The 128,540-nt window shown below is 34.8% G+C and overlaps 16 protein-coding genes and 1 pseudogene across 19 annotated transcripts; 10 read left to right on the plus strand and 7 right to left on the minus strand.

Annotated features, from left to right (window-relative positions):
* The first annotated feature begins 13,373 nt into the window (after positions 1 to 13,373).
* Positions 13,374 to 15,694, plus strand: LOC103844748 (putative pentatricopeptide repeat-containing protein At5g52630). Its single transcript, XM_009121556.2, has one exon. It carries the CDS (start codon positions 13,773 to 13,775, stop codon positions 15,546 to 15,548), a length of 1,776 nt encoding a protein of 591 aa, XP_009119804.1. The 5' UTR covers positions 13,374 to 13,772; the 3' UTR covers positions 15,549 to 15,694.
* A 1,299-nt stretch (positions 15,695 to 16,993) lies between these two features.
* Positions 16,994 to 19,995, plus strand: LOC103844749 (heat shock protein 90-1). The gene is given in 7 exon segments (XM_009121557.3): positions 16,994 to 17,358; positions 17,361 to 17,438; positions 17,632 to 17,747; positions 17,749 to 17,771; positions 17,866 to 18,146; positions 18,216 to 18,315; positions 18,318 to 19,995. Coding segments are annotated over 7 exon segments (2,127 nt in total). The 5' UTR covers positions 16,994 to 17,298; the 3' UTR covers positions 19,787 to 19,995.
* Positions 19,996 to 20,373: 378 nt separating this feature from the next.
* LOC103844750 (40S ribosomal protein S10-3) lies at positions 20,374 to 22,528 on the minus strand. Of its 2 annotated transcripts, XM_009121558.3 has the most exons (5): positions 22,046 to 22,524; positions 21,912 to 21,960; positions 21,206 to 21,488; positions 20,997 to 21,120; positions 20,374 to 20,571 (listed from the first exon to the last, which is right to left on the minus strand). In XM_009121558.3, the coding sequence occupies exons 1-5, from the start codon at positions 22,046 to 22,048 to the stop codon at positions 20,491 to 20,493; spliced, it is 540 nt and encodes a 179-aa protein (XP_009119806.1). In that variant the 5' UTR covers positions 22,049 to 22,524; the 3' UTR covers positions 20,374 to 20,490. The 2 variants fall into 2 exon arrangements, with proteins under 2 accessions (XP_009119806.1, XP_033138042.1); XM_033282151.1 differs by having other exon boundaries at positions 21,912 to 22,528.
* An 825-nt stretch (positions 22,529 to 23,353) lies between these two features.
* Positions 23,354 to 26,573, minus strand: LOC103844751 (protein REVEILLE 6). Of its 2 annotated transcripts, none has more exons than XM_009121561.3 (8): positions 25,546 to 26,573; positions 25,128 to 25,185; positions 24,741 to 24,864; positions 24,487 to 24,660; positions 24,276 to 24,383; positions 24,082 to 24,191; positions 23,907 to 23,966; positions 23,354 to 23,800 (listed from the first exon to the last, which is right to left on the minus strand). In XM_009121561.3, the coding sequence occupies exons 1-8, from the start codon at positions 25,722 to 25,724 to the stop codon at positions 23,699 to 23,701; spliced, it is 915 nt and encodes a 304-aa protein (XP_009119809.1). In that variant the 5' UTR covers positions 25,725 to 26,573; the 3' UTR covers positions 23,354 to 23,698. The 2 variants fall into 2 exon arrangements, with proteins under 2 accessions (XP_009119809.1, XP_009119808.1); XM_009121560.3 differs by having other exon boundaries at positions 24,276 to 24,389; positions 25,546 to 26,242.
* A 4,832-nt stretch (positions 26,574 to 31,405) lies between these two features.
* Positions 31,406 to 35,565, plus strand: LOC103846077 (annotated as a pseudogene).
* Positions 33,468 to 34,442, minus strand: LOC117129011 (protein POLLENLESS 3-like). Its single transcript, XM_033282291.1, has 2 exons — positions 34,310 to 34,442; positions 33,468 to 33,870 (listed from the first exon to the last, which is right to left on the minus strand). Exons 1-2 carry the CDS (start codon positions 34,336 to 34,338, stop codon positions 33,528 to 33,530), a joined length of 372 nt encoding a protein of 123 aa, XP_033138182.1. The 5' UTR covers positions 34,339 to 34,442; the 3' UTR covers positions 33,468 to 33,527.
* A 2,858-nt stretch (positions 35,566 to 38,423) lies between the features above and the next one.
* On the plus strand, positions 38,424 to 40,013 carry LOC103846078. Its single transcript, XM_018655357.1, has 2 exons — positions 38,424 to 38,501; positions 39,555 to 40,013. The coding sequence occupies exons 1-2, from the start codon at positions 38,424 to 38,426 to the stop codon at positions 40,011 to 40,013; spliced, it is 537 nt and encodes a 178-aa protein (XP_018510873.1).
* A 4,739-nt stretch (positions 40,014 to 44,752) lies between these two features.
* On the plus strand, positions 44,753 to 48,929 carry LOC103844752 (heavy metal-associated isoprenylated plant protein 13). 2 transcript variants are annotated; one of them, XM_009121562.3, is made up of 3 exons: positions 44,753 to 45,307; positions 48,069 to 48,179; positions 48,331 to 48,929. In XM_009121562.3, the coding sequence occupies exons 2-3, from the start codon at positions 48,168 to 48,170 to the stop codon at positions 48,736 to 48,738; spliced, it is 420 nt and encodes a 139-aa protein (XP_009119810.2). In that variant the 5' UTR covers positions 44,753 to 45,307; positions 48,069 to 48,167; the 3' UTR covers positions 48,739 to 48,929. The 2 variants fall into 2 exon arrangements, with proteins under 2 accessions (XP_009119810.2, XP_009119811.2); XM_009121563.3 differs by having other exon boundaries at positions 48,072 to 48,179.
* Positions 48,930 to 50,026: 1,097 nt separating this feature from the next.
* On the plus strand, positions 50,027 to 57,232 carry LOC103844753 (heavy metal-associated isoprenylated plant protein 13). The gene is made up of 3 exons (XM_033281906.1): positions 50,027 to 50,534; positions 56,380 to 56,487; positions 56,639 to 57,232. Exons 2-3 carry the CDS (start codon positions 56,476 to 56,478, stop codon positions 57,044 to 57,046), a joined length of 420 nt encoding a protein of 139 aa, XP_033137797.1. The 5' UTR covers positions 50,027 to 50,534; positions 56,380 to 56,475; the 3' UTR covers positions 57,047 to 57,232.
* Positions 57,233 to 57,480: 248 nt separating this feature from the next.
* LOC117125773 (heavy metal-associated isoprenylated plant protein 13) lies at positions 57,481 to 65,611 on the plus strand. The gene is made up of 3 exons (XM_033281907.1): positions 57,481 to 58,843; positions 64,751 to 64,858; positions 65,010 to 65,611. The coding sequence occupies exons 2-3, from the start codon at positions 64,847 to 64,849 to the stop codon at positions 65,415 to 65,417; spliced, it is 420 nt and encodes a 139-aa protein (XP_033137798.1). The 5' UTR covers positions 57,481 to 58,843; positions 64,751 to 64,846; the 3' UTR covers positions 65,418 to 65,611.
* Positions 65,612 to 67,853: 2,242 nt separating this feature from the next.
* LOC117129314 lies at positions 67,854 to 68,435 on the minus strand. The gene has a single exon (XM_033282887.1). The coding sequence runs from the start codon at positions 68,433 to 68,435 to the stop codon at positions 67,854 to 67,856; it is 582 nt and encodes a 193-aa protein (XP_033138778.1).
* A 1,443-nt stretch (positions 68,436 to 69,878) lies between these two features.
* Positions 69,879 to 70,754, minus strand: LOC103846079 (glutathione S-transferase T2-like). Its single transcript, XM_009122999.2, has one exon. The coding sequence runs from the start codon at positions 70,752 to 70,754 to the stop codon at positions 69,879 to 69,881; it is 876 nt and encodes a 291-aa protein (XP_009121247.2).
* Positions 70,755 to 72,255: 1,501 nt separating this feature from the next.
* Positions 72,256 to 73,130, plus strand: LOC103846081 (glutathione S-transferase T3-like). The gene is made up of 2 exons (XM_033282888.1): positions 72,256 to 72,289; positions 72,376 to 73,130. Exons 1-2 carry the CDS (start codon positions 72,256 to 72,258, stop codon positions 73,128 to 73,130), a joined length of 789 nt encoding a protein of 262 aa, XP_033138779.1.
* Positions 73,131 to 74,573: 1,443 nt separating this feature from the next.
* LOC103846082 lies at positions 74,574 to 75,578 on the plus strand. The gene has a single exon (XM_009123001.2). The coding sequence runs from the start codon at positions 74,574 to 74,576 to the stop codon at positions 75,576 to 75,578; it is 1,005 nt and encodes a 334-aa protein (XP_009121249.2).
* Positions 75,579 to 83,606: 8,028 nt separating this feature from the next.
* Positions 83,607 to 93,362, minus strand: LOC103844754 (DUF21 domain-containing protein At5g52790). Its single transcript, XM_009121565.3, has 13 exons — positions 86,420 to 93,362; positions 86,245 to 86,321; positions 86,057 to 86,140; positions 85,690 to 85,803; positions 85,493 to 85,579; positions 85,250 to 85,389; positions 85,080 to 85,167; positions 84,927 to 85,000; positions 84,713 to 84,843; positions 84,459 to 84,622; positions 84,334 to 84,380; positions 83,964 to 84,240; positions 83,607 to 83,816 (listed from the first exon to the last, which is right to left on the minus strand). The coding sequence occupies exons 1-13, from the start codon at positions 86,598 to 86,600 to the stop codon at positions 83,772 to 83,774; spliced, it is 1,509 nt and encodes a 502-aa protein (XP_009119813.1). The 5' UTR covers positions 86,601 to 93,362; the 3' UTR covers positions 83,607 to 83,771.
* A 1,066-nt stretch (positions 93,363 to 94,428) lies between these two features.
* On the minus strand, positions 94,429 to 96,750 carry LOC103846083. The gene has a single exon (XM_009123002.1). The coding sequence runs from the start codon at positions 96,748 to 96,750 to the stop codon at positions 94,429 to 94,431; it is 2,322 nt and encodes a 773-aa protein (XP_009121250.1).
* Positions 96,751 to 112,235: 15,485 nt separating this feature from the next.
* LOC103846084 (notchless protein homolog) lies at positions 112,236 to 114,161 on the plus strand. Its single transcript, XM_033282889.1, has 6 exons — positions 112,236 to 112,331; positions 113,223 to 113,280; positions 113,389 to 113,514; positions 113,592 to 113,719; positions 113,805 to 114,004; positions 114,125 to 114,161. The coding sequence occupies exons 1-6, from the start codon at positions 112,236 to 112,238 to the stop codon at positions 114,159 to 114,161; spliced, it is 645 nt and encodes a 214-aa protein (XP_033138780.1).
* The last annotated feature ends 14,379 nt before the right edge of the window (positions 114,162 to 128,540 follow it).

Raw genomic sequence — 128,540 nt, forward strand, 5'->3', positions numbered from 1 at the left:
ACATTATAAACCCACCTTATGTTTTAATATTCTTACTAGTATTTGACCCGCAGGGTAACTTATAATTTTATAAATGTATTAATTTTGATATTATCGTAAATATTTTAAATACATGATTTACATTTTAGTGCTATATAACTATATAATCTTATTGGTTAGGTTTTTTATTCCACACTATCAATATATAATAATTTATTTTGTATACTTCATGGAATTTAATGGCTCGGATATTTAGAATATGCTGGATTTAAATAAATAGGATGGATGTATTTATCAGTATCTTACGATTAAAATTAGGAGTATTTTTAATTACAACATAAAGACAATAACGAAAATATAAATTTATCTAAAATTGATTGCATAAAGTATCAAAATATGGTAAATTTTCTTGATTACCTAGATCATAGGAAGTAGTAGTTTTTATTTTAATTAAATAATGAAATACAATAAATATTATAAATTGAGCTTATTAATTACTTTAGTGGTATACGATTGTAAATAAGTAGAAAGTTTAATTAGTAATTCTTATTTGTATTTATATTTTAATAGTATAGATGTCTATTATATTGACATGTTGAAACTAATAATTTTCATTGCTATAAAGCAATAGTTTAATTCATTATAGCATTTTTATCCAAAAAGATACTATATTTGTTGAAGTCTAAAAACGGTAACGGTCAACAAATATGATAAATGGTCAAATAAAAATTAGAATACCCAATGTAAGATGTGGAGCTTCGAGAATTTTGTTGTTAATGAAGTTGTGCATAGACGATGACAAAGAGATAAAAAGTGGTTTTGTGTTTATACCTTCACTTTGTGAGAAGGCTGCCTATGTCCTCTCCTAAGAGAGATCAAACTATTTGTAGTTCATCATGTGGGTTATTTGAGTTTACCTCCAAATGATGAAGTTGAGATCATGAATGATATCAGACTGCAACAGGATTCAGACTTATCATAGGCCTTGGACATGTCCGACTTAGTCGCCGTTCCTCCCTCATAGTTACTTGGATGGGTGCGTAAATCATGAACAACCTCATGAGCTATCATTATGTTTTCCGAGATCAATATTTCACTCACAAAGGCTGGCTGAACAACTGAGATCAGACTGGGAAGGAACAGTTGTAGTCTCTAACCAACGCCTGGAAATGATCTTATATAATACCGCCATAAACTGATTGGACGAATGTTTGTCCTTAGCTATGGGTTTTTCACTTTTGGTAACATGCATAGATGGGAAAGTCCCATTTTTCGGCATAATGCAAGTGTCAAAGAATCCCTGGACTTTCTTTGTAACTTGATTTCCAACCACTTCTCAACATTGCTGGAAGAAGGGCCCAGTCGTACCATCTGGTTCTAGAGCGCTAGATGGCTTAATGGTAAAGTCATGTTCTCGAATTTCCTTATTAAAAATCATATGATTCATGTCCTTATTCACTCTAGGTTACATCCCATGAAAAAATGTTCAGAATTTATTGGATTTGAAGATTTAAAAAGTTTTGAAAGTATTCAACAACCAATTCCCTTTTTGCAGCATCAGAGCATTGCTTCACACCATTGGGATCAAAAAGTTTTGAAAGCCTGATCCTTATTATATTAGCCTTCACCGATTCATGAAAGAACTTTGAATTAATTTCTCCTTTCCTTGTCATCTCTGTAAACCTTAGTGAGCTCTTTCTTGATCTGATCCTCAGTAAACTTACACGAGTAACTTTGGGATTGAAAACACTCCAAACTTTTCTCCAACACTTGAATCATATATTTGGCATTGAATAGCCTTTTTTTTCCAGAAACTTAAAGCTCTCCTACATGCTCTGAGTTTACAAGATAAATTTAACTCACCATTTGCACTAATATCTCTCCGCTTGGCAATAATTTCATCGTTGACAATAGGCGGAATTAAGAATCTCTTATCAGATTTGATTGACATCTATAAAATTCATGATCGTACATAGCTTGAGTAGAACAATCCGGTGATCAGACCTTCTTGTCCAATAACAGTTGATTAGAACCCGAAAATTGTTTATGCTATTATTTATTACCAAAACATTTGTCTAAACAGCTGTGGATCCATTTATTCCACCTCATCCCACTCCAAGTTAATCTATTCCCATTGCTACTGAGTTCTTTCATACCCCCCTCCCCCACACTTCCAACATTTCATTAAAGGGAACAAACAAAGCTTCTGAACATCTAAATCCCCAAAGTTTTTCATAATTGTTTCTGATTTCATTGAAATCTCCAACATAACACCAACTCCCGTATAGAGAGCAACCAATCAAAGCTAGCCTTTCCCACACTACTTCTTTAGATTCATGACCAGATACCCGGGTCTAACTGGTATCCATCACATGAACATTGAGCACAAATAGGAAAAGAGCAGACATGAATAAAATTATAGGAAAGAAAAGGAAAAAAATATTCCTTATGAATGGTAATTGTTTTTAAGAATATTAAGGAATGCATTGTTCATCTTCATTCTTTGGTCACCATTCATCGCTTTCATATATACACAACAAGAAAAAAATGAGATTTCCCCAAACTGCACATGACAATCCAAAATATTCTTGAATGTATACTTCAAATAAATCTTGACATTATGTTTACAAAAAAGAGCAAGACCACCCCTCAGCCCTCTTGGCTCTACCGAATACACTATTTCATATCCTAAACATTCTTTCAAATTAATCAAAACACCACTGCTATTTTATTCTCCATCAGAAACAGTATATTCAGAATTTTTTTAATGTATTTCCTGAAATGTTGAATTATTAGCTCCAACCGGTTTCTTTAGTTCATGAAAATTTTCACAAAGTTGCTACCCAATTTCTTCAGTTCATTTGTGAATACGTGAGGATAGGTATCGATGTTGGATACCGGTTAAGATTCAGCTTAAATTTATCTGTGCTTCAGGTTTTGGAAATATAGATTTGAACATATTTATACATAAAAGATCATGTTTGATTTTGATTTGAAAACTTTATCTCAGAATATTTCAATATCCAACTGTTTAAAAATTCAAAAATTAATTTATTATACTATATACATTTTAAAAATTCATAACCAAATACAAAACACATATATTAAACTGAGTCTTTATGTTACTTATTCATGTTTTAGAATCTTTAATTATGAGATGTATAATTTCTTGTATTTTTTGTTTTCAGAGTATGAAGATGTTAGAAAAGAGGATGATGTAGAACCAATAAGACGTGTTGGTCTAATCTTCCCCTGCATGCATGTGTCAAATATATAAATAGTATATTTTTAATAAAATTTGATTTGGATATTAATATGTTTACAAGTTGTACTAGTTATACTAGTTGTACTATTTTCAGAAAAAAATCATCTTCATCTTTTTGTTCTCGAGGCCAAAAAGCTAGATATAGAGTCAGAAAAGTATTCAACCATAACTCAAAAAACACAAGTCATCTGAAAGAAGAAGAATGAGGGAGCGCCAGCGACGAGTAAGAGAGACGAAAAAGAAGAAAAATAATAAATGAGGGTCCTTGTCGAATCCAACAAAGCAGGCTCGGAACCACGAGAGATAAACCACATCTCCACCGGACCCTCAAAGTGGTCTTTCCCTGGAACCATCAAAGGCTTCGCCATCTCAGCTCGCTAGTGAGCCCCATAAATCACCAAGTCAATTCAAAAATCATCTTCCTTATGAAAAAATTGGGTTTGCTTTAAATTTACAGGTATTTTGGTATAACTAATACAACATGTTCAACTACACAATAATATATAAGAATGGTACAACTACTCGGCATTAGTGTTTTACCCAAAATGTTTAAAACATCATACATATTTAAAACGTGATGCACATTTAAAACAATACTAAATAAAATAGCAAGTAGTTGTATATGTTTTCTAATTGTACCGGCGGTACACAGTAGTACTAGTTTTTTAGTTGTATCAGTTTGTACATAGTTGTACTTTAGTAGTAAAATAAAAAAATATTAGTTGTACCACATGATAAATACATTTACATCAGTTGTACCACTTATTTAGGATTACAATCATTTGCTCGGTTACAATGAAATCATCAATTTCCTAAAAGTACATTTCATGTATATTTTCTAAAAATTATGAGGAAAAACAATTTAACAAACTTTAAAAGTATAAGGTAGATCATGTAAACTTATGTGATGGTGTAAGAATTGCCAAAAAAGACAATAAAAAATTATTAAAAATAATAAGGAACATATCTAAACACTTAACAATTTGGCCATTTGATTGTTTTTATATAGAATATATAAATTTCAGAAACTGAACAGTTGTATTAGTTATACTAGTATTACTTGTCTGGTAAGTAAAATAGTTGTACCGGTTATACTAGTAATACTACATCAATTGTACCAATAAAACTGATTGTTAACGAGTTTTGTGTAATTAGTTGTACCAGTTGTACCTTCGTGAAAATGATTTATTATACTATTTCATGCTTCATACTTTAATAACTTTATATTAAACCTTAGAATCTTACTCATTATGTTTACATAACTTTTACATGACTAAACCGCAACAAACAACAATAAGAGAGAGAGAGAGAGAGAGAGAGAGAGAGAGAGAGAGAGAGAGAGAGAGAGAGAGAGAGAGTATACACTTAATTACAAGTGATTACATAACCAAAAGATGGATCACATATGCTGTTTCTCAGTGTTTTAAGCTGTAGAAAAGTTCTAAGAAACAGAGAGAAAAGTTTGTGGTTGAAAAGTTGAAGAAGAGAGATTTGGTTGTTGAAGTTAATGATTTTTCGTGGTGGTTTATTTTGGTTTAAAGTGATAAAAAGAACAATAAGAAGAGTGACTAAAGAAGATGTGGGACCCATGCATGAGAGAGAAGGAGACATGAGTGAAATTGATGGCCAAGATTAAAACATGATGGAAAGATTCGATGGTTGGGGTTAAAGTTATATTAATGGCAATCTTGTAAATATTTCACCATTTTCTTTCCTCTCATGATCCAACGGCTCTAATTAAAACAAAGATGATTTGATCGAATGGTTCTAATTGACTCATCATTAATAGCAAAAATATCATTTACCCACCCTTTGGTCCATGTAGAATGATTTGATCCACGATTGAATTTGGTCATTTGGCCCATTTCAGAATTTTATCCAATGACACCTAATTTACCTTTGTAATTTATTAGTTTAGTAAGAAAATTCCTTGCCAATAGATATCGCTCTAAGAAAAGTGACATTTTTCTGATATTCTTCTTCAACACACTCTTGGTTTGGCCAGTTATGTAATATAAAACTCATAGATGCATATACCTCCACTTATAATAGAAGGGTTAGAACGGTAGGTCGCATGTAACTGGATCCTCCTCCATGACAATTTTTCAGTTCCTAATGTCAGAATATAACTATCCTTTTGATATTCTGCTCCACGAAGCGAATTGAATATCGTCAGTGTAGTACTTTGGGTTTGTGGTCGTATTGGAAAGGGCTTATAGGAATTGATTTGACTACTTATGACACAAAATGCACTTACCTTTTCGGTTAAAGTTCAGGGTGCTTGAGATGGAACAATCAAAGAATGGGTGACCTATCAGGAAGCTGGTGCAAGCTGGTCAATCCCGGTACTATGTAAATGAGGACAAAGCACGGGGAATGGTCACGCCATATTTGTAGGATCAATATATTAGATATACCGAGCCTTTTTGATAATGAACTAGATGTTGAATGAGGGTGAGGCTCACTTTCTGAAAGTGAACGTTAGGGATGGGGCTCACAAACATTGGCGGGTCGGCACGTTACAATTGGTACCAGAGCCGAAACCTGATGAGAGTTGAGTGGACTCACACCTTCAGGGGTGACCATCCAGATGTGCAACGAGGACGTTGCACTCTGTTAATGGGGGTGAATGTAGTTCCCTTGATTTGTGATAGTAGATTAGGTAAACATGGTTTATAAGAATTGATTTGGCTATGACGTAAAAAGTGCACTTAGTCTTTCGGTTAACCATCCGGAGAGAAATCGAGAGTTAAGAGTGTTTAAGCTGGAACAATCAAATGATGGATGACCTATCGGGAAGCTGGTGCAAGCTAGTCATTCCCAGTACCGTGTGAGTGAGAAAAAAAGCACAGGAAACGGTTACGTCGTGTTTGCAGGGTCAGTATATCAAGTCTACAGAGCCTTTCCGATAACGTACTGGACGTCGAACGAGGGTGAGGCCTCACTTGCCAAGAGTGGATGTTGGGTCTCACAGACATTGGCGGGCCGGAGTGTTACAGTCAATACTTTGTATTGCTTACAAATGTCCTAGGAAGCTTCTCGAATTGTATTCCTTCTCAGTCGAGGTTACCTTAGATCGTTTCGAGATATGAGGATGCTAGACCAAACCTAGCGACTGTCTTAGAAGACAATCTTGAAAGTATCTTTACTCTCAAGGATGATATCAGTAGGGAGGTTCATCGAGTTGTAACTTGGATAGTGTGTCGGCTCCAAACTTACCCGTAGAGACTCTGGTGTAAAGTTGTAAAGATGATCTATCTAAAATACTCACTTGGAAATAGTTAAAGTTCGGATAGAGTTAAGAAATTTGGTAAGAACTTCTATTTATATCCTTGTTTTGAAGATGTATGGCCTTAGGCTTTGATAGTCTTTCACATATAACTGTTTTCAAAAAATTTAGTATTACTACGATTAAAACATGATCCTTTTTAAATGTTTTTTTGGTTAATTTGTCTTAGTATTTACAACTGTGACATTCTTATATTTATGACTAACAATGTTAATTATTTTCACACAAAATATTTTGTATTCCAAAAGCTTTCATGGTTTAATTTCATTTTAAGCATTTAATTTCTAACGTTTTAGTTATCTAATGTCAATAATAAAATTTAATTTTAAATAAAAAAAAAAAATTTAAAACACTAAGATTTAATAGATTGTCGATGATAAAAATAAATTAATACTGAATCTCGTTAACTAATTTTAGTTTCTTTTCTATCATATTTCATTATATTTTCTTGGGTTTTTTGCAGAATTGACCTACAACTTAAAATCAAACACAAAACTAACCTCTTTTTTTTTGAAAATTGGTTTTGCCCTATTCACCCTACAAGTTCATATAATTTACGAAAATACCATCAAATATTTTTTTTTTCGAAAATGACATTTTTACTCTCCCACCCTCATCATCTTCAAGTAATTACAAGATTGTCATTGTCATCAATACCACAACCACCATGAACAACCAATTTGAAGCTCTTAATGCTCCCAAAATTGATTTACCCTTCTTCTTTTTCCATTCTTGTGAACTAAACACAACATATCTCTCACTTTCTCTCGACAATGAGCTAAAAAAACCCAAGATTTTGATTTTAAAATTTTTATGGTTCATAGAGTCATAGAAGCTAACGATAATGGGTCGGTCATTTTCGTTTGTGATTCTGTGTGCTTGGAGACGCCTTATGTATGCTAAGGAACTTATCTCACCAATTTAAGGTATAACATCGAGTTTTTTTCCAGATCTGTTCGTCAGACGACTTACTTGGGAAGTCGTCTGGCTGTAGACGACTTACATGGAAGTCGTCTGGTCAACGCAGAGGTTATTTTTGCAATTGATTTTGAAATCTGTAACCTGAGACGACTGAAAGTTAAGTCATCTGTTTTTGTTTGGTTTCAAAAAAATCTCCAAAGAACTTAGACTACTTACATTTCAGTCGTCATAGGTTAGTTTTGCATTTGACTGGATAATTTCAGAAGTGTGACTTCCCGAGACGACTTACATTTCAGTCGTCTGGCGAAAATTAAAATAATAATGATTTTTTAAAAGTAAACGACTTACAATTAAGTAGTCATAGGTTAGTTTTGCAATTGAAAAAAAAACTTCAAGATTTAATTATACACAGACGACTTATAATTCAGTCGTCCACGAGACGACTTACTTGTAAGTCGTCCAGGATTTTTTTTCCGAGATTCTGGTCAAACCTCGTAAATCCTGGACGACTTACAAGTAAGTCGTCTCGTGGACGACTGAATTATAAGTCGTCTGTGTATAATTAAATCTTAAAGTTTTTTTTTCAATTGAAAAACTAACCTATGACGACTTAACTGTAAGTCGTCTACTTTTAAAAAAATATTATTATTTTAATTTTCACTAGACGACTGAAATGTAAGTCGTCCAGGAAAGTCAAACTTCTGAAATAATCCAGTCAAATGCAAAACTAACCTATGACGACTGAAATGTAAGTCGTCTAGCTGTTTTGGAGTTTTTTTTTAACCAAACAATAGTAGACGACTTATTTTTCAGTCGTCCGAAATAACAGATTTCAAAGTCAATTGCAAAAATAACCTCTGCGTTGACCAGACGACTTATATTTTAGACATCTGGAATACTTAGATTGAAGTCGTCCGCGTCGTCCTAAATGAACAACTTCTCTGGAAGTCTACTAGATGACCTCCGTGGATGTCGTCTGCGTCAATGTTTAATAAACTTGCATTTTCTCTAAAACTATAAAGACTTTTTAATATTTTCTTGTTAATTCATGTTTATTAATGAATATTTGGGCTACTGAATGAAATTTATAACTTAATTGGTGATATTTATGAGGTTACCAACATTCACGTTAGTTAAAGTTTCTAACTGATCCGAGAAGACTTCCATGGAAGTCTTCTCCGCTAGTTTTTAAGTCTTCTACGTTAGTTTTTGAATAAGTTGTATTTTTAAGAGTGATAAGTAACTTCAAGATATGTAAAACTCATATTTACAAAATATGTTCTCTCCCTTAGTTTTACTAAATTTGACTAAGTTTTTCAACGCAAACTTATAAAAAATATGATATGCTTTGACTAGTTACTATTGTTTGTTTCCATCTCTTAAGTATTATTGTTATAGACAATAATGATGACTATTGTTATGAGTTGGAAGAAAGGTTAAAATGCTTCTTAAAATGTTGTATCAATATGAAGCTACCAACATTCTTGTTTATTAAGATGAGAAAAAGGCCATTGGAGTTTATTATTGCATATGAGAGATCCAAAGATAAGAAAAAGGCTACTGAAGTCTATTATTTCATTGATTTGTAAATGTGTAAACACATTGTTAGCACATTTAATACATCTTGGAAAACATTATTACTGATTTTACAAAAAATTCACAACTAAAAGAGTAGACATGCAATTCACAAAACATACCACAAACAAAACTATTATAGATCATTCCTCTACAAAGACAAGCTTGGACTCCACTTGATATGGAAGAAAACTTTGTCAGAAGACTTCCAGGAAGTCCAGACGACTTTTAAGAAGTCCAGATGACTTCCAGGAAGTTCAGACGACTTTGTCAGAAGACTTTTAGGAAGTCCAGACGACTTCCAGACGACTTTACAGGAAGTCCAGACGACTTTACATGAAGTCCAGACGACTTTACAGGAAATCCAGACGACTTTTAGGAAGTCCAGACGACTTCCAAGAAGTCCAGACGACTTTGTCAAAAGACTTCCAAGAAGTCCAGACGACTTCCAGACGACTTCCAGACGACTAACAGGTAAGTCGTCCCAGATCTAAAAAACCTGCATATTAATTCCAGATCTGAAAAACCTGCATATCCAAAAACGTTCAAATGGCTTAAAAACAGAAAAAATGAGTAGAAGATTAGATAAATATACCTTTACAAAACACACAAAAATACATATCTAAAAATAATAGATATACCTTTAAATTAGTGGAAGATGAGTACCATCTAATTAAAAACCTGCAAAAAAGATAGATTAGTAAGAAAGACATGAGACAAAACTAAAAAATTCATATAAAGTTTGGTGTTTTCAAGTCAAAGAGATTAAAGTGGGTTTGGAGAGTTTTAGTTTGGGAAAAAAGTAAGAACTTTATACAACAAGAAGTTACCAAATGAAGAAAAATCAGACATAAAAACTTACCAAAACGCTCAGATCTATTATGAAGGGGAGACTTCGTCAGAAGACTTCCATGAAGTCCAGATGACTTCCAGGAAGTCCAGACGACTTCCTGGAAGTCCAGACGACTTCCTGGAAGTCCAGACGACTTTGTCAGAAGACTTCCAAGAAGTCCAGACGACTTCGAGACGACTAACAGGTAAGTCGTCCCAGAAGTCTTCCAGATCTGAAAAACCTGCATATCAAATCCAGATCTGAAAAACCTGCATATCCAAAAACGTTCAAATGACTTAAAAATAGAGAAAATGAGTGGAAGATTAGATAAATCTACATTTATAGAACACACAAAAATACATATCTAAAATTAATAGATCTACCTTTAAATTAGTGGAAGATGAGTACCATTTGATTAAAAACCTGCAAAATAGATAGATTAGTAAGAAATACATGAGACAAAACTGAAAAATTCATATAAAGTTTGGTGTTTTCAAGTCAAAGAGATTAGAGAAAGGTTGAAGAGTTTTAGAATGATGAACATTACATTTTTGTTGCAGCCATTTGAGAGGAGGAGAGAGAATGTGTAAATTTTTCTTTATATAAGGAGACAAAAAATCTAATTAGGTTAAATATTTTTGACTCAGACGACTTCCTGTACGACATACATTTCAGTCGTCTGGTGAAGAAATTAAAACAGACGACTTATATGTAAGTCGTCCCGAAGAGTTTAATATTTTTAGCGGGAAATTAAATATTTTTAGCGGGAAACTAAAATAGAAGACTTTCCAGACGACTTACAAGTAAGTCGTCTGGTTTAAATTATTTAAGCGGGAAAATAATTTTTTTTAAAAATTTTAGGCGGGAATATTTGGACGACTTACATGTAAGTCGTCTGTTTTAATTTCTTCACCAGACGACTGAAATGTAAGTCGTCTAGACCCTAAACATAACCCATAAATTAGCTTTTATATGTCCGGTAAATGATCCGGTTAGGTTAAAACGTACATTGGTAAAATTAAAGGTTCGGTACGATGTGGACGACTGAAATATACGTCGTCCGAGTAAATTATTCAACAGACGACTGAAATATAAGTCGTCCGCACCCTAAACATAACACCTAAACTTAATTATCTAATTAAACACTTCATAAAATCAAATCAAACTTGAAAAGTGTTTACTATACACAGAAATAAACACATATAGGTGAAAACTAATTTTTGAAAAAAAAAATTTAGTTTTCCAAAATCTAACCCTAACAATACATACAATACTACAACATATGTTTGTCAAACTCCTAAACCAAAGAATATCATGAGTCACTTCTTCCACTCATCTATCTTCAAAACAAATCAATTTTATCATATTTTAATTTATATCACTTAAAACTGTTTATAATTACTTGATTTTTATTTTTCACGCATCAAAATATTTTTTTACAAGATTTATAAATTATTTTTAAAATAAACTGGTACCAGACGACTTATACTTCAGTCGTCCAGACGACTTCCAACATCTCAGGCGACTCAGACGATTTACTGGGGCTATATTCGTAAAAATGGCTTCTGTTTTTTTGTTTGGTCACAAAGGGTTGAGCTGTAATTTCACTAGGCTTTTAGGTTAGTTTTGCATTTGATTCAAGTTTGGATATAGGTTTGGGGTTAAAATCAAGTTGTGGGTTAGTTTTGGCAAAAATCTCTATCTTCTTGAGGTGGCATAATAAATGTTCATCAAAATCTAAATATCACAATAATAATTTAGTCAATATTATATATGTTTTTTTAAATGAATAAGATCAATAAATTTGATTCATGATAAAATATTATTTATTTAGACACATGTAAAAAAAATGAAAGCATGTGATTCACGAAAAAGAAGAAAACACATTCTATATGATAGAAGTTAGAACCTAGAATGCAATAATAAATGCTATTCATAATGAACAAAATACTATAAAAAAATTTAAAAAAAAGTTGAAGGATATATAAAGTATATGCGGCAGTAAGGAAAACGATAAGTTCATGAGAAAACTAAAATCCTAACTTATTATTTGTAGTACAACATTTTTAATAAAATAATTAAACAGTTATATAAAAATATTACTCATTGATTCATTTGGTGGTTCAACCAGTTGCCGGGTTGTCGAGTTTAAGAGTTTTTTATTGGATTTTTAATTAACGGATATTTTTAAGAACCCAAATTGAATTACTCGGTGGAAGAAACCTCTCATGTCCTTTGTTAAATCTAAAATGTGGGAGCTTCATGGTCTGCAGTCACTCAAACTTGTGGTGCTGCATGGGTTGTAAGTGACTCAGCTGGGACTACTCTGGTCCATAGTAGAAGAAGCTTTAGTGGTGTCCTATCAGGTGTACAAGCTGATCTTATCCCTCTGTCATGGTCTGCTGAAGCAATGGTTGATTTGAAATTCAGAAACGTTATATTTGAGTGTTGCTCAGGGAAGGTTGCTGAAATCTTTAGTAATCCTCTCAGTCATCCTCCAAATTACCATGCTATTCACTCCATTATCAGACACATTCACTCAATGCCTGGAAGCAACCTGCAGTTCGTCGCTAATTCCAGTAACACGCAGCCTCTATGATTGCGCAGAGTTTCACAAGCGACCAACGCCTTCGCCTCCAATCCTATGTGGCATGGAATGGCCCTAGATGGTTGACCGCAGTGTTATCGGAGGAAGCAACTGCTGCCTAAGCTCTTATTCTTATTCCTCTTTAAAGGAACTATTATTGTTCCCAAATGTTTGGGGGGTTTTTATGGGGTCTATTGGTTTCCAATTTGTTGTTTTGATATATTCCTCAATGACAAAAAAAAAAAAGGAAAAACTGTTTTTTTAGAGCAAAAAAATGGTAACTATGTCCCTTTAGATTAATCTATATTTTGTGTCATATTTTCCTATAACACCCTTTAATATTTTTGAAAATAAATTTAATAAATAGTTTTACAAACAAAAAAAATTTGGAAAAATAGTAACTTTTGATAAAATACCTATATGAACTTAGTGATATTTTTTCGAGTTATCAAAAAGTTAAAATTATAAATTTCAGATTATGTTCTAAATAAAGTAGAAATGACATTCTACGAAGTAGAAAACGAAATCTATTTTTTTCATTGAATCTACAATGTTTAGAATACGTGATCTACGTAAATAGGAGTATTCTAAAAATATTTAGAATACACATTCTGCGCTTAACCTATCGTTCTAAAATCTTTATAAATCAAAATCTACACATTAATATAAATCTAAAACACGTAGAAACCGACTTCTACAGATTTACTATAAATCTAAAACATGTAGAAATCAAAATCTAAACATTACTATAATTCTAAAAAACTATAGAAGCCGATTTCTACATATTAGTTGTATTCTACGGATAAGAAATCAGTTCCTAAAAATATGGAAACAAAATATTTGGGAATATTCACTTTTATATTTTGAAAAAAAAACCAATTTAAAAAAAAAAAATAAAAAAACGAAAAAAGGAACAAAAAAATAAAAAAACGAAAAAAGAATAAAAAATTACAATTTTAAGGGCATTATTGCCATTTTGAAAAAAATTAGTCTAATGGAACATAAAATAGTATAGATTAGTATAAAGGGACATAGTTACCATTTTTTTGCTCTAAAAAAACAATTTTCCCAAAAAAGAATTACTCAGTGGTTCAGTGGGTTTACCGGTCCGACCGGCGGATATAAAAACACTGGTAGGAAATCTACTCAAATTGTTGCGGTCATATGTGTTTGTCAACCACGTGACCATGAAAGATCCTACGCCAAATAAGTGAACAACTTAAGTAAATGGGCCTAACTGGCAGAGACAATTCATGACAAAATCTACCCAACAAAGGGACAACTAAACCCACTGAGGTTTTGGTTTCTCGTCGGGATCGTCCAAATGCTCGACAACGTTTCTTCAGCTTTCTTCGCCGTTCCATGCCACAACTACCATCTCATTAACGATCTCCTTCTTTCTTCAGCTCGCTCCAAATCCACTGCTAAAGGACTTCAGCTTCATGGTTATATCGTCAAATCAGGCCTCTTTCTCATCCCTCTCATCGCTAACAATCTCATCAACTTCTATTCCAAATCCCAGCTCCCACTCGATTCTCTCCGAGCTTTCGACGAAACCCAGCAAAAGAGCGCCACGACTTGGAGCTCCATCATCTCCTGCTTCGCCCAGAACGAGCTTCCATGGAAGTCCCTCGACTTCCTCAGGAAAATGATGGCCGGGAACCTCCGCCCTGATGATCGTGTTCTCCCGTCGGCTACTAAGTCCTGTGCCATTCTCAGTCGTTCTGATGTGGGAAGATCGGTTCACTGTCTCTCGATGAAGAGTGGGTACGAGTCCGATGTCTTCGTGGGGACTTCTCTTGTCGACATGTATGGGAAATGTGGAGAGGTTGCTGATGCGAGGAAGGTGTTCGACGAAATGCCTCACAGAAATGTTGTTACTTGGAGTGCGATGATTTATGGGTATGCACAGATGGGTGAGAACGAGGAAGCTTTGTTGATGTTTAAAGAAGCTTTGTTTGATAATCTTGAAGTCAATGATCACTCATTTTCAAGTGTCATCAGTGTCTGCGCTAACTCGACCCTTCTTGAGTTAGGCAGACAGGTTCAAGGTTTGTGTATTAAGTCAAGCTTCGACTCGTCTAGCTTCGTGGGAAGCTCTTTAGTCTCGTTGTATTCAAAATGTGGTGTTCTAGAAGGAGCTTATCAAGCCTTCCGCGAGACCCCCGTGAAGAATCTTGGGATTTGGAACGCGATGCTCAAGGCCTGTGCGCAACACTCGCACGTTCAACAAGTTATAGAGTTGTTTAAGAAGATGAAACGGTCTGGGTTGAAACCAAATTTTATAACTTTTCTGAACGTGCTCAATGCTTGTAGCCATGCGGGTTTGGTGGACGAAGGGAGGTACTACTTTGATATAATGAAGGAAGAATATAGAATCGAGCCGACGGATAAGCATTACGCTTCCTTGGTGGATATGTTGGCACGAGCTGGTAAGCTACAAGAAGCCCTCCAAGTCATCACGAATATGCCTATCGATCCCACGGAATCAGTGTGGGGAGCTTTACTCACGGGGTGTACACTCCACAAGAACACAGAGCTTGCAGCGTTTGCAGCAGACAAGGTCTTTGAACTAGGACCAGTGAGTTCCGGTATGCACATTTCGCTATCCAATGCTTATGCAGCCGATGGTAGATTCGAAGACGCAGCCAAAGCTAGAAAGTTGCTTCGAGACAGAGGGGAGAAGAAGGAAACAGGACTAAGTTGGGTTGAAGAAAGGAACAGAGTTCATACATTTGCAGCTGGAGAGAGACGACACGAGAGGAGCAAGGAGATCTACGAGAAGCTGGCTGAGTTAGGGGAAGAGATGGAGAAAGTGGGTTACGTTGCAGACACGAGCTTTGTTCTGAGAGAAGTGGATGGAGACGAGAAGAATCAGACCATAAGGTATCATAGCGAGAGGTTAGCTATTGCTTTTGGGCTGATCACGTTTCCGGCGGATAGGCCGATCAGGGTGATTAAGAACCTGCGAGTGTGCGGGGATTGTCATAATGCGATCAAGTTCATGTCGGTATGTACGGGGCGAGTGATCATTGTGAGAGATAACAATCGGTTTCATCGGTTCGAAGGTGGCAAGTGTTCTTGTAATGACTATTGGTGAAGGACAAATGAGAATTGGTTTATATTTTTAAACATAACGGCTAGCGGGCGGCTTCTTCTTGTTCTTGATCAGATTTGTAGGACAAAATCATAATGATTTCGAAATACCATCATAATTGTTTTATTATATATCACTAGTTACGTTAATCAAGCATATATCTGGTAGAGTACTCAAGCAAGGAGGAACTGAGCTGATTTGTATTAAACCGAATATGTTGAAAACTGAACCGTATAGGCTCTGTACGTTTGCATTGTCGCAGCGAACTAAAATGTTGTTAATTTCGCTGGTCGTAGGTTTCTATGACCTTTAACCAAATGTTGCGACTTACGACTTGATTGCACAATTGGTCGCACAATAACTTTCGACATGAGCCATGTCGTAGGTCGCAACTTAAACGAACATGGCCATATTAATATTGTTTGTTTCACTAAACTCGAATTAGACATATTTATATTTGAACTAAAATTGAATCCAAGCCAAATGATTCATGCGACATTAGACATGACCGGCTCAACATTGTTAGGGACCTTAAGACAAAAAAAAAAAATTCACTCTCTAAAATTTATATGCAGATAATATTTAAAATATTTTTAAAATTTAATCAGTAATATCTGTATATTTTGTAATGAAAATAAGACTATATACAGATCAAATAATTATGGATCTTTTTCAATTTTATTTATTATATTTATAATTTCTTTTATATATAACAATATAGATTTAAAAAAAATGGTCCCCTTAGTTATTATTATACGGGAGGACACGAGCTTGAATCCGGGGAAGTCGCACCGTTTGTCCCCCTAGTAAGCTGGCCCTGACTGTAGAGTTGAAGAAAATCGAACTGAAATATGAATTGAAACTATTTATCTAAATATGTTTAGTTTAAAATTGAGAATTTTCATATGATAACCTCATTTTAGTTTATCTTCACAAAAAAATCTATCAATGAAGAAAATTACCAAAATAAATTTTATTAAAGTATAAAAATACAAAATAAGTTTTATGTTAGGGTTAACAAATCTAGACTTAGAGTTTAGAGTTAAGGGGTGGAATTTTGGGATAGGATTTTTAAATTTTAAAAATTAAAAATTAAAATTAAATTTTTAAAAATAAAAAAAAAGTTATTTTGGTCATTTTTTCGAATGTTGTTTGTGTGACAAAAACTTAAAAATATCTATTTGAGAGAATTTTATTTTAAAATTTACCGAAGATATGTGGATGAATATAAGAAAACATGTAAGAACTACTTTGTCCATGAATGAATTCAAAAAGAGAAATTGGGTTTTTATAATTACAAACCAAAAAACTTGTAGAAGGCAAATAAATTTAAAAAAAAAATGAAATTTCTCAAACCGAAACTAATTTCTTTTCCGGCTATAAGGTTTGAAAAACCGGAAACAAACAAAAGAAGAATCTACTAGAATTTGTTGCTCACAAAGACACCTTTGGTGGGTCCCTCGAGGAAACGGTTGCTTTCATCGAAAGAGGAGGATGTGGATACTTAGCAAGAAGCTGTGACAAAAAAAAAGGATACTTAGCAAGAACGACGTCGTTTCATGGAACAATCGAGAATCCACTGGTTTCCTCGCATTCAAAAGAAGAGACTAGAACTTTTATCTCCCCTCATATAAATATATATTGTGCTTCGTTTCTCCTTGCCTGCTTAAGATAGAATCATCAAAATCTCTCGAAGCGCTCACTTAAGTTTTCTACAGCAATCTCTTCGATCTTCGTTTCCGAATCGTTGGCGATGGCGGAAGTTCAGATGGCTGACGCAGAGACCTTCGCCTTCCAGGCTGAAATCAACCAGCAATTCTCAGCTTGATCATCAACACTTTCTACAGCAACAAGGAGATCTTACTACGTGACCTCATCAGTAACTCTTCTGATGTACGTCCTCCTTAAACCTCTCCTCTGCTTATTATTCTCCTGCTTGTTCTTCCTGCTTACGATGTTCGATTAGGTTTAGTTTTAGATATCAACCTGTGCGTATTAGTTTAGGAATCGATCTCTCGATCTTGCTTGCTAATCATGGTTGAATGTAGATCATGACATTAAATAACTTGATTGTGAATATTATTAGGCTCTTGACAAGATTCGATTTGAGAGCTTGACGGATAAGAGCAAGCTCGATGGACAGCCTGAGCTCTTCATTAGGTTGGTCCCAGACAAGGCCAACAAGACGCTCTCTATCATCGACTGGCATTGGCATGACCAAAGCTGGTAACGCATTCTCATCCCTGATTTTCTTTTTATTCTCATTGAGGTTTTAGTGTTTCTTGTGCCGCTTGTTTTTGACTCCTTTGTTACTTGGCAGATCTGGTGAACAACTTGGGGACCATTGCGAGATCTGGTACCAAGGAGTTCATGGAAGCGCTCCAAGCTGGTGCTGATGTCAGCATGATTGGTCATTTTGGTGTTGGTTTCTACTCTTCTTACCTTGTTGCTGAGAAGGTTATTGTCACCACCAAGCACAATGATGATGAGCAGTACGTATGGGAGTCTCAAGCTGGTGGTTCCTTCACTGTTACAAGGGATGTGGACGGGGAACCGCTTGGTAGAGGAACTAAGATCACTCTCTTCCTCAAAGAGGATCAGGTAATGAAGTCACAGTCGAAAATTTCAGGATTGTTCTTTTGCTTATTGTGTGTTGTGTCCTTATGAGAGTGTCTGTTTGTTTAACTTGAATATCTGGAGGAGAGGAGACTCAAGGACTTGGTGAAGAAGCATTCTGAGTTCATCAGTTACCCGATTTACCTCTGGACTGAGAAACAACTGAGAAGGAGATCAGTGATGATGAGGATGAGGACGAAGCAAAGAAAGAAACTGAAGGCGAAGTTGAAGAAGTTGATGAAGAGAAGGAGAAGGACGGTAAAAAGAAGAAGAAGATCAAGGAAGTGTCTCACGAGTGGGAACTCATCAACAAGCAGAAACCAATCTGGTTGAGGAAGCCAGAAGAAATTAGCAAGGACGAGTATGCCTCGTTCTACAAGAGCCTGACCAACAACTGGGAGGATCATCTTGCCGTGAAGCACTTCGCAGTGGAGGGGCAGCTTGAATTCAAAGTGCTTCTCTTTGTTCCAAAGAGAGCTCCGTTCAATCTCTTTGACACCAGAAAGAAGCTGAACAACATCAAGTTGTATGTCAGGAGAGTGTTCATTATGGACAACTGTGAAGAGTTAATCCCAGAGTACCTCAGTTTCGTGAAAGGTGTTGTTGATTCTGATGACTTACCACTCAACATCTCCCGTGAGACTCTCCAGCAGAACAAGATCCTTAAGGTGATCAGGAAGAACCTAGTGAAGAAGTGCCTGGAGATGTTCAACGAGATTGCCGAGAAAAAAGAGGACTACAACAAGTTCTACGACACTTTCTCCAAAAATCTCAAATTGGGTATCCACGAGGACAGTCAGAACAGGTCAAAGATTGCTGATCTTCTTCGCTACCACTCGACAAAAAGCGCTGATGAGATGACGAGCTTGAAAGACTACGTGACAAGGATGAAGGAAGGGCAAAAGGACATCTTCTACATAACTGGTGAAAGCAAAAAGGCGGTAGAGAACTCTCCATTCCTGGAGAAGCTGAAGAAAAGAGGGTACGAAGTGCTCTACATGGTCGATGCTATTGATGAATACGCTGTAGGCAAGTTGAAGAAATACGATGGAAAAAAACTCGTCTCTGCAACGAAGGAAGGGTTAAAGCTTGAAGATGAGACAGAAGAAGAGAAGAAAAAGAAGGAAGAGAAGAAGAAGTCCTTCGAGAACCTCTGCAAGACAATTAAGGACATTCTCGGTGACAAGGTTGAGAAGGTCGTCGTCTCAGACAGAATTGTTTATTCTCCCTGCTGTCTTGTGACTGGGGAGTATGGATGGACTGCGAACATGGAGAACATTATGAAGGCGAAGGCTCTGAGGGATAGCAGCATGAGTGGCTACATGTCAAGCAAGAAAACCATGGAGATCAACCCAGACAATGGGATAATGGAGGAGTTGAGGAAGAGAGCTGAGGTGGACAAGAACGACAACTCTGTAAAAGATCTTGTGATGTTGCTGTTCGAGACAGCTCTATTGACATCTGGATTCAGTCTCGATGAGCCGAACACGTTTGCAGCTAGGATTCACAGGATGTTGAAGCTGGGTCTGAGCATCGATGAGGACGAGAATGTTGAGGAAGATGGTGACATGCCTGCCTTGGAGGAGGATGCTGCTGAAGAGAGCAAAATGGAGAAAGTTGACTAAGAGAACCAAATCTCGCCTTATGTTTGGTCGTTTTGAGTATTAAGAGTTCTAGTGTCTTTTGTCTTGGTGTCTTCCATGGTCGTCTGAACTTTTGTTGGTTTGTAAGCGTCTTTCCTTTTTTTTCGTGTCTGGTGCGTATGTTTGTATTATTGTCCTTTTCAAGTTAATAGTCAGCTAAGAGCTAAGTGAGTTTGTTTGTTCACTAGCAATCGCTTTTATCTAAACTGAAAACAACTGATACTAAAAAACCAACACAACTACACAAGCAAAGGAGGGAACAATTGCCGTAGAGCTATTACCTTAGCATGTTTATCTTGCTGCAACTAAAATTTTGGCAACGAAGACCTCAAGTACAGTGAACCATCAATAACAAACCAAAGTTAGATTCACTTTCAGCAAGACCGCCGCTGAACCAACAAGTTCAGCGCAAAATAAAATCACTGTTCATTCGAAGAATAACGCTAATGAACATAGACAATTTGATTTGTTAAATTGGTAAATGGTATTTTCTCATTTTATGCTCACGGGGAGTGAGAAGACAGGGGGAGAAACGCAACTTTTTCGAAATTTTCATTTTTGCTAGGCACAATTAAACTGAATTCAAATAGATTATGAAGAATTGTGGAATTTGGATTACAAAAACAAAATTTAAAAGGTGAAACAAGTCCTCCATCCTCTTACTGTCAACTAAAAACATTTCTTCTTCAAGGGAGACCTGAACCAGATGGTGCAGCTACACCATAACCTCCAGTACCACGGCCAAAACCAGGCCTGCCGCCACTTCCCTGTACAAGACAAACCACAAAAGTGTCAAAACAGTGGCAAACAATCCAAGATACGGAAAAATCACAACATAAGCTATGTACATGATATAACTAAAAGACTTTGAAATGGTTAATAGGTTAAGAAGTATCAGATATCAAGACGTTATTACTACAAATTATCAAGATCGGATGAGAGCCGAAAAGGTTAACCAGTATAGCAGGAGGTTCAGAGCACCTCCAATGGGGGGGGGGGAGGGGGGGTTCTACCCATTAGAGTTCTAAAGATTCATATGTGTATAAGTATATGTTGTATATGTGTATGTAGGTGTGGAGTCTATTATTTTGTGGAGAACCCCACCCTTAAGGTTCTTAAAACGAAAATCATCTAAGAACTAATACATTTTGAGCAAATAAAGGCAAAAGGGGAATGAATGAAGATATTTTACTTGGAAAAATAGCTGGTAATCAGCTGGAGCTCCACCCTTTTCGCCTTCACCACCACAAGGACCTGCACGATACCCATCACGGTCACCATATCTGGGACGGTCTCCTCCTTCAAAGCGAGGTCCTCTGAAATACCAACAAGAAACCACAAACTAAGTCATCATCAAAGCTCATTTAGGTAGGTAATGAGGTAAGAAAATAGTGAAATCACCTTGGGCGGTCACCAGGTGGGCCACCAAAAGGACGACCAATAGGCTTGGCAGACTTCTTCAAGGTAGCAAGAACAACATCAGAAGGAAGGTTAAGGTGAGTTCTCAAGAACTCAATCCCTTCGTTGGTGAGAAACCAGTAATAATGCATCCAAGCAAATGTCTCCCTAACATACTCCTTGGATTTGAAAGACTGCATGAGCTTGATCACTTGCAGGTTGGGTACTGACTCAATCAACGGATGCTTTGCGAGATTGAAATCTTTCTTCGCAAAGTAAACTCCTTCTACAAAACCCACATTCAAATATGATCCATCAACACAGCCTCATCTTCTAATAAGCAACGACGCAAGACAAACATTGAAACTTCTAGCAAAACAAGTTATGAAAAAATGCATTACACAAACTCAGACATTCAGACATTAACCTATAATTTGAACATTGTGCAATGTAGTTTCAGCAGTGGATTTGTCTAAACTCTAAAATGTATTAGAAGTTGAACTTGAATTTCAGAGTTCTAAACTATAACAAGAGTTTGGAACTTAACTAGATATAAGTTCGTTCTTAGATCACACTAAAAATGTTGAAATGACACTAAGAATGGTCTAATTCGTAACACCGTTTAATCCTCCAATAGCATAAGCTAAAGTAGTCACGAGTAAATATTGATACAGACATCTAGACAATAGAGAGATACGAAGGAGCGAACCTTCGAAAAGGTACTTGCAGATCTCTCTGCGGTTTTCCTCTGAGATAATCTGAAACATACAAGGAAGACGATAATTGTTAGAATTCATCCATAAAAACATGACGCGATAGATCGAAAGGAGAGCTCAAATGTACCATTGTATCGGTGGGAGAGCTTTCTCGAGAAGAGACGCAGGGAGTGGAGAGATTTAAGAGTGTAAAGAAGATAGGATTCCTCTTTCCGAAAAAGATGAATTTATATGCTTGTTTGGACTTTTAATGGACTCTGAAATTATAAAATATGGGCCTTTAAGATAGGAAAGTAGTTATCTATCATCTATATACAATTCACCAACACACAAATGGTTAAAACAAGCAAGGAGACAACCGACTGTCACCGCTAAAAGAGACTTCGTATATCGAAATCCCCTAGACTATATTTGCGAAGTGATTTTGCCACATGTCCTTTGTATAATCAGTTTCACAAAACAAATATGACATGGCTAATGAAATTGATGACATGTCTTACAGTTTAATATGACATGGACAATTGCATTTAATGTTAACTTATATTTTTGGTAATTTTTTTTAAAATATGGTAATAACTCATATATTACATTTAATGTCAATTTATATTTTTGGAAATTTTTTTAGAATATGAGAATAACTCATAAATCATCATTAAAATAAATATACCTAGACTATATTTGCGAAGTGATTTTGCCACATGTCCTTTGTATAATCATTTACACAAAACAAATATGACATGGCTAATGAAATTGATGACATGTCTTATAGTTTAATATGACATGGATAATTGCATTTAATGTTAACTTATATTTTTGGTAAATTTTTTAAAATAAGGTAATAACTCATATATTACATTTAATGTCAATTTATATTTTTGGAATTTTTTTTAGAATATGGGAATAACTCATAAATCATCATTAAAATAAATATATTCAAATGGCATAATAAATTTCGAAATATAATTTAATTATACAATTTTATTACTAAAATTTTCAAAAATGTATACAATTTTTTAAGAAAACTATAAAAATTTAATCATAAAATCATTATTTTCTTATATATCTACAAATTTTATAAATATTGTTTAATTTTGATTTTTGGTAATTGTGTAACTTTCACAAATTTATTTAATATATTTAATTAAAATAAATAAAAAAATCTATCTAAGATTATAATTTCAAATATATACATACATATTCTTAAATATAGTTTTATGTTTAATTAAATCAGATTTATATTAAAATATTGATACGAAAAAGAAAATTTGCAATATTAATAAAATTTTATTTTATTTTAAAATATAATTAATATTTATTTATTAAAAATATTTTAAATTTTTTTACTGCACATAGTGCAGGAAGACAAGTAGTTTCTTTGGAAATGGGCAGTATTAAAATAAATCATGTACACCTGATTTATTTTAAAAAGGTTATGTTGTTTCTTCGGTCTAATATTAGACTAAAATATAATGCAAGAGAACACGTCAACAGTTCTGGTCTCCATCACAGAAGACTGTTACATGCTTCAACAAAAGCTCCAAAACAAGTAGACAGAAGACGAACACTACTTTTTTTTTAAACTCAAAGATGCTACACTATACATATAACATAGATAATCCAAAAGACGTATATATATATAACAGCTCAACGCCAGCTTCATCTTCTTCATATTTACAACAAAACCCACAACAGAATCACTCTGTATTCTGTTAACCAATATGGGTTTTGCTCACATGAGACATTTCATCATAACCTTCCCCCCCCCCTTTTTTAATGAACTTCAAGTAGAGATTTCTGGTGGTTCTTTGTTTAAGGTTTTAAACACTCCACCATGATCAGCTGCTGTCTCAGAGCCGATATCATACGACGAAAGAAGCCGTCTCTGTTGTTTCGAAATCATTTAAGAGTTTTGAGGTTAGTTCTGAAATAGGGGAGGGTTTTCTAGTAAAAATTGTCTAACAGGAGTTTGCGAAGGAAGATATACTTACATGATCCTCAAAATCAGGGCTAGACAAGTTGATTGATAGATTTCTCATCAACAGTAGCACCTGTAGTGTGGGGGAACCAAATAAAACAACGATTAGGTTTTATCATTAGGTTCCATTTGAGCCGACGTGGTTTCCATTAAGATTAATGTAAAACTGGAGAGACAATGAATCATACTGTTTCAACATCTATGGGGTCCATCTTCTTCAGCTTCTGTAGATGATTACTTGCATATGGGTCAAAAACACTTCCAATGAAGCTGTATACTTGGCCAAAGTCCGGCAAAACTGAAACAAAGAAGGAGGAGCAGTTTAGTACAAAAACGGTAAGCAAGATACGGAAAAAAAAAAAGCGTGTGTAACAACGCTTACCTCTTAATGAATGGCCAGGATTTGCTTGCACATTTGTGTCCTTGTTGGATCGTGGTCTTGGAGTATTTTCAGAGCTACTAGAACAGTTGTTATTAGCTCCTGCTCCTGCTGTTTCTATCACAGAGTATTGAAGAACAATATGCTTCATTTAGCAAAAACTTTGAAAAAGGAAATGATATTAACAGTGATTGCTTGCAGATAATAATAAAACCTTTTGGGAGGGGTGTGAAGCTAATTGTTTGCACATTATTAATCCAGGGAGCCGCGGCAGCAGCAGTGGGTGGCGGAGAAGTCATCAGCATCGAAGAAGACTCGGGCCTAAACATATAACTTGGGTCATTTGGTTCAGCTGTTGATTTGAAGGATCCTGGTACTTGAGGTTGAACTGCACATGCCGGATAAAAAAATTACATAAAAATAAGCAAACAACAATGCACTTACGTTACGAGAAGCTAAATTACTCACCGTTCTTTTGAGCCTTCTGAGGATACGGATGAGCGGCTTTCCTTTTAGGCCGAGGGGGAGGGAGATGTTCAGCAGTCCCACTCTTTTGTACCTTAAGAAAATACTTCTGAGCATGACTTCTTATCTGCGATATATTAAAGAAAACCACACAATGGAGTTAAACAAGCTCACTTGTGCAATGCCAGAAAATCTACAGATGAAATCTCAGCGCGATGAGGAACAAAAGCATGTACAACTCTTGTTCCTAATAGTTCAGACAATAAAGCAGTTTTGAAAAGAATACTCTGTGAAGATATCAAACGGGAGGAAAGAACCCTATTCCAAGGTAAATCACAGATGGGCCCAAGAGAAAGACGACAGAGAGAGAGATCAAACAAGAAACTGCACCTGAATCACAGTCTTTGAGCCAATGAAAGCTTCAATCTTTTTCCAGTCTCTGTCAAACCTAAAACAAAAAAAAAAGACAAAATCATATGCATAAGGGATATATCAGAAATCAGATAATCAAGTATCAAAAAACCTAAATACATAATGTGCCCAATCCTCATGAATGCATCACACAAATACACAGTTGGAATAAGCAATGAACAGTAAGTAAGTATCATTCATAGTCTCTCAAGAAGATCCTTCCCACTATATGTATATACAAACCTTACTAGTTACAACTTCAATTACTTTCTAAACCCTCAATTCCAGTTCTACTAATCATAAAGAATAATTCCACCGCCTGCAAAGCGCAGTCGCAAATCTATTTGAAACGTTCTGAAACCAACGAGGCTGCCTGAAATGAAAGGATAAGACTCACAGCTGAAGAGCTTCGAGGAATTTGTCGTGCTCGGGCTCGGTCCAGCTCTCTCTGGACTTGGAAATGGTATAAGGCTTCCTTATCTTCTTGCTCAGATCCTCCGAAGAAGTCAAGGGTCCGATTGCAGGTACGGTCATTGTACCGTTTGGATCCAACAAAGATCCGTCTGCAGGGTTCATATTTGTAGACCAATTTTAGGGGTTTTTTTCTGCTTTTGTTCGTTCGTTGACAGTTGCGTAAAGCGAGAAATGTGGAGGAGGATGACGGCCCAGATTTATATAAAATCTATATATACATATGTGTGCGCGTTTTGTTTATCGTGTGATCCTCTGAGGTCGGTCACTTTGCTGACACTGCTGTCGCCTAATTATATTGTGCCACGTGTAAAGGTGTCAAAAATGGGTCAAACGGATCTAACCCAACCCATAACCCAAATGGATTTACTGTTAATGGATCATGGGTCAACCTAACTCATTTAATAAATAGGTTGAGTTGTCCATGACCCATTAAATTAAATAGGTTAGAAGGGTTAATGGTTGACCCATCAACCCAACATCTTTATAATGAATTATTTTTAAGTTAAGACCAAGTTGATCGTAATGAGAAAACGTTTTTTTGTGGTTTTGGCGGAAAAACGCATTTTTGCGGGAAAATGAGTTTTTGCAGTTTCGGCGGAAAAACGTGTTTTGCAGTTTTGGCGGAAAAGCGCGTTTTGTGGTTTTAGCGGAAAATGTGTTTTTGCGGTTTTGGAGAGAAAACACTTTTTGGGTTTTGGCGTAAAAACGCGTTTTTAAGAGAAAATGCGTTTTTGCGGGAAAACGCGTTTTTGAAGGAAAACGTGTTTTTGCAGGAAATTGCGTTTTTTGTGGAAAATTGCGTTTTTGCGGTTTTGGAGGGAAAACACATTTTTAGGATTTGGCGGGAAACGCGTTTTTACGGAAAACGCGATTTTGCGGGAAAACGCGATTTTGCGGGAAAAGGCGATTTTGCGGGAAAGCGTGTTTTTGCGGGAAAACACGTTTTTGCGGGAAAACATGTTTTGGCGGAAATTGCGTTTTTGCGGGAAAACGCGTTTTTGCGGGAAAACGCATTTTTGCGGGAAAACGCGTTTTGGCGGAAAATTGCGTTTTTGCGGTTTTGGCGGAAAAATGCATTTTTGCGGTTTTGGCGGTAAAACGCGTTTTTGCGGTTTTGCGGGAAAACGAGTTTTTGCGGTTTTGCGGAAAAATGAGCTTTTGCGGTTTTTGCGAAAAAATGCGTTTTTTTGCGGTTTTGACAGGAAAACTTGTTTTTGCGGTTTTGGCGGAAAAACGCGTTTTTGCGGTTTTAGCTGAAAAACGTATTTTCGTGGTTTTAGTGGAAAAACTTATTTTTGCGGTTTTGCCGGGAAACGCATTTTACCACCGAATAAATGATTGAACTTTTGAGAAAAAGAAAAAGACTAGAATAGCACCAAACCAAGTTTTTGTTCCCAAAGTAGCACTTAAGGCTCAAAGTCACAAAAATAGGTTTCATTAAAGAGGTAAATATACACTTATACCCCTTGGGTTAATTAATCCAAATCTTAGGGTTTAGAGTTACGGGGTGGGGTTTTGGAATTAGGGTTTAAAATTTTATAAAAAAATAAATACTAAAATAAAAAATAAAAATTTAAAAAACAGTTTCAAAAAGTATTTTTAAATTATAAAAAGAAAATTTGAAAAAAAATAAAAAAAAATTCAAAAATTTTTTTAAAAAATTTCGAATCTGAAAACATATAATCTGAAACTATAAAAAAAATTATTTTTTTTCATTTATTTATATTTTTATTTTATTTATTTTTATTTATTTTTGTTTGTTTTTTTAATTTTAAACCAAGGGTATTAGAGATATTTTACCCTTTAATGAATGTCATTTTTGTGACTTTCTCCTTCTATTGCTATTTTTGAGACATAAACTTCAAAAGGTGTTATTATTGACAATTGCCCTTTGAGAAACTCATGATTTTCCAATTCTATCAAACCTTAGAATTGGGTGGTTTACTCATGGTTTTTTTAATTGAAAACAAAATGGGTCAGAGTTGACTCAACCCAATAAACTCATTAACTTGTTAACCCATTAACCTATTAATCCATTAACCTATTAACCCATTAATCCATTGGATCAAAAATAAACAGTTCATTTGGGTTAATGAATCAACTTGGATTGGGTCAACCCATGGGTCATGACCCATTTTGACACCCATAGCCACGTGCTTGGCAAATATTTAGTTTCCTTTTTAATAAAGTTTTCTTTACTCCATTTTTGGCCCTATCATTTCAGAAAAAGAAATACATTTAAACTCTCGTCACCCGTGGATTTAATATTATAGCACCACAAACAAAGACTAAAGCAAGTGTTGGATTCAAAGCTGGTGTTAAAGAGTATAAATTGAATTGTTGTTGTGGAATAATAAGCTTTTTTATTTTAATGCTTGTATTTAATTTATTCGGGGCTATTAGAGCAGGATCCACTTTTTTGGGAATATGAGTCGAAGCAGATCAGTAAGAGTATTGTTCCGATAGATAACTCTTCTATAGAGTTCATTAATATCTGAACTCATCTGTTTACCCCCTTCTATCTGAATGATGGGTTATAGCAATTGCAGCCGCTGAAGCAGCTATTGGATTAGCTATAGTCTCGAGATTATGCAGGATTATACACAAAAGATCCTTTTTTGGCTCTCTCTTTAGCTCTATGGAATTAACATATCAAATGGTTCAACTGCGGTTCTAAGTATTTTGCAGAATAAATACAGTTTTGATAAAATTAATAGTGCGGAATTGTGTTGATTAGTAAAAATATATAGTTTACAGAATTAAACAATTAAACAAAATTTTAAAATGGTAAACACATATATGGATGCAATTAATATAATTTAAAATCAATTTTTCTATTTAATGTTATTGGTGTAAACTTTTTATTATTTAAAATTACAATGACCGTGTCGGCTTAAGCAAAACCATAAGGAATTGAATGTGAGATATTTATTGAATCTAAATATTGATATATATATATATATATATTTGGTGGTGTATTCCACTGTGATTATTTTGAGAAACAGTTTATATGTAAATAAAGTATAAACTAAGAACTGTTTGATTTATTAAATGATAAAGAAGAAAATATATAATAAATAGTTCAAATCTTTCATTCTTACAATTATAATAGCTAGATAGGATATTAGGGAAAAAAATATTAGACGAATGATCAAATCTCTCATTTTTATAAGAAACTCAAAAGAAGGTGACTCGAATCTTGTGATGATATTTAATTAAAAGCTTTTTAAAAATAAAAATCAAAACTAAATTATTTAATCTGAATGTAATAATATATATAGTGCTTCCAATGTTAAAAATCACTTCGATTTCAAGAAGTGTGCTTCTGTTATTGTCAGAATCAAATAAGATATCAGAAACCATTATTTAAAAAATAATTTGTATACATAAAAGTATATACATTAGAGTAAATCAAAACAAATACCTTTTGCTGATTTACAATCATGTTTTTGGTAATTAAATAAAAAATAATAATTTTATTTACTTTATATGGTATAAATTAAATTTTATTGATATTTACATTGATATATAGTATACTTTAATATAAATATTTATTATTGACACTTCCTAGGGGAATTGCCACTAATACCACTTTCCTAATACCACTTTTCAACTTTACACTTTTCAATTTTACCATTAAAATTTTAATGGCTAAAGTACCATTATACCCTTATTTAATCAAACATACACCTATTTTCTTTCTCCCACGATTCAAATAGTTCCCAAATTGAACGACGAGATTCACGACTCCGAGGAGATTCTACGATTATGATGATTTCTCCGGCGAGATTCGACGACTCCAGCGAGATTTGAAGACGCTGACGTCTGACGAGATTTGGTGAGGACTACAAGCTCAAACGAACAAAACATGACGAATGCGTAACAAAGGTGAGAGGATAATATATGGTGATTTTCGTCTCTTTCTGTAGTTAAATCTTTGATTTCTCAAAATCGATCAATTTCTGAGAAGGAAGACGAAGTCTTTCTCATAAAGTTTTCAAATCTCAAATTTATAAGACTTTATAAATTCATCAATCAAGAACATGTGCTTACGAATGAAGACGACTAACCACCATCAAGTTTTTTCGATTGTGTTTATGAATTCCATGGAAGCTCCACTGTTTCAATCTCCTTCTTACTTTCTCGATTCAACTTAGTTTTACAATCTATACAAAAATTCCGTAAAAGCAATCACTAAAGCTTTTGGATATCGTTTTTGGTTTCGGCTTAGAGTAATCAGAAGAATGCTGAAAGAACCTTCCTTTATCCACTTGTAAGTCTAAATGAGACCTATAAGCTTGTTTGGTAGTTGTCTCAGTGTGAGATGTTTTTATCTTTGGGTTGCTTATGAATTCTTAGTTTAGTATGTGTCTCTTGCTTCAGTTTATCCATTGATATTCCTTGTTAATTTGGAAAAGTTTGTTAATTTGGTGAATATCTTGTAGTTTCAGGGCTAACTGCAACTCGATCTGTGTATATTTTAGGTTATATAGAAGTTTATACTACTTTTCTACTAGTTTAGCTAATAGAATGTTTTCATTGGGTAATTATGCATTTTGTGTACTTGTGCTGTGGGTATATATATGCTTTGGTTCCGCCGTTCCGGTCTTTAGTGGTCATATACTTTGGTTTTCAAAGCAGGAGCAATCCGTTTCTTTTGCTCTAATATTTTAATTATCAGGTGTGGCAATGTCAACTGGGCTAAGCATTTAAAATGTAATGTCTGCAACACCAATAAACCTGGTCAGAATGAATGTGGTGTGAGGTATGACTCAATGTCAATGACAACCTTCATTTGTATTGTTCTTTAACAGTATTTGAGCTGAGGATTGGTATTATAGATGCTTTTGCGGTGAATTTAGGATATATTTATAAGATTTTTGTTCGATAATAGTAGTTTTCGTATCAGCTTATTCATCTTTAAACATGGCCTCGTAGATAACTGGAAAAGGGGAAACAATATTATCTTCTGAAATTTGACCGAATGCTTTCTTTGGTAATATGTTCAGTATGACAAAGCTCCTAATGCATCAAAATGTGATTTCTCACTTGAAATGTTTTGGCCAAATAAGTTTTGCATTAAGAAACGTTATGTTTCAGCCTGATAGGCTGTTGTTCACTGTTCTCTTGAAAGACCTGTGCTTATTCATTTATTTTCTCCATATAGGGGAGGTCGTGGTGGTGGCTACAAGAAATTGGATGAACAAGATTTAGAGGAAACAAAGAGACGAAGGGGTGAGGCTGAAGAAGTAATAGCATATGCTTCTAATGCAGAGTTCTTTGTTACTTCTTTTGTTGCATTTAGTTCTTTTATAAATGTTTATAAATCATTTTTGAGTTCCTTGTACTCATTTTGCCTAGCATTCCTCAAAGACTTCCCAAGTTCACACATTTATATGTTTTTTATAGACATATGCGATCCACTTTTCTTTGAAAACTTCTTTATAAAGACTTATAAATCGTCCAGTTGTACTTTTAACAATATCCTAAAATTCAGATTTATAAGGAATTATAGTTCTGTAAAAATATAGTGTTCACTATCCGAAAATCTTAATCTTAACCAAAACTATTCAAATAACAAGTTAAGCCTTATTTGTTTTTTTTTGGATAACAGAAAGAAGCAAATCCTAAAATTAATTGAACTCTTGTTTAAATACTTCTTTATAAAGATTTATAAATCGTCGAGTTGTACTTTTAACAATATCTTGAAATCTAGATATATATATTTATAAAGGTGTAAAAAAATATTTGGAACAAATTTAATTTTTAGTAAATAACTCTTGTTTCCTTCTCCTAAGGTCTATGACACTGTTGTTGAGCCATATAATGCAACGCTCTCTGTGCATCAGCTCGTTGAAACGCTGACGAGTGTATGGTTCTCGACAATGAGGCTCTCTACGACATCTGCGTCCATACCCTCAAGCTTTCTAACCCCTCCTGTGAGTAAAAGACTCTGTATATATTAACCTTAATGTAACATTTGGGTCTTGACTTGTTTGTTTTGTGTGATTTGCTAGTTGGTGATCTGAACCATCTCATCTCGGCTACAATGAGTGGTGTTACATGCTGTCTTTGTTTCCCTGGTCAACTCAACTCCGACCTTAGGAAGCTCGCTGTGAACCTGATCCCTTTCCCAAGGCTCCACTTCTTCATGGTGGGTTTTGTTCTGTTGACATCGAGAGGATCACAGCAATACAGTGCCTTCAGTGTCCCTGAGCTGACCCAGCAGATGTGGGATGCGAAGAACATGATGTGCGCTGCTGACCCTCGTCACGGACGTTACTTAACTGCATCCACTGTGTTCCGTGGAAAGCTGAGCACTAAGGAGGTTGATGAGCAGATGATGAACATCCAGAACAAGAACTCATCCTACTTTGTGGAATGGATCCCGAACAACGTCAAGTCCAGCGTCTGTGACATTGCAACATTAACTCTTATAATATTTTTATAAACTCTTATATACAGATTTATAAGCCTCTATAAAATTTTATAAGACTTCATAAAAGAATTACCTTTTGAAATTCTACAAATCCTCATAAATGATTTTATAAACCCTTATAAATAATTTTAAACATTCTTATAAATGATTTATAGACCCTTATAAAAAGTTTCTATATATTCATATAAATGATTTTTAAGACTTTATAAATGAAATTACCTTTCTAAATATTTACAAATGATTTTATAAAACCTTAAAAATATTCGGTATATTCTTATAAGTGATTTTATAAAGGTTTATAAATCATTTATAGGAATATATATAAACTATTGATAAATGTTTATAAATGATTTCTAAATTTTCATAAATAATTTATAAACATTTATAAATTATTTATTATATTTATAAAGCCTTATAAGGATTTTATTATGATGATATAATTTGATATGGTTTCTCTGCCTCTTCTTTATAAAACAATTATATCATTTCTCAGATTTTCTTAGCAAACAGAGGTACATCATTAACATCATCCACAATCAACTAAAGGATATATATATAGACTCGGTAAGGTTCAATCATGATTCATGAGCAAATCTACACTCAAGAACGATTCAACATCCAGAAATATTCTATAATTCACCACAAAACAGTCACGAAGATCGTCTGATCCACATCTAAAGCCGCCTCCGGAGACTTCTCCAACACTCCCCATTCTTCTTGGAGACACTCGCTCTTATTCTTAGCTAAGAACGCAACGATATACAGCAAACTCAATATCCCCACGAACCTCTGCTGCCTCATCTCGCTGTTTTCCACCACATGAGAAATATATATAAACTATTGATAAAGGTTTATAAATGATTTCTAAATCTTCATAAATTATTCATAAATATTTATTAATTATTTATAATCCTTATAAACCCTTATAAACTGATTTTATAAACTCTTATAAATGAATTATACTTTAATAATATATTTAAAAAACTTTATAGACTGATTTTATAAAGTCTTATTAATTGTTTTATAAACCATTATAAATATTTTTTATTTATTATAATAATTTACAAATATTTATATTAGAATTATAGACACTTGCTTTATGAATATTTTACTACTAAATGTTTGTAAAGATTTATAAACTCTTGAAAAAGATTTATTAACTCTTATAAATTGTGGTATGAAGATTATTAAACTCTTATAATATTTTTATAAACCCTTATATACAGATTCATAAACTTTTATAAATATATTTATAAAACCTTATAAATGATTTATAAGTTCTTATAAATAGTTTTATAAACCCTTATAAGAGGTTTCTAACATGCAAGATAATATAGATTTGCTAGAGCCCAAGCTGCAGCAAGACTACCTTCCTTTCCCTTGTATCAGAACTTTGCAATTGATCAACCTTCTCAGTGGGAAGATAAGGGCCAGTTTCATCCATCCTAGGACCAACAGAGCCTCTCTCACGTTTGTCTAACAGATTCTGGAGAAGGAGGAACATGCGAGTGGTTCCTGTTTGCGTTTCGAGGAGCTTTGTTTTCCTTCATTGTTCCGTTTGCAAATGAACATCCCGCATAGAACTTATCCGAAAGACCATCTTCTGGATCTTTAGATTCCACTTCTGCTAACATCTCAACGGCTCTGTCGTAAGACTTCGTGAACGGTTCATCTCCGAACTCAATCTCTGCAGAAGAATCTCTCACAGCATCAATCAGAGATTTAGCTTCTTGGATTCGACCCATACGCATCAAGCAGATGGCCAGGTTGCACTGTTTGTTTTTGTCTGGCTCCAAACACAAAGCTCTCCTATTCATAGATACATAAGTGAATATAAGGAAAAGACTCGCAAGGGCAAACACAAACTAACAAGAACCAAACCTTGTAAAGCATTGAGTTGTACTATCAACAATATCTTAAAACCCAGATTTATAAGAGGTTATAATTTTTTTAACACAATGTTCACTATCCGAAAATATTTCTCCTAACCAAAACTATTAAAATGACAAGTCTAAATCAACCTTATTTGTTTTTTGAATAACAGAGGAACGAAAATCCTAAAATTACTTTAACCCAGATTTATAAAGGTTTATAATTTTTTGAAAACTCAATGTTCACTATTGAAACTCTTTCTCTTAGATCGACCTGTTGTAAACCAACCTTCGTTGATTTTTTTTTTATAATAGAAAGAACAAATCCAAAATATTACTTGAATCGAAGAAAAAAAATACACAAATTAGAAACATACCAGTGTGAATCGTGGAGAGGAGCCAACATCTTTGAGGTTTTGAATCGTGATTCTCGTAATTGCTTATCGATATATGCGTGAGAGAGAGTGACGATGGAACTCAACGGAGACGACGATGGATCTCGTCGGAGATGACGACAGATCTCAACGGAGAGAGAAGAACGATCTCCACAGGGAGAGAGACGATGGATCTCGGAAAGAGAGACGGCAGATCTGACGGAGAGAGAAACGGTGGATCCGACGGAGAGAGAGACGGTGGATCCGAAAGGAGAGAGAAGAAGGTCACGACGGTGGAGAAGAAAGAGACGATAGATTGAAGTAAAGATTAGGTTAGTTTAGTCTTTTACCAATTAATGAATGTGCTATTTATGAAAATGTCCTTTGAGTGGTGGTATAAGTGAAAAGTGGTATCATGTAAAGTGTATAAGTAAAATTTCCCCCACTTCCTACTCATATGATTTTTGTTACATTTGTATATTTGTTGTAGCAAAAATTTAAACTGTTAATCACAAAACTTTTAATTTGAGATTTTTCAATACAAAATTCAAAATTAAAATAATAAGATCTCAATTATTTTTCACTGCAGATTTTGAAATTAACATATTTATATATTTTTATATAGTATATAATTTATTTCAAAAGATATTAGTATATATATATATATATATAGAATATAAATATATATTAATGAGACTTTATATTCATACGATTTATTAGGATTGGACATTTTATCCGATAATCGAACCCGTGTCTGAATCCGATCCGAAAATCCAAACCAAAGTAGCAAAAGACCTGAACGGTTATTAAATTTAGAGAGGGTAATATCCAAACTGGAATGGATATCCAAAAATAACCAAACATAAGTATACTTAACCTTATATTTCTATTTTACTCCTCTCTTTTTATTCAAAATATTTATATTAGTGATGCACATTGCTCAAAATTAAATAATATACATATAATTATGAACAAAATCATTTGCTACTCACTTAAAATACATATCAAGCTTTTGTTTCTTACATTAATAAAAATTGCATCTAAAATTTTAAAACAACAACGAAATTAGTGTTTTTCTATAAAGTTTTATCTCCAAACCTACTAATAGTTTAATCTTTTAAAAATTAGAAAGCCAGTTAAGTTAAAAATATATTTAAGTACAAAAAACTTAAACAATGAATAATTTATTTTATTTTTTCAAAATTTAAATATTCGAACCCGAACCAAAATATCCAAACCCAAACATAAAATACCTGAACTCGACCCGAAGTGTAGAAATACCCGAACGGGTTCTATACCTGTATACTAAAATACCCGAAAATCCTTAAAACCCGATACAAATGCTAAAGTATATCCAAACGCTCACCCCTATGATATATGATTATTTGTATCTTTTTTGAAAAAAAAAGTTAAACCATTGATCACAAAATTTTAATGTGAGATTTTTACCATTTTTAGTAATTTATAGTTAAAAAATTCAAAATATAGCATATAATAAAAAATCTAAATTTTTATTTATATGCTATAATGTGATTTTTTAATTTTTTTTAATATAACATAAAATTTACAAAAAAAAGAGGGTAAAAAAATTGTTATCAAATAAGTATTATTCATAATCATTAATTGTCATATATATGTTAACCATATTAGGTAATTCTATAGCTTTTATTTAAAGAAAGAAAAAATATTCTTTTGTACAATACTAATTAATTTGATAGTTAGTTTAATAAAAAATATAGTATATGTTTGTATGGACCAACATATTTTTTTAAAAATTTTAAGAATCATTTCGTGATGATACGTGATTACAAAAATATGTTCTAATGCTACATGATTAGTATATGGGGATATTATAGCTAATGCTGGACTATCATTTTTACAACTGTTTTGTAACCAGTCCGAAGTTTTACTATATTCGAATAACCACAAATTACATTGTATGTACATATTCACACAATTGCTTTGTGGCTAATCGTAGATCTACATTTCTACAATGTGTGGTTTATAGCTATTTAACCACAAAAGACTCTGAGATAGACATGCAATATTTTATTTTAAAAATGTGACTATCTAAGATTCAAGACTAATTACGAAGATTTTACAGATCTATATGCAACTTTTTTGGTAATAATTGATTTTTTTTGTTTTGAATATATATAATAACTAAATTAGTTTATACATTTTTAAATACAATTAAAAATATTTGCTACATTTTAAACTCACAACTAGTAACAATTTTTTTCTCATCGGTTTGTATTAAGGCTGGGCAAATAAACCGAACCCGAAAACTCGAACCGAATCCGATCCGATAAAATGAATCCGAACCGATCCGAACCCGACGTAAATACCGAATGGATCTTGTTTTGTGGTATTTCGAGTTATGAGTATTATCCGAACTGAACCCGAATCTAAATGGATATCCGATAGAACCCGAAACATTCAAAACCTCGAAAAGATCTTGTACCAAACATGATCTCAATTCCTAATATGTATCCAAAATACACTAAGAAATATTGAACATCTAAAATACTTATCTATTACATGAAGGTTGGTGGTTCTATTACATGAAGGTTGATGGTTAAAGATGGCCGTTGAATCTTGAAGTATTTAGATTTAGATTTGTTGTCGTTAAACAGTGTTTCTCATTTCATGAGAACTTGGTTACCGTTTTATGCTTTTATTTATTTGGTTTTCTTTTTATCAATAAATATGTTTACTTTTCGTTTGATTTTGAATGATCATGGTTGATGTTCCTTATTTTTGAATCTATTTTACTTAAGTTTTGGTTACAAAATAGGTACAAATCAGGTATTTTAAAACTGAAGAACCGATTTTACTCATGTTTTGGTTATAAAATAGGTAAAAATCAAGTACTTTTAAACCAAAAAATCAATTGAGATCCGAATCCGAAAGTATATTGGGTTGTACCGGTTCTTTGAAGATTTACTAATCCCAGCCCGAACCTGATAGAACCCGAACCGGTTCCGAACCGAACTTTCATATAATCCGAATGGAATTGATTTTGATAAACCCGAAAAACCGAAACCCGATTGGATAAAACCGAAACCCGATTGAGACCCCGAATGCCAAAGCCTAGTTTGTACTAGTTAGTCACTAAAATATAGTCTTTGATCTTTCTATGTCATAAACTGATACTTAATATTCAGTCATAAATTCGTTAGAATTTCAACGTTAAGCTGTTTCACAATTATGTCACGGCTATTACGTCATCTTATTTTTGTCACATTTATGTCACTAGTCGCAACCAAAATTAATTACGACATAACCAGTTACAAATATTGTGAGGAACTATCTACAAATCTATATTATCAAAGCTCTTTAGAACACCATTAACCCTAAAATTGCTTAGGCGATTAGTAGCAACCAATTACGAGTTGTCACGTATCCGTGGAACCTGCGAACACTGTAAATAACATCTACTTGTGATGTCTAATTAAACACTTCTTATTCTTCTTTTTCTTCTTCTCTTTCTTTTTTTTAATTAAAAAAATGTTAAGCACCCCTTAACCATCCAAAGTTAATGGTGCTCTTAGTTTTGAAGTTATTTACAAGAAATATCATTTCCTTATTTTAATTTTTTTAATTGTTTTAGCCACCTATTAATCAACCAATCATAAAATTTAATTTGACGATTTAAAAATCCCAACGAACTGAAGGCCATCGAATCAAGTTATAATGACAAAACTCAAGGCCCATAAAATCATAACCCTAACCCTTAAGTTCATTTTGATTATTTACTCACGTTAATCAGATTTTTGAATTTGCAAGCATTTTTTCTTAGTGGGTTTGGTCTCTACATAAAGTTTGTATAACATCATTCATATATTTACAAATACAAAGGTCTGAGCTTATAATAACATTCACCCCTACAAAATTTATGCTATATATTTTTAATGAATTAATACTACTCATAACAAGACTTTGTGGAAGCACTGTGGCTTAATGGTCAAGGTTTTAAGGTTTTTACACCCTGGTCTGAGGTTCAAATTCCAGACAACGCAATTTCTATAAAAAAAAGTTTGGGTTTCAATTCCCGGAGAAGGTAAATTTAAATTATGCAGAAAATTAGAAAAAATGCTTACAAGAGATTTTCAGTATGGCGCAAAGAATACCGTCAGGAATGGATCTCATACGGTTACTCAGGGTGATGCAGTCATGCGTGAATCCTCATAAGGCAGGTAGAATTGTCGGTTGTAATATCGTCTATGTAATGTTTCTCATAATTTGTAATAGCATAATTAACTAGACAAAAAAAACAAGACTTTTTGTAAACCGTAAAATAAAACGCCAACCCCTAAAACATAAACCAGATACCATGTATTTAGTGTAAAATCATCACATCTGTTTAAATTCCATAAATATAAAATAGTTCTCGAAAACATTAATTTGTTAAACAAATACGATTTTTATGATTGATTTTGAATTTTAGGTATTTTGTAACAGTATTTTGATAGAATTAATTTTCAATTGGAAGAGGTGATATAATTTCTATTAATATTTTCCATTTAGTGTTAACTTTTATCCTATTTTGAAGACTAACCAAATAGTTAGAAATATCATTTTGCCCCAATTATACGAGATATATTTTCATGGTAACTATATCATCTTTCTAACAAACTTAATTTTTTTTTTTTTGACGTCTCTAACAAACTTAATATTATGAAGGTTTCGTTAATACTCACGATGTAGAGCTTTAATATATTAAATTTTCATTCCGAAAATATTGGACATTATTTAACTTATATTCCTAGAAATAACTTATGTAACACTAAATTAATCATTAATTACCTAATATTTGTATTTAACTTTCAAAATATTGCTATCCACCAAATATAGGAACTTTAATAACTTTTAGCATTTTACGGGATATGAATATCTCGATTAGATTATCATTTGTCACAAAATAAAAAGTATTTTGATTAGATTAAAAATATATATTGCAAATCATAATTATTTATCCTCCACACATAGTAAAACATATATTGCAAATCTTAATTACTCGAAAACAAATGATAAATATGGGAATATTAGATCCCATTAAAGATTGTTTTTACCAACCTAACGTCTTATAAATACAATCATCTTCAATCTAGAATTAAGAAAATCAATGAGCATTCTCTGGAAAGCAAGAGAGGACGCAGAGGAATGGAAGGAAAGGGAGAGGGGTTAAAAAGGTGAGGTTGAAAAGAAAACTGTAAGTAGGACCCCAAGTGTGAATCCGGTTCAGAAATGGAAGCCACCCCCGACAAATTGGCTCAAGTGTAACACTGATGGTGCGTGGCACAAAGACAGAGAGAACTGTGGACTCGGTTGGATCTGTCGAGATAATAAAGAGAAGCTAATTTGGGCGGGAGCAAGAGCGATTCAAAGGTTAGGGTCGAGCATTGAGACAGAAGCGGAGGCGTTGCAATGGGCAGCTGAGACTTTGGTAAGGTTTGGGTACAAGAGAGTGATCTTTGAAACTGACTCTTTGACCCTTGCAAAGATGCTAAATGGAGAGGAAACAGTCTGGCTCATTCTTCAGCCAACTTTACAGGTTATATCTCATCTTCTGTCCAAAATACCTGAAGTTGCAGTGCAGTTTAGTCCAAGAGGAGGGAATAAGGCTGCTGACAGGATAGCAAAGGAGACTTTTACTTACACGTCTAATGTCCCTAAGTTATATTCTGTAGAGCCAAGTTGGTGAAATTTAAAGTTAGGAATGACATTTCTATCTATGGAGAACAAGAAGGTTAAATGAAAGTTGAAATTTGAGTTAAAAAAAAAAATCAATGGCCATGACATTTACTAGCGTCAACAAAGTCAAGTCGTTTAAAACCGGGTAGACAATCAAATCTTGGACTCTTTATACTTGGAAGCATAACACAGAACAATCCGGTGAGATGCCAGAGAGCATATTTTCTGATCAGAATATAAGTTCACATTAACAGAGCTCGATTATCATGTTTTTTTCTTCAACTTTCTCTTTCTGAGTCTTATTGGAAAAAATTAAACGGTATTTATGTTAACGTAAGTATTTGTAGAAAGTACATAATATATGTAGAAAAAGAAAATCAACTAACACATTAATTCTTCAAATTATTTTAAAATAACATATTTATCTGAAAATATTTTTTTAAACATAAACAAAGGGGGAATCAAAATCTAGTTTGTGATTAAAATAACATATTTATCTCTGATATGTCACAAATTTGTTACAATTAATTTTAGTCTTAGAATCCATCACAACATGTTTATTTTTCTTTTATTGCAACCATATGCATCACTTCTCTTTGTTCCACAATATTTTCACATTTATAATTTATAAACAATTATTCACATGATCTATGCTTTCTTATCCATATTTGTTTAGTCCACAGTCACACCTGATCTAATTTAAACTAAACTAAACTAAGAGGGAAGATATTTTAAGGTTATAATACATCAATAACCACATCCATATGTCTATGCAGAGCCGTGCTCACATGAGGAAAAAAATAAACATTGGCCTAGGACATCAATTTTTTTTTTGTAACATGACTTAAGGGCATGCATATTTAAAAAGTTTAAAAGCATTTCTAATGTTTTATTTCACTGAATCCCCTATATATTAATAGATAAACATTTAAAAAGTTATAACATGTAGTTTGTACAAATTTAAAAAAAAATCATTCTGAGTTGTCACGTAATTAGAATGCTAATTTTGCTTACGTAGCGGCTTGAGAATTAATTGATAATTTTGTTAGTTTGAAATTAAATTGCCAGAGAATGTTATATTATATATTATGTCCATTATGGACCATTCATTTAATCAAATTGAAATTATTATATATTATTTTCTTAAATAAAACCTACAAAATTACCTAATGCGATTAAGATATATATAATAATTAATGATTTTATATAATAAAGATTTGCTAACAATCTCTATACTTTCTATCGTTTTTGTTTAATTATTTATTATTAAAATAAATTACACAATTACATTAATCATATAATAAATTTTAGATTTTTTTTTGTATATGTTTTATTTTGAATTTTTAAAAAGAGTATAAATTACTGAAACTATTAAAACTCTCACATATACTTTTGTGATCAAGGTTTTAATTTTTTTTCTATAATAAGATACAAAAAATTTTAAATCAGATAAATAAATAATTTTATTTTAATAGGTGTTTATGTTAATATATATATATATATATATATATATATATATATATATATATATATATATATATATATATATATATATTTCATATTGTTTAAATCAATCTCTACATCATATGAAAATACATATTTATATTTTGATATATGCGTTGAACATATATTGAAAAGTTAATATTTTAATATTGAAATATTCATGGTTTTTTAAAATGATTATAAATTATTGAAAACACTAAACATTCCACATTAAAAAAAATCATTGGTGTAAAATTTTGTTACATAAGTATGCAAATAATCATAAAATCATATGAGTAGAAACCTCATTTAATAAATATTCATATTAAAAGTATACTATATATCTATGTTAATATCATTGAAATTTAATTATATATCATATATTGTAGATAAGATTTATTGTTTTGATTTATTTACCCTAAAATGATTGCGAGTAAAGAAGGGCAGTCGTTTGATTTATATGCACACACCAATTTATTACATAATAGTAACTAATTTTTTAGTTATTTAATATATAATTATTATTTTATTATTTCATAATATGCAGAAAATATAAAATAAGTAATAAATATAAAATATTTATTGTGCACAAGGCACAGATCTTAACCTAAGTATTTATCTCTTTAATAATTTTAAATTTTAAACATTTTCTAAATCCAAGGTAAAAACAAAATAACGAAATGAGAATAAACTAAAAATCAATATTTATATCGAGCAATAACCAAAATGAAAAAAGCAACACAAAAATGAAAAAAAATATTAAAGATAGATAGGATTGGCACGTAAATGTAAACTTTTCATAACCATAATTAAATTTTAAATTACTAAATCATAATATAAAACCGAGCTGTCGTAGTTTCATTATAACTAAATAGTAGGCCTCAGATTCTTCGGCCTAAACGTTAGGTTATTATGCGATAAGTAATTTTTTGACCTAAAATGTTTTTAAAAATTGGATCAGCTCATCAGTAAACAAATTATGTAATTAACAAAAAAGGTTTTTAAAAAATGTTTACGGGCCAAAAATATTAATTCGATCAAGAATATAAATTTTATTTTTTCATACGATATTTCTTAAATAATTTTTATCTAAATTCACACTACGCAAGGCGCATGTTTTATCCTAGTTAGATATTATATAAAAAAAAACTATTTAACATAGCCTCATTAATAGTTTAATGGGTAAGCAAAAATCCAAAAACATATATTAGAATGAAAACATGCATGGGTTTTTAAGAAACCAAACAAAATATGAAAACAATTGTTTTCCCTAAAATCCGCTTAAATGATTTGTTCTATAGTTTCTTACATTTTAGATGAAAAAGATGTGTGTTTTATGGTTCTGCTAAACTAAACTACAGTAGCTTTTATAATTATAGATTCATAAAAAAAAAAAAATTTCTCTATCGCCTTGGGCTTCTGTTAGTGCCCGCACGGCTCTGTGTCTATGGTTCATAATGTCATTGACACACTTATGATATGCAAACAACCATCCACATTTCCTTTGTCTACAAGTCTTTTGGAAACAATCACACTTTTCTCTACATCTTATTTATAATTTATGTGTTCACAACTCATGAGTTCACATTTTTTCTTTATTGACAACATATATGTTCACATTTTATTTGTCAACAAACACTTAATCCATAAATTTATTTTTTGGGTTGATATGTTATCTTTCATGTAATACTGATATTTATTACAGTACATTTTTACTTTTAAGTTTGCTTTGTTCGAGTTAATTTACGTTCGTTCATAACATGCTTCCAGCCCATAAATGTTCGGGACTGGGCTTCACGATACTTTGTTTACTTTTTTCATGTTAGGTTCCCTCCCAAATCATTTGACTTGTGCATCATTATATGAATGAAATTTTGACAAAAGAAAAATTAGAAGAAAATAAGATAAATATAGAAAGAAACTCATAGAGGCAAATATTTATACCTAAAAGCAAATGTTTATTGCCAGATAAGAAAAATTAGAAGAAAATACGATAAATATAAGAAACCCACCCACTCCGGCGTACACGATGTGATTCTTTGTGATATTGATTATTTCATAGAGTACTCATGGGGATAGAATGTCATTTTCTAAAAGCAACGAAAAGTACATTATGAGTTGAATGTTTCATAGAATATATGTGTAATGTCCCGATTGTCCATGGCTAATGGACCACCCATTTCCGCTCTCTCGGTCCGTGGGTCCCAGACGGATGGTTGTTAATTTTCCAAGACTCAAAATCATTGTTTACTTACCTTGCAATTACCACATGACATTTTCGTAACATATTCGTTACACCCCACGACAGGTCTCAAGACGCCTCTTGGATTATAACCGAGACGGCTAACCAGCTTTGATACGACTTGTAACGCCCCGACCGCCCACGTCTAATGGACCACCCAACGCCCTCTCTCGGCCTGTGGGCCCATCCCATTCCAATGATCGGCCCGTTATTTTTTTCCGAAAGCTCGAAATCATTGTTTACTGACCCTTCAATCACCACCCGATCTTTTTCCGTGTTTTGGCCTCACGCACACGGTATCACGAATCACTTCCCGATAGATCATCCATCTTTTCACTACTCCAGCCTAAGCACGCTTAACTCTAGAGTTCTAAAGGGATGTATGACGGAAAAGATAAGTCAACTTTGATGACATAGGTAGCCAAATCAATCATCTTAAGTATTTCCATATCTCACAACTTGAGATGTTACAATTCACCATTTCTCAAAGAACGCAACGTTCTCGTTGTGCACCACGACAGATCTCAAGACGTCTCTCGGGTCAAAACCAAGATGGCAAACGAGTTCTGATACCACTTATAACGGCTCGACTGCCTACAGTTAATGGGCCATCCATGCCCGTTCACTCGGACCGTGGACCCCATCTCGTTCCAACGGTCGGTTCGTTAATTTTTTCCAAATGCTCGAAATCATTGACCCTGCAATCACTACAGTTAATGGACCATCCATGCCCGTCACACTGTATCGCAAATCACTTCACAATAGGTCACCCATGTTTTCAGTACTCCAATCCAAGCACGTTTAACTCTGGATTTCTAAACGGATGTGTGACGGAAAAAATAAGTCAACTTTGATGATATAGATAGACAAATCAATTATCTTAAGCTTTTTTATATATCACAACTCGGGACGTTACAATTTGTTGCCTAAATTCGGTTGAATATTTCATAGAATATCTGTTGCCTAAATTTTATTTTTCCCTTTTTCTGAAGCCTTAGACGTGTATAAATAGACATGATCACTTCTTCCAGGCCAAGAGACAAAACATAAGACTAGATCTAGCTAAAAACCTTTATCGCTGCCGACACCTCCTTGAACCGCCGTGTCCATCCATCACGTCGCCTCAGCTGAGCCAAGAAGAGGAAGCAAGCCGAGAGGCTTTAATCTCAAACCACGAGAGCTGCTTCCTCTGCCACGGGGCATCTCCAGGCATCATAGCAGGCTGCCTCCTGCTCACCAGAGCCAAAATCGGCTGCTAACTCGCCTCAAGGAGTCTGGTTAAAAACCAAAAAATTGATCAGACTTGCACCGCAAGTCAATAAACGATGGGCCGTCATCCAAAACCCCTACAGCCCTACTCGTTAGGCCATTGGGCTTCACCTCGGTTTCCGCGGTAAGCCGAGATCCTTGCCATGGACGAGCTACAAGGAAGTGAATCAAGCCTTGGGCCGCCTCTTGCGTGTCAAGTTACTCAATCCTGAAATCATTGCTTCACTCCCATCCTGAACCACCGTGCCATTACCTCGTCTTCTCCATATTAATATCAATTCCGCATCTTACAATCCGTCTCTCAAACCAAGGTGAGGAGGACCTTTTCCCATGACGATTTGTTATCTTTTCATTCGTCGAGTTTGAGTTTTTTTTTTTTGCGTCGAGTTTGAAACCGAGATACATACGAGACGAGCTATATAAGTCGATTTTTATTTGATTGAGGTTTATGACTATACTTGACACTAAGGTGTTTTCCTGCACCAGTGCATCCATAAAATTTTAAATTTTAGTTGTCTTTAAAAATAAAAAATTGTTAGTCTTTTCGATTTTATTATTTTAAACCAATATTTTTATATAAATACTAAATACTAATTTAATCAAACATAGTATTAAGATAAAATAAATAATTTGTTTTTTTTGTCATCAAATAATTTGATTTATTTAAAATTATATTTAAGTTATATTTAAAATTATAATTTAGATAGATTTTCATTTATTTATTTTGGTTAAGATATATCAAATTAACTTGTGTAAAGTAAAATTGATATACAAATTTTATAATTACCAAAATATAAAACTAAAAAGAATTTCAAAAATTTGTAGATATCAAAAATAAACAAATGATAATACAATTAAAAATTTTAATTTTTTTAAAAAATATTGTATAAAATTTTGAAAATATTGTTTTATAATAAAAATATGATTATAAAAATATATTTAAATAATATTTCGAAATTAAAAAAATATATTATATTTTCCTTATCGCATTATTTAATGACATATTTGAATATTTTTATTTTAATAATGATTTATGAGTTATTACTATATTATCAAAAGTTACCAAAAATTGAAATTGAAATTAAATGTAGTTGTCCATGTCACTTTTAACCATATGTCATGTCATCAATTTTATTATGTCATGTCGTATTTTTTTGGTGAATAACATATTTTTTTGGTGAAAAATGATTGTAGAGATAACATGTGTGAAATCACTTCACAAATAATATCTAGGGGATGTATTAATGTAACACTGTTTTACTCGAATGAACTTTAAATCACATTAAGGATGATCTACAAGGTCTAATAGCACCCATCTAGCTGAATCCTCTACGGAGCAATCACATAAGTAATTTTTGTTTAAGTGTCATTCATATCCGAAGTTTAGAATTAATTCTGTTAATTTGATTGGTTGTTGGTATTTGAATTTTTATTTATTTAATTAAAATTTTAAAAATGAAAATAATCGTAGAACTACCTAATCTAATATATATTACCATACAAACAATTAAACATTTTGAAGATAGAAGAATTAAAATAATTTGTTTATAGAAAAAAAAATATCATAGATTACATTATAATTTTTTTGAATATACATATAAATACATATGATATGATATAAATAATTATAAGAACGATTTTATACATATTTATATTAACAGTGATACAATAAATCATAGATTACAGAAAACTAAGTAACCTAAACCTAATGATATTTTTATACTCACAATATGTATATTTTGTTTCCTAAAAATGTGTCCAATGATTGCAAAATAGTAATATATAATTTTCATAAAATGTTTATACCCGCGAAATCGCGGATATCCACATAGTTTTCGTTGAATTATAACTGAATTTTTATACACAAGCTCTTTTAAATCACATAACTATTTTCTACTAACTTTAATTTAATAAAAATCAAAATATATATTTTAATTTTTGTTTATGTGTATGTCAGTTTGATTTTTTTTTTTTTGCTAGAAGCGTTCATCTTTGTTAAAACGAAAGTTGTTGGGTATTTTTTTTAAATACAGTATTCTCAATTATTATAAATATAATACTTACTTGTTAAAATTTACTAAAATGATTATTTAAAATATTCGTTTTATCTATTAGATAATTTAAAACATTATAAAAATATTTTATTTTCTAAAAATAAAACTGAATCAATATTTAATAATAATACTTTAATAAAAATTATGAATATGGCTAGTTGTTTTAAAAATAATCTAAGATTTTCTTATTGTGCAATAGAAATATAAAAATAAAATACATCAAATGCTAGAATAATCTAGTGTGAAATGGTGCATTGTATTAAAAATGATGTAATCTGTAAGTAATGACCAAACTACCATTGATGAAACTCTAGTCATAAATTAGTGGCATTTTCATAATATACCACGTGTAATATTATTTTCATATATGCTGATTTTGTTTTTAAAAAATAAATCATATATGTAACAGTTTATTATAACTTTTTATCAAAGTAAAGATAAAATAACCAATAATCTTATTATTTCTTTTTTTTGAAACTTAAATATATAGGTATATCCTAGATTTATGTTTTCTCGTGATGAATAAGCAAAATATCTAAGTAACCAAACGCAAATAAAATCCAAGATCAATAACTTTTTTTGTTGAAAAATCTTTGTGACTTCAGTCTCAGTTTGATTCCAGTATCCAGTCTTCGTTTGGATGTTATAAAACATATCTCTAGAACAAAATCTAGAGAACTTGCTTGACAAGTTCTTACATGACCAAATAGGTCAACAAGGTCACAAATCAACGTAGGCCAGGTCGTATAAGCAACCAAATGAGCAGTCAAACTTTTTTCCCCCGTTGCTTTCGTCGTTGCGTCGTTACATTTATTTTACTTTTCAACCACATACCAAAGCATTACTAGCTATAATAAGTTAGATAAAGATTGACCCCGTTACTCTTTCAATGGTCGTCGCAATTCTTTTTTCTATTTAAAAATAGAAAAAAATATGTGGGTCATAATACTAGATTCCTAGTAGTTTCCTATGCAATTTCTATATAATAGATATCTTATTACTTGCAATTGTCATCCAGAAGGTTCAACATCGCAAGACGCAAGCCATACCTCATATCGTTCTTTCTTTGATAAATATATCGGAAATTTCTCAAGCTTTACTCTAGTATTCTTCAGCCATGACCGCTAAGGTATCCTTTTCTTTCATATTTTTTCTATCTGAAAATAATTATATTTAACTTAATGATCTTTGATTGATCGTTATATATATAAACCATTTAGTCAAACTTATTTCATAAATATACAATTATAACCATACTGATCTCAAGTTTGAAATTACAGAAAGCTGTGTTGCAATTGAGTGTCCACGATGAGAAAATCAGGAAGAAAGCGTTTGTGACCGTCTCTCGATCTCAAGGGGTTACTTCGATAACAATGGATGACAAAACAGGGAAAATGACAGTAGTTGGAGAAGTTGATACACCGGTTCTCGTGATGAAGCTAAGGAAACTGTGTAATGCAGAAATCGTTTCGGTTGAAGTTGTTAAACCACCTGAGAAAAAGCCTGAACCGGCGAAACCGGCTCCAGCTAAACCTGATACAACTAAACCGGCTGAAATTGTTGCCTTTCCAGTTACGCATATGAACTACCCGTACCAATATCATTCGTCCTATGCGAATTCGCACTATCAGCCATACGGGAATTCTAGAGTTGTGGTGGAGGAACCAAACACTTGTGTGCTTATGTGATTTAACAAGCTAGAATTATTTTAAGTAATGTTAGTTGTGTAATACTTAGTTTTGGTGGGAGTGTATTTTTTTTTGTGGTATGTTGTAATGGACATTAGTCGCGTGAGCTCATTCAAGGGAAACAAATCATTTATGTGTGATAAAGTGGAGCTTTAACACTATGTTAACTTAAAATTTTTTTTACAATTGTATAGAACTTCCTGAGACGGGCATAACCTTTAGACTACCAACGATGAATTGAATCAAATCCATACGACTAAAACTACTCTACTACATTTTCAAATGATACACGTACGGGTTACTTCGCCTCTCCGGACTCAACACAGAAGAAAGATACACAGACGAGTCTCTAGTCATAATCCCGGACCCGAAATCCGTGTCGCTGGCTTGTCTGTTTAATTGGGCTGGGAGACCCAAAACTCCATGTCCTCATCGCCGCTGCATCCTCAACTTTCAATGAAGCTCGATACTTTACCAAAGCGGGTTTGTAATGGTCGCCGATCAAAGTCAATGAAGCTCTAAAACCTGTGCAAGATTTTATCTATGCTACATTTAAATTCTGCATTATAGTGACATAGTGTCTAAATGAACAACAATGCTAATTTCCAGATGCAGCGTCTTAATAGAGAAACGAACAGGGCCGTAATAAGCTCAATTATTTTCTTCTTTTTCTTCGACCCCATAATTGTTCTGGGCCAGACCTGTCTTCATGATACTTTGTTTACTCTGTTTTTCATGTTGGTTACCTCCCAAATCATTTGACTTCCATCATTATATGAACGAAACTTCGACAAACAAAAACTAGAAGAAAATAAGATAACTATAGAAAGATTGAGGCAAAGATTCGTTTTACACTTTTAAGCAAATGTTATTGGCCAGACTGTAGAGACATTAGCGTTGCAAACTCTTTGCTCTTCCCAATTTGGGAAATTTTTCAAAATCCCACAGCAAGGTCTTGTGTAATTACTGCACCAGAATATATTACAACGCTAAACTGGAGCTTGAGGGTTAAGACAACAAAAAAACAACGAAAAGCACATTATGGGTTGAACTTTTCTTCTCTAAAGATGTGATGTAAATTGATATATGAAACTCACCCACACCAGCGTACACGATGTGATTCTTTGTGATGTGAATATTTCATAGAGTACTCATGGGGTAGAATGTCATTATCTAATACAACTATCTCGATTTTGAACCGGTTTGTTTTAGTCAAGTCTTGTCTGTTGCCTATATTTTATCTTTCCTTTCTTCTAAAGCCTTGGACGTGTATAAATAGACATAATCACTTCTCCAAAGCCAAGAGACAAACAAAAGCCTAGATCTAGCTAGAAACCTAACGCTGCTGACACCTCGTTGAACTGCCATGTCCATCCATCACGTCGCCTCAACTGAGCCAAGAAGAGGAAGCAAGCTGAGAGGCTTCAATCTTAAAACGCTAGAGCTGCTTCCCCTCGCCTCAAGGAGTCAATGGTTAAAAAGCAAAACTGATCAGACTTGCACCGCAAGTCACTAAACCATGGACCGTCATCAAAACCCCTACATCCCTACTTGTTAGGCCATTGGCCTTCACCTTAGTTACCGCGGTTAGCCTAGATCCTTGCCATGGACGAGTTACAAGGAGGTGAATCAAGCCTCTTGCGTGTCACGCTACTCAATCCTGAAATCGTAGCTTCACTCCCATCCTGAACCACCGTGATATTACTCTAATCGGCCATCATTGCTGATGGGACAACACCCTTCGCGTCTTCTCCATATGAAAATTCCCCATCTTATAATTCGTCTCTTAAGCGAAGGTGAGGGCTTTTTTCCATAATGATTTGTTATCTTTCCATTCGACAGAGTTTAATGTTAAACCGAGATACCTACGAGACGAGCTATATAAGTTGATTTTTATTTGAATGTGGTTTATGACTATACTTAATATATATATACAAAGACATGTATGCTTGTCACACTGTTTTACTCGAATGAAGTTTAAATCGTATAAGGATGATCTTTAGGGTCCAATAGTGCCCATTTCATGATCTTTCCTCGCAATGTTGCGAATCTGACTGAACTTTGGTTTAATTATAAGTTTATAACTAGATTTTGATCTGCACGACCTATGATTTTTTTCTAATAATCAAATATTTTATGTTATACAATAAAATATATAAATAGATTAATATAATTTGGTGTTATATATTATCTAATTTTATAATAATATTTTTGTGGCGTATAATATTATTACTATAAAATTTCTAATTTTGTATTTTTGTAAACAAAATTTATTTTGAAAACATTATTAGTTAAAAATACTGATTTACATAATTTTGTTTTATTTCTAAATTTAAAATCTATGTGGAAATCAAATTAAGTTGAAATTACATAATAATGAATTTGGTATATAGTGATTAATTAAACCATTTTGTATAGTTGTTTAAATAATAAAACGAATTAGTTTTTAACTCATGAGAATACACAAACGTTAAAAACAGTAGACTGAAGTCTTATATATACGACATGAATAAAGATCAAATATTTCATCTATGAAGGGAGGTGCAAATTAATTGTATTAAACATCTAAAAGTATGACTTTTAAATGGTCTAAATAGAAAAAAATTGCATATGAAATAAGTCATAATTTATATGCTAAATAGATAAAATATTTTTACTTTTAAATTAAAAATATAATGAACATTTATTATAAAAACATATTTTAAAATATTTCTTAAATTTAGTTTTGAAAATTAAATCAATTAAAAATTGTTATTATCATTAAAATATTATTAAAAGTATTTTATATAATTATTATTTTATTTACAATCAAAACTAAATTAAAATTTAGTTTTTAATTATACTTTGTGATAATTAAAAATTTAATTAACTAATTTCGAAAATATATTCTAAAAATATATTCTAAAAATATATTTGAAAATTTTGTTAGACATTTCTTTAAGATTTAATAATAATTCAAATAAAAATAAAATATTAAAAGATATTATAATTAACTTATGTAAAATATATTAAATTTCTTAGGAATGGTCCAAATAAAAAATCACACATGAAAAAAGTCATGACTTCTATTTTAAGGGGGTGTTAGTGGGACTTAGATTTCTATAGAGTTTGTTGATTTTAAAAGTTGAGAGATTTGTTAAATTTAGAAAAAATTATAGAAAATTTTGTATATTGTGAAAATCTATAAAAATAAAGTAATGTAATAATTATAAGAATTCAAGGAAAACATGTAGTATTCTCAAAATCTTGTTTTGTGAGTGAAAATGTTAAGAATTCAACTCCCAATAACATTTATTTTAATAGATTTGTAGAATCATTTAAATCTAAACTTTTTGGGGGAAATTACATGTTTACCACTTTCATGGTACCACTTTTCATTTTTACCACCACTAATGAGACATTTTCAAAAATACCTTCTTCATTAAGTAGCAAAAGACTCTTATGCCCTTGTTATTTATATATATAATAAATCATTATTTAAATAAAAAAATGTAAATTTTTTTTATGTTTTCGAATTATACTTTTTCAAATTCGAACTTTTTGATAAATTTTTTTTTTATTTTTTTCGATTTGTTTTTATTTTTTTTCAAATTTGTTTTTGAAAAACGAAAATTATGTTTGAAACTATTTTATATATATTTTTTAAGTATTTATATATTTATTAGAATCATAAATTTCACATTCCAAAAACCCTACCCCACCCCTCAACTCTAAATCCTAAGGCTAGATTAGTTAAGGGTAGGGGTGTCAAAATTGGTCATGACCCATGGGTTGACCCAACCCAAATTGACTCATTAACCCAAATGAACTGTTTATTTTTGATCCAATGGATTAATGGGTTAATAGGTTAATAGATTAATATGTTAATGGGTTAACAAGTTAATGGGTTTATTGGGTTGAGTCAACTCTGACCCATTTTGTTTGCAATTAAAAAAACCGTGAGTAAACCACCCAATTCTAAGGTTTGATAGAATTGGAAAATCATGAGTTTCTCAAAAGTTCAATCATTTATTCGGTGGTAAAATACGTTTCCCGGCAAAACCGCAAAAATAAGTTTTTCCACTAAAACCGCGAAAATACGTTTTTCAGCTAAAACCGCAAAAACGCGTTTTCCCGCCAAAACCGCAAAAACGCGTTTTCCTGCCAAAACCGCAAAAACTCATTTTTTCCGCAAAACCGTAAAAATTTGTTTTCCCGCAAAACCGCAAAAACGCGTTTTACCGCAAAAACACATTTTTCTGCCAAAACCGCAAAAACGCAATTTTCCGCAAAACGCGTTTTCCTGCAAAAACGCGTTTTCCCGCAAAAACACGTTTCCCGCAAAAACGCGTTTCCCGCAAAAACGTGTTTTCCCGCAAAAACGCGTTTCCCGCAAAAACGTGTTTTCCCGCAAAAACGCGTTTCCCGCAAAAACGTGTTTTCCCGCAAAAACGCGTTTTCCCGCAAAAACGCATTTTCCCGCAAAATCACGTTTTCCCGTAAAAACGCATTTTCCCGCCAAATCCTAAAAATGTGTTTTCCCTCCAAAACCGCAAAAACGCAATTTCCTGCAAAAACACGTTTTCCCGCAAAAACGCGTTTTCCCGCAAAAACACGTTTTTCCGTAAAAACGCGTTTTTACGCCAAAACCCAAAAAGTGTTGTCCCTCCAAAACCGCAAAAACACATTTTCCACTAAAACCACAAAACGCGCTTTCCCGCCAAAACTGCAAAACACGTTTTCCCGCCGAAACTGCAAAAACTCATTTTCCCGCAAAAATGCGTTTTTCCGCCAAAACCACAAAAAAAGTTTTCTCATTTCGATCAACTTGGTCTTAACTTAAAAATAATTCATTATAAAGATGTTGGGTTGATAAAGATGTTGGGTTGATGGGTCAACCATTAACCCATCTAACCTATTTAATTTAATGGGTCATGGACAACTCAACCTATTTATTAAATGGGTTGAGTTGACCCATGACCCATTAACAGTAAACCCATTTGGGTTATAGGTTGGGTTGACCCATTTGACCCATTTTGACACCCCTACCTAAGGATATAATTATATTTTACCCTTCATTAAAAGTGAGGGTAAAAGTGATTAGTGTAAACATGAAAAGTGATACTATGAATGTGGTATTTGTGGCAATTTCCCAACTTTTTGAATAACAAATAATTTTGTATAAAATTATAGAATCATCAAACTAGTAACACAAGATTTTAATGAGAATTTAAGAATCTATAAACCAATATTACTAGACTTCAAATTTCTAAGACTCATTATAGACTAGATTCTTACATACGCTTATAAATCGCATAACAATTACCTATCAAATTTAACTTACTAAAATCCAAATTTAACTTACTAAAATTTAAATATTTAACTTTATTTCTGTTTATGTGTAGGCCAGTTTTTTTTTGGTGATAGCAGCGTTTGTTTAAGGTAAAACTATAGGATTTTACTTTACAGTATGCTCAATTTATCAAAAATTTTAATTTATTATAATAATTTTTTGTAAAATTACTAAATATTGAAATTTTTTTTTATCCATTTGATAATTTGAATATTATAAAAAATATTTTATTTTCATTTTTTAAAACAAAAAAAAGTGAATCAATATTTATTAATAGTATTTTGATAATAATTATGAATAGTTTGTTATTTAAAAAATATTTTTTTTAAACTAATATTTTTTTATAGTAAAACATAAATATAGAAAAAAATAAAAGATATCATTTAGTGGTAGAATAATCTAATGTGCATTGGTGCATTGTATTAAAATGACCAAACTACCATTAAAACTCTAGTCATAGTTATAAATCTCGAAAATGGACTTTTAGATCTCCAACTATTTGAAATCAGTATTTTAATACTTAACTATCACTTGCGCATATTTAATCCCGAAGTCATTAGTTGACTGCACAAAATTAGACTTAGAAATGTTAAATGTTAATTACTAGACAAAAACGTTAATTGTAATTAGAAAATGGATCGAGTTTGGCTTTCAAAACTCTAAAATCCTTAAAATCGATTTTTATGCGATTCTAAGTGCAAAGAAGCGATTCACGGTGACCAAAGATTAAACAAATGTACTTCCGGTGAGAGGATGGTAAAAACCTACTTTGGAACTCGGACATGATTCAACAAAGCTTATTCGTTTACCTTTCACTCTCTATCGGAATTGAAATTCTGGATGGTCCTCAAATCAATAAAATTTCCCAACTTCTACCACTAGTTCCAAAGTAGGTTTTCACCATCCTCTCACTGGAAGTACACTTGTTTATTTCTCAGTCGCCGTAAATCACTTCCTCTCACTCGGAGTAGCATAAAGTGAAACAATTTTAGGGATTTTGGGGTTTTAAAAGCAAAACTTGATCACTTTTCTGATTGCAGTTAACGTTTATATTTAAAATTAGAGAAATACTCTACGATATCACATAAAAAGTTTATGTCACAAACATAGACTCTAAGGATCAAAATGACCAAAATATTAAAGAGGTAATATACACTTATACCCTTAGGGTCAACTAATACAAACCTTAGGGTTTAAAGTTAAGGAGTGGGGATTTGAGATTAAGATTTAAATTTGATAAAATAAAAAATAAATATAAAATTTTTAAAATAAAAATGTTAAAAATAGTTTCAAAAAGTATTTTCGAATTACAAAAAAAATTTGAAAAAAAAATTCAAAAAAAAATTTATAAAAAGTTCGAATTTGAAAACATATAATCTAAAACTATATAAAAAAAATTATTATTTTTTTTATTTTTTTTATATATCTAGGGTATTAAAGTCCTTTTACCTATTAAATGAAACATTTTTGTCATTTTCTTCCTTGTAGTATATTTTTGTGATCAAAACTTGAAAATAGTTTATTTAAGAGAATTGCCCTTAAAATTAACGTTTGACCTTTTTAAGTCTAATTTTGCGCATTCAACCATGATTTCGAGATTAAATCGCACAAATGATTGTTGAGTATTAAAAATGCTGATTTCAAATAGTTGAGGATTTAAAAACCCATTTTCTCGTTATAAATCAGTGGCATTTTCATAACATACCACGTAATTGTAAAATTATTTCAATATGTTGATTTTCTTTACCTGGATTTATGTTTCCTCATAATGAATAAGCAAAATATCTAATTAACCAAACACAAATTAAAATCCAAGATCATTAATTTTTTGTGGAATATTTGTGTTTGTGACGTCAATCTCAGTTTGATTCCAGTATCCAGTGTTCGTTTGGATGTTATAAAACTGATCTCTTGAACAAAATCTAGAGAACTTGCTTCACAAGTTCTTACATGACCAAATAGGTCAACAAGGTCACAAATCAACGTCGGCCAGGTCGTATAAGCGACCAAATGAGCAGTCAACACATTTCCCGTTGCTTTCGTCGTTGCGTCGTTGGATTTATTATACTTTTCAACCACATACGAGAAACAATACTAGCTATAAGTTGCTTGCGTCGTTGACTCCGTTACTCTTTTAATGGTCGTCGCAATGCTTTTTTGTTATTATTATTATTATCTTTTTTGGACAAATGCTTTTTTGTATTTAAAAATAGAAAAAACTATGTGGGTCATAGTATTAGATTCCTGGTAGTTTCCTATGCAATTTCTATATAGTGGATATCTTATTGCTTGCAATTGTCATCAAGAAGGTTCAACATCGCAAGACGCAAGCCATACCTCATATCGTTCTTTCTTTGATAAATATATCGGAAATTTCTCAAGCTTTACTCTAGTATTCTTCAGCCATGACCGCTAAGGTATCCTTTTCTTTCATATTTTTTCTATCTGAAAATAATTATATTTAACTTAATGATCTTTGATTGATCGTTATATATATAAACCATTTAGTCAAACTTATTTCATAAATATACAATTATAACCATACTGATCTCAAGTTTGAAATTACAGAAAGCTGTGTTGCAATTGAGTGTCCACGATGAGAAAATCAGGAAGAAAGCGTTTGTGACCGTCTCTCGATCTCAAGGGGTTACTTCGATAACAATGGATGACAAAACAGGGAAAATGACAGTAGTTGGAGAAGTTGATACACCGGTTCTCGTGATGAAGCTAAGGAAACTGTGTAATGCAGAAATCGTTTCGGTTGAAGTTGTTAAACCACCTGAGAAAAAGCCTGAACCGGCGAAACCGGCTCCAGCTAAACCTGATACAACTAAACCGGCTGAAATTGTTGCCTTTCCAGTTACGCATATGAACTACCCGTACCAATATCATTCGTCCTATGCGAATTCGCACTATCAGCCATACGGGAATTCTAGAGTTGTGGTGGAGGAACCAAACACTTGTGTGCTTATGTGATTTAACAAGCTAGAATTATTTTAAGTAATGTTAGTTGTGTAATACTTAGTTTTGGTGGGAGTGTATTTTTTTTTGTGGTATGTTGTAATGGACATTAGTCGCGTGAGCTCATTCAAGGGAAACAAATCATTTATGTGTGATAAAGTGGAGCTTTAACACTATGTTAACTTAAAATTTTTTTTACAATTGTATAGAACTTCCTGAGACGGGCATAACCTTTAGACTACCAACGATGAATTGAATCAAATCCATACGACTAAAACTACTCTACTACATTTTCAAATGATACACGTACGGGTTACTTCGCCTCTCCGGACTCAACACAGAAGAAAGATACACAGACGAGTCTCTAGTCATAATCCCGGACCCGAAATCCGTGTCGCTGGCTTGTCTGTTTAATTGGGCTGGGAGACCCAAAACTCCATGTCCTCATCGCCGCTGCATCCTCAACTTTCAATGAAGCTCGATACTTTACCAAAGCGGGTTTGTAATGGTCGCCGATCAAAGTCAATGAAGCTCTAAAACCTGTGCAAGATTTTATCTATGCTACATTTAAATTCTGCATTATAGTGACATAGTGTCTAAATGAACAACAATGCTAATTTCCAGATGCAGCGTCTTAATAGAGAAACGAACAGGGCCGTAATAAGCTCAATTATTTTCTTCTTTTTCTTCGACCCCATAATTGTTCTGGGCCAGACCTGTCTTCATGATACTTTGTTTACTCTGTTTTTCATGTTGGTTACCTCCCAAATCATTTGACTTCCATCATTATATGAACGAAACTTCGACAAACAAAAACTAGAAGAAAATAAGATAACTATAGAAAGATTGAGGCAAAGATTCGTTTTACACTTTTAAGCAAATGTTATTGGCCAGACTGTAGAGACATTAGCGTTGCAAACTCTTTGCTCTTCCCAATTTGGGAAATTTTTCAAAATCCCACAGCAAGGTCTTGTGTAATTACTGCACCAGAATATATTACAACGCTAAACTGGAGCTTGAGGGTTAAGACAACAAAAAAACAACGAAAAGCACATTATGGGTTGAACTTTTCTTCTCTAAAGATGTGATGTAAATTGATATATGAAACTCACCCACACCAGCGTACACGATGTGATTCTTTGTGATGTGAATATTTCATAGAGTACTCATGGGGGTAGAATGTCATTATCTAATACAACTATCTCGATTTTGAACCGGTTTGTTTTAGTCAAGTCTTGTCTGTTGCCTATATTTTATCTTTCCTTTCTTCTAAAGCCTTGGACGTGTATAAATAGACATAATCACTTCTCCAAAGCCAAGAGACAAACAAAAGCCTAGATCTAGCTAGAAACCTAACGCTGCTGACACCTCGTTGAACTGCCATGTCCATCCATCACGTCGCCTCAACTGAGCCAAGAAGAGGAAGCAAGCTGAGAGGCTTCAATCTTAAAACGCTAGAGCTGCTTCCCCTCGCCTCAAGGAGTCAATGGTTAAAAAGCAAAACTGATCAGACTTGCACCGCAAGTCACTAAACCATGGACCGTCATCAAAACCCCTACATCCCTACTTGTTAGGCCATTGGCCTTCACCTTAGTTACCGCGGTTAGCCTAGATCCTTGCCATGGACGAGTTACAAGGAGGTGAATCAAGCCTCTTGCGTGTCACGCTACTCAATCCTGAAATCGTAGCTTCACTCCCATCCTGAACCACCGTGATATTACTCTAATCGGCCATCATTGCTGATGGGACAACACCCTTCGCGTCTTCTCCATATGAAAATTCCCCATCTTATAATTCGTCTCTTAAGCGAAGGTGAGGGCTTTTTTCCATAATGATTTGTTATCTTTCCATTCGACAGAGTTTAATGTTAAACCGAGATACCTACGAGACGAGCTATATAAGTTGATTTTTATTTGAATGTGGTTTATGACTATACTTAATATATATATACAAAGACATGTATGCTTGTCACACTGTTTTACTCGAATGAACTTTAAATCGTATAAGGATGATCTTTAGGGTCCAATAGTGCCCATTTCATGATCTTTCCTCGCAATGTTGCGAATCTGACTGAACTTTGGTTTAATTATAAGTTTATAACTAGATTTTGATCTGCACGACCTATGATTTTTTTCTAATAATCAAATATTTTATGTTATACAATAAAATATATAAATAGATTAATATAATTTGGTGTTATATATTATCTAATTTTATAATAATATTTTTGTGGCGTATAATATTATTACTATAAAATTTCTAATTTTGTATTTTTGTAAACAAAATTTATTTTGAAAACATTATTAGTTAAAAATACTGATTTACATAATTTTGTTTTATTTCTAAATTTAAAATCTATGTGGAAATCAAATTAAGTTGAAATTACATAATAATGAATTTGGTATATAGTGATTAATTAAACCATTTTGTATAGTTGTTTAAATAATAAAACGAATTAGTTTTTAACTCATGAGAATACACAAACGTTAAAAACAGTAGACTGAAGTCTTATATATACGACAGGAATAAAGATCAAATATTTCATCTATGAAGGGAGGTGCAAATTAATTGTATTAAACATCTAAAAGTATGACTTTTAAATGGTCTAAATAGAAAAAAAATTGCATATGAATTAAGTCATAATTTATATGCTAAATAGATAAAATATTTTTACTTTTAAATTAAAAATATAATGAACATTTATTATAAAAACATATTTTAAAATATTTCTTAAATTTAGTTTTGAAAATTAAATCAATTAAAAATTGTTATTATCATTAAAATATTATTAAAAGTATTTTATATAATTATTATTTTATTTACAATCAAAACTAAATTAAAATTTAGTTTTTAATTATACTTTGTGATAATTAAAAATTTAATTAACTAATTTCGAAAATATATTCTAAAAATATATTCTAAAAATATATTTGAAAGATTTTGTTAGACATTTCTTTAAGATTTAATAATAATTCAAATAAAAATAAAATATTAAAAGATATTATAATTAACTTATGTAAAATATATTAAATTTCTTAGGAATGGTCCAAATAAAAAATCACACATGAAAAAAGTCATGACTTCTATTTTAAGGGGGGTGTTAGTGGGACTTAGATTTCTATAGAGTTTGTTGATTTTAAAAGTTGAGAGATTTGTTAAATTTAGAAAAAATTATAGAAAATTTTGTATATTGTGAAAATCTATAAAAATAAAGTAATTTAATAATTATAAGAATTCAAGGAAAACATGTAGTATTCTCAAAATCTTGTTTTGTGAGTGAAAATGTTAAGAATTCAACTTCCAATAACATTTATTTTAATAGATTTGTAGAATCATTTAAATCTAAACTTTTTGGGGAAAATTACATGTTTACCACTTTCATGGTACCACTTTTCATTTTTACCACCACTAATGAGACATTTTCAAAAATACCTTCTTCATTAAGTAGCAAAAGACTCTTATGCCCTTGTTATTTATATATATAATAAATCATTATTTAAATAAAAAAATGTAATTTTTTTTTATGTTTTCGAATTATACTTTTTCAAATTCGAACTTTTTGATAAATTTTTTTTTTTATTTTTTTCGATTTTTTTTTTATTTTTTTTTCAAATTTGTTTTTGAAAAACGAAAATTATGTTTGAAACTATTTTATATATATTTTTTAAGTATTTATATATTTATTAGAATCATAAATTTCACATTCCAAAAACCATACCCCACCCCTCAACTCTAAACCCTAAGGCTAGATTAGTTAACCCTAAGGGTAGGGGTGTCAAAATTGGTCATGACCCATGGGTTGACCCAACCCAAATTGACTCATTAACCCAAATGAACTGTTTATTTTTGATCCAATGGATTAATGGGTTAATAGGTTAATAGATTAATATGTTAATGGGTTAACAAGTTAATGGGTTTATTGGGTTGAGTCAACTCTGACCCATTTTGTTTGCAATTAAAAAAACCGTGAGTAAACCACCCAATTCTAAGGTTTGATAGAATTGGAAAATCATGAGTTTCTCAAAAGTTCAATCATTTATTCGGTGGTAAAATACGTTTCCCGGCAAAACCGCAAAAATAAGTTTTTCCACTAAAACCGCGAAAATACGTTTTTCAGCTAAAACCGCAAAAACGCGTTTTCCCGCCAAAACCGCAAAAACGCGTTTTCCTGCCAAAACCGCAAAAAACGCATTTTTCCGCAAAAACCACAAAAACTCATTTTTTCCGCAAAACCGTAAAAATTTGTTTTCCCGCAAAACCGCAAAAACGCGTTTTACCGCCAAAACCGCAAAAACGCATTTTTCTGCCAAAACCGCAAAAACGCAATTTTCCGCAAAACGCGTTTTCCTGCAAAAACGCGTTTTCCCGCAAAAACACGTTTCCCGCAAAAACGCGTTTCCCGCAAAAACGTGTTTTCCCGCAAAAACGCGTTTCCCGCAAAAACGTGTTTTCCCGCAAAAACGCGTTTCCCGCAAAAACGTGTTTTCCCGCAAAAACGCGTTTTCCCGCAAAAACGCATTTTCCCGCAAAATCACGTTTTCCCGTAAAAACGCATTTTCCCGCCAAATCCTAAAAATGTGTTTTCCCTCCAAAACCGCAAAAACGCAATTTCCTGCAAAAACACGTTTTCCCGCAAAAACGCGTTTTCCCGCAAAAACACGTTTTTCCGTAAAAACGCGTTTTTCCCGCAAAAACGCATTTTCCCGTAAAAACGCGTTTTTACGCCAAAACCCAAAAAGTGTTGTCCCTCCAAAACCGCAAAAACACATTTTCCACTAAAACCACAAAACGCGCTTTCCCGCCAAAACTGCAAAACACGTTTTCCCGCCGAAACTGCAAAAACTCATTTTCCCGCAAAAATGCGTTTTTCCGCCAAAACCACAAAAAAAGTTTTCTCATTTCGATCAACTTGGTCTTAACTTAAAAATAATTCATTATAAAGATGTTGGGTTGATAAAGATGTTGGGTTGATGGGTCAACCATTAACCCATCTAACCTATTTAATTTAATGGGTCATGGACGGGTTGAGTTGACCCATGACCCATTAACAGTAAACCCATTTGGGTTATAGGTTGGGTTGACCCATTTGACCCATTTTGACACCCCTACCTAAGGGTATAATTATATTTTACCCTTCATTAAAAGTGAGGGTAAAAGTGATTAGTGTAAACATGAAAAGTGATACTATGAATGTGGTATTTGTGGCAATTTCCCAACTTTTTGAATAACAAATAATTTTGTATAAAATTATAGAATCATCAAACTAGTAACACAAGATTTTAATGAGAATTTAAGAATCTATAAACCAATATTACTAGACTTCAAATTTCTAAGACTCATTATAGACTAGATTCTTACATACGCTTATAAATCGCATAACAATTACCTATCAAATTTAACTTACTAAAATCCAAATTTAACTTACTAAAATTTAAATATTTAACTTTATTTCTGTTTATGTGTAGGCCAGTTTTTTTTTGGTGATAGCAGCATTTGTTTAAGGTAAAACTATAGGATTTTACTTTACAGTATGCTCAATTTATCAAAAATTATAATTTATTATAATAATTTCTTGTAAAATTACTAAATATTGAAAATTTTTTTTATCCATTTGATAATTTAAATATTATAAAAAATATTTTATTTTCATTTTTTAAAACAAAAAAAAAGTGAATCAATATTTATTAATAGTATTTTGATAATAATTATGAATAGTTTGTTATTTAAAAAATATTTTTTTTAAACTAATATTTTTTATAGTAAAACATAAATATAGAAAAAAATAAAAGATATCATTTAGTGGTAGAATAATCTAATGTGCATTGGTGCATTGTATTAAAATGACCAAACTACCATTAAAACTCTAGTCATAGTTATAAATCTCGAAAATGGACTTTTAGATCTCCAACTATTTGAAATCAGTATTTTAATACTTACCTATCACTTGCATATTTAATCCCGAAGTCATTAGTTGACTGCACAAAATTAGACTTAGAAATGTTAAATGTTAATTACTAGACAAAAACGTTAATTGTAATTAGAAAATGGATCGAGTTTGGCTTTCAAAACTCTAAAATCCTTAAAATCGATTTTTATGCGATTCTAAGTGCAAAGAAGCGATTCACGGTGACCAAAGATTAAACAAATGTACTTCCAGTGAGAGGATGGTAAAAACCTACTTTGGAACTCGGACATGATTCAACAAAGCTTATTCGTTTACCTTTCACTCTCTATCGGAATTGAAATTCTGGATGGTCCTCAAATCAATAAAATTTCCCAACTTCTACCACTAGTTCCAAAGTAGGTTTTCACCATCCTCTCACCGGAAGTACACTTGTTTATTTCTCAGTCGCCGTGAATCACTTCCTCTCACTCGGAGTAGCATAAAGTGAAACAATTTTAGGGATTTTGGGGTTTTAAAAGCAAAACTTGATCACTTTTCTGATTGCAGTTAACGCTTATATTTAAAATTAGAGAAATACTCTAGGATATCACATAAAAAGTTTATGTCACAAACATAGACTCTAAGGATCAAAATGACCAAAATATTAAAGAGGTAATATACACTTATATCCTTAGGGTCAACTAATACAAACCTTAGGGTTTAAAGTTAAGGAGTGGGGATTTGAGATTAAGATTTAAATTTGATAAAATAAAAAATAAATATAAAATTTTTAAAATAAAAATGTTAAAAATAGTTTCAAAAAGTATTTTCGAATTACAAAAAAAATTTGAAAAAAAAATTCAAAAAATTTTTTATAAAAAGTTCGAATTTGAAAACATATAATCTAAAACTATATAAAAAAAATATTATTTTTTTTATTTTTTTTATATATCTAGGGTATTAAAGTCCTTTTACCTATTAAATGAAACATTTTTGTCATTTTCTTCCTTGTAGTATATTTTTGTGATCAAAACTTGAAAATAGTTTATTTAAGAGAATTGCCCTTAAAATTAACGTTTGACCTTTTTAAGTCTAATTTTGCGCATTCAACCATGATTTCGAGATTAAATCGCACAAATGATAGTTGAGTATTAAAAATGCTGATTTCAAATAGTTGAGGATTTAAAAACCCATTTTCTCGTTATAAATCAGTGGCATTTTCATAACATACCACGTAATTGTAAAATTATTTCAATATGTTAATTTTCTTTACCTGGATTTATGTTTCCTCATAATGAATAAGCAAAATATCTAATTAACCAAACACAAATTAAAATCCAAGATCATTAATTTTTTGTGGAATATTTGTGTTTGTGACGTCAATCTCAGTTTGATTCCAGTATCCAGTGTTCGTTTGGATGTTATAAAACTGATCTCTTGAACAAAATCTAGAGAACTTGCTTCACAAGTTCTTACATGACCAAATAGGTCAACAAGGTCACAAATCAACGTCGGCCAGGTCGTATAAGCGACCAAATGAGCAGTCAACACATTTCCCGTTGCTTTCGTCGTTGCGTCGTTGGATTTATTATACTTTTCAACCACATACGAGAAACAATACTAGCTATAAGTTGCTTACGTCGTTGACTCCGTTACTCTTTTAATGGTCGTCGCAATGCTTTTTTGTTATTATTATTATTATCTTTTTTGGACAAATGCTTTTTTGTATTTAAAAATAGAAAAAACTATGTGGGTCATAGTATTAGATTCCTGGTAGTTTCCTATGCAATTTCTATATAGTGGATATCTTATTGCTTGCAATTGTCATCAAGAAGGTTCAACATCGCAAGACGCAAGCCATACCTCATATCGTTCTTTCTTTGATAAATATATCGGAAATTTCTCAAGCTTTACTCTAGTATTCTTCAGCCATGACCGCTAAGGTATCCTTTTCTTTCATATTTTTTCTATCTGAAAATAATTATATTTAACTTAATGATCTTTGATTGATCGTTATATATATAAACCATTTAGTCAAACTTATTTCATAAATATACAATTATAACCATACTGATCTCAAGTTTGAAATTACAGAAAGCTGTGTTGCAATTGAGTGTCCACGATGAGAGAATCAGGAAGAAAGCGTTTGTGACCGTCTCTCGATCTCAAGGGGTAACTTCGATAACAATGGATGACAAAACAGGGAAAATGACAGTAGTTGGAGAAGTTGATACACCGGTTCTCGTGATGAAGCTAAGGAAACTGTGTAATGCAGAAATCGTTTCGGTTGAAGTTGTTAAACCACCTGAGAAAAAGCCTGAACCGGCGAAACCGGCTCCAGCTAAACCTGATACGGTTAAACCGGCAGAAATTGTTGCCTTTCCAGTTACGCATATGAACTACCCGTACCAATATCATTCTTCCTTTGCGAATTCGCACTATCAGCCATACGGGAATTCTAGAGTTGTGGTGGAGGAACCAAACACTTGTGTGCTTATGTGATTTAATACAATTACTTTTAAAATAATGTTAGTTGTTTAATACTTAGTTTTGATGGGAGAGTGTATTTTTGGGGTACTGTATAATGTACATTACTCCCGTGAGCTCATTCGAGGGAAACAAATCTTTTATGTATGATAAAGTTGCTTTGTTCACTTTTTACTTCGAAATAACTAGTCTTTTTCCTCGCAGTTTCATTCTTATATACTCTTTTGGCGAAAATGTGGTTTCACTTCTTTATTAGTACTCAAACAATGTAAATATAGTCTCTATCAACGAGAATTAAATCCACGAATACATATTAGACACTCCTTTATCACTCGACCAACAACTTAGAGTGATTTACATTCATGGTCAGTTTTATGTTTTTTATTACACTCTAAGACAGTTACAACTACCAGAATAGTTTTTTGATGGTTGTTTACACAGTTACCCACAATTTCAACAAACTAAACCATTTTTTTCTTATTATGACGTGTGTTGAATATAAATTCAAAATATATATAGAAACAATTACACTCAGGGTCACTTTCTATCTTTTTATATCATAATAAGTCACTTATTGCTACACACACACTTTCTTCCAACAACCTATTGAATCCTAACTAAAATACACTAATTATAACTCTAAAGCTTATTGACCTAACTAGAGAATAAGAGGGAATTAATCTCAGCCACACATCTCCCCTCTTATCCGACATGCAATATTAATTCTAGTACACTTTAACAAAATTTATATATGTCTCATTTTATGACCATTTGATCTACTATTATAACAGATATAGGCAGTTGTTGTGTTTTTATTACAAGAAAGAGCAGTTGTTGCTACCAGGACACTTTTTGTTGGTTAAAGTCGTCTTTGTCCTCAAAAAAGGCAAACTAGGCATGGGCATATCTGTAATATAACATATTCTTCTGGTTTCTCTGGTTCGGGAGTTTAAAATTTGAAAATAAGAGAAGCTGATTGGTGGATTCCATGGACGTAGTGTGTTTTGGTTAATTATCTGAGATTGTCCCCGTAAAAAAGTAAACCCGTAATATCTGTTTCAACTTTCCCCCAATCTGATAACCTAATTTTACTTTTCCCATACCGTTTTTTCGACGACGACCAACAAGATTGGAGAACTGAGAAGCCGACGAACGAAGAACACGTGTAAGAACGGAGAAGCAGACGAACAAGATTGTCGGACGGAGAAGACGATGTCGTCTCAAAAGCGGAGAGCTTCAAAGGACAAGTCTAAAGGTTAGATACTTTTCTTCCTCCCAGTTTCATCGATTTGGATTTCGGATTGGGGATTAGAGTTTTGATTTCTGGTTTCGATTTTTTGAGTTTGGTAAGAGACTGGCGTGAGGTGTTAGGGTTTCGATTTGGGGGCGCGGTTATAGATTTATGAAAAACTCCCATTATGGTTTTGATTTGTAGATTAGAGTTTCGATTTAGGGGTGCGATTCTAGATTTCCAAGTTCTCTAAGTTTTCTTTCTGGTTTCTGTTTGTTTTACAGAGATGGTGCAAACTGAAGAGGGAGCGGTGAATGATGGAAAAGGTCGAAGCTTGTTGCTAGGTTTGGTGTTTTGACAAACTGTGGTCGGATGTACACCAACAAGTGTGTACATATGATCAACCAGGATTTTGTAGATATGTAAACGCGTGTATATGTACATAATAAGTAATGTAGATATGAGTATAAAGCAGTTTATAAGTTTTTATTACATTCTAAGGGAAACATTATTGATGAGACAAAAAATAAGTCCTTAGGATATTTTATTAATATTTTTAAGTTAGGGACAAAATGTAAGAACATTTGTAATTTTGTAGATTATTGGTATAACTTGTCTTGTATCTTAGTAAATAATTTTGTTTTAATGTGTAATGAGATATAAAGGATAACATTTAAATACAACATATAAAAGAGAAGTTTAACATTAAAATTGAAAACATATGAAAATTACAAAAAAAAAAAAATAAATAAATAAAAGGAAACAAACATTTTATTCAATTCATATAAACTTATAAATTATATGTTATTTGGAAGATGTCCAAATTTAGTCCATATATTTTCAATCAAATCGTTTTTTAAATTGTGATGGGCTTGTCTATTCCGAACGCTTGTTCGACGATCAATCGAATTGCCGAGATTTGAAGCCATATTGACGGAAAATGTATCCACCTCTTCTCTTTCTTGAAATTCATCAACCGCATACTGAGTGGCTGATGATCGTTCATCCTCAACAATCATATTATGGAGGACGATACATGCTCTCATAATATTTCCAATTTTGTCCTTATCCTATAAATTAGAGGGGTTTCTTACGACTGCAAACCTAGCTTGCAGCACTCCAAAGGCACGCTCCACATCCTTTCGCACAGCTTCTTGGGTTTTAGCAAATAATGAATGCTTGTCACTCTGTGGGAGTCGGATAGACTGAATAAAAGTCTCCTAGTTCGGATAAATGCCATCCGTGAGATAATATGCCAAATGGTACGGGTTACCATTTACATAGAAGTTTACTTGTGGGGCTACTCCGTTAATAATGTCATCAAAAACAGGTGATCGATCAAGAATGTTAAGATCGTTCATAGTATCTGGAGCTCCAAAAAACGCGTGCCATATCCATAGGTCGTATGAAGCTACCGCCTCCAACACAATTGTTGGTTTTCCGGTTCCTCGTGAATACATTCCTTTCCAAGATGCTGGGCAATTCTTCCACTCCCAATGCATACAGTCGATGCTTCTAACCATCCCTGGGAATCCAAGTTGTTCTCCAATATATAGTAGTCTTTGCAGATCCTCCGGTGTGGGACGTCTTAGGTATTCATCGCCAAAAAGTTGGATGATTCCGGCGGTAAAATGGTGCAAACATATTCTAGCTGTTGTTTCACCTAGTCGGACATATTCGTCAACGGTATCAGCCCCACCACCATACGCCAATTGTCGAATTGCTGCATCTTCTCTTGGTTGGAAATACTCAACTTCTTGGGAGAGTCTATGCACAATACGCAAGAACAAAGTCTTGTTCATTCGAAACCGTCTCCGGAATATATGTTGCGGGAATGTCGGGATCTCGCTAAAATAATCATTCCAAAGCTTTATGTGGCCTTCTTCCCGGTTTCTCTCAATAAAAATACGTTTTTTTCGCTCTTTTGGTTCGGAAATAATATCTGGAATTTCTAAAAAATCTTCAAACATAGATTCGAATTCAGCATCATCATCTTTGTGGTAATGATAATGGGAAGAAGATGCCATTTGGAATGAAAAAAAATTTGTGACTTTTAATCAGAGTAGTAGAGAAGTTTTTGATATGAGAAGTAGAGAAGTTGTGATTTAAACGAGAATATGAGAACTCTTACTTATAGGCTCAAGAAGTTCATATCTTGTGATTGTATATTGTTTCTCTTGTGAACCTTTCGTACATCTTGAGTCACGAGCTTGTACAATATCAAATTATTTGAGTCACGAGCTTGTACAATATCACGAGCTTACAGTAAGATTTTACCTGAGTCATGAGCTTGTACAATATCAAATTATTTGAGTCACGAGACATGAAATGATCGAAATACAAGTACACATTCCATTGTTCTCATTACACATTACACATAGTTCATTACTAATCCGAGTTCGCTACTAAACCATAACGAGAACCATAACACATTAGATAAAGATGAGGACGATACCTATGAAAATTAACACCATAACCATAACCGCAACAAAGTAATCAAAGCTAGACCTTGATTTATTCTTGGCCAACTCACACACCATGTTCTCTAGTCTAACAAGCTTCTGGTCAGTCTCATAGTCACTCAAGAAGTTCAGAGAGTCTACCTTCTCGGCTAACTGAAGTGTCTGTCTATCCCTGGCTCTCATCTCCTCCATTACAGCCTCATCCCACCATTTCCATACATGACACTCGCCATCATCAACATTGGTACATGTGTAGTATCTGCGACCTGGATCGGTTGTACTGTAAGACGTTGCTATCTGAGGTTGACTCCCACAGTAGCAGGTTTGTGGGAAACCGAATTCAACCTCAGGCTGCGGAGGGTAGACAAACTCCTGAGCGTTCACGTACTCTAACTACGCTTGGTCTTGCTGAATCAGAGCTTCTATTTCATTGTTGTCACTGTCCGAGTCATCACCTCGATGCTCCTCAGACTGGGAAGGTTGGCTATAACTGTAATCAGGACCCATGTTTAATGAAACCTGGAAAAATGTACAAGGTAAATATTAGACAGTTATTTAACAAAGATTCACATGTATTTATAATGATGGACATTCATTAATCAACACAGCAAGTTAACATAATTGATTAATTTATAAAGGTAGAGATACAAAGCAAGCAGAAAGTACAATAAAAACATAGACACCGTTGACATTAAAAACATAAACAGCAAAGTACTTATGACAGAAATAAAAAAACAAAGTTCTTGCACAAAGGTTTTAAGACATATTGTTTGAGATATTTCTCTAGAAATACTCGGCGAGAAGCTTGTTTTTGGCTACTTCTTCTCGCTCACTGAGTGGTTCGGTTTTGGCTAGGAGAGTGTCTAAGATGGCAAGCTTTGACAGTTTCTCTTTCCTATCCAAATCCACCTTCCTCATTTCCCAAACCTCCTTATACTCACCAACAGACTTCCCCATCGCATTGCTCCGTTTAGCTTTTGCGGCCTTTACACCTTCTGGTCGTATCTCTTGTTCACCAACACTTGTGGTTGATGTTTGGGAATTTGGTTGAACGGTTTTCCTCTTTGAACTTCCAGAAGCTTTAGTGCAGTTGAGGTTAAGCCATTTCTGCTCATACCTCAACACACACCACGCATGCTCCAGTGTAAATTTGGACTCCTGATCAGCGTAAAATATGTCATGGGCCACCTTGAGAACATCATTCTCATGCTGACCACTACTAATTTGTCGCTCCGCCGCCGCATATGCACCACAAAACTTGTTAGTTTGATCATTGATTTTCTGCCACCTCTGCCTATAATGGAGATGCTCGCAACTTTCACCAACATTCAGAGCCGCAAAGAAATAATCTCCTACTCGCTTCCAGAATGTCCCTGACTTTTGGTTATTGCCGACTATTGCATCTTTAGATGTGTTTAGCCAGGCACTAATCAGCTTCTCGTCCTCTGCAGGAGTCCATTTATGTCTCTTCCCACGCTCCACCGGTGTGTCTGTAGGTGGAGTTGGAGCATCTCCTTGTTGTGAACTGAATGGAGGGATCTGTGAAGATCCAGAATGAAAACTCTCATAAGGAGAGTTCTCATGATGAACACTTTCGTGTTGACTGTGAAGAAGGCCAATATAACCAGCAGACTGGCTATACGGATTCCTTGGATCCATAGAATTAAGAAGAGAGAAGTGATAAGAGAATAGAAGCCGGAATCTTTGAGAGTTATAGAAGAAAAGAGATAAAGATGATGGAGATTAAATCGTTATTTGGAAGGATGGTTTAATAGAACGATTTAATAGGTGAAACTTTAATTAACACTATCATAATGACCTAACAACAAAAGTACATCTCAGTTATTAGACATTACACAACCATAATAACCTAACTACCAAGTGCATTAACTAACTATCAAACCACCCTTGCAAACAAACTAGACTATCAATTCATAAGTGAAACAAGAGTTCAAGTCTACAATCGTTCTCTCTGTGGCGATTGAAAGGGGGATTTAGTCTCAACGGCGCATCTCCTCTCTGACGGTTCTCCTCCTGACGGATCTCCTCCCGAGACATCTCCTCCCGACTCTGGATCTCTCGACGGATCTCTCGACCTTTCTCTCGGCGGTTCTCTCGACGGTTCTCTCGACGGATCTGTTGACGGTTCTGTCGACGGTTCTCCTCTCTCATCAACATCGTATTCCGCGATTCGAAGGTGAAAGGGTAGGTGTTCCTCCTCCGTATGATTTGCATGTATTTGGTTCTCGTTTTCGATCTACCTTGTTGGGATTTGCATGTAATTTTTTTTTCGTTTGTGTTATTGTGTATGATAGTGAAAATCGATTTAGGGGTATTGGCTAATTTTTGTGTTTGTGTGATTGAAAACATTTGTGTGTCTATGCAAAAATCGAGTCCATCTATTTGTGTTTCGATCTACCTTGTTGGGATTTCAAAATTCGATTTAGGAGTATTGGCTAATTTTTACTCGTTCATTTGATTTGCTTTGCTAGATTTTTTTCGTTTGTGTTATTAATCTGATAGTAATTTTTCGTCTCTAGAGGTCTTTGAGAGAGTGTGGTTATTATAGTTCGTGTTCTGTTTTGATGATACTGATATGTGTGTTCTTTTGATTATGAGGTTAATAGGTGAGCTGAGGTTCAACTACAATAACCCGGTTTCTATTAGTAAACAGCTCGAAGAGAAAGAACCATTTCGTCCAAAGCTCAAGGTAATTAACTTTCTCTTCAGCTCCCAAGTTATGTAGTTGGTATATTAACTCGTGTAGGCATGAACTATTGTTTCTGTGATGAATGGTTGAGATATTGTTTCTGTGATGAATAGGCGCGACATAAATGAAAAAAATATCTAGTTTGCTTGCAACCAAAGCGTATAGACTTGAACTCTTGTTTCACTTATGAATTGATAGTCTAGTTTGTTTGCAAGGGTGGTTTGATAGGTAGTTAATGCACTTGGTAGTTAGGTTATTATGGTTGTGTAATGTCTAATAACTGAGATGTACTTTTGTTGTTAGGTCATTATGATAGTGTTAATTAAAGTTTCACCTATTAAACCATCCTTCCAAATAACGATTTAATCTCCATCATCTTTATCTCTTCTCTTCTATAACTCTCAAAGATTCCGGCTTCTATTCTCTTATCACTTCTCTCTTCTTAATTCTATGGATCCAAGGAATCCGTATAGCCAGTCTGCTGGTTATATTGGCCTTCTTCACAGTCAACACGAAAGTGTTCATCATGAGAACTCTCCTTATGAGAGTTTTCATTCTGGATCTTCACAGATCCCTCCATTCAGTTCACAACAAGGAGATGCTCCAACTCCACCTACAGACACACCGGTGGAGCGTGGGAAGAGACAAAATGGACTCCTGCAGAGGACGAGAAGCTGATTAATGCCTGGCTAAACACATCTAAAGATGCAATAGTCGGCAATAACCAAAAGTCAGGGACATTCTGGAAGCGAGTAGGAGATTATTTCTTTGCGGCTTTGAATGTTGGTGAAAGTTGCGAGCATCTCCATTATAGGCAGAGGTGGCAGAAAATCAATGATCAAACTAACAAGTTTTGTGGTGCATATGCGGCTGCGGAGCGACAAATTAGTAGTGGTCAGCATGAGAATGATGTTCTCAAGGTGGCCCATGACATATTTTACGCTGATCAGGAGTCCAAATTTACACTGGAGCATGCGTGGTGTGTGTTGAGGTATGAGCAGAGATGGCTTAACCTCAACTGCACTAAAGCTTCTGGAAGTTCAAAGAGGAAAACCGTTCAACCAAATTCCCAAACATCAACCACAAGTGTTGGTGAACAAGAGATACGACCAGAAGGTGTAAAGGACACAAAAGCTAAACGGAGCAATGCGATGGAGAAGTCTGTTGGTGAGTATAAGGAGGTTTGGGAAATGAGGAAGGTGGATTTGGATAGGAAAGAGAAACTGTCAAAGCTTGCCATCTTAGACACTCTCCTAGCCAAAACCGAACCACTCAGTGAGCGAGAAGAAGTAGCCAAAAACAAGCTTCTCGCCGAGTATTTCTAGAGAAATATCTCAAACAACATGTCTTAAAACCTTTGTGCAAGAACTTTATTTTTTTTATTTCTGTCATAAGTACTTTGCTGTTTATGTTTTTAATGTCAACGGTGTCTATGTTTTTATTGTACTTTCTGCTTGCTTTGTATCTCTACCTTTAAAAATTAATCAATTATGTTAACTTGGTGTGTTGATTAATGAATGTCCATCATTATAAATACATGTGAATCTTTGTTAAATAACTGTCTAATATTTACCTTGTACATTTTTCCAGGTTTCATTAAACATGGGTCTTGATTACAGCTATAGCCAACCTTCCCAGTCTGAGGAGCATCGAGGTGATGACTCGGACAGTGACAACAATGAAATAGAAGCTCTGATTCAGCAAGACCAAGCGCAGTTAGAGTACGTGAACGCTCAGGAGTTTGTCTACCCTCCGCAGCCTGAGGTTGAATTCGGTTTCCCACAAACCTGCTACTGTGGGAGTCAACCTCAGATAGCAACGTCTTACAGTACAACCGATCCAGGTCGCAGATACTACACATGTACCAATGTTGATGATGGCGAGTGTCATGTATGGAAATGGTGGGATGAGGCTGTAATGGAGGAGATGAGAGTCAGGGATAGACAGACACTTCAGTTAGCCGAGAAGGTAGACTCTCTGAACTTCTTGAGTGACTACGAGACTGACCAGAAGCTTGTTAGACTAGAGAACATGGTGTGTGAGTTGGCCAAGAATAAATCAAGGTCTAGCTTTGATTACTTTGTTGCGGTTATGGTTATGGTGTTAATTTTCATAGGTATCGTCCTCATCTTTATCTAATGTGTTATGGTTCTCGTTATGGTTTAGTAGCGAACTCGGATTAGTAATGAACTATGTGTAATGTGTAATGAGAACAATGGAATGTGTACTTGTATTTCGATCATTTCATGTCTCGTGACTCAAATAATTTGATATTGTACAAGCTCGTGACTCAGGTAAAATCTTACTGTAAGCTCGTGATATTGTACATGCTCGTGACTCAAATAATTTGATATTGTACAAGCTTGTGACTCAAGATGTACGAAAGGTTCACAAGAGAAACAATATACAATCACAAGATATGAACTTCTTGGGCCTATAATTAAGAGTTCTCATATTGTCGTTTAAATCACAACTTCTCTACTTCTCATATCAAAAACTTCTCTACTACTCTCATTAAAAGTCACAAATTTTTTTTCATTCCAAATGGCATCTTCTTCCCATTATCATTACCACAAAGATGATGATGCTGAATTCGAATCTATGTTTGAAGATTTTTTAGAAATTCCAGATATTATTCCCGAACCAAAAGAGCGAAAAAACGTATTTTTATTGAGAGAAACCGGGAAGAAGGCCACATAAAGCTTTGGAATGATTATTTTAGCGAGACCCCGACATTCCCGCAACATATATTCCGGAGACGGTTTCGAATGAACAAGACTTTGTTCTTGCGTATTGTGCATAGACTCTCCCAAGAAGTTGAGTATTTCCAACCAAGAGAAGATGCAGCAATTCGACAATTGGTGTATGGTGGTGGGGCTGATACCGTTGACGAATATGTCCGACTAGGTGAAACAACAGCTAGAATATGTTTGCACCATTTTACCGCCGGAATCATCCAACTTTTTGGCGATGAATACCTAAGACGTCCCACACCGGAGGATCTGCAAAGACTACTATATACTGGAGAACAACGTGGATTCCCAGGGATGGTTGGAAGCATCGATTGTATGCATTGGGAGTGGAATAATTGCCCAGCATCTTGGAAAGGAATGTATTCACGAGGAACCGGAAAACCAACAATTGTGTTGGAGGCGGTAGCTTCATACAACCTCTGGATATGGCACGCTTTTTTTGGAGCTCCACGTACTATGAATGATCTTAACATTCTTGATCGATCACCTGTTTTTGATGACATTATTAACGGAGTAGCGCCACAAGTAAACTTCTATGTAAATGGTAACCCGTACCATTTGGCATATTATCTCACGGATGACATTTATCCGAACTGGGCGACTTTTATTCAGTCTATCCGACTCCCACAGAGTGACAAGCATTCATTATTTGCTAAAACCCAAGAAGCTGTGCGAAAGGATGTGGAGCGTGCCTTTGGAGTGCTGCAAGCTAGGTTTGCGGTCGTAAGAAACCCCTCTAATTTATGGGATAAGGACAAAATTGGGAATATTATGAGAGCATGTATCGTCCTCCATAATATGATTGTTGAGGATGAACGATCATCAGCCACTCAGTATGCGGTCGATGAATTTCAAGAAAGAGAAGAGGTGGATACATTTTCCGTCAATATGGCTTCAAATCTCGGCAATTCGATTGATCACCGAACAAGCTTTCGGAATAGACAAGCCCATCACAATTTAAAAAACGATTTGATTGAAATCATATGGACTAAATTTGGACATCTTCCAAATAACATATAATTTACAAGTTTATATGAATTGAATAAAATGTTTGTTTCCTTTTATTTATTATTTGTTTTTTTTTTGTTTGTAATTTTCATATGTTTTCAATTTTAATGTTAAACTTCTCTTTTATATGTTTTATTTAAATGTTATCCTTTATATCTCATTACACATTAAAACAAAATTATTTACTAAGATACAAGACAAGTTCTACCAATAATCTACAAAATTACAAATGTTCTTACACTTTGTCCCTAACTTAAAAATATTAATAAAATATCCTAAGGACTTATTTTTTGTCTCACCAATAATGTTGCCCTTAGTTAAGCGGTGTCCCTCGTGATATTGCCCCATTTGTATTTAAATTAAATACGATAAATGCTAAGATATGTCATTAGAATCACCGATAATGTTGCCCTAAGGCAGTTATTGCTCTTAAGGCAGTTTTTGCAACTAAAAGCTAACTAAACTCATTCTTGAAGCTAAATAGGTCCCACAGTTTTAATATTAATTTATCTCTTTGCAACTGGAAATAATTTTAATGGTATAAAATTCTCAAGAAAAAATCTAAAAAATAATGGTTTTAATGGCAAAAGAGAATGAAAATAATGGTTTTACATTTCCTCGACGGTGATTAAACTTCTCTTTGCAACTGTCGGAATTTCAACAAAGCCAATGAAGGACACTGTGGCATCACGGCATAGACTATTGGGGAACCAGTGGGTAAATGTTTGGAAAATATTACGCTCTGGGACAGTTTTAAGTTATTTATAACATTCTAGAGCAGTTTCTTCTACTAGCACACTTTATCCTAACAACTTCTTCCTTTCCTAAACTAACTCGCTAACATCTGACTATCATAGTTACTAACTAAATGTAATTTTAGCTGGAAAACATCACAACCGCACATCTAACTCCCTTCTCAGTGGTCCAGATTATTTATGATTTTTATGACAAGACTTATATCTGTCTCATTTCACAACCCTTGGATCTCCTTTATAGTTTATAACATCGACGGTCCAGATCTATAGTATTGGAGAAAGTCAATTTTGCTTATATATTTAATGGTTAAAATACATGAAAAATAAAGTGGATCCCTCTTCAGTTTACACTATAAGGCAGTTTATAAGTTTTTATTACATTCTAAAGCAGTTATTGTTCCTAAGGCAGTTTTTTGCAACTAAAAGCTAACTAAACTCATTCTTGAAACTAAATAGGTCCCACAATTTTAATATTAATTTCTCTCTTTGCAACTGGAAACAATTTTAATGGTAGAAAAATCTCAAGAAAAAATCTAAAAAATAATGGTTTTAATAGCAAAAGAGAATGAAAATAATGGTTTTACATTTCCTCGACGGTGATTAAACTTCTCTTTGCAACTGTCGGAATTTCAACAAAGCCAATGAAGGACACTGTGGCATCACGGCATAGACTATTGGGGAACCAGTGGGTAAATGTTTGGAAAATATTACGCTCTGGGACAGTTTTCAGTTATTTATAACATTCTAGGGCAGTTTGTTCTACTAGCACACTTTATCCTAACAACTTCTTCCTTTCCTAAACTAACTCGCTAACATCTGACTATCATAATTACTAACTAAATGTAATTTTAGCTGGAAAACATCACAACCGCACATCTAACTCCCTTCTCAGTGGTCCAGATTATTTTTTATTTTTATGACAAGACTTATATTGGTCTCATTTCACAACCCTTGGATCTCTTTTATGGTTTATAACATCGACGGTCCAGATCTATAGTATTGGAGAAAGTCAATTTCGCTTATATATTTAATGGTTAAATACATGAAAAATAAAGTGGGTCCCTCTTCCATTCCCCTTCGCCTTCTTCCTCCTAAATACTCAATTTCTTAGAAAACTGAAATCTGCTTCTTAAATTTATTTTTTCAATTTTTTTTACGAAATCATTTTCTCTTTTACACGATCTATCTTTAGAGATATGTGAAGGTGCATCTCCGATGATGGTGTACAACATCCTTGATGTACATGAAACATGATGTACATAAAACATCTCAAGTGTACAACACGCTACATAACAAGAAAACAATCATCCAAAACCAAGTTTCTTTCTTTATAAATTCGTAAATGTCTAATTGAATGTTGCACCATTCTGAAATGTACATGTCAATATTGGTAAACAAACATGTAGATATGTTCATTATTGAGCTACTTTTAATATTTAAAGATGTAATGCATTTCAAAATGTTTTCTACATTTGTAACTTTTTTTGAAATATGTCCACCTTACATAGTTTTGTGTGTACACTATCATCAAAGTGTACACTTTCCATTAGACTGTACATGTATACACGAAATAATTTTCTCTGTTATACGATCTATCTTTGAAGATATGTGAAGGTGCATCTCCAATGGTGGTGTACATCATCTTTGGTGTACACAAACATGATGTACATAAAACATCTCTAAGTGTACAACACGCGATAACAAGAAAATAACCATCCAAAACCAAGTTTCTTTCTTTATAAATTCGTAAATGTCTAATTGAATTTTGCACCATGGTAAAATGTACATGTCAATATTGGTAAACAAACATGTAGATATGTTCAATATTGAGCTACTTTAATATGAAGAATTCATGAGGGTGTATAATATGTAAGAAAGAAAGGCTGAACGCTTTTTTGTACATGTGGATATGTAAACCGATGTACAGCTAGTTTGCACACACCTTTTTGTACATGTGGATATGTAAAACGATGTACATATATATCATTACAACATTGTATATGTGGAAATTTTATATGAGATTTATACTTTTACTAGTCTATAATCTTCTCATCTCCGCATCAACCAAATTAAATTGGATAAATTTGCAAGTTTCAAAATGTGTACAGCCATATTATGTTCACGTGGAGACACAAAATTTACTATCATGTGCAATGATTCACTTGTATAATAGTGTCCATGTGTACACAGATACATAGACACCCACATGTAAGACCAATTTTGTTTTTTGTTTTTGAGAAAGAATAACAAACGATACGACATGTGTGTACACTTTGTGACGTCTACACATGTAGAAACTTGAACAAATTGGAAGTTTAAGTCAAATTGGACATGTTATTTTGTGTACATTTTGTTCCACAACACTTAGTACATTGTCACCTAATTAAATATTCAAAATACCAAACAAATATTTCCCAAAACTTTTAATTGTGCAATCCGGACCTAGTGAATGTTCTGATTTTGCAACATTGGTCCATGCCGTTTTGTTTTATTTTGAAAATTGTGCAATCCGGACCTAGTGAATGTAGATTTTATAAAAAAAAAGAAACATAGAAATTGTATAATCATTTTGCTTCGGTGTCCACAAACCTAGGTTGTACACATGTACATTAAATTCGTATATTGTCCACAATTATGATTTTTTAATGAGTGGCAATTTTGTAATAATTTCATCTTCTTTGTACTAGGGTTTTCTGGGTTTCCTGCAAATATATTTCAGAGCTGCCATTAATTTTTATCTTGCAATATTCATTATATTTTCTGTTTTTTTACCTCCAACACTTACAAATATTGTATAGATTAACCGATTAACACCAAAACTAAGAAAAAAAAAGTTTTAGTTATTGAGTTTTGGAAGATTATATCCAAATCGCCATAGCTCTTATATGCCAAACATTTACCCACTGGTTCCCCAATAGTCTATGCCGTGATGCCACAGTGTCCTTCATTGGCTTTGTTGAAATTCCGACCGTTGCAAAGAGAAGTTTAATCACTGTCGAGGAAATGTAAAACCATTATTTTCATTCTCTTTTGCCATTAAAACCATTATTTATTAGATTTTTTCTGGAGATTTTTCTACCATTAAAATTGTTTCCAGTTGTAGAAGAAGAAATTAATATTAAAACTGTGGTACTTATTTAGTTTCAAGAATGAGCTTAGTTAGCTTCTAGTTGCAAAAAACTGTCTTATGAGCAATAACTGTCTTAGAATGTAATAAAAACTTATAAACTGCCCTATAGTGTAAATCACTCTTAATTTAGGGTCTTAATTTTTATCTACTATTTAAAAGTCTTAGTAGGACCATTTGATTAATTACTTAATATGACATAATGATTATTATTTGTCTAACAAATCTGTTGAGAAAATATAGTTTTAAATTTTATTTTTAGTTATAACAAAATCTGTTGAGAAAATATCTATCTAAATCTTATTAAAGTTTTAAGTATTTTCTTTTTAAATCATGCAATAAGTAATTTCGTAATTAGTAATATAATATGATTATACATTAATATTAATTAAATTTTTATTATAAATTTTATAATACATACTATGTTTTTCATTACATACTATGTTCTTCATTACAAGTATGGGTCTTTGCTACTTTTTATAAATTTTATAATATATTATATAAAATAGAGGTAATATAGAATTAAATAAAAAACTATATAAAATGGGTAAATTAACCTATTTTATTTTAAAATTGCTTTCATTTAAATAAATAAGATAAACTATCATTGCTTTCATTTAAATAAATAAAATAAACTATCATTCACAGTTAAAAAGGGTTAAATTCATAAAGTATGTATATTTTATACAAAAAATATTAGCATATATTGAACTTTTATATCTACGACTATATATTATTTAATTAATTTAAAATTCACAACAATATATTATCTAAAATGATTATATACAAAATATAATAGTCATAACTAACTTTAAGATCGTGCGTTATTTACAAAATAGGATATCAGAAAAAATAATAATTCAAAAGATATTAATGATATCACTATGTTTTTCATTACAAGTATGGCTCATTGCGTGTGTGTTTTTATCATTTGACAATAGTGTTTAAAACAAAGTAAAAAGCATAAAACAAATGATTATATATTAATAATGCTTAATAAAAAAACTAAACAATAAAATTATAAAATTACACAATATATAACACTCAAAAATAAATTATATATTTAAAAATTTTGCAATAATGTTAAATGTATACATTTATAAAATAAAAATATATCCGCACGAACGTGCGGGTCAAATTCTAGTTTAAATTAATTTAAAGGTACAATGGTATTAAAATAATTAAAATCTTAATGAGACAAAAAAAAATTAGAGAAATTTCCTAGGATAGCTTTTTTAAAGTTCTTATCACAAAAATAGCTATTAATGAAGAAAATGACCAAAATAAGTTTTATTAAAGGATAAAAATATATTTTTACCCAATGGCTAACTAATCTAGACTTAGGGTTTAAAGTTAAAGGATATGATTTTGGGGATATGGTTTCAAATTTAAAAAAATAAATATTAAAATTTTCAAAATAAAAAGAGACTATTTAGGTCATTTTCTTTATTAAGATCTATTTTTGTAACAAAAACTTAAAAATAGTTATTTGAGAGAATTGTCCAAAAATTTATATAAAGTTTCAGGAGGACAAATTCAACTTTTAAATGTCTCTTTTACCAATTTTCTCTAAAATTTGTCCAAAGGAAGTAATATTGACGGTACATATTACATCTATAATATTTAAGCAGAATCCCTCGTATGTATTAGCGAGATTATTCACAAATAAAAAAAAATGAAATTTTAAACTACACCAATATATTGTCAAATAAAAATCAGTTGACTTACATGTCGACTTACAACATATACTATACAAATATAATTTCTCGAGTGTTGGCACAAATCAACACAATTAAAAATGAAAGCACAAGTGCTAATAATTATGCAACAAACAAAAGTAAATACATGTTACAAAATTAAAATAACAAGGACATATGATTTACACAAACATATTAAAAAATCAAATATATGAAAATATTCAAACGAAAAATATATCCGCCAAACTCTAGTACAACTTTAAAAACATTCTCTCCCATTAAGAGTGTTTAAATTGAACGATGACATCAAATCCAAACCCTTCTAAATAATGAAGTCAGATCAAATATGAATTGAGAATCCAAACCCCAAACTACCTTCACGTGTTTTTCCCAGCTTCTCAATAATTCACACCAGTAATAAATCAAGAAAGACAAACTCAAACAAACCCAAAGTCATAAAAATATTTGCTTTAGGCCGCTCAATACTTAATAAAAACGGAGACCAGATACAAGAACTTGATAATAGTATTGTTTTTTTTAAGAAAAAATAGTATTGTTGCAACTTGCAACATTTCTCTATGAGAAATATTCACTATTTTTTTTCTCTATTTTCGATTCTCTAAATAGACCCATTATTTATTTGATAATTTGTTCATTTTTTTTTTTTGAATTATACAGAGTTATCCTGGCTCCACATAAGTGATCCAGACTAGTCACGTGTTGCCACGTGTCGGTCCTTTGTTCATTTTCTCTTCTCACAGATCTACTTATTGTTTCATAGATCTTTCTCATAATTTATTTTCTTCATTTTCTGTGTCTCTTTTAAAATCTTTTTTTTCTTTCTTACAAATTTATAGTAAACCTAAAAGAAAAGTAACAAATCAGTGCACAACTTTTAAAACAAGCGATATAGCTCAGTAATTGAGCATTCCATCTAGGGCTGGCACTTCGGTTATTTTATCGGTTTGGTTAGTTCGGTTCTAGTATTTTTTTCAACTGAAATAAACCATAGTTAGTTTAGTTTGGTTCGGTTTGGTTTGTGTTCGGTTCGGTTTATATTCGGTTTGGTTTGTATTCAGTTCGGTTGGGTTTGTTTTTTTGGATCAATTTAATTAGGTTATTCTTAGTTAGGTTCTTCGTAGTTTAATTTTTCTAAGAGAAATTATGTTTTAAAACATAAATTATGTAAACATAAACTATGTGAAGTAAATTCAATTTAAAACGGAAACAAAAACCTTTAAAAAGTCACAAAAAGTATATAAGAATTAAAAAAATGAAAGTTAACTAAAATAAAATAAAACAATATCACTAGTAATGTCTCTTATATCATTATTAAAAATCTTGCAATAAATCATCTTCCATGTGACGCTGTGGAGAAGAAGTTTTTTTTAATAAATTTTTCTTTATATTTTAGGTTTTAGGTTTAGATTTAACATCCACGTTTACATATATAAGATATAAAGATACAGACTTTTCTATTTTTTTGAGTGAAATATTTTAAAAATTACATATTCGGTTAGAAGAATATATGTTGATGAATGAAAAATGAAAAAGTATGTGGTTTGGTATTAGAATTTTAGTATATTGGTGTTACTAATATTTTTAATTTAAATCATTACAAAACACATCGGTTTCTCGGTTCGGTTCGGTATAAAACCGAACCATTCGGATTAGGAAAATCTTCAACCGAATGGTTTGAAATAGACATTGGTTCGGTTGGAATTGGTTTCGGTTCGGTTGGTTCGGTTTGACTTGGTTCGGTTCTGTATTTTTGCCCACCCCTAATTCCATCTAGTTAATTGTGTGTTTGTTTATAAAAAAAATGCTTAACTAAAAATAGTATAAAATGTAAGGGTCATGTTTACATAAATATTATTTGGTTTCTTTTAGAAGATTCCAGTCCAGCCATGAGTAGTTGAACTTGGTCAATATTCATTACCCATCAAAGACCCATAACGAACCAAAGCTAGACCCAAAAACCATATATGACCAGACCAATATTACAAACTGGGTTATTAAGAACTGTCCAATTCCAGACCTTTCTTTATGTAGATCCAGCGCATAATTATCTTTGGCATCCAATATACTTCTCTTCGGACGTAACTTAGTACCTCAAGGTGCCATTAATCAGGAAAATTTCTCGGATTTCTTAGAGTTCAACTTGACTTGTCAAATTTTTCATAAGTTGTGTGGAATCCATAGATCCATAGCTTGTTCGTGATCTGTCTCATCCACTCATATGAACAAAGGGAACCCATCTTAAGAAAAGAACCTTGTTATGTTGTTTTCTTTTGTAAACTAATAGTTTCTTTTCTTAAGTATTCTTTTGTGAATTTGATTAGTTACCTTATTATACATGTATAAGGTGGCATGCATATTTTGTTTTTATCTTTAAGATATTATTTTGTTAGCCAGTAGCCACACGTTTCCTACTATTTATCCTTTTTCAAAAAAAAAATAATACTCAAAAATAAAGACAGTTCATCTTTTCTTCACTTCAATTCACATGCATATAAAAGATTAACCTAAATCTTGAAAAATGATCGACAAGAAAGTCTTTTGACTCTTGTTATTAATATATTTTGCTTCACTTAAATACATTTTTAATCAGATCTACCGTTTCGTTTTACGAACCATTTGATCTTGGTAGCTTCACGTACGTTTTCCCCACCTGCAAGGTAACAACACACAAACAAAGAGCAAAGTCGAAACTTAACTTATGACTTAAGAAAGACATTGCAATGCCTTTTTTCAAAAAAAAAAAGAAAAAGAAAAGACATTGCAAAACGATTTCTTGATATTCAAGTTACGTACGTACCCTACTAGGAGACAAATAGTAATAACGATCATTGCTGTCCGGAGAGAGCACCGAAGGAGGCTGTGACGGTGGAGAAGCACAGAGTGTAGGCCTGAGAAACGGAGACTGACGGTAAGGTGAGTTTATCGGTGACCGGAGCAGCGTAGAGATCCTGATGTTAGGCGACAGTGGACTTGAGCGATACGGCGAGATAGGAGATGTTAGCTCCGAAAGCCACGTGGCAGTTCCCGGCGATTGTGGATTCGAGTTCCCAGATATTGGCATGTTTATTGTTATCCTACGGAGGTAACAAAAGAGATTCCGAGTCTTGTGAAAAATAATGTAACTTGCACTCTATCCATTATGATTCATTAATGATGATCAATCATACCTCTTATGAACTTCGACATACCGGTCTGTTTCATCAAATATTTCTTCCTACAAGGTTCATAATTAAGATGGTTAGCTAAAATAAAATGTTAGTAGTCTAACCATCTATAATGATTAATTACTTACCTGTATGAGTTCCTCCATGACATCTTCTAGAGTTATTATGCCAATGACTTCTTCATCTTCATCAGCAATGCTATCAATGTATCGGATTGGACTCTGATGATTAACCTCACTTGAGTTCATCACAGGAATGCTCAAAACAACATTTCCATCTTTATTATCCGTTCCTGAATTAAGACAAAAATATACTTCTCATCTCAATACTTTATAATATTATTTCAGATTTAATGATCTATCATATATACAAGTCTCTTAACCATTGATGCTCTTGTCATGGACAGGAGTGTTGGTATTGGTACAGTTCTTAGTCCCAACGACAGCAGCCATGTGGCTTCGACCTGTTTGGAAGATGTTGAGGATGTCGTAGAGAGGTAGATTCAAATTGACCCTGCTTGCAGAAAACAATAATTAAACTTTTTGGACCGTTACGTTCCAGCTTAGAAAGCAGTTTTGTTAGAAAAATCAATATACCTAGGCATTCTTCTGATGGGGAGATCTCTGATCGGTGTCTCATCTTCAGGACGGACTTTGATCAAGTTCTTGACCTAATCAAAAACTCATGTCAGAAGGCATAGTGTTTCTCAAGATTACTTAACTGTGTAATAGATTTTGTTGCTTACTCACAAGAATATATCCGATGATAACAGTAGGATCCACCGAGTATACCGGGATTCGGCTATGGCCTTCACTTGCTATTAGTCCCATTGTCTTTCTGTGAACCCCAAATTGGAGGATAAGAATAACAAACTAACTGAAAATGTATTATTTGAGGAAAAACAGAATGAAGAACATACTCGTCGAGCCTGGAGTTGATATCAAGTGAGAATATCTTGGAGACTGATGTCATTGCGTCTTTGGCACTCTTGTGAGACATGTCGAGAGCTCCTGATATGATTGTTGTTTCATCGTGAGTTAGTTCCCCTCCTTTTCCTGCCTAGTTATCAGAAGAAAGGACACCGAGAAAGACATAGGTTTTAGCTTACATATTGACAAAACAATTTTTCAAAGATAAAATCATCTCAAAATTTAAAATAAACCTCGTTTCCATGCGTAAACACAAATGACTTGAGCTCTGCTCGTCTGAAAAGTGTAGAATGTCTTCTTCCAAGCAATAAATCGAGTAGCTAAGAACATTGAAGGAAGAAGTAAAAGTTTGAAGCATTGTTTTTGACTTTAAAAACAATTTCTGCTTCATTCTAATAAAATTCCATTTGTTTTAAGCTGATTGAGTTACCTTGCTGATTGGATAAGCTAGCGGAAAGAAGACTATGACAATAAATCTAACCAAAATCGATAGCTTTGCTCCGATGCTTAGCCCGTATCGAGAGCATACAGCTTGAGGTATAATCTACAACAATCAAAAAAGAACAGTCATGGCCGGTTCTGTCACAACCTGAACGTTAGCGTAGTGCCCAATTTTTTTTAAAAAAATTAATATACATACATAGACTCTTATATTATTTAAAAAAAAAATTATTAAAATTTTAGTAAAATGTTTATGGTCTCCAAAATCTCAAAGCTAGTCCTGAGAACCGTACGAGTTTTTGGGCAACCTTAAAAGAATCAGATCAGCACAGAAAGCTAGTTCAAACTCTACTTACCTCGCCAAATGCAAGTATGAGAGTCACAGATATCAGAACAGAGCCCCAAGCTGGAAGCAGGGAATCGACAAAGACTGGTAGAGCCTTTTAGATTTTAGCAACAGAAACATTGTCATTAAATACTAAATAAAAAGTTAAAAAAAGATAAAGTTAAGTTGTATCTAAAGATATGTGCATAAGCATGATACCTCCATCGCCAAAGCATTGCCTATGAGGAGTGTACACAGCAGAAGATGTTGGTTCTTAACGAGTGGCAGGATCTTTTCTGGCCATTTCGTTGTAATTTTTTAATGGTGTTAGTTTGAAGTGAACTATGAAGTAAAAAAAGTATGAGTATAGGGTCAATGGGTTCATGACACTGACCAGCGTTTCTGCGGTCGTTGGGTTCACCAGCCTTAGCTATGACCTCAAGTTCGACGAGACTAAGGGACATAAGACCAAGGGTCAGTCCTGACATTAAACCTGCGAAAGCAACTAGACCAAAACATGCAGTAAGGTAAAACCAGAACATAGGTTCACAGCAAGGGACATCATTTGCTGCCATTTCAGAAGTTCTTTTAGAGAGTAAAGACTATATGAATGTTGAGAGTGGGGGATAATGAGTTTGGGTATCATAGTAACTTAAATAGTAGCCAGGGATGACAAAGTAATACCAACTGCTACACCATGATTTAAATAGATCCAAGAACCACCATCCAAATATCTATAGTAAAGAAGTATCTTATTTTTGATTAGCCATTACATAAGGTGGATACAATCTCTTTCCTACGTACCTTTGCAACTCAACATAAACAAACAAATTTTCTGTCCACACAATTTTATCTAATTATTGTCAGTTTACCATTCTCCTCTGACCTGATATCACAAAGTCTTATGATGTGATAATTGTCAGTTTACCATTCTCCTCTGACCTGATATCACGTTGTTTACCAAAAAAAAGAGAGGGTGATGTTGGCGAAGACAGCAAGTATACAATTTGGTAGAACAAGGACAGAGCATGGAATGTCACACTCACTTAGTCGCTACTATAAATCAGTTGTGTGGTGCAATTCTTAAACAAAAGGTGTGAGGAGAACAACGTGAAACAACCCGCATCGTCAATTCATAGCAAGTGGAAACGATTCACCAAATAAGACCAAATGTGCACAAAATGATTGATTTCAGGAAAATATATTCTTGTTAATTCAAGGATCTTAAGAAATACTAGTAAAACAAGAGAGCGAGTTCCTACGGAGCAGGTGGAGCAGTATTAAAAAATGGATGATAACAAAACAGTGACCGATTCACTAAAGAAACAAACAAACGATTCAAGGGACGACTACAACATAATAATATCTGTAAGGGTCGGATATAAGAAATGACCTCAAAAATGAGGCTAAATAAGCTATAAAATAGTTCAGACGAATTCTCCCAACAAAAAGTAAGAGAAGCTAATTAAATATTTGTCCTATTCCACCAAGAAATCGAAGACAAGTGCTGCCTAATACAAGTAAGCTAAGCTTATTACCATCAATTTAGTATATAATATGGGGGGAAGAACATCATTATCTTCTTAAGTTTTCTGCTAACAAATCCACTAACAATTAATTGATTCAGTTGTCACTTTTAGTAAAACACATATGGCTTTGATTGGTTGCAGTTGTGACTTTAGTTTTTTGTTTAAGAAATTAAGCATTGGTTTTTTGAGCTGTGGTTTTATTTTTTTGTTTCTATTGTAGGCTTATTTCCAAAGACAGGGAAAGATCACCATTATTGTTTGGACCCACAGTGGATGTATTGAAGGTATTCTACTAGAAAATACGGTGTCCACGAAAGATAAAACATTTTCAATGGCAATTGGTGACAAAGTGTGTAGCAGTCAAAAAGAGTCTGCAAGCGTGAGGGATAACTGGAGATATATGTTGTGCAAGATGCAGAGCTGATGAAGAATCGATAAATCATGTTTTTTTAATGTCTTTCAGCTCTTCAGGTTTGGACTCTCTCAAAAATACCATCAAATCCAGCTATTTTTCCAACAAGGTCTCTCTTTACAAATATGGATCATCTTTTCTGGAAGGTTTTCCCGCAGTTAGATGATCATCAGTTTGCATGGATACTATGGTACATTTGGAAAAGAAAGAATAATAAAGTTTTTTGTAATTTGGACATTGATCAAAGGGATACACTCAAATTGGCAGAAACAGAATCAACACTCTGGGCTGAGGCACATATAGTAAATGAACAGAGAACAATATCACACGTAGAGGTTACGTATTTACCTTCAATTCCAGGAAGATGGTGTTTCACTAATGGTTCCTCGAAAGAGAATGTTATTTTTTCTGGACAGTGTTGGTTCAATACTTTAGAAGGATTTGATGGGTTGATGGGGGCGAGAAATGTTCGGGTTAGTCTCTCTCCTCTTCATGCGGAGATGGAAGCACTACTCTGGGTAATGGAATGCATGAGAAACTTACGTCAATTTCAAGTTACGTTTGCAACGGATTGTTCTCAATTGGTGAATATGGTTTCATAATGAGAAGAATGGCCAGCTTTTGCAAGTTATTTGAAGATATTAAAGTCCTGAAATAAAATTTCCTCCATTCAGAGATAATACATGTACCAAGTACACAAAATTCAACGGCGGATAGCCTAGCACACAGTGTCAGGAAGCAACCGTCTTTCGTCGTTCACATGGATCAATATCTCCCAGTTTGGTTTACAGAGTCTATATGAGTCTGTATAAGTTATGATAAAAAATAGACTTATTTCCAAAGATATTAAAAGCACTGAATATAAATGCCAGATTAGAGCAAACAATTTTTTTTTAATTTTTTAACGGGATAGTTTCATGTTTACTACTTTCATGGTACTATTATAAAAAAATGACTGCTGGCTACATGAAGTATTGGCCATCACATGGTTAACCATGCAAACTAAACTAATGTATATCTTGCCACACGAAGTATATGTTATGCATGACAACATCCCTCAACTTTATGATGTTATGTAGTTAACATCCCGAGTTTAATTTCATTCATCCAAAAACTGATGCGGATGTTAGAGATCGTTTAAATATCTTGTTTCAACAATAAAATATAATCGACCCGACTATAATTTAATTACAATTAGATTTTGACCCACATTTTAAAAGCGTAAGAATATTTTTTAACAAAATCTAATTTACAAAATCAATATTTTAAATATATTTTTATAAGTAGTGTTTTAACATTTTTTATTTTAGTGTATTTAGAAACTTTATAATTGTATTATATTTATTTTTATTAATCTTTTTTGTTATGAACTTTTAATAAGCAATGTTTTAAAATTTGTATTTTTGTGTTTTAACATTTTTATTTTAGTGTATTTTAAGACAATATAATTGTATTATTTTTATATTTATTAATCTGTTTTGTTTTTTTTTTTAATTATATTAATCTTTATGTTATGAACTTTTAATAAAAAAATTGTAATTCTTTTGATTAATTGTGTGGTATATACTTCTTTGATAATTGTTTAATAATGAAACTTATTTTCTGTCAATTTATTAACTTTAAAAATTTATTTGCTTAAAACTTATGTGATGTCAACTTAAACCAAACATAATCTTGCGTATATAATTATAAATTATATACTTTTAAGAATAAAAATAATCAAAGAATAAGAATCTAATGTGAATGTTTTACTAAGTTTAAATGAATGGAATTTTTATTTATGAAAAAATATATAAAATAATTCATTAACTTAATAATTTCATATTAAACAAATAAAATATTAGAGTCAATAAATTGATATCAAAGAAGTTTTATAACGATCTTTTTTATCAAATAAGTATATATCACACAGTTAATCAAACGAATTAGAGAAATTTTATTAAAAGTTCATACCAAAACCGATTAAAAGAATTAAAAACTAAATTAAATAATATCTTATATAATTTTTATATTTAATAAAAATAAAAATGATATAATTATATTCCTAACTATTAACATTACCAAAAACCCTGAAAAACTCATCAATAGTTGTAGATAGAAGAAGACGATATTTCATCGGGTTGACCTCGCTCGGCCCAAAGCCTTCAAATCTAATAGATATTTGGGTCTAATCCGTTTTGATTCAAAAGCATTTTGGGCTGTTTTAAAATTTGATTCAAACATCAAAATCTAAAAAGTTTTCACAATTTTGATAATAAATTGTAGACAAATAAATATAAAATAAACATAGATATCTCACTGTTAATATATTTTAATCAAATCTAATCATTAAAATCAAATTGACCGAATAAAGTCAAATAAAATGTGGGTAATTATATTATCATATAAAATAAAAACTAAAATACTTTAACCTAACTAATGAAATTCATATTAAAATCTGAATCATCACTTTCTAAATCTTTATCACCAAAATATTCGTCACTATAAAATTTTTTAAAAAAAAATTAAAAATTTCAAAGCTTTTTCCATTTTTTTTTCTAAAGCTCAGCCACATCTCCGTTAGTCAAGATCACGAAAACTTTGTTTACAACATTGTGTTCTTTAATTTGAGTAGTGTATTTATGTGAAACTTCAAGCAGCAGGTAGTATATTTGTCTCATAAACTATTTCTCCATGGAGGAGGATTCGGTAAACAAGGACAAAAGATTCACATATTGTCCCAAAAGTATTTCCATTAAAGTTATATATTTTCTTTGCAATTAACTTTTATTAAATATGGAATTTTTCTAACTATATATTTTTAATTTTTGTTAAATAGGAAAAATATAAACATAGAAAAAGTTTATATGATTGGCTGAAATTTTTGTTACTGTTAATTTTGGAAATATTAAATAACTTGTTGTATGAATTTCAGAATGTACATTCTACTTTTAGTGTGGAAAGGAAATTGTGTTTTAACTTTTGAATTATTTCTACCACCAAAGATTGATCTAGGGTTTGTTTAAACAAGTTTTCTACTGATTTTTCATTATTCAACCAATTTAGGAATGGACATTCTACCATGATACCTTATCTATTCTACCAATTGTTGAATGTATTTTCTGCCAATTTAATTATGAAAATACTAAAATTTTGGAAATATTGTTATCATAGCTTTCTTCTCCATTTTTTTTTAGATTTGATGCTAAAGAGATTTTTTTTCTATTAACATTTTTTCTCTTTTTATTATTCTTTTTCTTGTTGTTTTAGTATTCATCTCAGTCAATATACAACATATCTTTGTAATTTGTGCTACATATCTTTAATGATTGCGAAGTCCAAAATGTTGTTGGATATGTGAGGAAGAAGGCATAGTTCTGTTGTGTCTGATATTTAGACCTATTCTTGATAATTATCCTACTATATAAAAGGAGCTAAATCCTAGCTTTTCTAAAGGTGCCACATAGGCAAAATAATCTCCACCTATCAAACTGCCATGTCACTAGCTGACTGGGCTTCGAATTAAAATTGCAATAAAAGATTTGGGATTCGTTATCGCTTACAAAAATCTCGGTTTGTCTACAATTTGCTGGTGGACCAGGTAACGAAAAATTTCGCAGCCCAGCTCATTAACCCAAATCGCCGTCTTCGTAAAACTATTTTCTTCGGACAATTACTTATTTCAACAGTCAAACTATTTTCCTTTGAATTTTCTATTTTTTCAAACAATTTATTATTTCTATTGTTTTCTTTAACAATGTGTGAACTGGCTAAGTTTTCTTTCATCTTAAAATTGTCCGCCCAAGATAACACCCCCCTTATTTCACACACAGTCACTATAAATTTCTAAAAAAACCTAAATTCTACTATCAAACCCACCCAACAAATTTATAACTACCAGTTCCAATTACTCATGCTTCGACCTCATTCAAATAATTATGGGCCGGCCTACTTTAATTTTTAAATAACCATGTCAATAATTTAAAAAAAAAACAAACAAACCATAACTATGTTCACTTCAAAAAAATATGAAATTAATAAAAGATGGGCAATACAAATAATTCTCATTCTTATATGTGCAGAACATGCATCAAAAGATCAAAACAATTGGGGCGACACCTTCGGACTGCATCCAATAATCGTTAGGATCTTTAGGATGTGGCCCATCACAAATCACAAAAATAAAAATGTTTTCCTAAGAACAACTTTCATTTGTCTTGACATCCAGGTTTGTCTTAAAAATACTTACTTTTAATTATTCCAACTACATTTCAAATGATGGCTTTTAACCACTAAACATGAACAAATAATGGAAGGGAGGGTGTCTATTTCTACGTCTGACATAATCTACCAATGCTTCGAGGAAGGAAAAATTTATCACATTAGATATTTTAATCTTCTTCCCAATAACCAACAGTACATGCTTACCGTTCAACCATACATAATTAATATCAATGAGACAACAATTATTACACTGATTCAAGAAAACATTCTACCGATCCCTTCATACATATTTCGGCCCCAACGCTACCACCCGTTGATCAGCTTAGCAAATGCAACCAATTTCCTCCCAGGTAAAAAAAAACAATAACTCTCTCACATACAAATAAATACTAAATTTTTGTCCCTAAAACCAAATTATTCCTACAGATGTTGTTGGCCGCATATGCCTCATCCAAGGAAGTGATTTATATAACCACTACACAGATTCAAAAATCATCATTGGATTGTGTTTAGACATGTACTAACTTTTTATTAAATAACAATTGGTTTACAACTAAACAAAATATAATACAATAATTATTTGTAGATCAAAATTGGTACGTCTAACTTTATGGGACAAGGAAGCGTCTAATTTCAGGGAGTTAAATCACATATATACCAGGAAAAACCAAGTATCATTCCACGGTTACATGAAGGTAATAAACTAAACATAAAGTTTATGTCAAAATAAATGCTTACAAATATTTGACTTTTTCAGGAAAACTATCACTCACAACCACACCTGGATCGCGCTTCTACTTTGACAACGATATTGGTATCATACAACGCTTTCAAAAGAGGAATAAACTGTTATCCTAAGCCTCATAGCAAACGACACCAGCCAACTTTTAAAAAATTTACGTTACCGCTTTCTACGTCAATTAAATAGGTACACTCAAATACTATTTTCTCTTACGAATATTGAATTCCTCAAAACAATTTATTATTCAAACTTACTGTTGTTTTTTTTAAAAAAAAATGATCACTGCTTCCAACGTCTTCGCATTATAAAATAAACAAAACATAACTTACCCTTTCAGAAACTTCAAAACTCCCAATTTTAATTGAACTGGACTTTTATTAAACATGTAATCCGTGCGAAGCGCGGACACCGACCCTAGTTAGAATAATAAATTCCAAATTGATTTGGATGCTGGAAAGGATAGAAATATTTCCAAAAATCCAGGAGATCGTATGACTCCAGAAAATTCTACTGACCAATGATATGCTGTGAAAACTAGCATCAGATTCACATAGGTGATCCGTCTTGAACATGTAGAAATATAAACAAAAACCAAGAAAATGTGAAGTTACGTCCTATTATGTCAATATATACATAACAATTTACAAAAAAATCGAAAGAAAATAGTTACAAGTCTTAGCTGCTGATTCCCCCGTAATGCAATGGAAATCAGAAATATACAACTCCGGAACAATGTTAAATTTAATTTCAAGTTTGATACCAGGTAATAAATAGAAAAACAAAAAATACCCTATTACAAAAAAGTAAGACAAAATTGTAGGTTTGTATGTTTCAAGAAATAGCAAGTTCATATTTTCAAAAAGTTGCAAGTTTTTAAAGATTTTTTTTATATATTTTACTAATTATTTTTAGTTTTATTTAAGTTTAGACATAATTAAGACGTGACATTTAAAATTATAAATAAGGGTGAAATCAGATTATCATTACTTTTAAGTGTTACTAGGACAATGTTTTGCGGAGAAAAAGAAGGTGCATGAGTTTTTGTTCTCTTTTAGCAAATCTTTTAAGTTATGAAACACGTGAATCATATGAAAACTTTCTATTACGTTTCAACGGAACGTTAGATTCAAAAAGTTTTGCTTCTAGCTGCTATTTGTTTTTTATGAACGACAGAATAAAAAGAAAAATATTTGTAAAGAAGAGAAGAGAGGAGAACAATGTCAAAGAAACATAGCATGACTTTTTTTTTCTCTTTTAGCAAATCTTTTAAGTTATGAAACACGTGAATCATATGAAAACTTTCTTTTACGTTTCAACGGAACGTTAGATTCAAAAAGTTTTGCTTCTAGCTGCTATTTTTTTTTTTGATGAACGACAGAATAAAAAGAAAAATATTTGTAAAGAAGAGAAGAGAGGAGAACAATGTCAAAGAAACATAGCGTCAACACCATGGATGGCGTAGATTGACTGTTCTTTTTTTTTTTGAACAACAACAAACTTTATATTAAAAACTTGGTTCAGACCCGAAGAGTGGCCGGTTCAATACAAAGTGCAGATTTAGCTAGCGAGTCAGCCGCAGAGTTCTGCTCTCGCGGAATAAAAGAAAGCAGAAAAAACATAAAACGGGAAAATAGATACTCGATATCCATTAAAACTCCATAGAGCTCCATTGGAAATTTCTTCGAGTTGACTGCTCTAACGAGCACTTGAGAGTCGGAGCGCATCCAGACGTTGGGGAGGTTAGCAGCGTGTGCTGCACGGATTGCTTCCCGTAGGGCCAAGGCCTCTGCGAGGAGTGGTGACGAGACAAAAGGAGAAGCAGAGGAGCCCGACACTTGTGGCGTTGTAGTGGTGCTGCCTAGAATCCATCCCAGGCCTGCCCGCTTAGTGGTTGTAGTCCAAGCTGCGTCAGAGTTACAGAGCGCTGTCTCCGGTGGAAAGGATATAGCTGGTAGGTAGGGAGAAGCTGGTGGTGGAGAGTCGGGTTTCTTTTCCTGAGCCAGCATCCATTCCCTCGCATTACATAAGGCGTTTGTTACAATAGAGATGGCTGGCGATGTTCTGTTCTCGAAGAGAAGCCGGTTCCTAGCAGTCCAGATATTCCAGCATAGCCAAGAGAAGAAGTCAGATGCAATACCCGAAGGGGGAAGACAGACCAGCCTCGATGCTGCGGTGAGGGCGCTGTGAACTGAGGCAGAGCTGATGAAGTCCAGGTTTGGTTTGATGGGGGCTAGTGCCCATACTTGTTGGGCAAAAGGACATTCGAAGATAAGGTGGACTCCTGTTTCGATGCCTCCGCAGTGAGGGCAGTTGGTGTTAGACATCATGCCTCTTGCTTGTAGGTTTGCTCCAAGCGGGAGAGCTCCTTGCGCTAATTTCCAGAGAAACAGCTTGAGTTTTGGCGATGTATCCACTGCCCAGATAGCCTTACTCCAATTAAAGGGGGCCATAAGTAACTGATGAGCTTGTCCTCTGGTGTCTTCTATCAAGGAGTAGTAGCCAGATCGTACACTATAGATACCATCCTTAGATCCATGCCAGCAAAAGATGTCCTCCATATTATGGGCGCTTGGGCGGATCAGATAGATTAGGTGAGCTACCTGCGGGCATGTTGCTTCGATCTTTGTGTGATTCCACTCATTTGAACCTCTAATCATAAGGTCTGCAACAACAAGGTCTCTGTCGATCTCTCTTGGTGGGCCAAGAATCCTCATATCCTCGGAGCTGGATAACCACGAATCAGACCAAACTTTTGTTGAGTTTCCATTGCCTATCACCTTCCTAAGATGTCTAATTAACAGGTCTCTTCCAGCAATGATCCCTCTCCAGCCATGTGACGTGGATGAGGGGCAGGGGACTGTCAAGAAACTCCCTTTGTAGCAGTACTTTCCTAAGAGAGTTCGAGCCAGTAGACAGTCCGGCTTGGTGACTAGACGCCAAGCTAATTTTCCAAGCATAGCTATATTGAAGGCCTGTATATCCCTAAACCCAAGTCCGCAAGAATCTTTTGAAGTCGAAAGAGTGTCCCAAGAGACCCAACATATTTTGCGGGTGGAAGGATCCGCATCCCACCAGAACCGGGTCAAGGCTGATTGTATGCTGTTACATAGTCCCACGGGGAGGAGGAAGCATGACATAGAGTAGGTAGGTGTAGCTGTCAATACCGACTTGAGCATGGTGAGTTTCCCGGCCGCTGATAACCGGCGAGAAGACCAGGAGGCGGCTTTGATCTTGATTCGTTCCACAATGGAGGAGAAAAGGTCACGCTTCTTTCTTGTAAAAAGCTCAGGTAGTCCTAGATATTTGCCTACCCCTCCCTCTTTAGCTATACCAAGGGTTTGTTTAACACTGATTCGTGTTTCCTGTGGTGTTTTCGCTGAAAAGGAGATAGAGGACTTGTCTGTGTTTATGAGCTGACCCGAAGCTAGTTCGTACTGGTGGAGAATAGCATGAAGCGTTGAGGCGTTGCTTGTAGTGGCTTTGATAAAAAACATGGTATCATCCGCAAAGAGGAGATGGGTTAGTCTCGGGCAACGTCTAGCCACCCGAATCCTAGTAAGATCGCCACTGTTCTGAGCCCGGCAGCAGAGACCCGAAAGGACCTCTCCGCAGAGGATGAAAATGTAGGGTGAGAGGGGATCGCCCTGTCGGATGCCTCTATCCGGAACCACCATCTCCCGGGCAGTGTCGTTGATAAGAAAAGAGTACGAGACTGTGGAGATGCATTGCATGATCCAGTTGACCCAGATAGCACTGAAGCCTAACCGTTCGAAGACAGCTTTGATGAAGCTCCACTCGAGTCTATCGTACGCTTTACTCATATCAGTTTTGACCGCCATGAAGCAGTTAATCTGAGCTTCCGATGTCTTGAGTTAGTGGAGGACTTCATGCGTTATCAAGACATTATCGGAAATGGCCCTTCCGGGTAGGAAAGCCGATTGGCTCTCAGAGATAATGTCGCCGAGAATAGGTCGAAGCCGCAGAGAAAGGATTTTTGAGATGACTTTGTAATAGACATTGCATAGTGCAATGGGTCGGAACTCCGCAACTGTCTTCGCTGTATGTGTTTTGGGAATGAGGCGCACATGCGTTGCGTTGATACCCGTCGGCATGATCCCGGTAGCAAAGAAACTGCGAACTTCTGAAACGATCGCAGGACCGACTGCCGGCCAGTTGGACTGGAAAAAGCAGGCCGAGAATCCATCGGGTCCCGGAGCCTTGTCCGGGTGAATGGAGAACAAGGCTCTCTTGATTTCCCCGGCTGTTGGCATAGAGGTCAAGGAAGCATTCATTGCTTCTGAGATGCAGGGATTCAGCGCTTGGGCTACTGTCGCTGTGCCATCAAATCCAGCTGACGTGAATATGTTGCTAAAGTATCGGGCTATCTCTGATGCAATATGGTCTTCCTCGTATAGGGTGTTACCCTCAGAGCTTTCCATAACACTGAGCTTGTTCCGAGCTCTTCTCCCTTTTGAGACCGCATGGAAGAAGCTTGTGTTCCTATCTCCTAAGGTCAACCAAAGAAGCCTACTTCTTTGTCTCCAGAACTCTTCCTCAGCCTTGTAGGCTTCCAGGAGAGCAGTGTTAAGAGTTGAGATAATAGCTTCCTCTACTGTAGGGTCTGCCATAGCCGTATCTAATTTGCTTTTGAGATCCTCAATTGCCTTCCGGCTATTTGTATGATGTGATCTGCACCAGGAAACAATAGCTCTTCGACACTGTGTGAGCTTGTGCGAAACAGAGGCTGATGGCGAAGCTTCCCAAGCGGTCTTGATTAGATCCTTGACTTCTGGTACGTCCTTCAGCCGTCTATCATAACGGAAAATTCTACCAGATTTCCTCATACTTGCGCTGAAGGCACTATGGACTGGCCTATGGTCTGATGCTTCGAACTTCAAGTAGTTGCATCTTCCTTGTGAGAATGCGTCAAACCAGGCGCTATTTACTAGAGTTCTGTCTAGGCGGCTGTGAATGAGGTGGGTGTGGTGCTGTCCTCGCCAGGAGAGGCAGTTGCCCGTATAACGTAGATCGAACAGGTCATTTCGAGCCAGGAAGTTTCTGAAGTTGAAGAAAGAGCTCTCTGCTCTTAGCGGGCCACCTGATTTTTCACTATTCTCTAAGATATCATTGAAGTCTCCGGTCAAATTCCATGGCCCATTTCGGTCCGAGGCCATATCAGATATATTATTCCATACTGTGGCGCGTTTTGAGATATCCGGTTCACCATACACGAAAGTTGCATTGACATTGATTCCTTTAAAGATTGACTGTTCAAGTGTTTCAAGTGTGGTATTTCTCCGCCTAGTGAGGTTTCTTCTTTCTTTCACTCTCTTTATCCACCACTACTGGTATCACATTTTTGTGATTTTTCTCTAACTTGAATCGAAAGCCCATCTATTGTGACTGTGAATTTAATTCTTGGTTATTGCAATTGTTAACTATTATCTAAAATTTGAGATATTTGCAAATGCCAAGTGTGTAGCAATATAAGAAGTTTAAAATGTGTGCAAATGTGCAGCCTCTACAGCGAGAGAAAGGAGCTTGAAACAAAAAAATGTTGAATTCAGAAAATAATATTAGTGACAAAGTTGTCTACATTGAAAGTTGAAAGATATATTAACCAATATATAAAAGAGATGGATCAATCCACTTATGAACATCATCTAATTTAACACTGTAGATTTTTTAGTTGCACAACTTGTTTATGAGACTTATCTCAATCATTATGTAGTGAATCTTTTTCACACAATTGTATGTTTAGAATATGTACAAAATAACATATTGATATGGTTGAAGTACATTGCAATTGGCCATTTGTTGTATATAAGTACAGATGGAGTTTTGTTTTCAAACTTTGGGTTTTTGGTGAATTTGTGTTTGGTACATGTGAAGGGAGATGATGTTTTATGGTCATTGTAACCTTCTCTTTTTTCGGACATATTATTACACTAGAAATCACACCAATACAAAGAACTAGATATTGTAATCTCACATCAATCATAAGCTCCATTCACAATATCATGTCAGATCATGAACCAAAGAGACTCTTTCAGCCTCCTATATACTCTCAACTCCCTTTTTACATTTATTGAAAACTCTAACCATAAACAGTCTTCATCGAATATAAGCTTCCATGCTTATGTTCATGTAGGTGCCAAGTCAGCACTATCTCCGTACTTATCAATATCCCTTTCATAAGACAACTTTCATCTAAGGCCCTGTTCGTTTGTACATCTGGAAAATGCATCCAGATGGTCCATCTAGATGTATCATCCAGATGCTCCATCTGGGTGTTGTTCGTTTCTTCATTTCGTTCATGCATCCAGATGAATCATCTGAATGCAACTATGTTCGTTTGCTTTTCATTTTTTTAACTTCCAACTGCATCCAGGTGGACTTGTTAATAAAATGACTAAAATATAACTTTTTACGTTTCAACGGAAAAATAGCATTTTTACGGTTTTGGCCGAAAATATTTTTGCGGTTTTTGAGGAAATATGTGTGTTTTCGCGAAAAAGTGCATTTTTATGGTTTTGGCGGAAAAATATGTTTTATAGGTTTGGCAGAAAAATACGTTTTTGCGGTTTGGACGGAAAAAGTGTGTTTTGAAGTTTTGGCGCAAAAAGTGTTTTTGACGGGAAAAGTTTTTTTTCACGATTTTGGCGGGAAAAGTTATTTTTGCGGTTTTGACGGGAAAATATATTTTTCCGGTTTTGGCGGGAAAATACATTTTTTCCGGTTTTGGCGGGAAAATACATTTTTCCGGTTTTGGCGGGAAAATACATTTTTTCCGGTTTTGGCGGGAAAATGCGCTTTTCCGGTTTTGGCGGGAAAATACATTTTTCCGGTTTTGGCGGGAAAATGCGCTTTTCCGGTTTTGGCGGGAAAATACATTTTCCGGTTTTGGCGGGAAAATACGTTTTTCCGGTTTTGGCGGGAAAATAAGTTTTTTTTTTTTTGGGTTTGGCGGGAAAATACATTTTTCCGGTTTTGGCGGGAAAATGTGTTTTCCGGTTTTGGTGGAAAAATTCAGTTTTCTGGTTTTGGCAGAAAAATTCTGTTTTCCAGTTTTGGCGGGAAAATTCTGTTTTCCGGTTTTGGCGGGAAAATTGTGTTTTTTTTGGTTTTGGCGAGAAAATTGTGTTTTTTGGTTTTGGCGGGAAATTTGTGTTTTTCGGTTTTGGCGGGAAAATTGTGTTTTTCAATTTTGGTGGAAAAATGCGTTTTTCCGGTTTTGGTGGGAAAATTCTGTTTTCTGGTTTTGGTGGGAAAATACCATTTTTCAGTTTTGGCAGGAAAATTCCATTTTTCGGTTTTGGCGAGAAAATTGTGTTTTTCGGTTTTGGCGAAAAAATGCGTTTTTTTTTTGTTTTGGCGAGAAAATGCGTTGTTTCCGGTTTTGGTAGGAATATGCGTTTTTTGGGTTTTGGTCGAAAAATGTGGTTTTACTGGTTTAGCCGAAAAAATGTGTTTTAATGAAACATGTGTGTTTTATGTTTTTTGCGGAAAAATGCATCTTGCGGTTTTGGCGGAAAAGTGTGTTTTTCCGTTTTTGCGAGAAAATGTATTTTTTGGTTATAGTGGAAAAAAGTATATGCAAAAAAACTGAATTTACGGTTTGAAAATAATATTTTGATTTTAAAAGGTCATTTTTGTCATTTGTCATTTTGGACTGAACTAAATGCATCTGCATCCAGATGCACCATCAAGACTCACCTTCATTTGGGTGAGAATTTGAGATGAGTTTTTAAAAATTCAGCTGGGTGATCCATCTGGATGTAGCATTATAATGCACTAAACGAACATCAATTTGCATCTTCACCCAGATGGATCACCTGGGTGAGCAAACGAACAGGCCTAACAGATACCTTGCTTTTGTTTTGATTTTTTTTTTTGGTCAAAGCTTTAGTTTTGATTTTAAGTACCAAATTAGATAGAAATATTAACTGAGGTTAAACCATTTGAAAACTAAACAAGTGAAATATAAACACTTGAAAAACAAAACTCTCGGTATCTAGCGCCCTCCAACTGTCATCAAATTGTACTTTCACTCCTTAATCGTGTAAACCTATTGTCAAAGTTTAAGAGCGGGCAAGCATAGAATCCAAGCCGTCTTGTCAAAGTAGTGTGCGTGACTTTTAATCACGTGGCTGTGTGTTCGATGTCCACAGACGGCGATCTTCATTTCTCTTTTTACTGTTTTTTCTCTCTAAATTATGTAAAAAAGAAAAGCTCAAAAAGTATTGTGGTTTTTGGCCGCCCAACCCTAATAGCTTCGGGTCGATTAAAATAAAAACAAACCTAATTGCCAACACGAAGTCAGAGTTGTCTCTGGGTGAACTCCGTCGTTCCTGGTCGTGATCAACATGGAGACCGCGAGCGAGGCAGGGATGAGTAACACGGTGATGTGTGTGTTAACAGACCCAGAAGGAACTCACTTAGGTTCTTCAATGTATATTCCTCAGACTGCTGGTCCTCTCCAGCTTACTCAGCTCGTCAACAAGTTCCTCAACAACGTAACACCATCTTCTTTTCACCTTTTCTGAAGTATAACTTCTTCGAAGGAAATGATTTTGCAGAAACTTTTTTTTAGTTACTCTGTTAATTGTTAATTGTCCAGGAGGATATGTTGCCTTACAGTTTCTATGTCTCAGAAACTCTGTGTTGTAGAGGATGGATTTAATCATCCCACAAGGCCCAAGGAATAGAAGGTCTGGCCCAGACCAAGGAAAGCGATGGCTCGAAGAGTCGGCTTAAACCGGTTGATTACTCGGCTTGCCTCTACAGTATCTCGAGTCGAGCGACGCCGACTAAGAGGCACACAGCTCGGCGACCGCTCGGACGAATGCGGGCCTCTCGGCCCAATAAGGAAGGCCCACGAAGACGACTTAAGCTAGGTCAAGAACGACACATCAGAGGGCTATATAAGGAGAAGGAAGAGAAACGAGAAGAGGATCCGAAATCATCTGACTAACACTTGGCGGCTAGATTAGGGTTTTCACCTTTGCTTCATCTTGCCGGTATCTGTACTTTTCCGGTAACTCATCGAGTTGTCGGCTTCTCTTCTGTCGCATTCTCTTTACTTCTCTTGTAACCGACTGAACGTCTTTTCCGACCATAATAAAACGTCTTTGTTAAACCCACATCTCTTTATCACCGTTTTCCGATCAAACAGTTGGCGCCCACCGTGGGGCCTTTTTTGCAAAGTAACGTTAGTACTATGGTTGTCAGCAACGACAGTTCTTCGTCTGGCGAGGAGCGCGAAGCCCTCGAGGTGATGCCGGCTCCCGAGGTAACACCTACGCCTACACCAGTAACTCCGCTACCCCCTCCTGCGTCCATGGAAACCATCTTGGCACGCCTCGCCCTGCAAGAAGCGGCGCAGAAGGCGGCGGTCGACCAAATCACAGCGATAGCAAAAATACTCGCCCCTATCGCTGCAAACGCCGAAGCTTCAACGGCGCAGTACCGTCGACACCTGTTCGCCACTGAACGAACCACCAACGTAGCACCTGCGCGGGATAACAATTACCAGAGCGCCGGTAACAGCAACCAGAGCGCCGGTAACGACATCAACGCAGACACCGCAAGCGAGCTAGCCGCGTTGAAACAGTCGGTCCTCGACATCAACTCAAAGATCCACCAGGTGACGACCTCGGCGCCCCAAATCGAGCACGTACTCGCGGAATCTCTTCGCACACCCTTCACGCAAAGGGTCACCGGCGTACGGCTCCAGAAGATGGAGAAACTTCGTCTTCCAACCTTCAAGGGTCTCTCCGACCCTTCTACTCATGTTACGTCCTTCAACATAGCGATGCGACGCGCAAATCTGACCGACGAAGACAAAGACGCCGGCTTTTGCCAACTCTTTGTCGAAACCCTAGAGGGACCGGCCCTTACTTGGTTCACAGGCCTCAGAGAAAACTCCGTCGATTGTTTCCACGACCTCTCGACGGCCTTCCTGAAGAATTATATCATGTTCACCAACCAAGAAACGACCGTGTCCGACCTGTGGAACCTCACTCATACCAGCGGCCAAAGCCTCCGCGACTTCATGGAAAAGTTCAAGGCTATCGTCTCGAAAGTTGATATTCCTGATCCTATCGCTGTCGAGTCTCTGATGAATACCTTGCACGTTGACTCCACGTTCCGTCAGGATCTCTACCGATACCCGACGAAATCTGTGTCTGACGCCATCGCTCGCTCAAACAACTTCATCCGCATGGAAGAAGACACAAGAGCAAAGTTTGCAAAAGAAGCAGCAGCGAAACAGCGACCCGCCCGAACAAACGACACCCGCCCTGAGCCCCGCCAGCACTCCTCCGGTGGGAACACCACTCAGAAGCGAGGCTACGTTAGCTCGGTCGACGACGAGGAATCGCCAAAGACAGCAGCCGTCACGCGAGAGAAAGCCTGGAACCACTGGGATCGAGACTCCGCCTCGAAGCAATCAAAGTCGTCCGAACCAGCGAGTTCAAACTCTGAGGAGCCAAAGAAATGGTGCCTCTACCACAAAAGGGATTCCCATGATACGAAAGAGTGCAAAGTCCTCATCGGGCAATTTTTCGACGGAATTACCAACGGGACAATTCAAATGCCCACCTCTCCAACGACACCGAAAAACACCAAAAGTTGGAGTAAGAACAAGGAGAAGAAGGCACAGAAGTCTCAGCAGAACACGGCCCCTAGCGAGGAAAGAGCGAGCCCTGAGCGCACTCCTGTCAACAACGTCGGCCCCGCCAACGACTCATCAGAAGACGAACATCCGCGTCGCCGGCGACGAGTGGAAGTCATACTCTCTCGCCCTTGTGACTCTTCTGACGACGACTCCTCGACAATGCAATCAGATTTACGCGACAAACTGAACAGCAAAGTCGAGCAATCTCTCACTTCCCCGACAACAGACAAAGATCTGCGTACCCTATTGAAGCGAAAGAACGCTACGAACGAACACGTCGGAAGCGCCGACCTCCGCGCGACCATCTCAAAATCCAGCGCCAGGGGGATAGGTCAACACGGCGACCTTCGCGACCAGCTCAATTCAAAGGCCGATGACCTGCGAATCCAACTCAACCGTTCAAAAGGGTCCGATCTGCGACGACGTCTCGAATCAAAAAAGAAAAAGCCCGCAGAAACTCTTCAATTCGAGAACACAACCGATGACTTAAGGAAGCAACTCGAATCAATGCGAGCTACCCGCAATCCGCACATTAGCGTAATCATGGGAGGATCACCTCCTTGCGGCGACTCAGTTCGAGCTGTCAAAGACTACAAACGACAAGCCACCACCTCCAAGAACTGGCCGCCTCCAGTCGAAAATGATCACCAGATCACTTTTTCGGCACTGGATACCAAGGGCATCCATACGCCACACAACGATCCTCTCCTCGTCGACCTCGACATCGGAGAATGCCTAGTCGCAAAAGTCCTTATCGACACCGGCAGCTCGGTCGATCTCATCTTTCGCGACACACTGGACAAAATGGGAGTCGATTTGAGAGATATGAAGCCTTCCTCTCGCACGCTCACTGGCTTCAACGGGGCCTCGGAGCAAATGATCGGAACAATTCGTCTTCCAGTATACGCAGGTGGTATAACCCGTACCGTCAAGTTCTCCGTCATCCGAGCCAAAGCACCCTACAATGCCATCCTCGGAACACCGTGGTTGCATTCCATGAAAGCCGTTCCCTCGACGTACCATCAATGCGTCAAGTTTCCCGGCAAAGACGGCAAAACACAGACGATTCGGGGAGATCAACAAGCCGCGAGAGAACTGCTGATTGCAACTGTAAAGATGCAGCAACAGGCTTCCCTCGTCAACTCCGTCAGTAAACCACTCAGCAAGATATACCCCCAGAAGGAGGAAGTTCGCGAAGTCGCAATCGATGAATCCGACCCAACGAAAATCATCCGAGTTGGCGTCTACCTGTCCGACGACATATGTTCAAAGATCATCTCTTTCATCAAAGACAACGCTTCAACGTTCGCCTGGAAGACCTCCGACATGAAGGGATCGACCCCGCAGTTACTTCCCATGAACTGCACGTCGACCCGACGTTCAAACCCATCCGACAGAAGCGACGGAAACTCGGTCCAGAAAGATCTAAAGCAGTGAACGACGAAGTCGACAGGCTCCTCGACGCGGGTTTTATCACCGAAGTTCGATACCCTGAATGGTTAGCCAACCCGGTCGTCGTCAAGAAGAAGAACGGCAAATGGCGCATATGCGTCGATTTCACGGACCTCAACAAGGCATGCCCAAAGGACAGTTACCCACTCCCTCACATCGATCGTCTCGTCGAATCAACTGCCGGTAACGAACTCCTAACCTTCATGGACGCTTTCTCGGGCTACAACCAGATCTTGATGCATCCCGATGATCGCGAGAAGACAGCATTCATCACCGACAGAGGGACTTATTGCTACAAGGTGATGCCCTTCGGGCTAAAAAACGCCGGTGCGACTTATCAGCGACTCGTTAACCGAATGTTCGCTGATCAGCTTGGCAACACCATGGAAGTGTACATCGACGATATGTTGGTGAAATCGCTCAAGGCCGACGACCACCTAAATAACTTACGCGACTGCTTCAAGATCTTGAACGACTATGGGATGAAACTTAACCCGGCCAAATGTACCTTCGGTGTCACCTCTGGGGAATTCCTCGGCTACATCGTCACTCAGCGAGGAATCGAAGCTAACCCCAAGCAGATCTCGGCGATTCTCGATCTTCCAAGCCCGAAAAACAGCCGCGAAGTGCAGCGACTAACGGGACGCATAGCAGCTCTCAACAGGTTCATCTCGCGATCGACCGACAAGTGTCTTCCCTTCTACGAGCTACTAAGGGGAAACAAGAGGTTCGTCTGGGATGAAAAATGCGAAGAGGCATTCAATCAACTCAAGCATTATCTCACGACCCCACCCGTGCTATCGAAGCCAGAAGCCGGCGACACACTGTCTCTCTACATCGCCGTCACATCCTCCGCCGTCAGCAGCGTATTGATTCGAGAAGATAGGGGAGAACAGAAACCAATCTTTTACACAAGTAAAAGAATGACGGAGCCTGAGACGAGATATCCAACACTCGAAAAGATGGCCCTAGCTGTCGTCACCTCGGCAAGAAAACTGCGACCCTACTTCCAGTCGCACACGATCGAAGTACTGTCCAACCAACCACTCAGAACGGTTATGCAAAATACTAACCAATCGGGGCGGTTGACCAAATGGGCGATGGAGCTGAGCGAACATGACATCGTATACAAGAATCGCACAGCAGCAAAGTCACAAGTCCTTGCCGACTTCTTGATCGAGTTGACGCCAGAGCTGGAACAAGACCTCATCCTACCAAGCGTAAACTGGATCCTCCACGTCGACGGTTCATCCACGAGTAAAGGATCAGGAGCAGGAGTGCAATTGCAATCACCAACAGGAGAACTCATCCGACAGTCATTCAGTTTCGGTTTCGCGGCATCAAACAACGAAGCTGAGTACGAATCCCTCATCGCGGGACTCCGTCTCGCCAAAGCGGTGAAAGCCAAACGAATCAGCGCTTACTGCGACTCTCAACTCGTCGTAAGCCAGTACCTCGGTGATTACGACGTCCGCAACGACAGGATGGACGCCTACCTCAAACTCGTCCAAGACCTCACGCGAGACTTCGAGTTCTTCGAACTCACGAAGGTTCCTCGCGGAGAAAATGTTTGTGCCGACGCCCTCGCCGCTCTGGGAAGCAAGCTACATGATCAGGTCAAAAGGACAATCCCGATCCATAAAATCGAGAAACCAAGCATCGATACGAAGGCAGAACAGGCCGCGATTATAGCAGCGATCAACGACGCGATGGACATTGACGAAGTGGAATCCCCCTCGCCAGATGATCACTCAACGGATTGGCGTAAGGAACTCATTGATTACCTCGCGGAAGGTTTACTGCCCGTCGAAAAATGGGATGCCCGGCGACTGAAACGACGCAGCACGCACTACGTCGTCATGGACGGGGAACTACACCGATGGACTGCAACAAAGGTACTACTCAAGTGTATCGCCGGCGAAGAAACAAGACTCGTCATGGCCGAAACACACGAAGGAGCAGCAGGCAACCACTCGGGCGGGCGAGCTCTCGCACTAAAAGTTAAAAACCTCGGATTCTACTGGCCAACAATGAACGCCGACTGCGAGACATACGCGCGCAAATGCGATAAGTGCCAGCGTCACGCCAAAACCATACACAGCCCAACGGAGTTTCTCCACACCTTGACTGCTCCATACCCATTTATGAGATGGGGAATGGACATCATTGGTCCGATGCCGGCATCCCGACAAAAGAAATTCATCCTGGTCCTCACCGATTACTTCACCAAATGGGTTGAAGCCGAAGCCTACGCCAGCATAACCGACAAGGAGGTACAAAACTTCGTCTGGAAGAACATAATCTGCCGACACGGGCTCCCATACGAGATAATCACGGACAACGGTTCGCAATTCATCTCGCATCACTTCAAGGGCTTCTGCGACAGATGGCGCATTCGACTCAACATGTCGACACCGAGAAACCCGCAAAGTAATGGTCAAGCCGAATCGACGAACAAGACCATCATAGACGGTCTGAAGAAACGACTCGACTTAAAGAAAGGTTGCTGGGCAGACGAACTGGATGGTGTCCTGTGGTCTCATAGAACCACTCCTCGCGGAGCGACGAAGACTACACCCTTCTCAATGGCCTACGGCATCGAGGCAATGGCTCCTGCAGAAGTGAACGTGACGAGTCTACGCCGATCACGAATGCCACAGAACACTGAACTCAACCGCGACATGCTCCTCGACGCACTCGACGATATCGAGGAAAAGCGCGACCAAGCGTTACTCCGTATCCAGAATTACCAGCATCAAATCGAGAGCTATTACAACAAAAAGGTCAAGTCGCGTCCTCTCGAAATGGGCAACCTTGTCTTAAGAAAGGTCTTCGAAAACACTAAGGAGTGGAAAGCCGGCAAGCTCGGAGCCAACTGGGAAGGACCATACAAGATAGTCGAAGTCATCAAGCCAGGAGTATACCGCCTCGAGACTTCGACAGGCGAAGCAGTACCGAGAGCCTGGAACTCCAAACATCTCCGCCTCTTCCATCCTTAATCAGGGAAAATACCAACCCGAGTAAATGCGCCACAAAGGCCACTTTTACTCGCAATTTACTGATCGAGTAAACGCGCCACAAAGGCCGCTTTTACTCGAAAAAAAAAAAAAAAAAAAAAAAAAAAAATCGAGTAAATGCGCCACAAAGGCCACTTTTACCCGCAATCTAAGAACTACGAATGGCTTGATTCCCGCAAAGGGATACGTAGGCAGCCCAAAGGAAAAGGGTCCAGCCGAAAAAAAAAAATATATAAACCCTCCCCGAGGAATCGATCTCCGAAGCAGACGATCACTTAAACGATGCCTACACGAGCACGCCCCGGCTCCTCGAACAAACGTATCGGCACTCGCATCCCACGTCGAATACGTCCTGATCAGACACATATTCACGGGAATCGACCACGTTGCGACCTAAACCAACATGGCCGAGACAATGACTCCAATTCATCCTATAATTAACTAAGTAAGGTCTGGCCAACCAAACGCTTGAAAATTACATTAGGATCGACTCGGAACCGTCAAAGTCGAAAACTCTTAATTAACGACTTAAAGTGGCAAACGGTCGCGACTCAAAGAGGTCGATCGAGACAAAGTCATAACAAGTTTAAAATTATAACGATTCGACATCTCGAACAGCATTTACACCGAACGAACTGAGTCACTTCAAATCTTGAGAAATCACGATTTTGATAGACAAATCTAAGATAAGTAAATCAGTTCAAATCACCAAAAGAGTTCAAGATGGCGAGAAAACAACAAAACAAAAGCCTCGAGGGCAAAGGTTCGAAAAATTACAACAATGAGTCATATAAGACTCGAAAGAAAACAACATACAAGAGACGCTAATCCTCTCGGTCGCTCTCACGATCGTTGAGGGCAGAAAGCTCCGAAGCCCTAACACTCGACTCGCGAGCAATCTCCTCGTTACCTCGACGAGATCCTTCAGCCGAAGTATCCGAGAGTACGAGGACAGGAGCACCGTCTTCAGCAGCGTTGGTCCCCCGATTAGGCGTCTCCCCCTCAAACGCAGCCGAAGAACCCTCTACAAAAGGCGTCGGCTCGTCACGACGTCCATCGATTGGATCAGAAGGCAGAGTAACAAGATTTGCTGCGGTCTCTGGATCAATCAGACTGACGTTGGACCCGTAAGGATCAAGACTCGCCAAAATACGAGCATCTACAAACTGGGAATCCAGTACAAGAGGAGAAAGCGTGAGATCCCCCTCGGGTATCTCGCCAACCTTGAGCTCCTCGGCCTCCTGCTCGTACTTCTTCTCTTGCTCCGCGAAAAGATCGATCGTGGCTTGCAAGATGTCGCTCCCAGCCCTCTTTAAGGCTTCAAGGCATTTCCTGGTCCCAAAAGCTTGGCTATGAAGCAACCGAGCCTTGTCGTAAAGACTTCGGCGTTCCTCTCGGGAGCGAATCTTGGCGAAACGACGATTAGCCTTTGCAGACATCTCGGCTTCAACCCTTCCTCTTTCCTTCGTCACTTCCAAGATCCTGGAATCCCTAAGGCGCTTCATCTCTCTTTCATGAGATGCAGCGAGTGAAGCCTTCTCGCTCCCGAGCTCGGCATTCTTCTGCTCGAGCTCATGGATAACCCCGCGAGACGCCACCAAATCGGCCTTGAGTTCGTCTCTTCGAGCTATCGCGCGAGTGACCATCCCATTGAGCCTCTCAACGTTAGCCTTTGACGTACTTAGCCGACGAGCAGAAGTTTCCTCTTTCTCCGCGTGCTCCTTCTTGGCCAGCTCAAGTTCAGTCGAGACTCCTTTCAGGGCAGTGTCCTATTTGTCGATTACGACATTCATCGCGCCGTCTCCCTAAACGAACGAGGAGATGAAAATCGTAAGAAAGAATTAAGTAACGAAACACAAAAAAAAGGGGAGAGATCGAAACGTTTACCAGCAGCTTTGCCCTCGCAGCCTCCTCGTATTCACTCCCAAAGATGAGGTCCTTCACAGCAGGTAGAGGTTTCGCCCTTCCCCTGAGTTGGCGAAGAAACTCCCCGCACTTCTCGGGAACATACGCCAGAGGGGCCGGCCCCTCGTAGTGGAAGGAGACTTTGTCCGGAAAGTTAATCCCGGGAGCCCTCCTTAAGACAGCAGAGCCGCGAGGAGACGTGCCGATCTGAACGGCCCCAGTCCCAGTAACAGCTGGGATTCCCTCGCGAGGAGACGCCAAAGTAGGAGATCGTACTTCATCGACGATCTCATCGTTGTGCCTCCTCATTAAAAGCGGCGACTCTCCGCTATCTTCATCAGAACCGTCCAGGACGGCGACGTTAAGGGAATCCTCAGATCCATCCGCTTCCCCCGTTTCGTCTCGCTCTCTCGAGACTTCAGCCTCAGAAACCTCCTCTTCAGGTTGGGTTTCTTCTTCCTCCTCCTCAGCTCCAGTTGGCTCCTCGGGATCCTCTGACTGAACCTCAACAGACCTCTTGGTCTTCTTCCTCCTTTTCTTCTTCCCCTGAGGATCACCGGAAAGAGGGACGCCACTCGCCTCCCCAGCACTCTCCTCGACACCCGAGTTACCCCTCTTCCTCTTCCTACCTTTTCCAGTATTTGCAGCATCGGAAGGAGGAACCTCGTCAGCACGAGGGACGGCCGTCGAGGGCCCGCCCCCGCTAGCCAGTCCCAGTTGAGCAGCTAGCATCGCGCTTAAGTCTGGAAGAGTCCCCATTCTCTTTGCCTCGGTGACTTGCTTCTGGATATCTCTCGGGAAAATTTCTAGTCTCTTCTTGCGAATAGGAAGAGCTGTCGGAAGATCTGATCTCCACTCTCCTGAAAACACAAGGCAAAGATGTCAGCACGCGGTGAGTAAACCATACGGCCAAAGAGAATACCAGAAACGGCGAGAGAACGCACTACGAGCAATTCGATCTTTAAACTCGTAGGTCTTCTCGACGGTGATCTCGGACCAACGGTAGATTCTAAGCAAAGCGACGGCTTGAACGCTTTTCAGGAAATCCTCGGGATAGACGGAAGACGTAGGATGGCCAACTGCAAACAAAAGAAAAGGAGAGTCTCATTAAGAACAACAAAGTCAGACGCAGTTCGCGACAAGATACTCTACCACAGGAACGGTTCCAAAGAACCCGATAGTCCTCCTGAGGAGGCTCCTCGAAAGCCGAGTCGTCGGATTTAAGAAAGAAGTAAGAGCGCTGCCAATTCTGCGTCTTGTTCGGATGACCGGCGCATACGTTACAGTTTGGTCGCATCTTCACCGAGTAGGTCCCGTCCTTCATGTCGGTTATCGAGGTCATCTCCTCGAAAGATCTGACGCTCATCGGCATATCGATCTGTTCCGCTAAAACCGATAAGGTGACGGCCAGTCGCAGCGAGCCATTCAATAGTTGGCTAATCGCGATGTCTCGCCGCCTAGCGTACGCAGTGATTAATCGCGGGATCGGGAACCAACAGCGAGTGTCCTCCTGGAAGTAAGACTCATATACCGTCTGATATCCGATCGGAGGAGACCAAGGTCTCTGCTCCTTCGTAGGGATAAGGAAGGTTACGCCTGTAGCGCCCTTGGATCGAAGAATCTTCTTCACACTCCTCGGGGTCGATTTAGTCTCTTCTACGCCCTCCCAGTCTTGACCAGCCACGAAGGCAGGGCGAAGCAGGTCGGGTAGAAGCCTCGGAAGCTCCTCGAAAATCCCGTCGGGATAGAAGGTCGTCGGGACTAACTCAGCTTCGGGATCGTCATTTTCAGGAGGATCGCCCTCCATAGGGCGAGCCCTCAAAGTAACCGAGTCGACAGGCATCGCCCCGCTCTGCCCGTCTCTCGCGCACTCCGTCGCGTCTCTAACAGCGACGTTCTCATTCCCTTCCCTCGCAAGCCTCGTAGCATCTGCGACCAGGAGCCTTTGGGAACGAGACAAATTGGCGGTATCCATCATCGCCGCATGGTGGGTAGATTCAAGATCCCCGAGACGACCTCCGTCGGGATTCCTTGCCGGCGTCGACGTCGCTGCAACCGATTTTCCTTTCTGTTGCCTCGATAATCTCGGAACCGATGACATAGTGAAGATCGCGTCGAACGAAGGCTACAACACTTAGAGAGATAAAGGAAGGAGAGAGAAAGTACCTTTGCTCGCGGAGGAAACTTAAAGAAATGAAAGGGGATCCGCATATTTATAAGGAGAAGAGAGGGAGGAGTTCGAGGCATCATCATTAGGTCTATTCGGGCCTGAATGGGCCTCAAAATTCCCCCTAAATACCCAGCAGACCCTCGCCGCGTTTCAACTCCCCGAGATACTCATGAAGGGAAAAAGGGGGAAAGATTCGAGGTATCATAATTAAGCCTAAATGGGCCTAAACGGGCCTCGAGTTTCCCCCAAAAACCCCATCGACTCCCGCGACTTTCCGGCTTCTTATCTTAATTAACCAAACGGTTATCCTAAGATCGGTTAAACCGGTAAATTAGCCAGGATTTACCGATCAAAATCTGGGAGCCTGCGACTCAACGACTCCGAGAGAAGGCATTGCCGCAGCCTTCCCCGCGACTCATCGACCTATCATTTCGATCTCCCGACAGGACTTCTGTTCCTTTGAACCTTCGAGTTCCAGAATCCATCATGAGCTTGTCGACTCTTCGCTCACTGATGGACTGGGGGGACTTACTGTAGAGGATGGATTTAATCATCCCACAAGGCCCAAGGAATAGAAGGCCTGGCCCAGACCAAGGAAAGCGATGGCTCGAAGAGTCGGCTTAAACCGGTTGATTACTCGGCTTGCCTCTACAGTATCTCGAGTCGAGCGACGCCGACTAAGAGGCACACAGCTCGGCGACCGCTCGGACGAATGCGGGCCTCTCGGCCCAATAAGGAAGGCCCACGAAGACGACTTAAGCTAGGTCAAGAACGACACATCAGAGGGCTATATAAGGAGAAGGAAGAGAAACGAGAAGAGGATCCGAAATCATCTGACTAACACTTGGCGGCTAGATTAGGGTTTTCACCTTTGCTTCATCTTGCCGGTATCTGTACTTTTCCGGTAACTCATCGAGTTGCCGGCTTCTCTTCTGTCGCATTCTCTTTACTTCTCTTGTAACCGACTGAACGTCTTTTCCGACCATAATAAAACGTCTTTGTTAAACCCACATCTCTTTATCACCGTTTTCCGATCAAACATGTGTGTGTGTTTCAGTGTCTGTGGAGAAGGTTTTGACGATTGTTTAGCAACAACAAGCTGTGTTCCGTATTCGTCCGGTTAACCGTTGCTCACAAACAATTGCTGGTATGTCTCATCATACTTCTTGTTCTGTTTTTTTTTTTCTTCTTTTAGTCTCATTAATTGTTATCAGTTAAGAGATATAACTGTGTGTTAATTTGTTTTAACTTATAGGTCACGCGGAAGCTGTTCTATGTGTTTCGTTTAGTCCTGACGGTAAGCAGTTAGCAAGTGTCTCAGGTGATACTACTGTCAGGCTTTGGGATCTCAACACTGAAACTCCTTTGTTTACTTGCAAAGGTTCGAAAACTTCCTCACCATCTTCCTTTAGATGCGTCATAATAGTGCATCCTAACCTCCTCCTCTAATCATTTCAGGACACAAGAATTGGGTTCTCTCAATTGCTTGGTCTCCGGATGGTAAGCATCTCGTGAGTGGTAGTAAGTCAGGTGAACTCTGTTGTTGGAATCCAAAGAAAGGAGAGCTAGACGGAAATCCACTCACAGTAATGTCTTCTTTAGTTATTAATGTGCATACGTTGTTTTGGTTTGTTACTAATTATTAACATTTGATCTTTACGTTGTTTTTAGGGTCGCAAGAAATGGATCACTGGTATCTCGTGGGAACCAGTCCACCTTAGTTCTCCATGCCGTCGATTTGTAACTTCTAGCAAAGATGGGGATGCAAGGATTTGGGATGTTACACTGAAGAAATCTTTGATTTGTCTCAGTGGACATACACTTGCTGTGACTTGTGTCAAGTGGGGCGGAGACGGAATTATCTATACAGGGTATGTTTCTAATATGTGATGTAATGTAATGTACAGGGGAAGCTCATTCGTGAGTTGAAGGTAAACTTTTAGATCTATTTGGAATTAGTTCTCATCATTGTTATTCTGCCGTCTGCATAGGTGTCAGATGCATTCCTTTAATGCCTACTATCGCTAGAGACCTTATGCACATTACCAATGTGATTACAGTACTATATTGTGTTTATTTCATGTTCTGCTTCTTCTGTTTACTTTAGGGGCATGGGCATTGGGTTAACTCTCTTGCATTGAGCAGAGTATGTTCTTAGAACAGGAGCTTTTGACCACACTGGAAGACAATATCCTCCAAATGAAGAAATGAAAAAGGTAAACCTTCTCACTCCACTCCACTCTACTCTTGAGATCAATCTCTTCCTTATACCCTGATTCTGATCTCTCTCTCTCTCTCTCTCTCTTGGTAAAAGGCGCTTGAAAGATACAACCAAGCAAAAGGGGATTCCCCTGAAATATTAGTCTCAGGTTCTGATGACTTCACCATGTTCCTTTGGGAACCATCTGTTAGCAAACAATCTAAAAAGCGCTTGACTTCTAAGTCCTTACTTTACAGTTTCACTCTTTACTTCAAGTCCTTTTAGGGGTGAACCCAAGAATTTCTCCAAAAACAATCATATCCTCCTATATAATAATTGAGAAGTCAATTAAGTTAATTTTACTTACTTGTTAAATCATTGGTCGATAATTTTTTAATTTTATTTATTTTAATTAGATTTAGAATAAAAAATAAGTCTTAAAGCAATTAATATCACTTACAAAATATTCTAAATAATATTACAAATAATGAATTATAGTAACCAAATGTCAAAATTATAGAAAGTAATAATGTTAGATCAATTATTTTTATATATTTATAAATTATATAAATAATAAATATAAACCATTTATATAAATCGATATAAATAACTAAATTATTTATAAGATAAATCATTTATTGCATTTTATAAATTATTTGCAAGTTAAATCATTAGTTTTAAAATATTATAAAATTAGGCTTATATATCTATTTATAATTTTATAATAATACAAGGATTTATAAATCATGTGAAATTATATCACATATCAATCAATAATATTAAAAGAGAAGTCACTTAAATGACTATTCTTTACGTATTGTTCATAAGTGAAATTTCAAATTAGTTCTCTTGAATAGATTGGTTGATAGTATTTTATAATATAATTAAATGAAAAATAGAACTAATCATAGATAAACAAATATTAGAAATTTCAAATAAAACTTAAATATATATAATTATAGATAAAATGATTTTGTAGATTATATTATAGAAACTTAGAATACACAAAAAAATTATAGAATAAAACATAACTATATTTACATCAATAAATACTACAATAAAATAATATATTCAGCTAACTAAATGACTTAATCCTCATAACATTTTTTTTATATTGACCCACTATAAATATATTATAACAGTTATATGAACTCGATGCACAACAATTAAATATACAAATTGACAGACCTCGAGAAATAAAAATAGAATTTTCAATAGTTGAGTTTCTATTTTATAAAGAAAAAGAACACAAAAATGTTTATTTTCTCAAAGAAGAATCATGAGTTGAATTAGAGCTATTTATTTTGTATTGCTAACTAGAAAGACTATCCAACAACTTTGAATTAGAGAATTTCTAAATATAGTTTCTACAAAGGAAAAAATTAAAAAATCGACCGGATATATATAAGTAGTAAAACTAAAAAAATCGGAGAAAAATGAAAACATTGCAATAGAAAAATGTTATGATTTAGTTAGAAAAAAGTCAAAGTAATGTGATAATTACATATCGGCATAAATGTGTGATCACTGCAATGTACAACAAAGAATATATGTATATATAAGTCACTTAATATATAAGCTTTAAAGATTTGACGGATTACATTCATTGAAACATGTAAAAGCTTTGCAATTATGAAATGTTATGTATCTAAGTCAAATACACCATAACATAGTAAATTCAGAATGTGGTGACTAAAAAGGAGTCCTAAGATAGACTTTTTTGGCTAACTGATTATATGGTTTGTATTGTAGAAAAGAACTTATTGAAATTTTATGACTAATAATTACTTTACATCAAAATTAAATGAACTGGTAGATAAGATAATGTAATGATTATAAAGCTATTTAATATATATTTTCAGTTCAGTTTGTTAATCATTTGATAAAACTATGTAAAAGACATATTTTAGCGATTTAGATTAAAGTTATTGAAATATCACAAAAGATCTAAAATATATTGAGATTATTGATTTTTAAACAATTTAGAATTAAGATAAAAGTTAAATAGTTCTAATTATTATTCAAAATTTATTGTATTGTATAACTAATATATCTTTTGTTTTAAAATATTTGCATCTGCGAAATCTTAAACAACAACCTATTATCTTTATTGTTGAGTGATCATATATCTCTCAATTCAGTGTGATGAAAAGATAGAAAAATAAAACTCACAAAAGCAATAAATGGTTCTTCCCTTTTTTGTTGGTATAAAAAGATGGTCTTAAAAAGGCAACTACTTTAAAATATTAATAAACATTCACAAAAGCAATTGGCACATCCTTTTTTTGTCGGTACTAAAGTGGTCTTAAAAAGGAAACTAAAATAACAATGGTAATTTTAATAAGAAATGAGTGGTTCGTGCTTGTTACAGGAAAAAAGAAAAGAAAAGAATGGTGCGTGCTTTATTTCATCCTCTAATATTATTTAACTAGGATAAGACCCGCGCCTTGCGCGGGATTAAATTATTATTTTTATTATATTTTGGAGAATGAAACAATAGTTTGGCTTCATTTGGATTACGGGTGTTCAATCCGAATATCGGGTTGGTTTCGGTTCGTTTAGGTTTTTTTCGGTATTTGGTTAGTAAAATATAACTACTATTCTAAATCCATATTTACTTTGACTTTAGTCTTTCACATACTTTTGAAAGATTTCAACTGGACGACTAAATTGATCAGCCAATCTTATTGCTTTAAATCATCAGTGTTTATATATATATATATATATATATATATTATTTAGTTTGAATATTTATTAAATAAAAATTCATATGCGTTATATTTTATGATCATTTGTAACTTATTATAACAAAAAAATAATCTATTGATCACAAAATTTTCAGAGTGGGAATATTCAAATTTCTAATAATATATAGACGTTTTCAAAAATTCAAATATAACATATAAGAAAAAATATAAATGTTTTTATTATATATTTAATGTGATTTTTTAATATCTTTCAATAATATAAAATTAAAAAAAAGAACTAAGATACCAAAATTGTTATCAAATATTTATTATTCATAATAATTAATTTTCATATATACGTTAATCATATTAGGTAATTTCGTAGCTTCTAATTAAGGAAAGTGCAAAAACAATTTTGGTAGATTATTTAGCAATTCGATAGTTAGTTTAATAAAAAATATAATGTAAGTCAAGATGGACCAACCTATTTTTCTAAGAATAGTATATTTTATATAGTCATTTATTAAATGAGAATTTATAATCATACAGTTCTATGATCATTCATATCATTTTATAACTGAATATTTAAATCATCGATAACAAAATTTTCAATGTGAAATCTTTAATAAGTTTATAATTTATAAATGTTTTTGAAAATTCATTGAAAGTTTTAATATTAAAATATTTATGTAATCTTATGGTATATAGTATAATCTATATATATATATATAAATATATATGTTTTATTATTAAATGATATTTTTTACTCATATGGTTTTAAAATAATGTGTAGCTTCTTATAATATTAAATAAAAGTTCATATTAATACAATTTTATGATCATTTGTAACTTATTATGACAAAAAAATAATCTATTGATCACAAAATTTTCAGAGTGGGGATCTTCAAATTTCTAATAATTTATAGACGTTTTGAAAAATTCAAAATATAACATATAAGAAAAATTATAAATGTTTTTATTATATATTTAATGTGATTTTAAATATATTTTAATAATATAAAATTAAAAAAAGAACTAAGATACAAAAATTGCTATCAAATATTTATTATTCATTATAATTAATTTTCACATATACGTTAATCATATTAGGTAATTTCGTAGCTTTTATTTAAGGAAAGTGCAAAATATTTTTTGGTACGTTATTTATCAATTCGATAGTTAGTTTAATAAAAAGTGTAATATAAGTTAAGATGGACCAACCTATTTTTCTAGGAATAGTATATTTTGTATAGTTAATTATTAAATAAGAATTTATAATCATACGGTTCTATGATCGTTCATATCGTTTTATAACAAAATATTTAAATCATCGATAACAAAATTTTTAATCTGAAATCTTTAATAAGTTTATAATTTATAAATGTTCTTGAAAATTCATTGAAAGTTTTAATATTAAAATATTTATGTAATCTTATTGTATATAGTGTTTAATATATATATATATATATATATATATATATATATATATTTATTTTTTATTATTAATGATATTTTTTACTCATATGGTTTTAAAATCATGTGTATCTTCTTATAATAAAAATGTTAAACCATTGATCATTAATTTTTAACATAATAATTTTAATAGTTTTAGTCATTTATTGTCGTTTTTAAAAATTCAAAATATAACATATACGAAAAAATCTAAATTTTATTTTTATAGCTAATTTGATTGTTTAATTTATTTTAATAATATAAAATTAAACAAAAAATGATGGAGGAGATATACATTGTTATCAAATCTTTATTATTAAACTCATTAATTGTCATATATATATTAGTCATTTATGGTAATTCCGTAGGTTTTATTTAAGGAAAGAAAATATCATATCATATCATTATATCATATAGTTTGACCAACTTATATATCTAACAACATATAAAAATCGAATGTGGACCTACTTATTTTTCAATTGAATGTAATTGACTACCTAATTGAGTGCCACCTATGCATTGGGGTCTCTTTTAATTAATACAAAATTGAGGTTACATCTTTTCAAATGTTCCTCAATTAATATATAAGGGATAAATCATCACGTTAAATTAATTTAAAAATAATATTTAAGGAACTGAAATTATTGCGTCTAATGTCTTTATTAATATTTATTTTATTTCTATATAATAAAAATATACACAAAATGCTTGCAAACATAACCTAAAATTTAAATTTTGAATGCAAATATATAACTCAAATTAAATCATATGTTGTCAAAGAAAAAAATAATAAATCATATGCAAAAGTACCTAGTCGATAGTAAAATTACAACTATACTTTATGACTAAACAAAAGAAAAACAGTATACCCTAACTATAACCATGGGAAGTTTTCTCAAGATAAGAACATCTTCTAAGAGAATATTTCTCAAAACATACTCATGTATATAATTTTAAAATTAATTTATAAAACAAATTTCAAAAAAATTGATGGAAAATAAATTAAAATCAAGTAAATATAAATAATTCTAAATCATGTGAATTTAAACTTAATAAAATTGATATAGATGATATAAATCCTAAATCATGATTGTCTATTGGTTAGGTTTTGGTAACATATGTTCAAGTAAAGATGGTACTTTTTAGGGTTAGATTTTTATTTATCGTAATTAAAATTTGACATATAAATGTTTTATTTTGTATATATTAAACATTTATTACTTGATTTTATGTTGAGTAAAATATTTATTTATCTAGTTAAACTATTTGTTTTTAGGGTTCAGGGATATAAATTTTTTTTATAAAAAATCTCTCAAGAAGTTATGCACTAGCATACCTACTTATTAATAAGTTTTCTGAAACGAAAAGAAAATTTAGAGTTGGGAGACTTTTTGAAAAGTTTGCTAAAACTGTAATGCACTAGTATGTAAACTACCTTAATGGGAAAGATATTATTTTCACCATTATATTTGTGTTTTGTGTGTTAAATTCAAATAAAATTATAGTTTTAACTTAATTTAATCATTTTCTTATTATTTAAAATTAAATTTGTATTTTTCATAGTTTATCTTTGTCTCTAAGAAGTAAGTTATATATCTTTAAATTTTTTTATATTTTTGTGTGTGTGAAAATAAAAATATATAAAACCATATTCATTGTGATTATATAAATTTTATTATTATTTCATTTTAAAATTTTATACTTTCAAAATAAATATTTTTCTAGAATCAAAGAAAACTATAAATTAAAATTACTGTATTTGTTTCTTTTTATTTAAACTTAAAAATTCTATTTTCGAAATTCTTCTCCGTTTAAAACCATTTTAAATATGTTTAGATATGAAAGTTTTTTCAGATCTGAAGATTTCATTAGCAGACTTCTCGAATAGGCTTCTCTAGTAGATTTTACCGTAAAATCCATTAAACTAATATTTAAACAAGAAAGTAAATTTAAGCATTTGAATCGAGCCTTATTTATATCCTTTGGGGATGGCTCTAAATTCTTAAGTATGAATGGAGATTCATATCCAACATATATTCCCAACTCATTAGAAAACTCATCTTAAAGCTATATGGTGGAGCAACAAAAATTGCGTATTGCACATTTGAAATTCTTCGATGGGAATGTTTGGTTTCTGGCCCAAAACCAGTGATGGGAGAACTATTTATAACTTATTGGCTTAACGCGAATTATGTTATTCAAATGTTCAATACTTGTTTCAGTGAACATGTCATATACTTAAGACATGAATTCACCAATATTATAAAGATGCATAGTGGGTGATCAATCCACCAACATCTCTTCTATTTATGTCAATAATTTCATTTAGATGGTGAAAACCGTATTACCATTTTATCTTTTAAGCAATGAACATATGTCAAATTATTCAAAAGAGTCTTTTGGCTCTTCAATGATTATTCACATAAATCTCTAAATGTCTATCTGCATCATTACTGAACCAAAATGGTCTACTGGTTATACCAAGTATTTTGTAAACTTATTGTTTACTATATATTTATCTCTTTTGCACTAATTTTTGTCTAGTACAATCTATAAGATGATGTAGGTATTTTCTTTAAATACTTTTACTGTTTTGTGAAATACTTTTCACTTGAAATAAATTTAAAATTTCATTTACTTAGTGTCTCAACCTTTCATAGAAATAAGAAACTCAAGCGAATGAGAATAACAAAGGTGAAAGTTTAAATGACCGAAACCAAACCAAAAGATAGGCTTGCAAAATAAAAATATAGAGTTTTGAAAGATGCCAAATGTCCAATCAATAAAATAGATAATCAAATATATCGTTACCAACATAAACCATTTTAAGGAAGGCATAGCTTTATCATGATGGAGCATGAGTTTACATTTTGGTGTCACCCTTAGTAGCACCCGACCCACCCGTTTCACCAATACGAACACTATGATTCCCATTGGCTTCTTCCTTGGAGAGACCAAGTTTTGAAGAACCACAAGTCAAGGAAGGAACTGTATTGCCAGCCTTCTTCTTATCGACATGGGTATTTGCTTCGACCCTCAACACCCTTGATTCTCCTACCAAGTCAAGCTAGTTATCAACCTTTGAGTCTTGGTCACAACCACTACCTGTCCGGCTGTCCCGATAACAATTCCTTTTCCACCTTTTCAGACTCAACCTCTCCATCCTCCTGATCAGAAACAATATTATCGGAGCCAATGGACATTTCGGAATCGACCTCAACGGTATGATCCTGCAAAGCTACATCCGAAGTCACTTTGGAAACGGTGCTTACTTCCAAAGGGGGCTCAACAATGTATATCAAAATTTAATACCCTTTGCTAATCGAAATCCACAATGTATATGGAAACCTAAATATTGCAATATAAATTTTGTTATGATCTCTGCACATAGGATAAAACTTGAACCGTGTTGTAAACGTTGACCTAGTTGCCCATATAGCTACCTCATCTCTACCCCAAAATTTGGAGAACTTGGTGACCAAGTTTCACGATAAGGAGCAGTGAGTATCTTTTGTTTTGATTGGTGAGCGACTTTTGGTTAGATTTTCATTGAACCCTTTGAAATTTTGTTTATAGAGCGCTAAGAATTGTGAATTAAAAAAAATCAGTAAAGAAAAGATATTCGAGAATGAGATTGGTTAGTTATAAAATAACAACCAACAGATGTGGAGTCAATAACATCCAAAATGATAAAAACTAAGAATCCACAAGTCTCTGATAAAGGTTTTGCAAAAGAAAAATCAAACTTAGGACTGGAGACAATAAGCTTGTAGATCCATCTTCATAATACTGTCATTGGGTTTCAATGTAAGAAAGCAATTAGTCAAAAATTATCAAGACAGACGAATAAAATCAAATAAACACAATATACATAGCAACCAAATCAATGGCTTGGACCACAGATACATAATTATAAACAAATGTCAACCCAACCAACAACACATAACACCTCTTCTTCAGACCAAAACACTTTTAAGCAGTTAGTCATATAGATCATCAAAGTAGTTAAACTAACACTACGTAAATAAACTTATATTACAGTTATTATCATATATGAAACCTAGATGACATTGTTACCACAATCTGAAATGTAAATAACTCCAGTATCAATTCTAAACTACAACAAACTATTCAATACTAAAGCAAGAGAGTGTTTATTCTGCAAAGATTGTCACTAAACAAATTATCGTCCACTGAAAAGAGAAATAAGCAAGAGAAATACTGTTGAGTTTCGTGGCACATCTTTTCTTAGGTGGATATCACGTAGTTGCAATGTGGCCACTCTGCATTAAATCCATTTTTGAATCTTTCCTGAACTTGTTGGTCCCAAAATAACCTAAAAATGCACTTCTTATCAAGCTCCATTGTCGGAATATCTTCCAGAAGAAGTTCATTTTTAGGACACTTTGGGACCAACAAGTTCAGGAAAGATTTAAAAAGCGATTTAAGGCAGCATGGCCACATTGCAACTACGTGATAGCCACTTGAGAAAATATGTGCCACGAAACTCAACGGTATTTCTCTTCTTATATTTCTTTTCAGTGTACGATAATTTGTTCGATGACAATCTTTTCAGCATAAACACTCTCTTGCTTTACTATTGAATAGTTTGATGTAGTTTAGAATTGATACTGGAGTTATTCACATTTCAGATTTTAGTAACAATGTCATCTAGGTTTCATATATGATAATAGTAATATAAGTATATGTACGCATTGTTAGTTTGACTACTTTGATGATCTATATGACTGACTACTAAAAAAGTGTTTTGGTCTAAAGAAGAGGTGTTCTGTGTTGTTGGTTGGGTTGACATGGGTTTATATATTTGTGGTCCAAGCTATTGTTATGGTCCCTATGTGTGTTGTGTTTATTTGATTTTACTCGTTTGTCTTGATAATTTTTGACTAATTGCTTTCTTACCAGGAAACCCAATGACAGTATTATGAAGATGGATCTGCAAGCTTATTGTCTCCAGTCCTTAGTTTGATTTTTCTTTTGCAAAACCTTCATTGGAGACTTGTGGATTCTTATGGTGTTATCATTTTGGATGTTATTGACTCCACATTTGTTGGTTGTTATTCAATAATTAACAAATCTCATTCTCAAATATATTTTTTTTACTGATTTGTTCTTGATTCACAACTCTTAGCGCTTTATAAACAAAATTTCAAAGGTCAACGAAAATATAACCAAAAGTCACTCACCAATCAAAAAAGATACTCACTGCTCCACATCAATGAGTCTTGGAGGGACTGATTGTTGGCCAAAGAAACACAATTGCATAATATCCGAAGTAAGGATTGGTTGAGTGGATCGCAGGTTATATAACTCAAATTATTCTATGAGCAACTTTCTCTCTCAAATAAGATGTTAAATTACATTAATTAGGGATTGAATCCACATGGAGCGAGAACACATAATAAACTCAATGATATTAAGACTAAACTAAGCAAAAAGTTATAAGACAGTAAATAAGAGCAAACAGTTGATTGATTTGTTGTGAGAATATATGAGAAAATAGCTAAACTTAGGGTTTCAAGAAATCATGATTATATTAAATAGATGCTAAGGGTATTGATGTTAGGAGTTTTCAAGGCTCTTAAGACAAATGTTGTAGTATAAATGATTGTCGAACCAGTTCTGAGGGATATCAAAGCACTGAGAATGCAAGTACTCACTTAATCTAAGTGCAACCAATGATTTAGATGAGTTTTAAACTACTACTAATACTAGAAAGCAATAAGAGAATGATACTTTCTTGACTAAGAGAAAAGAGAACTCATGGGCATAGGGATTAGACCTTGGGTGATCAAGTATCAAACTAAGGATGGCAAATGATCAATCAAACTATCAACCTTAAGCCTAGACACAATTCTAAGCAAGCTCTATGTCTAGATGAATGCTCATTTGCTAACATATCTCAAACATCAAATGTCTTTGGTTGAATAATATGAAAGCAATCATTACTAACAAGTCTATTAGCTATCTTTGCACCTTTAACAACAAATGTCTTTGGCAAAGTATACTAAAAGCCTAGGAGAGTTGTCTCAGGCATTTCATCAAACACCTTTTGGGTGGGAAATGCCTATTGATCAACTTTTGAGTGGCCAACTCAGAAGATGCATTATGAATACTCTACTAGCAAGGAACAAGAATAATCTACACTAAAACATCCTAGAACTAACCTAATCACCCTTGATCTCCCTAACCCATGAATTCAAAAGGTGATTACTCACTAATCTCCATGATTCCTCTTAAATCCATATTGGATTTTAGATTAACCATGTAGAAAAATAGATAAGAAATCAACAAGAACACAAGATGAAAGCAATGAAATCTGAATCAAAAGAGGTTTTTTACTAGTTCTTCTCTCGAAAAGAGATTATCTTGCCTCCAATGGCTTACAAAAGTACTTAACTTAGGTTTAGGAAGTGTAAAACATCAAAACAAATGACCAAAAGGCCCCTGAAATAACATAAAAATCGTCCAAGCAAAACACGCGGAGCGACCTAGCATAGTCGCTCCAGGAAGTCGCTCCCGACGCGTTTTTTTTGCGTCTCGACGCGTCAAAACGCGAGTGACTTGAGGTAGTCGCTCTGGCTGGTCGCTCTGGCTGGGAGTGACTTGAGGTAGTCGCTCTGGACTGGTCGCTCTGGCTGGGAGCGACCTCGGTAGGTCGCTCTGAGAGGTCACTCTGCGATGCTCGACCAGGATGGATATGCCTCTAGTAAATTGATCATAACTCCTTCATTACATCTCCAAATGACTTGAAACCACTTCCATTAGAAAGCTAACTCAATTTTCTGTGTCTCCACAAAATCTTAGCAACAGAAGATTTCTCTAAAGGCTCCATCCATGCTCATCTTTAACCCCCTTTTGGATCACTATGCTCCCAAACATCTCAAATCACTCCATGGCACACTCCAGCACCTAAAAAGGACAATGAATGCAAAATGCAACCTAGACATGGCTAAATCCTAATCTATATGATGAAAATGCTCATGGATGAATGAATAAAACAATGTAAATATGCAAGATATCAACTCCCCCAAACTTGTTCTTTTACTTGTCCACAAGTGAACTTTCTAGAACTCATAGGGAGAGAGGTTGAAGTGGGAGCACATAGCCAAAAGAAACACAACTAGCACACTCTCTTATTACACTCTAGCTTCTCTAGGCCTATCTTAACTCTTTTTGTTCTTACACTCATCATCAAACATCCACACATTCAAATCAACCAACTCTCACATTCATTAAGCACAAAACATCAGGTGAATTCTTGCAAATGGTCAGTTGGTCCAAGTCATTTAGTTGGGTAAAGGAAGACTTTTATTCAAGTGATTCAAGAGGTTCAAAACATATGATCTTTAAGGTGGTTTACTCTCGAAACAAGTAGCCTTGACATTGCACATAATATATCTAAGAAAGGGATCAACTCATGCATACAATGCTCAATCTCCATTGTTCTACCCTTTTCCCAAACATACAATTTACAATCATTCCCAATGTCAACCCAACTCACATCTCTCACCAAAAGATCCAAAACCCAACAATCACACTTTTTCTATTAAAATCTAAAAGGGAATCTCTTCAATTCTCACTGAACCTCAACATACATACATCTCATCCATTTCAATCAAACTAACTTTTGAACTCCCATTTCACATTCTTTAACTCCTTCTCTTTTCTACTTTTTTCAAAATATTTCTTAGCTCCTTTGCTAGCCCCTTTTCTTTTTTTTTTCTTTTTCTTTTCTCTTTTTTTTCTTTTTTTTTTTTTAGGTTGGGGGCCAAGACTTTTCAAAACTTGAGCTAGAGGCTTCTCTACTTATCCCAATAAAACAATTCACTTAAGCACAAAGAGTCTATTCTTTTCCTTTTCATTTCTCCCAAATCATAATCACAACACTCACCCCCCACCTATAGCTAGACAATAGAGTGCCCAATCTAGCAAGAATGAAGATCAAGCATTGTCGTTCCCGATACTCTCAACATTATGCACATGTAAGACTTTCCGAAAAAGGCCTCACTCATCAAACAATGAAAGCTTAAAAGGAGGGAAGGGTTTTGGGAGTGGTCTACCACTAGAGTTTGTCAAAATAAGATTGGCATAAAACATGTGACAACTCAAGTGTGTATAGCCATGACTCAGTACACAAGGGACCATGAGCAAGAAGCATTAAGTTCGTTCAGTTCAAATAAGGTTGTAGTTGGCTTCAAAGACTGAGTTTCAGCAATCAACAAGTTTCAGGAAGAGTTTTCAAGGCTCGAAACATACAAGTCTTTTTGAGAGGTGCAAAAACTACTCAGGTGCAACGTAGTGTTCTTTACAAGGCATTTAAAATCATTGCTCCCAATGCAAGTGAATGCAACCTATATGCTCTAGACTCTCCTAGAAATGCAAATGATGCAAACTAAATGATTGTTTTTTTTTTTTATGCAAATAGGTATGCAATGCATGACTCAATGAAACAACATCAAAGCAAACATGATCAAATACTTGGTACCTCCCCCAAACTTGAGTTACACAGTCTCTGTGTTGTCAAGTAGAGAGAGATACCGAAAAAAAAAAACTAATATGCAAAAATGAAATGGTATATACAAGGGAGTGTGGTGGTTTACCTTCTATGGGGAATGAGTAGAGGGAAATGCTCCCTCCTCGTCGTCCTCAGGTGGTAACTCTTCAAGATGCTCATCAGCAGGAGTGGCGATCTCTTCAATGTAGAAGGCTTGCCCGAACACAGTTGGTTTCCTCATTTTCTCCTTGATGTCAAAGTGGAGGATGTTCTCTTTACCCAAATGGAGATCAATCGTGCCTTCCTTCACATTAACAATAGCTCCTGCTGTAGCTAAGAATGGTCTTCCTAGAATTAATGGGTCTTGAGCCTCCTCACCCATCTCAAGCACCACAAAATATGTAGGTATCTCATACCTTCCAATCTTCACAAGGAGGTCCTCTAAGATGCCCATAGGATACTTCACTGAACGATCAGCTAACACCAGAGAGAGTCTACACTTCTTGTACTGAGTGAATCCAAGCTTCTTTGCAACAGACAAAGGCATCAAGCTGACACTAGCTCCCAAATCGCAGAGACATTTCTCAAATACCATAGGTCCAAGAGCACAAGGTAGTGTGAAGCTTCCTGGATCCTCTAACTTCTCTGGAACATCAAGCCTCTGGATGATGGCACTGCACTCATGGGTAAGAATCATCATGCCTTCCATCTCCTTCTTCTTTGCAGCTACAACATCTTTCAAGAACTTGCTGTATTGAGGAATCAACATAAAAGCATCGATGATGGGCATTGCAACCTGAGCTTCACTCATTTGCTTCTCAAACAGAGCCTTGTACTTCTCTAGCAGCTGCTTCTTGAATCTACCAGGGAATGGAAGTTTGGGTTCATAGGGAGGAGGAACAAAAGAACTTTCACTTGCTGGAGTAACAACTTCACCATCCTTTACTGTCTTCTTCTCTTCCCAACCTTTCCTTTACCTTTGGCTTCCACTATCTTCTCCAAGATCTCGTCATTGATCTTCTCATCAACAATCACCACTTCATCATCTATGTTGATGGCAACCCCTCACTTAGTTTCTCAGCATCCTTGGTGAGGGTTCTAGGAGGTAACTGCTTACCACTCCTAAGGGTGATAGCTTTGGCCTCCTTGGGATTTTGGTGAGATTTTCCACGTAGAGATCCTTGCTGGCGATTCTGGTGAGTGTTCATGGAAGCAAACTGATTCTCTAAATTCCTGACTGTAGAAGCAAGGTGTGAGAATTTGTTGTTGAGCTCATTGTAGCTCCCATCAATCTTGGTATGAAGGTTCTTCAACTCATAACCAACATGCTTCTCACTTCTAGTCTGAGACTCCAAGATTTGTTTCAGTAAGGTATCAGTGCTGCTCTCTTGAGGAGCAGAGGAACCAGACGAGGGGTTTTGCTGAGGCTGATAGCTGCCTTGCTGGTTGTTTCTAGGCGGATAACCACTCTGTTGGTTGTTGGATAGGATTTCTGTTGGTAGTTGTTGTACTGAAAGTTGGGCTCTTTTTTGTACCAGCTACCATTGTTGTTG

This window comes from Brassica rapa, chromosome A10 (assembly GCF_000309985.2).
Source record: "Brassica rapa cultivar Chiifu-401-42 chromosome A10, CAAS_Brap_v3.01, whole genome shotgun sequence".
NCBI classification, from domain to species: domain Eukaryota; kingdom Viridiplantae; phylum Streptophyta; class Magnoliopsida; order Brassicales; family Brassicaceae; genus Brassica; species Brassica rapa.

Excerpts from the sequence above, each read along its gene's own strand:
- LOC103844748 (XM_009121556.2), top strand. The coding sequence starts at position 13,773 with ATGCTCGACAACGTTTCTTCAGCTTTCTTCGCCGTTCCATGCCACAAC.
- LOC103844750 (XM_033282151.1), bottom strand. The coding sequence starts at position 22,011 with ATGTTTTTATGGATGAATTCTAACAATTATCGTCTTCCTTGTATGTTT. Across the intron at positions 21,489-21,911 it reads CTGCAAGTACCTTTTCGAAG|AAGGAGTTTACTTTGCGAAG; the intron begins GTTCGCTCCTTC and ends TGGGTTTTGTAG. Across the intron at positions 21,121-21,205 it reads CCACCTGGTGACCGCCCAAG|AGGACCTCGCTTTGAAGGAG; the intron begins GTGATTTCACTA and ends TTGGTATTTCAG.
- LOC103844751 (XM_009121560.3), bottom strand. The coding sequence starts at position 25,724 with ATGAACCCTGCAGACGGATCTTTGTTGGATCCAAACGGTACAATGACC. Across the intron at positions 24,390-24,486 it reads CTTCACACCCCTCCCAAAAG|AAACAGCAGGAGCAGGAGCT; the intron begins GTTTTATTATTA and ends ACTCTGTGATAG. Across the intron at positions 23,801-23,906 it reads GCCCTGATTTTGAGGATCAT|AGACGGCTTCTTTCGTCGTA; the intron begins GTAAGTATATCT and ends TCGAAACAACAG.
- LOC117129011 (XM_033282291.1), bottom strand. The coding sequence starts at position 34,338 with ATGTTGGCTCCTCTCCACGATTCACACTG. Across the intron at positions 33,871-34,309 it reads CCTCTCCACGATTCACACTG|GAGAGCTTTGTGTTTGGAGC; the intron begins GTATGTTTCTAA and ends ATCTATGAATAG.
- LOC103846078 (XM_018655357.1), top strand. The coding sequence starts at position 38,424 with ATGGCGCAAAGAATACCGTCAGGAATGGATCTCATACGGTTACTCAGG. Across the intron at positions 38,502-39,554 it reads CATGCGTGAATCCTCATAAG|AAATGGAAGCCACCCCCGAC; the intron begins GCAGGTAGAATT and ends AATCCGGTTCAG.
- LOC117129314 (XM_033282887.1), bottom strand. The coding sequence starts at position 68,435 with ATGAACAAGACTTTGTTCTTGCGTATTGTGCATAGACTCTCCCAAGAA.
- LOC103846079 (XM_009122999.2), bottom strand. The coding sequence starts at position 70,754 with ATGGATCCAAGGAATCCGTATAGCCAGTCTGCTGGTTATATTGGCCTT.
- LOC103846081 (XM_033282888.1), top strand. The coding sequence starts at position 72,256 with ATGGATCCAAGGAATCCGTATAGCCAGTCTGCTG. Across the intron at positions 72,290-72,375 it reads TCCGTATAGCCAGTCTGCTG|ATCCCTCCATTCAGTTCACA; the intron begins GTTATATTGGCC and ends GGATCTTCACAG.
- LOC103846082 (XM_009123001.2), top strand. The coding sequence starts at position 74,574 with ATGAACAAGACTTTGTTCTTGCGTATTGTGCATAGACTCTCCCAAGAA.
- LOC103844754 (XM_009121565.3), bottom strand. The coding sequence starts at position 86,600 with ATGGCAGCAAATGATGTCCCTTGCTGTGAACCTATGTTCTGGTTTTAC. Across the intron at positions 84,623-84,712 it reads CCATGACAAGAGCATCAATG|GAACGGATAATAAAGATGGA; the intron begins GTTAAGAGACTT and ends GTCTTAATTCAG. Across the intron at positions 84,381-84,458 it reads TCATGGAGGAACTCATACAG|GAAGAAATATTTGATGAAAC; the intron begins GTAAGTAATTAA and ends TGAACCTTGTAG.
- LOC103846083 (XM_009123002.1), bottom strand. The coding sequence starts at position 96,750 with ATGGCGGTCAAAACTGATATGAGTAAAGCGTACGATAGACTCGAGTGG.
- LOC103846084 (XM_033282889.1), top strand. The coding sequence starts at position 112,236 with ATGGGCCTCAAAATTCCCCCTAAATACCCAGCAGACCCTCGCCGCGTT. Across the intron at positions 113,720-113,804 it reads TAGACGGAAATCCACTCACA|GGTCGCAAGAAATGGATCAC; the intron begins GTAATGTCTTCT and ends CGTTGTTTTTAG. Across the intron at positions 114,005-114,124 it reads GACGGAATTATCTATACAGG|GTGTCAGATGCATTCCTTTA; the intron begins GTATGTTTCTAA and ends CCGTCTGCATAG.